At 38.0% G+C, this 113,591-nt stretch overlaps 11 protein-coding genes, 1 long non-coding RNA gene and 1 pseudogene across 16 annotated transcripts; 6 read left to right on the forward strand and 7 right to left on the reverse strand.

Moving 5' to 3' along the window:
- The first annotated feature begins 2,707 nt into the window (after positions 1-2,707).
- Positions 2,708-9,508, forward strand: LOC132144058 (G-protein coupled receptor family C group 5 member B-like). Its single transcript, XM_059554782.1, has 4 exons — positions 2,708-3,450; positions 6,010-7,077; positions 8,287-8,393; positions 8,465-9,508. Exons 2-4 carry the CDS (start codon positions 6,012-6,014, stop codon positions 8,507-8,509), a joined length of 1,218 nt encoding a protein of 405 aa, XP_059410765.1. The 5' UTR covers positions 2,708-3,450; positions 6,010-6,011; the 3' UTR covers positions 8,510-9,508.
- Positions 9,509-9,554: 46 nt separating this feature from the next.
- On the forward strand, positions 9,555-12,994 carry knop1 (lysine-rich nucleolar protein 1). Its single transcript, XM_059554781.1, has 5 exons — positions 9,555-9,687; positions 10,071-11,204; positions 11,929-11,988; positions 12,075-12,128; positions 12,242-12,994. Exons 2-5 carry the CDS (start codon positions 10,200-10,202, stop codon positions 12,545-12,547), a joined length of 1,425 nt encoding a protein of 474 aa, XP_059410764.1. The 5' UTR covers positions 9,555-9,687; positions 10,071-10,199; the 3' UTR covers positions 12,548-12,994.
- Positions 12,995-15,755: 2,761 nt separating this feature from the next.
- Positions 15,756-21,941, reverse strand: LOC132144059 (exosome complex component CSL4-like). 2 transcript variants are annotated; one of them, XM_059554784.1, is made up of 8 exons: positions 21,857-21,941; positions 20,623-20,738; positions 20,474-20,548; positions 20,229-20,317; positions 19,760-19,793; positions 19,543-19,593; positions 19,379-19,463; positions 15,756-16,623 (listed from the first exon to the last, which is right to left on the reverse strand). In XM_059554784.1, the coding sequence occupies exons 1-8, from the start codon at positions 21,882-21,884 to the stop codon at positions 16,517-16,519; spliced, it is 585 nt and encodes a 194-aa protein (XP_059410767.1). In that variant the 5' UTR covers positions 21,885-21,941; the 3' UTR covers positions 15,756-16,516. The 2 variants fall into 2 exon arrangements, with proteins under 2 accessions (XP_059410767.1, XP_059410766.1); XM_059554783.1 differs by having other exon boundaries at positions 20,623-20,747; positions 21,857-21,913.
- An 818-nt stretch (positions 21,942-22,759) lies between these two features.
- On the reverse strand, positions 22,760-22,876 carry LOC132144348 (5S ribosomal RNA; annotated as a pseudogene).
- Positions 22,877-22,922: 46 nt separating this feature from the next.
- LOC132144060 (phosphoglycerate mutase 1) lies at positions 22,923-26,813 on the reverse strand. The gene is made up of 4 exons (XM_059554786.1): positions 26,508-26,813; positions 25,090-25,364; positions 24,812-24,992; positions 22,923-23,885 (listed from the first exon to the last, which is right to left on the reverse strand). The coding sequence occupies exons 1-4, from the start codon at positions 26,644-26,646 to the stop codon at positions 23,716-23,718; spliced, it is 765 nt and encodes a 254-aa protein (XP_059410769.1). The 5' UTR covers positions 26,647-26,813; the 3' UTR covers positions 22,923-23,715.
- A 3,787-nt stretch (positions 26,814-30,600) lies between these two features.
- Positions 30,601-39,317, forward strand: LOC132144061 (phosphatidylinositol 4-kinase type 2-alpha). The gene is made up of 9 exons (XM_059554787.1): positions 30,601-31,087; positions 35,218-35,418; positions 35,659-35,790; positions 36,446-36,599; positions 36,725-36,786; positions 36,883-36,982; positions 37,166-37,299; positions 37,416-37,475; positions 38,491-39,317. The coding sequence occupies exons 1-9, from the start codon at positions 30,749-30,751 to the stop codon at positions 38,650-38,652; spliced, it is 1,344 nt and encodes a 447-aa protein (XP_059410770.1). The 5' UTR covers positions 30,601-30,748; the 3' UTR covers positions 38,653-39,317.
- Positions 39,318-40,680: 1,363 nt separating this feature from the next.
- Positions 40,681-43,987, reverse strand: LOC132143205 (uncharacterized). Its single transcript, XM_059553348.1, has 3 exons — positions 43,810-43,987; positions 42,129-42,526; positions 40,681-41,143 (listed from the first exon to the last, which is right to left on the reverse strand). Exons 2-3 carry the CDS (start codon positions 42,524-42,526, stop codon positions 40,888-40,890), a joined length of 654 nt encoding a protein of 217 aa, XP_059409331.1. The 5' UTR covers positions 43,810-43,987; the 3' UTR covers positions 40,681-40,887.
- Positions 43,988-73,496: 29,509 nt separating this feature from the next.
- Positions 73,497-79,707, forward strand: LOC132144064 (golgin subfamily A member 7B-like). 2 transcript variants are annotated; one of them, XM_059554793.1, is made up of 5 exons: positions 73,497-73,601; positions 77,207-77,332; positions 77,797-77,949; positions 78,087-78,188; positions 79,209-79,707. In XM_059554793.1, exons 1-5 carry the CDS (start codon positions 73,590-73,592, stop codon positions 79,287-79,289), a joined length of 474 nt encoding a protein of 157 aa, XP_059410776.1. In that variant the 5' UTR covers positions 73,497-73,589; the 3' UTR covers positions 79,290-79,707. The 2 variants fall into 2 exon arrangements, with proteins under 2 accessions (XP_059410776.1, XP_059410775.1); XM_059554792.1 differs by lacking the exon at positions 73,497-73,601 and adding an exon at positions 74,682-74,901.
- Positions 79,708-81,321: 1,614 nt separating this feature from the next.
- Positions 81,322-81,620, forward strand: LOC132144066 (uncharacterized). The gene is made up of 2 exons (XR_009434314.1): positions 81,322-81,459; positions 81,525-81,620. It is a non-coding gene; the product is annotated as an uncharacterized LOC132144066 (long non-coding RNA).
- An 846-nt stretch (positions 81,621-82,466) lies between these two features.
- LOC132144257 (cartilage acidic protein 1-like) lies at positions 82,467-84,004 on the reverse strand. Its single transcript, XM_059555038.1, has 3 exons — positions 83,999-84,004; positions 83,665-83,851; positions 82,467-82,624 (listed from the first exon to the last, which is right to left on the reverse strand). Exons 1-3 carry the CDS (start codon positions 84,002-84,004, stop codon positions 82,503-82,505), a joined length of 315 nt encoding a protein of 104 aa, XP_059411021.1. The 3' UTR covers positions 82,467-82,502.
- On the reverse strand, positions 83,878-90,845 carry crtac1a (cartilage acidic protein 1a). 3 transcript variants are annotated; one of them, XM_059554790.1, is made up of 14 exons: positions 90,696-90,845; positions 90,117-90,310; positions 89,337-89,533; positions 89,116-89,252; positions 88,881-89,037; positions 86,752-86,886; positions 86,538-86,674; positions 86,133-86,269; positions 85,886-85,968; positions 85,695-85,795; positions 85,374-85,542; positions 84,679-84,824; positions 84,453-84,495; positions 83,878-84,208 (listed from the first exon to the last, which is right to left on the reverse strand). In XM_059554790.1, exons 2-14 carry the CDS (start codon positions 90,302-90,304, stop codon positions 84,198-84,200), a joined length of 1,641 nt encoding a protein of 546 aa, XP_059410773.1. In that variant the 5' UTR covers positions 90,305-90,310; positions 90,696-90,845; the 3' UTR covers positions 83,878-84,197. The 3 variants fall into 3 exon arrangements, with proteins under 3 accessions (XP_059410773.1, XP_059410771.1, XP_059410772.1); XM_059554788.1 differs by having other exon boundaries at positions 84,625-84,824; XM_059554789.1 differs by lacking the exon at positions 90,696-90,845 and adding an exon at positions 90,601-90,618 and having other exon boundaries at positions 84,625-84,824.
- A 929-nt stretch (positions 90,846-91,774) lies between these two features.
- Positions 91,775-94,493, forward strand: LOC132144063 (coiled-coil domain-containing protein R3HCC1L-like). Its single transcript, XM_059554791.1, has 6 exons — positions 91,775-92,247; positions 92,678-92,859; positions 92,951-93,021; positions 93,430-93,525; positions 93,633-93,773; positions 93,853-94,493. Exons 1-6 carry the CDS (start codon positions 91,807-91,809, stop codon positions 93,888-93,890), a joined length of 969 nt encoding a protein of 322 aa, XP_059410774.1. The 5' UTR covers positions 91,775-91,806; the 3' UTR covers positions 93,891-94,493.
- Positions 94,494-99,804: 5,311 nt separating this feature from the next.
- Positions 99,805-113,180, reverse strand: LOC132144067 (far upstream element-binding protein 2-like). Its single transcript, XM_059554794.1, has 18 exons — positions 112,980-113,180; positions 110,259-110,364; positions 110,123-110,176; positions 109,970-110,006; positions 108,071-108,129; positions 107,519-107,590; positions 107,346-107,403; positions 107,099-107,264; positions 106,850-106,948; positions 106,627-106,740; positions 106,441-106,543; positions 106,238-106,356; positions 105,110-105,400; positions 104,278-104,387; positions 103,223-103,296; positions 101,517-101,717; positions 101,227-101,417; positions 99,805-100,681 (listed from the first exon to the last, which is right to left on the reverse strand). The coding sequence occupies exons 1-18, from the start codon at positions 113,070-113,072 to the stop codon at positions 100,673-100,675; spliced, it is 1,956 nt and encodes a 651-aa protein (XP_059410777.1). The 5' UTR covers positions 113,073-113,180; the 3' UTR covers positions 99,805-100,672.
- Between the last annotated feature and the right edge of the window lie 411 nt (positions 113,181-113,591).

Below are 113,591 nucleotides of genomic sequence, written 5' to 3' on the forward strand. Positions count from 1 at the left end.
TGTAAATCTCCTGGAAATTTTTTTTTTTTTTTTTTATTTATTTTTTTTTTTGTCTGTGTGTTGTTGTCTCTGTTTACTGGAAGCTTATGTCACTAAAACAAATTCCTTGTATGCGCAAGCATACTTGGCAATAAAGCTCTTTCTGATTATGGTCTCCGTGGTCACGCCTCCAAGCATGAAAGCAGTGTAAAGTTAATCCATTCTCATTTTATTTTCCCCATGGCGATTATGTGTTGCACTATTACACCCCACAATACAGCAACGGTTTATCATGGTTGAAATAGATTTTTAATTAATCAAATTAAGACACACGGATGAGAGGGAGTATGTCTAAACACTGCGCAGTAGTCCGAGTAGCAGTAAAGGAGGCTATCAACGTGGTGGCCACGCCTAGTAATGACGTCACGACGCCAAAGCCCTATAAGAGTTGAGAGCTGTTGAATTCAATAACATAATGGTCAGTCCATCTTCAATCTTCATGAAACACTGAAATATATTTTTCAATAAATAAAAATAGCTAAAATTATCAAGAACGCATCGTGCTTACAGATAATCACATCCAGGCCTCGAAAAGTTAGGACAAACTCTGTTGAAGAACAATCTGAAGAGAAATAGCCTTCTACAACACAAGGGTGTAGCCACTGACTGAGATCTGCTCATCCCAAAAACGGGGCACTAGGATGCTCTCTAGTGGCTAAAAAATAAAACAGCAAGAATTTAAAACTCCCCTTCAAAACCTCAAATGAAATCCATCGTTAGCTTGTTGATAGACTTGCAATGCACTTGAAAAGAAAAGATGATCGTGGAGAAATTAAATGGTAAAATGGTAAACCACTTCATTTTAATTTTTAAACCTTTAGATTTAAAACATTATCATTGTTATCTCAAATAACTGGTAATTCAGTGCAGGAGCAGAGCACTTTGATATTGCATTACTGTGTCAGAGCCTGAGGCATCAGTCCATTTTCCACTGTACAGGAGAATGACAACAATAAACCTTAACTTGACCTGACAGAAGACTTTCAGATGGATAACTGTGAGAACAAAACAACATTTTCTGATTATATATATATATATATATATATATATATATATATATATATATATATATATATATATATATATATATAGCTTTTTAAAAATGTAATTATTTAAAGGTGGGGTAAGTGATTTCTGGTATTAGCAATGTTGATATTTAAGATCACCAAAGAAAACACAACCCACGCAACGATTAAGGCGAAATCTGCTGTGGAAGCCAGACGAGGGTATGATGTCATCAGTAAGTATAATTGAATATTTAATAAAATTATTATATATATTTATCCAAAGTGACTTACAAATGAGGACAGTGGAAGCAATCAAAAACAACAAAAAGAGCAATGATTCATAACAAGTCTCAGTTAGGTTAAACACAGTACATGAAGCAAGGGCTTTTAAATAATATAATAAATAAAAAGAAAACAGGTAGAATAGAATAATATATATATATATATATATATATATATATATATATATATATATATATATATATGTGTGTGTGTGTGTGTGTGTGTGTGTGTGTGATTTGTTGTTCCAGCTGATCAGAAGCCCTGTCCTCTGTGTCCTAATAACCCTGTTAGTAGAAGGACAGCAGGATAATCTGTCTGTGAAGTCAGTCCAGGCTTTACCAGCTCAGCATCATTACTACTGGATTCATGAGGTGTTACACACTTTAAACGTGTTGTTGGCAGTTTTGTACTAATTTCAGATAAATCCGTCTTTATTTGCTCAAATAGATGTTTAAAATGTTATCATATTTTGCGAATGTTCCCATTAAATAATTTTTCTCGGTTATGCGAGGTAACATTCCATTTGATCATTCTGTCAACATTATGGGAACGTTACTTTCAAATGTCTTCTGAACATTCTGCATCAAGAAGTAACGCCTAAAAGCATTAGATTAATATCAAACTAAATTGTTTCTGTGTATAAACAATGTATAATCTAGCCTACATTTTTGTGCTGACGCATTGAGAATGAACGAATGATCTGTTACTGGGAGTATGGTTTGTTGATAAGAACGTTCTGAGAACGATCCCTGTTATGCATTATACAAAATACATCAGAATGGTCTTATGGCCACCTAAAACATTTAGCTCTTAAAGCTCTGCTACACTAGTGCAGTTTAGCAAGTCATCTGAATGCAGCTTAACCTAATCTTCAACAAGCATCTGGGGTACATTATGGTGTGCTGAAGCATATCTGTCTGTGTTTGTACATGTTATGATACATTGTGGAGGATTGTAAAACCTGAAATTTGTGACATTGTGGGGACCAGCCTGCAGTCCCCATGAGGGAAAAAATTATAAAAAATAGTAAATGTGTATTTGAAAGTGTAACAATGCAAACAGGTTTTCTGTTTAGGGTTGGGAATAGAAAATATTGATTGGTCAGTATAAAAACAAGTCTCCACAATTCACATGTGTCTAAGGCCTCAACGAAATAATAGGTTTTGTAGGCATTCAAATTGTATACCTCTTATTACATTGAACTTCTTAGATCCCAGTTAATATCCACTGTACGGGTTACAAAATATAGCACCTACACACATTGAAAGGAGAGATGAAGAGACTCTTTGTAATACTCTGATGGCTCACTGCACCACTGGACAGGATTATCTGAAGGCTACTTAAAGAGACACTCACACACACACACACACACTCACTAATGGACACGTATGACCTGAAGCTCTGGGATCCTTATTACATAAGACTCCCTCAAGACATTGCACGTGGACACACACCTGGCCGTAAGTGTGTGTGTGTGTGGCCTGTGTCAGTTGTCTATGACAGCGAGAGGTCTAACTGGAAGTCTTCAGGCCAGAAGTTTGACCGCTGGATCATCATGAGACTGTGAGAAGCATGATTACTGAGGAGTTTGCTGTGGTTTATTTATAGGCTCTGCACCAGCAGCAGTCACAATGCTGCAAATGAAGCCCTTCAGAGAGAGAGATGCATGTGACAAGTGAGGATGGACTACAGCGGTCCAGTGAGGTCTATATTCAATCAGACGTGAGTTTTACCCTCAATTGCACACAGATCCACGGAGCAAACTGCGCAGCAACATCTCTCGCTGCAAGAGGAGGTTTAACACGGTCAAAGAGAGACTGGAAGAAAGAAGCACCAGCAGTGACATCAAGAAATAAGGATGCTCTCTTACAGATGTAGTGTGTGGGTGTGAAGCTGTCTGTCGCACATCAGCTGGTTTCTGTCACCGGTTTTCAACTATTGAGCACCGAGAAAAAGCGTGGCGTTCGGTTGTTATGTCAGAGCAGGAGTTTGTATTTTGCAGGATAATTCTCACACGATAAGAAGAGATTTGGATTGGGGGAAAGTGTGTAGAAACTCTCCTGCACTAATAAACACATATCGACTTCAAGGCTTTATCTATAATACAGTCTGAACTCATCAGGTGAGTTACATCTATTGCTGTCTGTGGTTTATATAACTGTTTTGCCTGCAGATCTATCCTATAAACCTTGTTCATCATGGTTTTGCCGTCTTTAAATTAACTCAATTAACTCAAATGCGATTCTGAAGTTGTGCATGTTTGAACCTGCATGTGTTTATGTGTGTGTGTATTCTGACTTCTTGTTTTTTATGTTTTTTATATCAATTGTGTGCAGCTCCATCTAGGCCATCCCACGCGCTCCTCTGGTTGCCATAGCAACTGTCGGGGGTTTATAAGGGGTAGCGGATGAGAGACAAACTCATCTTTACACTCGGCTTTTACAACTCTTCAGCAGAGGATGAGCAAATGCATTCACTAGAAATAGCATTTATTTGATTTTATTATATATCAAATTTATCTAGAAACCACACAAATTGCATAAACATATAACATAAAAAAAATTCTAAAGTGAAATGTGCTAAAATGTTATGTTTTTAATAGCCAAATTCCTAACCAGAGAAGTGGATGTTGCTCTGGAAATGAAAATTACAGCAATGCCTGTCTACAGTACCTACACTGTAATACACACTTATTTTTTTAGTCTAATACACACAATATTTTTGTAGTTATAATCAGTGACTCATCAGTATGTTGTATACTGTTTTTTAATTTAAAGAATACAAAGAAGTGTACAGTTTTGTCGTTGACTTGTACCATAACCGTAAATGCAATTGTGTTTTTTTACCTCTTGTTAAGAATATCCTGTAACAAGGATTCTCATACGATAATTTTATAAATTAAAAAGAAAATTCCATCTATTCTGGAAGATTGGATGATTGTAGCGATGACGTGTGTCTTCTGTGTCTGAAAGAAATGAAAACAAGCCTGTGAGGGATACAGTGCGCTCATTGGATTGTGCTCTTGTTTAACAACATACCAACAAAATAACGATGAAACCTCTTTCAAAAACTAGATAAAACAGTTTTGAAAGTTGTGAGTTGTGACAATTAGTGTGTGCCAGGCGGTCTATCATGCACAGCCTCGTTTTCAACTGTGTTAAATTCCAATATGGCTTCTAACCTGATTAAAGTCTGCGTGAAGTTGCGGCCGACTTTGACTGCATCTGAAAACTTAGGCAGCTGACTTGCTGCCTTATTGACATTGCACGCAGCGTTTTGGCATGAGGCCACCTCATGAAACTGATTTGCTGATCTGATGAAACTGACAGGCTTCTGAGGCAGCGAAAAGGTTTAATGATTTACAACAAAACAGGTGATAACTAAACAAATATTTAATTACTATAATAGACCTACTGATTTCTCACTAGAAATAACATAAAAAATGCTAAAAGTTAGTCAGAAATCTTTTCACAAAAAACTTACTAGGCCTACTAGATGTAATTTTCAGATGCCATCAACCATCATAGATTGGAACGCACAGGATTGTGGGATATCAAAGGCTGCGAAGGACATCTATGCTGCTTTCAAAAATTGATCAGATAAAGGTATCTCATGAGACAGAAAGTAAAACTATAACTTTGGATTCGGATGTGCCTTGATGCCTTCCTGGAATGCGTCCTTAAAAGGAAGCATTTTTCAGTTTCTGGATGCAGTCTTTATTTCTGTGACGTATTTCCAACTGAAACTGAATATTGAATAGAGGGTTGAGTTTTATTTTCCTCCTCTCATCTCTGACTCATAGCAACCTAACGGCCGTTGTTAAAGATGTTCTGTCCAAGCCTTCAAACTGACGTCATCAGAGAAGGAGTGCCATTTCAGAGAGGAAGAAAATTTTCTGCTTTTGATTAAAGATTACCAAAACAAACTATTTCTTATAACCTTGCACAGATTAATTGTTCACTGACTAGAAATGTGCGCTAAGTAAATAAAGTCAATTTTGATTTCATGAGGTGGAGAAGAGGTGTAGGTAGAGGTAGGAGGTAGATGGAGGTAGAAGCTTTTGGTTTTTATTAAGAGGGCATATTAATTATAAAAAACAATAATAATAATAAATAAATAAATGAAGATATGCACAGGTTAATTATTTATAATAAACCCTGCAATATTTCAAAAGAAAATGGTAATTTCATAGTGACGACTTGTGATTCACCTCAGAGCTGGTGGTTTGGTTAATGTCTTTTTACTGAAAAATAAAAAAATTTGAAATCCTTAAGCCCAAAGTATACATTTTTTTGTATATGTATGCTAGCATAAGCATACAGACAACAGCATAGCCTTTTAAAGTGTACTCCAATTGATAGCATACACAAATCAGACAGCTGACACATGCATTTTAGAAAGTTTCTCTCCAGAAGGTACGACTGATAAAATATCTTTGTACCCTTTTAAACTAAAATCTTTTAATCTCTTAACACACTCAATGTAGGTGTTTGCTGTTGTTGTTCCATCTCTGGTTTTGTTTTCTATATGTAAAAAAAAAAATGTGCATCACACGCATTGTATGCGCATAAGATACAGTATTCAATTCAAGTTTTCAATTCAATTCAAGTTTATGTCGGGCTTTACACAGAAAACCCATTGGAAAAAAATATATTTATGTTTTGTATTCTTTCTCTTCCAGCCATGGCTGTAAGGCCCACCCTCATCATCATTCTATTTCTGATTGGCTGCTGCGCTCTTGAGGACCCGCCCAAGGTTATGGCTCCGCCCCCTCCTCATGGGTGTGGCGCTACAGTGGACCCGCCCTACAGAGTTTTGTGCGATCTGGAGTCCGTGTGGGGCGTGGTGCTGGAGGCCATAGCATGCGGCGGGACCGTATCCGCTCTGATCCTGGCCATAGTTCTTTTAGCCAAGCTGAAAACGATAACGGAACCAGAGAAGCGTTGTGGTGTCGGTCCTCTCCTCCTCCTATTGGCTGGAACCATGGGTCTCTTCAGCCTATCGCTGGTCTTCATGGTGGGGCGTGGCGAGGTGCTCTGCATAGTGCGCCGCGGGCTGTGGGGGGCTCTGTTTGCGATGTGTTTTTCTTGTCTGCTGGTGCAGGGAGTGCGGCTGAAGAAGCTGGCCGGAGGGAGGCGGAGCCCAGCGGGCAGCTCTCTCGCCGGATTGGCTTTTGCTCTCACTGTGGTTCAAGGCATCATTGCTGGAGAGTGGCTTCTGCTTACGGTTGTCCGTGAGGGACATGCAGCCTGCGATTATTTGCCTTTAGACTTTGTGCTGGTGTGTAGCTATGCTCTAGCGTTGTTGCTAGCTGCTAGCATGTTGTCGTTGGCTGTGGTGTTGTGCGGAGGGAGCAACAGAGAGGAGTCGAGCAGGAGTATGAAGTGGAGGTGCAACGCTGTCTGGCTTTTCCTCTCATGTCTGTCCTCGCTTCTCCTCTGGGTCGCCTGGCTCGGTCTCTATCTGTACGGAGACGCCACCATCACGACCGTAGCAAAGGATTGGGATGAGCCGGCATTAGCGGTCGCCTTGGTGACAGAGGGTTGGGTGCTGCTGTTATTTCATGCTATCCCAGAAACGCACCTGTGCTTCCGTCCGTCCAGTCAGAGGAACACAGACACCGGCCAGAACTACTACGACACTCCTCAACCGCCAACGGCACAAAGTTACCATGACGACGAGCGGCCGACCAATCCCAGAGCTCCGTTCGCAGAGAGCCAGGCGTACACTGTAGAAGAGCACAGTGCGGGTAGGATGCCACACAAAAAAACGTGCACGGATAGTTTACGTTTCTTAAAATTAAACTTAAAAATAACCATTAGAGAACGTTATGTGTAGGTTATCTTTAGGTTGTTACAAAAACCTTCCTGCAACATCCGTGAAGATTAGGTTATGATTATGTAAGGGATAATGTACATCCAGCCAGTTGTTCTCGCAGAATAAACCCAACAGGGTGATCACGACCGGGTGATAACGTGAAGCGGAGAGGTCTTGATCAGCCTGAAGGGGTTTATTTTGCAAGAATAACCAGCTGGATGTACATTATCCCGCTTATTAAACGGCTCCTTATGACATAAATAAATAATTAGACGCGAAATATTGATTTGAGTTGAAATATTTGAACGCAAAGCTTCCGTAAAGACAGCAGTTGTGAGCAAACGGACATTTAAGGCAAATGGTGCCGGCAAACCACGTATTACACAACATTTCACCACAAAATAATTAAGGCAATAAAATAATTAAGACGAAAATGTTTTAAAACCTTACCAGTTTGTTAGTTCTCCAAAAATCCATTATGGTGTACAAAACAATTGTAGCAAAATGGCAGTAGCTGGGTTTGTATGAAACGAGAGCAAGTCCACGATACCAGGATGACATAATTAAATCATTGTACACCATTTTAAATTGATTTAAAAAAATTATTAGCTAAACAAAAGCAAAGCTTCCATCAAGAACAAAGATAGTTCAAGCAAGAGTAGAGCGCCGACTGCTGTTACCCTGATGAGCCTGTGTTATAAGCTTTTACAGGCTGTTATCCAGGGATAACATACCTCGGAATGTCACGACTGACCAATCAGAATCAAGTATTCCACAGAGCCGTGTAATAAAAAAAGCCTAAAAGTAACCATTAGGGAACATCCTATATAGGTTTTCTAGGCTGTTACAAAAAAACTTCCCAGCAACGTTCTGGGAGGTTAGTTGATGGTTATAAAAACGTTTCTAGAACGTTATTATTTGGTTCTGCCAAAATAGCCTTTTGAGAACATTAGGAAAATGTAAAACTTCTGAAGCTTTTCAAAATCATTTAACTGCCCATATTTTTAAAATATATAGATTTTTTTTATATTTATTCTATTTAGCCAGATTAGAGTTATTATATACAGATTTTAAATGAGCTTTTCCTTTGTTTTACATAATAGCATGTAATATATTGTATATATTGTCTTGTTTCTTGTAGTTCTGCAGACTGGAGGTTATCATAACGGATTGATACGTCCCGCTGTGCCGTACCGCAGTCACGTTTACCAGCCCACCGAGATGGCCCTGCTCATGAATGCCGGACCAGTCAGTAACAATACTACTCATTTCTACAACATTACTGTCACAAACCATTCACCTCACGCTTTATGTTCCAGATCCCATCCGCCCCTCCAAACTTCACTGGGAGGCATCTGTGGTGAGAGCGGTTTGCATGGCAATAATGTCCCCTCGGGCCCCCCAAAAGGATTGAGTTCGGGTGACTTCACAGGGTCAAAAGGCACTTTATTAAGGTTCCATGTTAATCATTTGGAAATGCTCCTCTAATAAAAGAGCTGACTCAATTTAATGGACATTTTCAACATGGGAGCAAGCTCATTTTGCACATGTTCTCTATTAAGCACTTAACAAAGGACGTGCTATATATTCGATATAACTCAGGTGATGTCTGTTTAGATTAAATAAATCAGACAAATCATACTGATGAGGACCTGTAAGGATTTACATAAACAGAGATATGTGAAAGAGAAAGGAGAGGGAGTATAAAAATCAACATGAAAAGCTGGTAACAGACCAGTTTACTTACATAATGTGACGCGTTTCTGAGTGAGAGAGAATCATTCTTTCACTATTCAATGTGAACTGATTGACTGGAGGGGAAAACAGACATTTGTGATGTCTGCCAAAACTAAAAAGCATATTATTTCAGTGGCCAATTTCAAAGGAAACACGCACATATCAATTATTCAAAATGTAACCAGAAATGTGTATTGAGGAAGTAAAAAGGGACAGTTATTTTGATGATGAGATTGTGAGAGAGAGGTTATTTCATTAAATGTCTACCCTTAGAAAGTCTTCTGCCTGCATTCCACTTTAGATATATAATCAAAATCTATAACTTTGAAATGTATTAAACTGTATTTCAGTTATTTTAATGTTTTGTATCAAGTTGTTCAATTAGCATCTTCTTTTTATGCTCTTTTAAATTCGACCTGTGAGCCTAGTTTAGTTTTGATCTCACGTTTGATGTTTTTTCCAGACTCTGCAAGCTTGATTGTCAGTCTTTATGATGCAGCTGATGGTATTATCTTTAAATGTAATGCCGTGTTTGATATTGAAAGGCAATACAGTGTGAAAAGCATACTACCAACTGTAATTGATGTCTATATTTGAAACAAATTCCAATAAACATTCCTACCGTGTTTTCAAGGCGTCTCTTGTCACTCTTTGCGTATCGCGTCGTGCGCATGCGCATACTGGCGCTCGCGGACGCGTTCGGTCACTGTTGCCAGGGACGCGTGGAAGCGTTACCATGGAAGTGACGAGCGACTTCTTCCGGATTAGAGTCTGAAGGTAAAGCGTTTCCACGTGTGGCACACGAGTAAGTAATAAAACAAACATGTAACGCAAATAATAGTGTTTTGAAGGAGTTAAACAAGGAATGTTAAACCGCTGCAGCGAAGCGTATTTGTTCACAGCGTGTTTAGCTAAACTAGTCGATTTAACAATGCTGTTGTAGTCATGTTTAAGTAAGATTCAAATGTGTTTAACGTATTAAAAGATATTTAAAAAAGCAACCAAGCTGTCATTCCACACATACGTCAAACTAATGTCATATCTATGTGTTTACTTCTCGACCCAACCAGCCAAGAACTACAAATTACTTATAAATCACTTTATTTCTTATCATTTATGAATGTAAGTTAGTTTGCTTGAAGATTATATGTAGTGCATCTGTCTGAAATGTGTTCACTGGGTTTGCAGGTAGTGAAGGCTGATCCAGGATCAGAAATCAGAGGAAAAACTACCAAGAAAACCAAGAAAAAGAGCCCCGAGGATGCAGAAAGCAAGAAGAATAAGAGGTTTTTGAGAAGCTGGTTGACAAAAGTTAGCATGGCAGTGGACGGGGCGACCAAGGAGAAGAAGAAAAAGAAAAAAGTTAAGTTGGAGGATGTTCAGGATAAAGGTGTGACTGCGTGTCATGATGTGTCCGTCCAGACCGTTAAAAAAGAAGAACCACTGATCATAAACATCAGAGATGGAGAGAAGCAGGAGAGCGATGCAGCTGAGAAGAAGAAAAAGAAGAAAAAGAAAATGGAGGAAGTGGAAGCGAACAGCCCTGTGTGTTGCAATGCAGCCGTTCAGACTACCGTCAAACCAGAGAGCTCAGATATAAACATCAGTGACGCTCCTGAGAAGACGAAGAAGAAGAAGAAAAAGAAGATAAAGGAGGAAGCAGAACAGATCCAAGAGGAAGTGATCGTCAGTGTGGATGGAGATCATTTAGTGTCCAAGAAAAAGAAAGCCAAGAAACAAGGGTATGAAGAAGAGGTGGAAGGTATAAAAAAGAAAAAGAAGAAAAAAGAGGTAGAGGTCGAAGAAGAAGTGGCTGATTTAGGACACAGTGTGGAGCTGGTCAAAAAGAAGAAAAAGAAGAGAAAAATCAATGATGTGGCCGAACAAGAGCAAAATACAGAACTGGCAGATGGACAGATAAAGAAGAAAAGAAAAAAGCAGAAAGAAGCAGATGCATGTGAAGTGGTGGAGCAAAAGGTGAAGAAAAAGAAGAAGAAATCTTCAGCAGAGGAGGAGCCTGATAAGATCAGCTCCAATAAAAAGGCAGAGAAAAAAAAGAAAAAGCTGAAGAAGAGATTAAAAAGCGTGGATGAAGGTGAGAGTCATCCTCACGCAAACGGAGGACAGGAGAGACCATCAGACAATAAGATGAAGAAGAAGAAGAAAATCAGGGCGAGGACTGATGATGTCATTGAGATCCAGGAGGAGCCGACGGGAAAGAAGGGGAGGAAAGATGACAGAAACAAAACCCCTGAAAAAATGAAAAAGAAAAAACCTAAAGAGGAGCATCATGAGACCATCATGGAGAGAGCAAATAAAGCGGTGAGTTTTACTGAGTTTATTCTGCTCGGACAAAACCCAGGATCATGACCAGGTGTTTACAATATGATGTCACTGTGATGACAATTAACCTGACTTTCAGAGAGGATATTTAATTACATATGTTTTTTTTTTTTATTATTATTATTATTTATATACTTGCATAGTGTTTACACATTTTTTTTAGTTAAAGGTTCTGGAAAAATACACTTTTTTTCCCCCTTCATTAAAAAAAATATATATTTCATTTTTTTTGTTTATATTAATTTCAGTTTTAGAATTACAGAGGCAACTTTCAAATTGTCATATCCTTTTTACGTTTCAAATCACAATTTTTTTTTATTATATATATATATATATATATATATATATATATATATATATATATATATATATGTATATATATATATATATATATATATATATATATATATATATATATGTGTGTGTGTGTGTGTGTATATATATATATATCTTTTTTGCATAATAAATGAAAATGAGTCACATGAAAAGCCTTGGAGTTATAAAACTAAGCTTAATTTTATTTATGACAAATATAATTTGTAATGTTTTGTGACATATGGTCATTTTCTATGCACTGTATATTCCAGGAAAGTGTAACACATTCATCCGAGTTTAAATGAGTTGCTAATAGTTTTATTTGATGTCAAAAGTGACTCACACACTTACTTCTCTGTATCTCATTGTGTTCTCTCTCTGTGCTCAGTCTGATGTCGTGTTCCTGTCAGCAAAGCCTGGAAATCAGGATGAGGTTTCTATAGATCAGGTACAGCAATGATACTTTACCACATACTGTGTGTACACCGTAAATAAATCAAGTTAAGATGTGTTAAAACTGTTTTTATTCCACAGGCCCGCAGACTCGCCCTACAGAGGGACATTGACCAGGAATCACAGCCGAAGCCGGTCAGTTTCACTTCAGAACACTAGCATTTAATTTATCTTGGTCTTTACCTATAAGAGTGTAAGAGCATGGATAGTGTAATCAGTAATGTGAAGGGATTTTGATCTGTTTGTAGAATCTTGGCCAGTGGGGCACAGCACAGTTTGACAGCTCTGACAGACAAGCCAAGTTCCTGCGCTTGATGGGCGGCTTTAAAAAGAGCAGCCAGCCCCTCACAGGATCCTCTGGCCAGGCCAGCATGGCGCTGGGGAAAGAAGGCCAACAGACTTTGCAGCAAGGCCTTCTGGGAGAGTTTGAGCGTGCACAGAGCCGCCGTATGGACTTCAGGAATAAAGGAGCCGGATTGGGGTTTGCGGCGCCGTCCAATAAGAAGTTTGCTATTGATGCGAATGCAAGGAACTCCGTGCGATTCGATGACTGAGAGTTACAGGATTGTTCACTCAGAAGTGAACGCTTGATCATCATGTACTCACTCTCACATTGTTTACAAACCCATGTGCTGTCATCACATCAGTCAAGCTCCAGAAAAAGGACAGAATAGCCCATATGAAATCTGTTTTGAATGATGATAAAATGTTCATTTCTTGGTGAACTGCTCCTTTAATGTATGAATCACAGTGGATTTTACTTTTTGGAAACTAAGGAGCTCGGAATCACCCACCAAGAAAAGTATTAAACTTTATTTTATTTTGTAAGTTTCCTTTAAACCTGATTGAATTTCTTTGGGTCCTGAGAGATGTTGTACTCAGGTGAAATATCACAAGGTGTATTTTAATTCATCATTGGATTTGCCCAAGAAGTTTATACTAGAAGATAAAATTACGCAACAGCAAATAAAGACACTGGATTAGAGCTGTCCTTTGGGTAATCATGATTGACATTGTGTTATTGATGTTTTTGAGATTTTAGTGAATTTATTTGGTCATTTACATTGATGCATTTAGCGGGTTTTGTCTAAAGTGGCATTGCTTTCAGAGTATATTCACTAGCGTTCAAAAGCATGGGGTTGGCAAAATGTTATGCTCACAAAAGCTGCTTTTATTTGATCAAATATACATTATATATTTTTATATTGTGAGATGTTATTAGTTTAAAGTGCCCGTTATAGATTTTTGAAAGTTACCTTTCATGCATTGTGTAACAGCTCCAAATGAATGAAAACATCCTGCAAAGTTTTAAATCTAAAAGTGCACCATGTATAAAGTTACTGTCTTTCCTAAGAAAGAGTTGACTCAGAGTCATCAGAACGAATCTTAAGCAGTTTCAAGTTGCATTAGCATATTTATCTTGCGAGCAGACCCAGGAAACTTGAACCTGCCCATCCTCAAGCAACGTGTGTGTATATATATATATATATATATATATATAAAATTGTCTTGTTTTTTTTTTTTTTTAATTAAATTACTGATCACTTCGCTAGAGAAGACCCTTATTCCTCGGCTTGGATCGTGTAGAGCCCTTTGAAGCTGCAATTTTAATCTTCAATCCATTGAGCACCACTTATGTCCACTATATGGAGACACATTTATCATTGAGTGAATGGTCGTTAAAAAAAATGAAAGTGTTTTTTGACCTTGCTTGCATGTCAACCTGTTGTTGGGGACTCCCAAAACCAAAATATTAACCGATCGTAACCCATAATAGGGCTGCTTCATGTTTTTGTTGAAACTATGATATAGAGCTGAAACAACGAATCGAATTAATCGATTAAAATCGATTATTAAAATAGTTGTCAACTAATTTAGTCATCGATTCGTTGCTAAATAACTTTTATTTGCCGTAAGCGGCTCATTTCGTGCATATTTCAAATCTGCGGTGACCAAAGTGTGGCAGTAATGAGCCACCGGAGGTTTTACTCAGCCAGTACAGCAGGAGAAGTAGCGAATAGCCAATAGCTGGCCTTGTTTTATGTCACGTGCTTCCCGAACAGCGTCTCTGCAGCCATAGACATCATATGATGTCTATGTCTGCAGCATTCAGCGTGATGTGGGAGTACTTTACATTGAGCCTTTAAAAAAGAAGAGTAACCTGTAAACTCTGCACTACTGCACTGTTTAAGGGGACGTTCACATATCGCGTATTTTGCGCGCTCAAGTTCGTTATTTCCAACACCGCATCGAGTTAAAAACATTTAAACTTTTCAGAATGCCGCAACCGCACCTCGGGTCATGTGACAAGAACTAACCAATCAGCTTCATCCTTTCCCGTAACAACGTTAAAAGCTCAGTCAAGATGAAAGGAACAGCTGATCATAGTTGTATATGGATTTCCATTTTGAAATAAATTTAGTAGCAGAGCTACTGCAAGCGATTTTTTTGAGCTGCAAATCCATTTATCCTTTGCTGAAATTTCCGCGTCTTCAAGGAGATAGCACGTCATGGTTGCTTAGCAAAGGCAGACGCCTCAGGGGCGCTTCTGCCCGAGCGCTTTGGAAAGAAGGAGAAAGCGGCGCGCCTAGCGTTTTCCACGCGTTTTTAGGCGCGATTTGTGAACTGCCCCTAAGACTTTCATTTGTGCAGATTCTCCAGTACAATGTTGTTTGCAAATGTTTAGTCGTAAAAGCTGATAACATTGCTTTTTAACAGTTAACATTTAAAGCTTTACAAACATGTTCTGTGATCAGTTTGTCGTTTACCAGTTCAAAATTCAGTCGTGCAGCCTAATTATGACTGAATGAGAGAGGTAAATGTAGATATTTGAAATGCACTTTTTTTTTTCTAAGTATTCACTGCTCTTTTTCACACAGCAGGCTTTTTGTGTGTGTCCTATTTTTTTTCTGGACAACCTTCTGATGGATTTTACTTTAAATTGTGAGTTCCATTCAGGTTTCATGCCATTGGCACTTTTTTTGAAGGATTGTTTACAATTTCACAGCAAAAGCTATAAAGCTGTTTCCCAGTAAAAAATAAAATACAATGCACTGCAATTTTATTCTGTTTTATCCTTATTCTTCGTGAAAATATGTTCTGAAAGATTCCTTAATAAGCTTTGTTCAGGATGTTAAACTACTTTAGGAGCTCTAAAGACTGCCATGGTGAAAACATTATTTGAAATCTCCTTGTAAAATTTGCTAGAGTATGGGTCAGTGTTCTGATTGCAGAAGAGTTCGACAAAGGATTACTAACACAATAAAACAACTCCAGGTATATTTTTGATGAGGATATGACAGTGCAAAATGGTTAAAATCTCTTAAATATATGCTGAATGATAAAGACCATTTATTAATAATTTACTTGGGGAAAAAATGGAAAAAACTAAAATATAAGTACATAAACCGATTAATCGTAAAAATAATCGACAGATTAATCGATTATCAAAATAATCGTTAGTTGCAGCCCTACTATGATAATTTTCTATGAACTGTAAGCTCAAAAGAACAATTTATTTAAAATAGAAATTTATTTTAACATTAAATTTATTTAGTCACTTTTGATAAATTTAACACATCCTTGCTATATAAAAGCACTTAAATGCTTTAAAAAAAATCTTACTGATCCCAAACTGAAACCCATTACCTTGGCATCACTAACACCAAGCTTTACTGTTTGAGCTACAGGAATATATCGTTTGACTTGAAGTAAATCCTGTTTTAAAATTGTCCATTATATTGCAAACAACAATGCAACATCCAGGACAAATGGAACTGACCTTTATTTATTTTTTTCTCTTGTAAACACGTCCTCTCAAAACGGTTACAGGCAAAAGACAGAATAAAGAAAACGTATCAAATGAAGACATTTCCAGATGTTCTGAATAAAAGCGGCAAGAGAAAATTAATCTCTGGTGACTATTTTTGCAGTTCATTTGCTTCAAAGAGTTAGAAAACAGTGCTGCCAAATGTTATTACTCCATAAACTTCAAATTTCCACGTTTGGAAAAGAGCTGTGGGATTTGGAGCTCCATTTATACAATGCAAAAAATATGTCGTTAAAACAGGCTTCAGTTGCTTTACACAATATAATTTCTTATTTTTTTCTTTTGATTTTGTGATGAAATGTGACCAAAAGTAGTACGTTTTACTAAGACTCATCCATACAGTTGTTCCAACTCAGTGTTTAAAGAAGCTCTAAACATTCAGGACCATTTAAAATGGAAGTCCATCAACACAATATGAGCTTCCACAATCAGAGCTTCCAAAAGACATCTGAACATGCGACATTGCAATCACGGGTGTGTCAGAGCAGCAGAAATACCAGAATGCAACTACGGTAATGTGATACTCATGCAGTATTCACCGAGTAGTGTGCATCACAAGCAGTGTGGAATGTGACAATCCAGATTCACTCCTAGAATTCCAATCAGTTACTGGGCTGAGAGTTCTGCTCGAGGGGGCGTGTCTTTGAAGCTGTGTGTTCCGGTGGGTGTGGTCAGCGGGTGAGGTGGGCGTGGCTCAGGCCTGCAGGTACTCCGGCTGTACCCGCGCGACCTTGCGAAACTCTTTGGCATGTGTACGTGGACACTGCATTTCACACCAGCTGATGGGCACCATTTGAGCGCCTGCGAGAAGAGATTTCAGACCGTGATGAACAAAGAACATTTTGGGTTAACTATACATAAATACAAATGTCCTCACCCTCAGGTTATCCAAGGTGTAGAGGAGTTTGTTTCTTCATAGGAACAGATTTGGAAAATGTAGCATTGCTTTACTTGCTCACCAATGGATCCTCTGGAGTGAATGGATGCCATCAGAATGAGAGTCCATCAATTAACAAATCCATCATTAAAGCGTTTTTACTTTAAACAGTTTACTTCCAGCTAAAATATGAATCCTCTATCCATAGTAGAGAAAGAATCTGAAAAAAAAAAATTAATGCTAACACTCAAATTTCTCTACGGGGTACTCTGATCTCTGACTCAGAAAAAATTGCATGTGCTTTTAATGATTATTTTGTATCATCAGTTAGAGAATTAGCTATGGATTTTGCTACTCCCTCTTTGCCTTCACCAATTCTTTACTCAACATCTGACCAGTTCTCTTTTTCTGAGATAACACAGAATGAGGTGATACAAGTACTACATATGTTAAAAAAATTCTCATGCCCATGATATACACGGTTTAAACACCATATTTTTAAAGACTCATGCTAATAGCCTGATACCTCTGTTTTTACATTTAACCAATCTTTGTATCAGGCTTTCCATTTTTCCTACTGAGTGGAAAGCAGCACAAGTTATTCCAATTTTTTAATCTGATAATCGCACTTGTCTCAAACTACAGACCAATTGCAATACTACCAGCAATGTCTAAATTGCTGGAAAAAGTCCTGCATAACCAGCTAAGTGCATACCTTGAATCCAATAATTTGCTCAGTGACTGTCAACACTGTTTTCGTGCTAAGAGATCAACTATGTCAGCACTACTTCTCTTCACTGAACAATTACGGGACTCTCTTAATAAAGGTCACATCACGGGAGCTATTTTTATTGACTTTCGCAAAGCATTTGAAACCGTGAACCATCAGATATTGCTGAACAAACTCCACTCGTTTGAACTGTCTCCATCAGTGATTGAAATGCTTTCCTCATATCTGACAAACAGATCACAGACAGTCAATTTTAACCATGTCCTATCGCAGCCATTAGGCTGTAATATGGGCGTGCCTCAAGGCAGCATTCTTGGACCCCTACTTTTTCTTTTATATATCAATGATTTCTCACGAGTCTGCAGACATTCAAAATGCTTATTGTATGCGGATGATACTGTTATTTTTCTTTCTGATTCAAATCCTACTGTCATAATCTCCAAATTATCATCTGACCTTCATCTCTTACATGACTGGTTGAAAAAGAACCATCTGACCATTAATGTAAAAAAAACTGAATGCATGTATTTTCACTCACCCAGAAAATGTTTTTCTTTTAATGATTGTATCAAATTTGCAAACCAAAATCTTATCACAACGACCTACAACTATCTTGGTGTTCTACTGGACTCGCATCTCACATACCAAGAGCATATTTCCAAATTAACAAAAAAGCTGAATCAGAAACTCTATGTTTATAATAAGATAAGGTCGTATCTCTCTTCCTCAATCTCTGAAACTTACCTACATGCCATTGTGTTCTCAACAATGTCTTATTGTTTGCCAATATGGTCTCTCACTACAAAAGAAATCACCGAACCGATAGCACGACTATACTACAGAGCACTCAAGATTCATAGTAACCTCCCAAGATGGTCTCATCATTGCAATGCCCTAACGCATACAAAAGCTTTTACTTTCCAGAACTATGTAAACTGTCATGCCATTACATTTTACTCTCAGATTCTAAACAGCACTTCACCAGCACTCACAGAGCTTCTTCCGACACACAAGATGAGACCACAACGTCTCACTAGGTCAGTCTCTCAGGAACTTATCCCAGTTCCGTCTTACAAAAATCATTTTGGTAAGAGATCCTTTTTCTATACTTACACCAAAATTTGGAATGACATTCCCTATCACATTCAAACATTATCTTCTATCATACCTTTTAAAAAAACAAACTATTTCTCCGGGATAGTCATACTTGCACACACTAATTTGTTTATAGATTTGTCTTCATGTATTTTATTGTTATATTGGTCGGTACTCTGTTCAGTCTATGTCTAAGTTTTGTAAATATGTACTGAGCTTGTTCGTTGTTTTATGTTGCTGCAGAACAGGAACCTGCTGTAAACCAGTTGCTTAAACTGAGCCAGGCCCGTTTGACGGTGTTTTAACGGTTACTTTTAACCTTTCCTGTATAATAAATGAAATGAAATGAAATAGTATTTTTTTCGGCAGGGAAAAATATCATCTTGCCTGAATCAGGAGAAAAATATGTTTACGGTCCAAAATAGCTCTAAACAAATGTAGTATAGTGGATTTTGATATGAGAGGACAACAGGGGAGGGACTTCACTGGAGGAAGCGTTATTATGGATAATGGACACATATTCTTACCAGAAGCAAGAGTTTAAGGTTACAACGCATTAACGGCGGATTTGTTTCTTACAAACTTGAAGCTTTTCACTTCAGAAGATGTTAACTGATGGACTGGAGTGGATTACTGTGATGTTTATCAGCTGTTTGGACTCTCATTCTGACGGCACCCATTCACTGCAGAGGATCCACTGGTGAGCAAGTGATGCTACATGTCACCAAATATGTTCCCATGAGGAAACAAACTCATCTAGATCTAAGATGGTCTCAGGGTGAGTACATTTGTCAAATATTTATTATGGATGAACTATTCCTATTAAAGTGCATGCTATCTGTACGCTCCCTCACCCGCCTCGCTGTGGGCCACCACTACACCCAACTCGTTCTCTGCTGTGGTCAGCAGATAGTTCGACTGCACGTCGCCCAAAGAGATCTGACATCCGAGGTCAAGGGTCATGAGCAGCACATCCATGACAAAAGAAAAACTGCTTTTCATAAAGCATAAAGGATACCACTTTTGCAAGGACAATGTCGCCTGGCCTGAAGCTTTTGTACGTCTCCACCTGAAAACAGCAATTCAACATGACATTTTAACCACTCAACACACTTTTTTAAAAAAGGTTACATATTAGATGTTTGCAGACATTTCTGTACAATATTTTATAGCATTATCATCTTTCCCATGCACATTTTTTTAATCACAAAACAAAAGAATTCCCCTGATCTCACCTTGTCTTTCTCCATCGCTCTCACGTCTTCTCTTCTGGACAAATCCAAAACAAACCATGTTTAACAGATTAGACTGAACAGTTTACTTCTTTTACTGATAATAAAATATCCAACAGAACCTGCTTTTCAAATATGAATGAAACTTTACTTAGTCAGTCTATTTGCAACATTTGATGGATATTAATCTCAAGTTTTATGTAAATACATATGCATATCTTAATTTATACAGATGTAAATAGAGAAAACAATGCAGAAGTCTGTACATAAATCTTCTGTTCCACATTCATACACATTATTATACTGTTAAGTCTTACTTTTTAAAATGTTTTCCATTCTCATGTCAGATATGTTTATACCAAGAGCACTTTAAAAACCACAACAAATTCCTTGTGTGTCTGTGCACACTTGGCCAATAAAGCTAATTCTGATATTAGAATCAGGGATTGATAGAAGATTAAATCATCCGTACCTGATCGTGCCTCTAAACCTGTCTTTTAGCGGAGTCGACCCCACGTATAAGATGTGGACTTTAGCAAATCGTGGGTTGATACTTGTCACCTGCAAAAAAACAATCATAGATTTAATACACAGAAACATTTAGCAGAACGTCTCACAGTAAATGACAAAAAAAAGATCAGAAGCATGTAGATATGATATGACCACAGTCCACAGCATTAAACACCAATGATGTGATGTTTTGTACAGAACTCTCACCTTACAGGTGACAATGGCACCGACGTCAGGCAAAAGCTGTGCTTCTGTCTCCCTTACGACTGAAATCACCGGGAGCTGTGAAGAATTACCAAGAAGCATGGGTGTTTAAGTCTTACAAATGAATAAATGTTGTGTTCAAATGAACTGACCTCCTCTCCCTCGTTCTTCCTCAGCACGTATCCCGCGAGTGAAGCGAAGATGGAGCCGTGCCGCAGATACGTGCCGTTCCCGGGAATACAGTCCTCCGTGCTGCAGAGCCTTTCACCTGTGTGAACAACAGCAGACGAACCAAGCCACATCAAACTGTGTGTAAACACACACACAATATACAGTCATCCACATTCAATGGAAGTATATAGGACAGGAATAAACCTAAAAATATAGTTTAACCACAAGAAAAGATCATCAAAGTTCATTTCTGCCATGCAATAAAATATAATGAAGCTAGCGGAGACTTTTCAATCCCACAATTAAGATTTTTCTCTTTCAGATTTTAGTTTAACTTTCACAATTTAGCCTAGATCATTTTCCCCACTTTGAATTCTGGGTTTATATCTTGCAATTTTTTCTGCCACAGAATAAAAAAAAAAAATTAACTGTGATTGACTTTTAAATATCACTATTGCTCAAGTTTATATCTCACAATTCTGCACTTTTATCTGCTGTCAAAGAAAAAAATCTGAATTGTGATACAAACTCAATTGTGATGTAAAAAGTCAGAATAGTAAGATTTAAGTCGCATTTACTCTTTTATATACCGTGGAGGAAATATGTTTTCATAGTTTAAATACTGTAATATCCAGAGGTGTACACGAACAGTAACTAACTGTACATTATAAATAATTTATTATATTTTTTTTTTTACAAACATGCAAAAAATTAAACCGGATTTCGGTGACGGTTTCCAGGGTAATCTATGTGATGAAGCAGCTCGAGTCGTTCGTGTAGAGGCACACAGGTGAGTGTATGACCCCAGGTTCAGGGCAGGTATGCATGACAGCAGCGCTCGCGCCCCGGGCGGTGGGCAGGGCTCGCCAAACGAGTCTTTAAACCCTGCAAACACCTCACTCACTCAATATCACATACACGCTATTATATCACGCAAACTAATCGACATAAGCTGTTTTTGCCATATGTTGACCGAAATCGAACATGTTTATGTGTTTACAGCGTCATATTAGTGCTGCGCGTGCGGATGATTCAGCCCTGTAGCTACACACACGTGAAAGCTATAGAGGAATCAAACCGCTCACAACTATTACTACCTACATCAAAGTTCATAAAATATCACTCTGTGCGTAAACAAAGAACATATAGCCAAGCCCTACAACGATTATTTCGATAAAAGGACGCGCAGATTATATATTAATAACAGCGACCCACCTGGAACACACAGCTTCATGGGCGACATGTTTTCAAGAAGCGACAGAGGAGTTCTGATTGGCTATTAGTGAGAGGGCAACTCGCGCTCTGATTGGTCACTTCGTCATATAGCGGTTTGAGTAAACAGCCATATTTGTTGTGGCTGCATTGCAATGTAACTGGAGACATGTTGAATGAAAAGGGTTTTGACGTTTTGTTCCTTATACATTATATCCTTATTAAAATTTGTGATGTTTTTATTTTTTTTAAGAAGTCTATTCTGCTCGCCAAGGCTGCATTTATTTGATCAAATATACAGTAAAAAAACATTATTTTAAAATAATGTTTTTCTGATATACTTTAAAATGTAATTTATTTCTGTGATGCAAAGTTGATTTTTCATCATCTTTTCTCCAGTCTTCAGTGTCACATGATCCTTCAGAAATGTTGGAAACAGTTGTGATGCTTTTTATTTTATTAGGAACCTGTGATACATTTTCTGGATTCTTTGATGAATAAAATGTTAAAAAGAACTGCATTTATTTTAAATAGATATGTTATGTATATTCATGTTTTTTAAACGATTTATTGTGATAGTTAATTAATTACATTTATATAGCGCTTTTCTAGGCACACCAGCTTACTGGTGGAGAGGAGACAGAGTGATGAAGCCAATCAGCAGACATGGGGATTGTTAGGAGGCCATGATGGTCAGAGGCCAATGGGCAAATTTAGCCAGACCTCTACTCTTTTCGAAAGACATCCTGGGATTTTTACTGACCACAGAGAGTCAAGACCTCAGTTTAACGTCTCATCCGAAGGACGGTGCTTGTTGACAGTATAGTCTCCCCATCACTACACTGGGGCGCTAGGACCCACACAGACCACAGGGTGAGCACCCCCTGCTGGCCTCACTAGCACCTCTTCCAGCAGCAACCTAGTTTTCTCAGGAGGTCTCCCATCCAGGTACTGACCAGGCTCAGCCCTGCTTAGCTTCAGTGGGAAACCGGTCTTGGGCTCCAGGGTGATATGGCTGCCGGATTATAGTTGCATTTCTCTTTTTATCTTTAGCAATCAGAAGAAAATATTCACAGCATGCAACTTTATTTCTGCTTAAGACAATTAAATTTTTTAGGGATTGCACATCTCATAACTCACGAAAGTGTACATATAACTATGGCTTTCAGTCAAGCAAACTAATTCTAACCTCCTTTACAAGCTATCATTTATTTTCTGGGACAACAATATTCAGTATGTTTGCAGGATACTTGGGTTAAAATGCATTGAACAAGACATGTACCACAGCATCATATTTACCACAGAAAAAGTGAGAATAAACATATGCAAAAACCCCACAGGAATATAATATGCTTTTAATCACCAAACAAACTCACGTCTCCACTCTAGATGTAGGTGAATCCTAAAAACAAACCGTTACACAGATCTCTTCAGTGACTTGACACTGTGCGATGATTCAAGAGCATTTGTGTGGGTCTTGAGAAATATATAGAGCAGCGGTGCAAAGCAGGAATCACGCAAAGACGGGGAATCGCACCCCTTCTGCAGCCCGACCGGACATTAATATATGCTGCTGCCTGGCAACAGTGATCAAAGCATGTCATCACAGACAAACACATGTGCCGTCTTCTGAAATGTGCAACCGTGGATCTTCAGTGCTGAGACTATGTAAAGCTAAAATCCCTCCCTGTGGCTCAATTTCACTGCATTTAAACATATACCCAAGCAGATTCAATTGAATTTTATTAGAAGGATGGTCCCGATTCAGAGCATTAGGAAATGAATGATTGGTCAGTGGTTTGGTTCTAGGCTCATGGTCGAACAATGATTGTGTTTTGGAGGAGGATTGTGTGAACTGAGGTCTACTTCTTGGCTTTGCCCTGAGCGGCGACGGCCTCCATGGCTTTGCGGACCGTCTCTTCATCCCCCAGGAACTGCATGGGCTTCACCGGCTTCAGGTTCTTGTCCAGCTCATAAAGGATGGGGATTCCTGTGGGCAGATTCAGCTCCATAATCGCCTCCTCCGACATACCTGGAGCAAACACACGGGATATAATTAGCACAGTCAAATAGATGCAATTATAAAGCTGCCAGGACATTGTTATACATCTGCTAAGATTTTTTTTTACTGCTACCTTTACTTCAATTATTATTAAGAGCTGGTGAAAATGATGCATCATGTAGGGCCTGGAGAATTCCATGACATGTAGTCACAGAATTCACTGATAAAAGCGGATTTTCAGTATAACTCGGAATGTCACAGAATTTTAAAAGAGTAACTCAAGAGAAGTGCAGACAGAAGAGTTAGAAGCTACACTTTCATTTGATTAGATTTCAAAATATAAATTAAACCGTTAATGTTTTATGCCTTCCCTTGAATACCACCATTTTTGATAATAAAATTGTATTTAATCATACATTCTGAATAATTATAAAAAAATCCATAGGACCCTTTTATTAAAAAAAAAAAATTATATATATATATATTCTAAAAAGAGAATTTTGGTTAAAAGTAGACTGAATTGGGGGAGGGGATACTATTTAAACTTAATTCATTAAACCTTTAATAAATCATTGTTCATTTGTAAAATGTTATAATTTCAATTAATTAGCATACTTTTGATTACAAAAATTCAATGTAACCATTAAATCCAGAAAATTAAAATGCAAAAAATGGAATTGAGAACAATAAACACAATTTCACAAGGCCCTAAACATTTTGTTAAACACAACTGTTGTTAAATGTCTAAATTTCATAATTATAAATTAATTAGACATGCTTTTTGATCATTCAAATTTAATTCAACCATTAAAACAGGGTCCAGACAATTTAAGGGTTTCATAGCGTCCTATGGATTAAGAGACCTCTTGGGCTCATTCTGGGTGTGTTTAGGGTGTATATCCTGTATGGTGTACTATCAGGGCCTGATCTTCAGGGTGTTTGAGAGGGTTTCTCACCCTCCAGGTGTTTGACGATTCCTCGCAGGCTGTTGCCGTGAGCGGCGATGAGGACCCTCTTGCCCTCCTTGATCTGAGGAACGATTTCCTCGTTCCAGAAGGGCAGCGCTCGAGCGATGGTGTCCTTCAGGCTCTCACATGAGGGCAGCTGGTCCTCCGTCAGGTCGCCGTAGCGGCGGTCCTGCAGTGACATCACATTCAGTGTCACATGATCCTTCAGAAATCAGTCTAACATGCTGAACTGACATGTCTCTGGTGGTGGTCAGTGTCCTGCTCACCTTGCTGATGGCGGTGTAGAAGTCATGCTCGGGGTCCATGGGTGGAGGTGGGACGTCGTAGGAGCGTCTCCAGATCTTCACCTGTGCCTCGCCGTGTTTGGCCGCCGTCTCGGCTTTGTTGAGGCCCGTCAGGCCGCCGTAGTGGCGTTCGTTCAGACGCCAGGTGCGATGCACGGGCAGCCACATCTGATCGATGCTATCCAGCACCAGCCACAGGGTCCTGATGGCACGCTTCAGCACAGACGTGTAGCAGATGTCAAACTCATACCCGGCATCTGGAAGAGAGAGAGAGAAAACAGCATTTGCTTCATTCTGCACACTGCATGTGCACTACCCTTCAAAGCTCTGGGGTCAGTAAGATTGTGGTTTATGAGCATCAGCAGCTAAGTGTCTAGAACTAGTGGAGCAATGCTTAAACCTGCCCTGATTTACATGAAACTAATGCAACATTTTCAAATCCAAGCACAGAAAATTGAAACAAGAGCGAAGGGAAAGCAGCATAAGCGTATTAAAAACAATGAGCATAAAAATGTCTGAAAGCACAAAAAACAGAAATATAACCAATGAAAACATGATTTTGTTTGCAAGTTGGATAATTCTGCATGAATATTTAAGTTTTATGAAACATGATTTTAAATGCGTTTTAAGTTTTGATTCACGCTAATTATTATTTTTTTTTAAATGCATTATTACATTTTTGATTTGCACTCATTATTTTAAGATCCTCAACCATCATTTGCTATTCTGAAAACTTTGCTTTCACTGTTACATTTTGTACTGTGTATTTTTTACTTGTGTGGTTACATCTTGGTTTCAAACTTTTTTTTTTGTATCTGTGTCTGCAATGCAGGAATTTGATCCCTTAAGACTTGGTCCATCAAGAAAACCACTCAACATTCATGCAACCTCCAAGCAACGCTCTGACAACCAAATATTTTTCCTGCAAAAAAATTCAATAATTATAAATAATATTATAATTAAAATGTTTCATATTATATATATATATATATATATTTAAAAATACAGTTTTTGAAGTAGAAGAATATTGTTAAATATGGTACTGACAGAAAAGTGAAGCAACATCCTTTTCCTCTTTTTGGTTTTCCCCTCCATATCAATATTTTAGAAGATATTATATTTTCAAAAACCAGACATATAAAAATCAATTACTGAACTCATTTTCACAATGTCGTATTTTTAAACAAACTTATGACTTCTGTGTTATAGTTGAAGGTTTTTTAACGCCTTGGCAAGCTAAAATATTGCACTGCAGCAGATAAAGAGTAAATGAGGAAGCGCAGCACGATATTGAGTCATCCTGCGTTATAATAATAGTAATATCACGAGAGGAGCTGCTGCTGCTGCAGTGCGGTGATCTCCGCGGGACACACACAAACACAAGACCGGACTCGGGTCACCTCTCAGGGCCTGGCCGCCCCTTTTGGCCTCCTCGGCTCCGGTGTCGCTCAGATCGGCGTCGAACCAGCCGCAGAAGCGGTTCTCCTGGTTCCAGCAGCTCTCTCCGTGGCGGATCAGCACCAGCTTGTACGCGGCCATCACGCGAGCGCTCGGGAACACAGCGGGGATGCTCGTGGGTAACGGAGGAGACGCGGTCCCGGAGGCGGATAAGAGACGCAGTAAGCGGAAATATAGCTCCGGTGAGTTTGGAGGTCGTCGCTTGTTAAAGGAGGACAGCGCGAGAGCACGACGCTTCCTGATGCGCGCGACCAATCAGAGGGAAGAGACGTCACGACGCGACCTTGAGCGTCTTTATCATCTGTCATAAGTTTAAAAAGAAGGAATTATAGTTTTGCAGCTGGTTGGAAGTGCAATATTTTAATATTTTAACGGTATAAAATTACATATCTATAAATAAAAAAAATATTATTATTATTTTGTGGAAGTTCGAAATATTTTATTTTTTCACTTTAAACACTATATACTTTAATTTAAATAATTTAGTGTAGGGATTTTTCTTTAAAACATTACAATTTAATTTAAAAGGCAGATATATCTTTTAATTGCATAAACCAAATTTATACAGTAAAATCATTATTTGGAAAATATTTAGTTTCTATTGTTTTCAATTATTATGTTTTTTTCACGTCGTGTTTTTTTTTGTGTGTTTACTATAGAAGTGTATTTTTAGATGTAGTACTTATTTAAATCTAATGGTTTATTATCTATTAAATTATTTTAATAATTTTTTTTATTTAGTTTTTTCATAGTTTTATTATTTAACACTTTTTACACGGTCTTTAAAATTTTTCTCAGACCCCTTTTCTTCCCGTTTAATCTGGTATTATTGTATAAATGTAATAGAAAATTGAGCACATTTTAGTTTCATTACTTAAAATCAAAACAAAACAATAAACCACATTCTGTGTTTGAAAAACTTTATTCAAAGACCCACAGATTAGTTGATTTGCTGAGAGATGAAGGGTCATTTACATAAATATAAGCAAAGGGGTTATACATAACATTAGTAGCCATAATTATGAGAAAAAAAAATGGGAGCAAAAAATTATTCAGACACTTTGACCGGACTATGTTTTTCTTCTAGTTCTAATGCAGACTTTTTACAACACAGACTGAACAAATGTAAGCATTTCTTGGTAATTGGATGACCTAAATTGGTATTATTTATTTTATTTTTTATTTATCCTTTATTTTACCAGGTGATGTCCCATTGAGATAGTCAAATCTCTTTTACAAGGGAGCCCTGGAGCAACAGTACACAAGTTTCACAAAAACAGACACAGCAATCAAAACTGATTTACAGTACATGTAAAACAATTTAAAATAACATAAAAAGGCTTATTGAAAACATGTGCATTGTTCAAATTTCGATTAAGTAATTGTTTAAAATGTTTAAGTGGGATAAGAACACTTATCTAATCATGGACTTAATTTAACAGCCGACAGACATTCAGCCCAATTTGTTTCATACCTTTCTATCAAAGTTATCTGACATTATCAAGATTTACATTTACATTTATGCATTTAGCAGACGCTTTTATGCAAAACGACTTACAGTGCATTCAGGCTAACATTTTTTACCTAACATGATCTCCCTGGGAATCGAACCCACAACCTTGCGCTGCTAACACAATGCTCTACCACTTGAGCCACAGGAACACATCACAAGATGAATTTGTTCTGACACAGTTTAACTCTGAAGTTCAGTTCATTATATTTCATTACTATTTTCTAAACTATAGCGAATAAACTGTGATAATGTGAGAAATGTTGAAGGTGTCTGAATAAGTTTTGGTTTGATTGTATATATATATATATACCAGCAGCAGGTAGAGCTCCGGAGAGTGCAGGCTGAGATACACACTGACCCGTCTGTCCAGCCTCCTCAATACTGACACCTGTGGATCATCACAAACACACTCAGTGTGTGTGTGTGTGCTTGTTTATATTACATGGGGAAGAAATGCCCAAAATCATTTTTATCTGAAAGTGTAACAATGCAAACAGGTCTTCTGTAAGGGGTAGGTTTAGGGTCAGGGTTGGGGATAGAAAATATCATTCGTTCAGTATAAAAGTAATAGAAGTCTATGGAAAGTCCAACCAATTCACTGAAACAAACGTGTGTGTGTGTGTCTGTGTGTGGAGTGTGTTTTTCACAGATGTGGGCTTCTTCATGATGAGAACTCGCAGTGGAAGATGACCAGTTTTCGTGACGACGAGCCCTCCTCCTCTGGGAGTGAGTCAGACAGACATCCCTCCTCCAGGACGAGGTGTTTTGAGGCGAGCATTGGGGTCCTGCTGAGGCCTGATGCACCATCTGCTGGATCTGAGAGATTCACTGCTCCCTGAATGAAAACCAAACGCCCTGCAGAAGGATTCAGTGTAACATTAATATAATTAATACATTTCACTGTCATTTAACTGTCTTCTTCTGTCTGCCTCCACTGCATCAGCACTTTTTGATTTGTCACTTGCTTTATGAATTTGTAATCACTAATTTGCTGTGGGGCTGGTCTTTTCTAGTAAAGGTAAGCTTTATTACGATCTCTCTATTTTTACTTGTGGGTATTTCATTGGTAACCTGTTGATGAGACCATGTTTTAGGATTGACTTCTCTGAAGTTATCTTGGTAAGTCCTGTCTCTTGCTCCTTTAGTAGTAGTGAATCTGTGTATCCTTGAGTAGCACCTGAGGGTGTGTGGTATTTCCCTGGGTGCAAGGGTGGTGTAGTCATCTCTTCACTATCTGTTGTGTGATGCCACATCGCGGCATTCATTTGCATGTAGCTTTTATTATGCAGCTCGTATGCTAAAAGAAAAAGAGCAGCCTAAAACTTTTAAGGTTAATGTATAATTTATAGCTTCTATTTTCAATTTGTTTATTTACATGTGTATTATCTTTATTTTTGTCTATGTGAACTGGAAGCTAGACTAAAACTAATTCCTTGTATGTGCATGTACATACTTATGCAACATTTACCATAAAGCTCTTTCTGATTCATATTTTTCACGTCTTAAATATTTTGAAATACGTAAAAAAAAAATACATTTAGCGCAATGGATCACAGTCCAGGAGAACCCCCACCACTGCATGTTTTTGGTTTCTCTCTCATCTGACACACATTTTAGGTCTTGGAGTCTTCACTAATGAGTTGAATCAGGTGTGTTTGAATAGGGAGACATCTAAAATGTGTAGTGTTGGGGGTTCTCCAGGAACAGGATTGGGAACTACTGATTTGGAACACACTTTTATCCAAAGCAATTTACAAATGAGGACAATGGTAACAATCAATATCAATAAAAAGCAATGATACGCAAGTGCTATAACAAGTCTGTTAGCTTAATGCAGTACACGTTTTTTTTTATAATAAGGAAAACGGATAGAATAGGAAAAGAATAGAGCAAGCTAGTGTTAGAGGCCCTTTTAGGTTTTGTTAATTGTATAATAAAAACAAATGGAATGCAAAACTATTAGAAAAGCTTGTTTAAAAAAAAAAGCAGTAAATGAATATGGTGCAAGTTTAAAAGGGACAAAGTGTTGTTGTTTTTTTTTTTTTTTTTTTTAGAATATATTTATAATAGAGAGTGCTAGAGTTAGAGGGTCAAATAAAGATGAAAGAAATGTGTTTTTAGTAGTTTCTTGAAGATGGTTAAGGACGCGGCAGGTCATTCCACCAGGAGGGAACATTTAATGTAATAGTCCCTGACAGTGATTATGTGCCTCTTTTGGATGAACAATAAAGCGACGTTCACTTGCAGGACTCAAGCTTCTAGAGAGGCACATACATCCGAAGAAGATAATTTATGTAAAGGGGTGCAGAGCCAGTGGTGGTTTTGTAAGCAAACATCAATGCAATTATAATTTCTGTATTTTTGTCGGTGTGTCTATGCAGAGACAATTTTTGTGTGCTATGTTGTGCTTTATCACATGTTCGATATGGGTGGTATAATTCTAACCAATCACCGTGTGCCTATGGAAACAAGAGAATTCTGAAGCGCTGATTGGCCAGTGGCATCGCGATGACGCAAGAGCCCCGCCTTTTTCCGGAAGATAATTATCATGTGACTTGTTTGTTGGCAATCCGTTATACAGAACCGCATAATTTCATTGCGGCTACAAACAAACCCTTGTCCTGCGTAATTTCCCCTTTCCCCGCTCTCATCCTCTGTCTCTTCTCTGCGATGGACGAGACGAGCCCGCTGGTCTCTCCGGTTCGCGATTCCAACGATTTTAGCTACGGTCCTGTGGAGCCGACCAGTCCCCGAGGCGGATTTGGAGGCACGCCGGGCTCCGTGGTGCGTCTCCCGGCCGGGAGTCCCGGACACAGCCGCGAGCGACAGCCGCTCCTGGATCGAGACCGAGGCGCTTCACCCCGCGACCCGCACAGGAACGAGTTCCCGGAGGATCCGGAGTTCAGAGAGATCATCCGGAAGGCGGAGCGGGCCATCGAGGAGGGCATCTACCCCGAGCGCATCTACCAGGGCTCCAGCGGCAGCTACTTCGTCAAAGACTCAACAGGGGTGAGAGGTCATCACGTCTCGATCTGTGACGCGTTACATCAGTTTCTGTGCATCCACAGCTTCACACAGAGCCGAGGAGTCAGAGTAACAGCTGTGTCATCAGCTCAGGCCTGGAGTCACCAGGCATCTGTTTCTGTACAGTTTAATCTGGATTACTGTGTGTTTCTTCATCTACAGGCACTTTTATGTGTTTTTGTAATATGAATGTGAAACTTAATTGTGTTTTGGAAACTTTTTGGTTAATTATTTTGCATTTCTATTGCACTCTTGTTCCAGGCCCCAGCTGTGCAATCATTATTTATCAAACCTGACGAATGTGTGGTTAAAACTAGGTCAAATTAAGGTAATTGTCACTTTGCTGTGTCATTGCACAGGACAGCTTCATTGTGCTTGTAGTTCAAAATCTAGATCTATCAACCTAGATAGCATTGAGGCCTCACAATGTCTGGTTAGGCAGCCCACCATCTGTTTGATCGATAAACAAAAAAAGCTATCCGGCACTTTCTCGTTGAAGCTCTCTTTAGTGAAACTACACTCTATTATCATGCGGCGATAGAGCTCATATCATTACACACTCAAATACCCAGCAGATATGCACCACATCTTTTATATTAGACCTTAACACAGATAACGGCTCTCATAAAAGTCAAAGTTTAGCTTGATTAGGAACGAGTTCTTATTTTTGGCAACTTTACAATACAGTTTCATTTGGAAACTTTAGTCAATTAGATTAGTTAACATATGCTAACAATGAAAAGCATTTATTCGTCTCTGTAAATGATAATTTCAACATTTATTAATACATTATTAAAATCAAAGCTGTATCTGTTAAAATTATTTAATGGATTTCAGATAAAATGAACTAATAATGAACAGTTTTATGATTATTGATTACATTTTAAAATACCGTAACGCATGTATTGATCTTAGTTGTTTTTTATTTAATGTAGTAAAGCACGGTATGTTGTTATTTTGTAATCCTATGGTTAATGGGATCTTATTGCAGTTACCATTATGTTTAGTGTAGGCCTTCTTGTGTACTGCGTAGACAACGTTATCAGTGAAGTTTGAGCTGAAGAGATGTGAGGTGTGATAAAACAAAGGCAATCAAGGTAAATATTATATGAACATTTTGTTTTACATCATAAAGAGTGTTCAGAAATGTGATGCATGTACATACACCGGTGTTATTTTAGGATAATTGTAGACTGTAATAGTATTCAATAATGTTTTTAATTAGCTATAACATATTTAGGTAACTCTCGGGGTGAAACAGCTGTGTTTTAATTTTGTCATATCCTTCACGTAATTCATACCAATTGAACCTTTCGTTTACGATCGACTAGAATGCTGTCAACAGATGCAGATCTTGCCACTTGAACAAAATCTCTGTCCCACTCTGCAATCGTTCAGATCTTTCCAAAAACTATGTTATATTACTGTGCTTTTGTCGGTTTCAGGAGTTTTTTTTTTATTATTATTATTTCGATTTCGATTGTTTTCTCACTTAGTTATAGTGATTTCAGTACTTAAAGTTTTGAGTGTTTAATTTAAAAATGACAACGAAAATAGGCTGTGAGGTGCCCTAAAGACATTATTCCTAACTGCAAACAAACCCATTTTTCATTCAAGAAGTTTTTTATGTGTAGGATGTGATTATTAGTCAGGCCGATTAGTTTAGTTAGTCAGATGAGAGTTGACTGAGTTATGCTTCATGCTCCTGCCTGCAGGGGGCAGAACTGAGTTGATGTGGTATCAGTTTGCTGTTGTGATCTCCAGCGGTGCAGGCCTGGTGTTGTCTCTCAGCAGTGAACATGTGGCAAGCTTCATCTGCTCACTCACGAGTTACAAGACACATGACCACATGTATGGTCAGGTGGTGCGCTTGTAAAATCAAATCACACATGAGTCACGGAGGCCAGATGAAGACTTTTTTTTATTTTATTTTTTTATTGCAATATTAACAAACAAAACAAGTCGGTACATCCAAGAAATATAAACAATCTTTCAAGACAAAAGAGAAATTATGGTTCAGTATACATTAAAAGAGGAAATATAAAATAAATGTAAATCCATTCAACAATAGTCTTAAAAGAAAAAGAGAGAAGAGAAGAAAAATAAAATAAAAGGAGAGGGCACAAAAAAGAAAAAACATTAAGGGAGAATTTTAAACATGGCACAAATTCTGGATGTTTTCATTGCTTTCTTGTTAACAGAAGTTGAAATTGTATTTAAATACATCTTCAATTCTTCTTTGAAAAAGCTAAAGTGGGGTTTACTTTTCATATATTTACATTTATGAAATTTTATACAAAAACTTGCATTAATTAGATTCTTGCCCTTAACATAAAACCCCAAAAGAATGTGTCTATATGATAAAGAAAAATGACAAAAAACCTTTTGGACAATCAGAGCATCAATATTATTCCAGAGAGACCGAGCAAAAGGACATTCCCAAAACAAATGATCAACAGTTTCAGAAGAGGCTTCACAAAAAGAGCAGGAAGTATCAATATCACTTCTAAATTTCTTTAAAAAGTATTTAACTGGATAAAATCTTTGAATAATTTTATAGGATATTTCTTTAACTTTATTTGTTAGAAAAAATGTCGGAGGAAGTGATCAAACATATGACCATTTAATATCATCAAAAAGGTTATTCCAATAAGAAATGGAGGAAGGAATTGAAGTAACAGGGTCCAAATATAATGACCTGATTTTATAGTTGGATTTATGCATTGAAAAACAAATAGAACCAACCACAGTGGATTCAGGGCTAGGGGGATAAACAGAAGTCACAGTAGCACTGTCATTGTTTCTAAACAGCAACAGATTTCCAAAGAGATGGCCTTGAAAACTATATTAAATTCCTTACTAGATACTGGGAATTGGTATCCTGAAACAAAATCAGAATAATTAAATAAATTACCTTCACTATCAAATAGCTGGTTTACTAACATCACTCCATTATTGAACCGGTTCTCAAAAAACAAAGATTTCCTCCTATGTAGAATATTACAGTTGTTCCAAATTAAAAAATTGTGTAGCGAGAAATTGGCCAGATGAAGTCTTTGCTAAAGGTCACTTTTAGTTGGGAAATCACTAAATGTGACAAATAAGGTTAAATGTGTAACTATTGTACACTTCTTTTTTAAGTCTCTTATGTTCAGTAAAGCTGCATTTATTTGATTAAAAATAAAATCAGTAATATTGTGAAATATTATTACAATTTCAAATAACTTTTTTCTGTGTGAACATATAGTAAAAATAATTTATTTTTGTTATCAAAGCTGAATGTTCAGCATCATCTTTCCAGTCATCATTGTCACACGATTCTTCAGAAATCAAACTAATATGCTGATTTGCTGCTCAAGAAACATTTCTGATTATTATCAATGTTGAAAATGTTGTTTTACCTCGAAAGAAAACTGAAATTTCCCATATTGGATGATTTTTTTTTTTTACTGCATTCTTTGATTGTTTTAATGAAATTGCATTCAACTCAAGCCAAAATGAGGTGTCTAAAGGTTCTGGAAAGCGTCTATGATAACTGAATGTTGAAGATTGGCATAAGTAGCATAGAGATTTCATCATTGAAAGTTTTTAGGTTTTATGAATATTTTGAATTTGTTCTTAATAATTTTTTTAACTGTTAGCAATTTTGTGCATTTCTTTGTTTTTTGTTTTTTAGTTCTGCAGAATAGTTTTGATTTATTTTGAGTTTTAGTAAGTTTAGTATTTCATGTTAAAGTAAATGTAAACAAAAATTTTGCCTTACAAACAAGCTGAAATTAAGTTCTATAAGTTAAGTTCTAATTACAATATAATTGTAATTTTTTTATCTCTGTTAATAAAACAAGTTTTTTTTTTATATATAGTTTTAAGTTTAATTTACTTTAATATCCCTGGTTATAAATGTGACTGTAGTCTAATATGTGAGATGTAAAGTGTACGACAGCATTTTTAATTTGATTTGCTCATAGGAAAAATGTCGTTTTACTGTCAGAGCAACTTGTGAAAGTCTCAGTTTGAGCAGACTGTGGTGCTTTACACGTAAGATGTGAACCGCACGTGTCGCTTCAGAAAAACCTGACCTGAAATCTCTTTCTCTCTCTCTAATCTCAAAACAGAAGACCATTGGCGTCTTCAAACCAAAGAATGAGGAACCGTACGGCCAGCTGAACCCCAAATGGACCAAATGGCTGCAGAAGCTCTGCTGTCCGTGTTGTTTCGGCCGGGACTGTCTGGTCCTGAATCAAGGCTACCTGTCAGAGGCCGGCGCCAGTTTGGTGGACCAGAAACTAGATCTCAACATTGTGCCGCGCACCAAGGTATGAGAGCAACACCCACACTTGTGCACTTGTGCAAAACCAAAACCGAGGTGAGTGAGGACGTGTGAAAGTAGTAATGCTCCTGATAGTTTGGTGTTTGTTAGTCAGCCTCTTTCATTTCCTGTTGCTGGCATGCACTAAAACAAACTAGTCAACCGCACAGCTGAACATATGAGCTGAACAGTGACTGTGGACTGACATGTCCTATTTGAAGCCTTCTCTGTGCTCTCTTTCTGTCAGGTGGTGTATTTATCAAGTGAGACGTTTAATTACAGTGCCATCGACCGAGTTAAGTCTCGAGGAAAGAGGTTAGCGCTAGAAAAAGTGCCCAAGGTGGGCCAACGTTTCCACCGGATTGGCCTGCCACCCAAGGTAAGGTTTATGACAGCGCCACCTGTCTGCCTGGAGGAAGAGGAGACATTTTAGATGTTACTGAACTCACTTTTTTATAGTGTTATTTTAGTATCATTGAGATGCAATTTTAAATTTAAAGTATAATTTAAATTTGTTTTTAATTTGAATATTTTCCCAGTTCATTTCAATATAAATGCATGTCATTTTAATTGTAAAATAAATGTATATTTAACGATTATTTTATTTCAATTTTTTTTGTTTTTGTTAATGATTTTTGTTTTAGTTATTATAATAACCCTGGGTTTAGGAACTCTATAGAGCACAATGGTATGGTTTCAAAAGTAAAGATCCTGTTAATTTCCCATTAATTCCTTTCTAGCAATATAAGCCTTCTTTTATTTACTCGTATGCAATTCTAGATTTGCATTTTGCCATCATGGCTAATTTGATCTCACCATTCAAATAGTTTATTTACTAATAAAATATTTTTTGTACCTTTACAAACATTATTTGTTGCTTCAAATCAAGGTTTGTAATGTGCTAAATTTCTAAATGAAAGCTGCTGAAAAATTAGTTTTGCATGTTTATAAACATTTATTGTCCGTGTAAGTTTGTGAACTCGTTTCTATTGGCTGTGTAGGTTTGTGAATCGGTTTCCTTTGGTTGTTTATAGGTGGGCTCATTCCAGCTCTTCGTAGAGGGATATAAAGATGCCGATTTCTGGCTCCGACGGTTCGAGGCAGAGCCTTTACCAGAAAACACTAATCGTCAACTGCTGCTACAGTTTGAGAGGCTGGTGGTGCTGGATTACATCATCAGAAACACAGGTAACTCATGGAAACCTGCAGAATTAAGGTCAAACGAAACGGCCAAAAACACTGTATATATATATATATTTATACTGTATACTGTCTTTATTTTAACATCTATTACTTGTTGTATGGGTCTGTAGATCGAGGAAATGACAACTGGCTCATCAAATATGACTGTCCGATGGATACATCAAGCAACAGGGTGAGTGACCAGATGTGGGTTTAGATTTTTTTGGGAGACATTCTGTCCCAGTTTGTGTTTTTATGTATATGTTTGTGGAATGCTCTTCTTGTGCAGGACAGTGATTGGGTGGTTGTGAAGGACCCAATCATTAAACTGGCAGCCATTGACAATGGACTGGCCTTCCCTCTCAAACACCCGGATTCATGGAGAGCCTGTAAGCCAATCACCATTCACCTCACAAACACATGACCAGCTACTGGCCAATCACATGGTTATACTCTTGACAACAATTCATATATCACCATTGCAACATCATTTATTTTGAGGTGGTTTGTTTCATTTGAAGTAGTATTTTGCACAGTCGGTTCAATCTTTTTGTTGATTGTTTGTCCTGTAGACCCGTTTTACTGGGCTTGGCTGCCTCAGGCTAAAGTTGCGTTTTCCCAAGAGATCCGAGAATTAGTTCTGCCCAAATTATCTGACCCCAACTTCATCAAAGACCTTGAGGAAGATCTATATGAGCTCTTTAAGGTGAGTCACAGAGATCACCTTGACGTTCAGCTGGGTATTCACCAGTTTGTTTGACTTATATTCCATGAAATGAATGCTTGGTATTGAATTAATAATATTTACGTTAACGCTGACAGAAAGACCCGGGTTTTGACCGAGGACAGTTCAAGAAGCAGATCTCAGTAATGAGGGGGCAGGTGAGTCATTAATCACTTGTTTGAAGATACTAAAAGCAATAATCTGCATCATAATATTAAAATATTTTATACGATTGGGCTATGCAATATTGATATTCACCAAAAAAATACATCTGTAAATGTCGATAATAAAGCTTTGATAAATTTTTTTATATTAAGCCTACATCTTCAGAGGTGCTCATGAGGATTTTAATTTCATTTGTGAAAAACTTCACACTAAACCTTGAAGGTCTTCATGACAAAATAATTTACCGGTAGGTTCAACTTGAAATTGTGACAGTATATTACAGTTGTAAAGTAAATTTAACTTTTCTAAATAATTATAATTTTTAAGGAATATAATGAAAGTGAGATATTTTTGTCCATGTTTAATGCGTACAATATACAATAAGTTCTGACGTGCATAATCTTATTCTGTTGTAAAAAAATTATATTTTTAAGTTTAATGATTAATTTCATTGCACACTATTTTGATGTTGATAATGTTTTAAAGCATAAAACAAACATTGGCGAAATAAAATGTATATATATAAATATAAATGGGGCCCTAAATTGGTTTCTCTATGGAGTTTCCATTATCACAGGGTGTTTTTTTTTTTTAGGCCTAACAAACATGTGGAATGATATGGGGAAATACTGGGATTAAAAATGTGGACTAAATGCTATCACTCAGCCTTATTATTTGGCCACAATATATTATGTAAACATTGAAAATGTCCTCATAGGTTTTAATAGGGAAAGGGTTCATGTGAACTTTAGGTTAACAACGGGGGGAAAAAAAACTCTTCAGCCTGATTTGCAACAATGAGCGTCGTTTGAAACTCGTTTCTCAAAGCTGCTTGACTCTGAATATATTCCTAGAGCAGCTCTGATTCTAGATATCACTTTCTGAGACGTTACCTTACGACATGGCCACATTCAAGAGAAAAGAGACCAGCACGAGCAGGGAAGTTGAATGAAAACCCCCCTTTGGTTTGGCATCGTTCAGCTCATTTCTTGTCCTGTGTTGATGTAGATCCTGAACCTGACTCAGGCGCTGATGGAGGGTCAGACCCCGCTGCAGCTGGTGCAGATGCCGCCGGTGACCGTGGAGACCGCGCGAGCGCCGCAACGAGCCGACAGCGAGTCCTACACACAGAGCTTCCAGAGCAGAAGACCCTTCTTCACCTGGTGTTGATCCGCGAGCACAGCCCGATTTAAGTTGCGTTTTTCACTGGGATTTGGGGAACAGACGAGAAGGAATAACTGATGCTGAACATATAATTCTGAAGGAAGCATTGTCTTGTTGACTGTTGCACTGTTATGAACACACATAGCCGCGTTCAGAGTGACCTGCATGTCGAGTCAGTAAGACGATGAAGGAGAAACTTTCTGCTGTAGTGATGCTTCACGGCTCTGGAACTGCTCAAATATATCATTCATAAGCGTATTCTGGTCAGGGGTTTCTTGCCTCACTTGTGTGTTAGTTTCGTTGTTCTCACAGTCGTTGAAAAGTCACACTTTTTCTCCTGTTTTTTGTCCATTCGCATTATATTTTTCTACTTTAACGCTCACCTGTTAGCCGTTCATAACTCGGGAGGCGGAGTCACCTTTCGCGCTCAAGTGAGCGCGTGCAGAAACACCGATCGTTCCATTCTCAGTGTCATCGTTCTTTTTGCTCGTTGTTCGATTTAATTTAAAAATTTAAGATGTTGCCATTTTTTTTCAAACTATGTTTTTCACAGGTGTCAACAAAACTGACCTTAAAACGTGACAATGGACTGTATAATTTGTATAAATTGTATGTAATGTATTTAATGTGAGATGCTAAAATTTTAACCATAAAGTACTCAATAAAAGAAACAGACTTGAATTTTATTTCAAAAACAGTTTAATTGGAAGTTCCAGCTTAATCACGAGGATAAAAAATAACTCTTGTTCTTGTACATGTAGTAGTGTTTACTGAATTCAGATACATGTTTTCTTCCATATTGCTTCTAAATGTCTGTCTGAGTGACAGAAGAAGACATTAAATAATCAGCACTAATAGTGTCCAGCATACTTCTACAGGTCATAATACTATCATTTACATATTACCATAGACTATCTGTATCTAAAACAACACTAATGGATTGATGAAAACTGCAGTGTTGCAGTAAATGCTAATACATTATTTTATATTTTTAGATATTTACCATTTAAACACCACTGGAAGGCAAAATGTTCCTGTAAAAAAGGAGAACTACTGAGAAACTAGTGTTTCAAAAATAAAATACAAGCACATATCATTAAATAATAGAAACCCAGCACTCTTTGGCCCCATACATTTCTTAGAATAGGGGCTCTGGAAGCTTCAATGAGACTTAAATCACTGCATTCAAAGGAAAAGATTACCCAAAACATCGAAACTCGTGTCATTTGCTCACCCACGTGTTGTTCCAAACATGTATGATTTTCTCTCGTCAGTATGAAATAATTACAATGAACACATGACATTGAATAGGCACGGATACAAAAAATGAAAATAGACTATGACTCATGCACTGTTTTTCAAACCTTCAAAGTCATATAACTTAATATAGTGCATAATTATATTTGATGATTTTATATATATATATATATAATTTATTTTTTTTCATTCACTGAAATACATCTACTTGGGTGAATCCAGCTAAATCAAGTCATTTTTCACCCTGAAATCAAAAGGAAAAATGTTTTCAGTTTTACCCAATATTTTTAGTTTTCATAATTCTCAAATTCTCATGCTCAAATGTGATTCTCATTACTGAAATACTGTATTTTTATTCTATTATAGTTAAATAAATACTGCAATACAATGATTTTATCAGCATAAAGATAGCAAACAGATAGCACCATTATGTATAAATATTTTACCAGATGTCAATAAATGTATAATAATTATTTGACTTCTTTGGTAATGTATCATTAATACTTTTGCAGTGCATTTCATGGGAATTAATTTAGTTTTTTAGTATAAATACTTTACCAATATAGATAATGTATCCTTATTGCATTGCAATTTATGACATTGTGTTTTGTTTTCATTTGCTTTATGAAAGAGAAACATTATCTCATTGTTAATCTTTTGATTATGGGGTATAATATGACCTAGAAATGTTCTTTATGTGCATTATGAGATTCGGCCCAAAAAATGAGCTGTATTTTTTTATGTTTTTTGATTTTGTAATTTCTGGCACAAACCGGTAAACAGTGTGTTTCTCTGTTTAAGTTTCGCAGGACTGTAATCCTGTGGGATTATTGTTCATGTGCGTCCCTGGCCACTGCAGGTGCTGTAGTGTTGACTGTTGCTTGATTAAGACTAGTGTTTGATTGAGGAGGTGGCTTCAAGTAAATCTAGGGTGTCTGCGAGTCTCTCAGGCGGGAATCTGACTGGATGCACTGCTCCGCTGCGTCAGTGTCGGATCCGGTGCAGGTATCGCTCCGGGTCCTTCTCCTGAACGGCGTTCAAGCTCCACCTGGGGCCACCCGAGGGCCCCTGAGGCTCTTCCTCTGGTGGCAGGAAGTCAGCTTGGTCACATGATCCAGCCTCAGAAGAGCTCTGCCCTCCACAGGCTCCCAAAGCAGATGCATCATCATGATCATTGACATTATTGTCTTCATCTTCAGTTATGACTTCAGAGGTTTGTGCCAGTGAGCCCTCGTTGATTCTGATGGGGGATTAAATAATAATGAATGCCCTTTTTATATGTAAATCATTATATGCTATGTAATTACAGTATTGTGCATATCTGATGTTCACGGGTGGGTGGGTGAGACCCATGCCTTTTCTAGTTTGTTTACAGGGTCTTTAATGTGACAGGCTTGTGGCTGATCTTATGACCTATTTTTGTTTAGATTAGCATGTTTCCATTAACACATACACAACACACCAGGTGTATCTGAAAAAACACTAGTAAATCGACTAGGGTAAGTTCTATAAAAGCATATGCAAATCACATTTCATCCCCAAAATTAAAGGAAAAACTTACGCTTTGAATAAAAAATTGCTTATTTATTTATTTACAATTTTGTACAAATATTTTTGTGCATGATTTTCACCTAATCATTTTTGTAATTCTCATTCCCGAAGATGATTCTCATTACTGAAATATAGTATTTTTTATTAAAATAATTGAACAAAAAAAAAATAACACAATGTAATGATTTTGATTGATTGCAATCAAGCAGTAAATACCTCAATTTTGTATAAATATTTTAATATATATTATTATTTTTTGAATTGCATAGGATAATGCCTTTTTATAATGTATAATTTTTTACATTGCAAATAAGGAAAATTATTTATAAACAAACAATACATATACACACAAAATACTGATATTAAAAAATACTTTTGCATGACAAGTAAGGATTAAAGCTTCATTCGCTTTATGCAAAATATGTTATCTCATAGTTTATCTTTATATTTTTGGGTATAATGTGACCTTGACATTGAAAAAAAAAAATTATATCCACAATTTTAGTTAAACATAGTTGTATTTCAATAAGCTAATAGAATTTAATGTGCCTGCAATTCTGTACGCAAATATTACAATGATGTTGGTTACAGTTTACAAAGTGACAGTTTACAAAAGCAGGCTTTATTTTGTAGATAATAATGATATTGTAGAATCATTTCTCCCTCGGTCTCACCTGTGATGACCCAGTGCTCGCATCCATCGTGTTCCTGTGCCGTCTTTATGAGCCTCCACCCTGAGGCCGCTTCGGTTCCGCGCTCGGACTCTGAGCCCCACGAGCGCCTGGGCCAGACCCGTCTCCACCTCTGCCATGGCTCTGTCCTCGTCCTCCTCCTCCCGGTCCGTTCCATCCTCTCCGGCCGCCGCTCCGCGGTTTCTCCACACCATCCGTGCCCTCTGCTCGGCGTCCGGGTCTCCTGCTGCCTGGAAGAGCCGCCGGAGCTGCCGCAGGTTCACGCCCTGGAAGATGTTGGCGGTGCCAGACTTACGGTTCCGGCGCACGGAGCCCGGTGGGCGGGAACACATGGGCTGGGACGGGCCTGCGAGAACAGAGGCTGAGGCCACGTCCTCCATCTGCACAACAAAAGGGTGAAGGTCACAAGGGTCATACACTATATGTAGCCATTCTGAGAAGATGACATGCAATTTTTATAAACTAGAGGTGCATCTCAAATCATGTACTTATGCACTATTCTGTGATGTTTTGTAGTACACATAGTGTGTTCAAACTGAAAACTCTAAAAAGAAAAAGTGATTTTAAAAGAAGTGTGGAATATTAGACCTTTTTTTTTTCTTTTTTTCTCAGTGCCACAACAAGAGGTATTACATATTCACATGATCAAAATAAAATTAGCTGCCAGAGCAAAAAGAATGGAAGAAAATTGCATAGATTTCAATGCTTTCAGAGGATTACATGTTTTCAGTGTATTTTATGTTGGACACTTCATGCACTCAACTGTCACAGCTGTAATTATGTCAACGAAGGGGGAGGGGCTATCAGACTCTGATTATTAATGACAAAATAACCTTACACTACATGGCTGAGTACATAGTGCATACATACATAGTGTATTTAGTGCATCATTTGGGATGCAGTACTTGTTTTATTTTTCCTATGAAAAATATATAATCAAGTCAGAATGCATGGATTAATTTTGAATGGTCTTCAGGGTAGAAAAGGTCACGTTATGATGTAGTTTTGATATCTAGCAGCAGTTACCCTACTAAACTAACCATGGCTGTGTTCAGAACAGAACACTGTGTACTTTACAGTGTGCAATGCATACTATTCTTTTTAAAGTATGCATTACGCAGCGATTAACATGCAAATTGGCAGCCCATCAAATGAGTATGAGTATGCTATTTACTTAAGCAATTATTGCACAAAGTAAACATTGTTTGAATCAGCTTTCTTGTTTCATCTCTCAGATTTCTCAGAAATAATAAATATAGGCCAGATTTCGTTGACTGCTCTGGCTCATTTACTTCGGTGATTATGATATATTTGTCACAAAGGCTGTTAAGTTTGCAGCTCGATGAGTCACGTGACGGCACAGTGACGCACGAGCGCACGAACATCCGCGGTGACAGCTGTGCGAGGAGGCACTGCAAAACACCACTGAAAACATCATTTCACATGCATTCACTCAAAATACAGCACATAACAGAGAAGTGAACGCATATATTCAAGAATAAATGCTCGGTTAAGAGTGACGACTTGTGGGACCACAAAGACAAAGGTCAATTGTTGCGCGTTAGTCATATTTCTAGTTGGGAATTCGGTTCCGCTTAGGTGCGCTTTAGGAAAAACACGTTAAAAAGACATCAACAACATAATTATGTAAAAGTATACTCACCTTGTCTGTGTGAACTAGTGTCTCTAAATCGTTTGCATGTCAGCTGTTTGGGATATCTTTAGGGAAAGCAGCAGAATGCTGTAATAAACAGCGTGGCTGTTTGTCTCCGTCTGTGTCAAGCGAGCGGAACGGACAGTAAAGTTTAACGCTCTGACTCGTCACCTACTGTACCGCTCTGACCAATGAGACGATCGGAATGGACGATTGAACCCGCCTCCAAACCGCGTCCAGCCAATCATATCTCTCCTTCCTGCGCGTCGTGTGGTCTGAAGTAATCCTTCATTTACGTCAGTGCTGCCGCGCACGTGCCAATATATGTGAAACTGTCTCGAGAAAAAGAGAGCGAAACTCGGTTACAGTTATTCTGGTATTTACAATTACCAGTAATATAAATATATCTCTAAAAAGCATCGAGATTTAGGAATGTGTAGTGATTATAAGATTATTTAAAAGCATCGAGCACGATTTCTATGTCACTGTTATTTATTTATTTTTGACATTTTTGATCATTTCCTTAGAGGTGGTATTTGACTCTGAGCGTGTACTTTTCCTTTATGTAACATCAGCTTTCTGAAGCACAACAATAATATTGCAAACCCAATTAAGTAGTAGGCCTACTATTTATTTGCCGCAGAAGCAATGTAGATATAAAACCGAATTATTGATGTCTTTCTTTTTTCCGCCAACAGAGGGAGACACAGGCCAGTGTTGATTTAGCTGAAATAGTAAGAGTACTGCATCCTCCTTTTCTCCTTCATGGAAGCAGGTTGATTAGATCTATATCTCTTGATTGATTCCCTAAAAGCCACAAAGAGACATGAGAAACATTTTACGTTTCACAGCTAAAGCATCCTGAACTAAAGGAAGAGTATTTATGCAGTATACATATATAGTATTTATATTAATAATAATTTGCGATTTTAACCTTATGGCACTCAACATGCCAAAGCCATTTTCTTTGGGCATCTCTGCTTTATAAGATAAACTTAAGACAATGCTGAAAATAATTCATAATTAAAATTCACATAATAAGGCCATTGGAGAGTAATGTGTCAGGAGCACTGATCTATAATATAATATATAGATCAGTGGTCAGGAGTAATGTAGTCACCACCCCCCCCCCCCCCACAAAAACAAAAAACGTGGTTTATCTATATTTATTTTAAACCATTGTTAAATTTTGTAAGGGATTAGGCCTAATGGTTCTCATAAGAAGGACAAGAAGATGTAGTGCTCAGTGTGACAGTCTTTTATTTGTTAAACTGTAATCTGAATATTGGAATATTCATAAACTATATATTTCATGTAGGCTGTAATGTGCATTATCTAGAATCACGAACACATTGGCACAAAATTCAGGTCTTAATCAGTGGCAAATAAGTCCCACAGTGCCAGTATCAATGAAACCACCCTGGAAATATATAAAGTTATCTGTAAATACAAGCTTACAACAAATATTATAAAAGAATGTAAAAAATAATGCTACAGTGAATAATAGTATCATAACATAATAATAATAATAATCATAACATAAGTATTGTTATAGCTTCAGACAGTTTATCAGTGTCATCAAGTATTCAATCTGCACCAACGTCATGTAGACAAGATGTCATTTATTAAATATTCCATCTGCTCCTTACACGCCATCAATCAGGGGAAGGTCATCTCTTTCATTTGTTTTCCTGCCCATGAAGGGGTGGAAGGAAATTAGATTGTGGATTTTATAGCAAAAAACTCTATAAAGCATGAAATAGTAGATATACAAATACCTCTAAGTAGAGCAGAGGTCAAAACCATCATAAAGGTGCACTCTCTCTAAATGTGGCAGGAATATTGGGACATAGCAGATACAGGACGTCATTTATATAATATACAAAAACAAGAAGTCATAAGCTCGAGGAAGGGCAGAGGCCCAAGGGTAGAGATGTTAGTCTCGCATCTTAGAATTAGGTCATATGGATTAAATAAAACATTACATAGAATGGTAAAACACCCTACTGGATTGTGCACTGACTGTGATGTACAAGAGACAGTGAAACACATACTAATACTGTTAAAAGTCTGAGAAGGACCTGACCTGCAGAGAGCAGCACAGAGCTGTGTATCAAACACAAGTACTGTCTGAAATCTGCAGGTCTGGAAATGAAAAAAAGATGTGGAATGGGGAGGTTAAGGTAATCTATACAATGTTAAAAAACAAGTTGGAAATGGAAGGAAAACTTGGGAAGTAGGAAAGAGGACACAATAATATCTAGATTTGTATTGTTCACACAGCTCTTAATCATTATTTATTATTGGTAAACATGAATCAGGTAAAACTGTAAAGTTGTGACATTTGCCAAGTATGGTAACCGTTACTCAGAATTGGTGCTCTGCATGTAACCCATCCAAGTGCACACACACAGCAGTGAGAAGTGAACACACACCCGGAGCAGTGGGCCGCTATAGATCCAGCACCCGGGGAGCAACTCAGGGTTCAGTGCCTTGCTCAAGGGCACTTCAGCCATGAGTATTGAGGGTGGGAGAGAAAACTGTTCATACACTCCCTCCTACCTACAACTCCAGCACCAAGACTCAAACCTGCAACCTTCGGGTAACTAGTCCAGCTCTCTAACCATTAGGCCATAGCTGCCCCCAAATGCAGAGAATGTGGTACACCAGAGACTGTGGAACATATCATATTATATTGTGAAGCATGGGAAAGACAAATAATGTGATTAATAGATGAATTAAGTGTGCTGAAAAGTGAAATGATAACAATTAAGAGTGTGCTGAATCTTGAAAGAATAACAATTAAGACAATAGTGGTGCAGCACAGTAAAATCTATAATGCAATTATTAATTATTTGAAAGCAATAGGTTTAATACATAGAATTTGTAATATCACATAATGAAGTATAGAAAATGATTGTATCCTTCTTAAATACTCTTTTCGATAAAAGATTTCCCAAAGGTCTTTTTATATTATTGTTTTTTAATGATATGTTAACGTTATCACCAATATATATCATGCTCCAGTCCAGTAGATGGCACCTATAAGCTGGTTTGCCAACCGTCATTAAAACACCGAAGAAGAAGACGGACGTGTCCTTCCCATAGACATATAAATACCTAGACGCCTCATTGGCCGCTCGACCGCACGTCATCGTCGCCGCCATATTGGAGCGGGCAACTCTCATAACTCTCACATCAGGACAGAAGAAAACATACCTGACTCACCTGCAGCTTGGGCATCTACAAACCGTCACACGATAATAAAAACAGATCTCGGGGTGTTATCTTTCATAGGTAAGACTCAACCGCTATTTCTCGATGTTTTTTGGTCATTTTTAACATTATGTTGACAGCTTAATTAACCACTAGTGTCAGACTATTAATAGCGATATCGCTAACGTAGTTAGCAGTAAAAGCTCAGACTTTATAAAAATTCAAAGTTTAAATGAATTCTTATTTACGTTTATAACATAAACTAAATGGTTTTATGAGCACAATATGTACAGTGAGCAATTTGACTGTCTAGATTAATGATGGAGCTAAAGCATCACTACCGTTAAAGTTACTTATTTACAAAGATTAAGTGGTAACACTTTAGAATCATGGTCCTTTAATGTTAGTTAATCCATTAATTAACATGAACAAACAATGAACAATACATTTATTACTGTATTTATTAATCTTTGTTAATGTTAGTTAATGAAAATACATTTATTTATTGTTAGTTCATGTTAATTCACAGTGCATTAACTAATGTTAACAAGCACAACTTTTGATTTAAATAATGCATTAGTAAATGTGGAAATTAACATCAACTAAGATTAATAAATGCTGTAGAAGGATTGTTCTTGCTTAGATCATGTTAACTAAAGTAGTTAACTAACATTAACTAATGGACCATTATTCTAAAGTGTTACTGATTAAGTTTATCATCACTTAATTTTAAGGATTTCATTGCTTTTCATAAAACTGTGAACTGATTCTATGTATTTTATTATTATTTTCTCTTCCCTTTTAGCCAGTTGCAAACAGGACAAGGAAAGCTGATGAAAGCTGTTCTCTGCATTTCCAAGAGACAGGACTATACCTCCACAGACTAATGTTGTGTTTGTACTAAACCCAGAGCAGCCCTGAATGAATTCCTGCTCATATTCCAACCACCTCCCCTCTCCGTTTCTCTCTGTAAAGATCATTTTTACAACAATATAATTTAATATAAATGATATAATTACCTTATTAAATGTGCCCAGTGAGTATATTTGAGTGCCCAGAAAAGCGCTATATAAATGTAAGGAAATATTAGTTATTAATAATTAAATACAACCAGTTTCCTCAGTCGATCACAATACAATAGACTGCATTTAAAAAGCTTTGCACAGGCTGTTTAATGCTGATCATGTACTGCGTGTGTCTTTACATAAAAACTACATGATGAAAATAGCCTAGAAATGAAAAACACAGGAACTCATAGTGAATCCAGCTGCAATATCATGATGAAATCATTGTGATGTTGTTATAATGATTATTAATTTTGATTAATCTAAAGTTTTTTGGGGGGAGCATCTCATATTCTGGTCTGTGATAAACATAACTATACTTTAAGATTTTGTTGTGCAAGGTAAACCTCACACACTCACACCCAAACATTCATATGTGTTAAAATACATGGAAAAATAAACCACTGTTTCAAAACGTGTGTGTTTTCTGCATGAGTGTGTAATGTGCATTATAGAACAAAATGTCAAGCATCGTCAAGTCTTTTACATTATTTGACTCATTAATTGAATGAAATAGAAAATCTTGAGGGAAGCGGTGAAGAATTAATCTTTATTTGTCAGGTTTTGTCTTCACAACTACACCACTCTATTCCCAGAAAAAGACAGAACTGAAAACTGAAATAAAATGTGTTTCTTGAGGATTTCTCAGAGGATTTTTTATTATATATACATATATATATATATGTGTGTGTACATGTATATATTATACTTAAGGAGCTCATTAATTAAACACAATTTGTAATTCATGTCCACAATTTTTTGTGTTCTGTCATTAGTTGTGTCTTAATTTGTTTAATAATTATTACACAAATAGTATTTTAAAATTACATTTCACAATTATTTATTTTACTCTATAATTAACTATTCTTCATTTTGTTAATTCTGTATTATTCCACCCTTGATATTACATATTCTTCTTGCTATTATTAATCTATTGTTGTTCTGTTATTTATTATGGTATTATTCATATTATACATATAATTTGTGCTATTATAAATCTATTATATCACGTATGTTATTGTACTCGCTTTTCATATTATTCACTGTACTTCAAGTTGTACTACATATACTTTTTAATATAACATATCACTTTTACTATATTTTTACTGTGCACTGTATCAGTGCATATTTTCATTTTCACTGGATCCATAGCTTCATCAGTTACATGTGTTATTATTCGTTGTGGAGTTCATCTGTAGGCTATAGAGTGCTATCAAATGAAAAGCAGACTACAAGTGTGACACTTTTTGATTTGTGTGTACATGTTTTATTCAGTTTTCTCAGTAATAGCAAATTATTCGTGTTTAAAGATGTATTATTTCGATTTTTCACAGTATTTCAAAGGGAATGAGCTGTGTTTTGACCTGAGACAAAGAAAAAAAATGTTGGGATTGAAAACAGAGAAAGCAATAAAACAACGACATTTAATTGAATGTACATTCAAATTACATTACATGCATATGTCACAGTTATACTAAATTAACATTAGAATTGTAAACCGAAAATAATCAACGAAATCAACAAGTGAAACAAATGTGAGCTTTCACAATTCCTCACGAAAATTAATAATTTTCCAAACCTAACTAAATAACTGGAGGCAAAGTTTTTTTTTTAACTGCACGTAGATCACAAACATGAAATCGGTTGATAAATGTGAACGTTATCGTGTTTTTATTTAGAAAAAAACGCAGCTCCCCGTTTACTTCCATGTATTTTTGAGGCAGTCTTGCCCTCACTAACATGGCGGACGCGTTGACGTATCGCAGCAACGGCTCAGAGCGGCCAATGAGGCGTCTAGGCATTTATATGTCTATGGTCCTTCCAAGTCACTTCCTTCAGAGGCTAGGCGAGACTCCTCTTAAGCATTCGGAGAACACGTAAATGGAACAGGTTAGCAAGTGCACGTAATTGCGTCATTACGTCAGTGAAAAGGTCCGTTTGAATAACGCTGTATCGTTAAATTACTTTGGAGTTATTTATAAAAGAAATGCACATTTACTGAATTACTTGTAAACGACAAACTGATCACAGAACATTTTTGTATATCTTTAAATGTTAACTGTTAAAAAGCTATGTTATCAGCTTTTGCGACTAAACATTTGCAAACAACACTGCACTGGAGAATCTGCACAAATAAAAGTCTTAAACAGTTAGTTCAGTAGTGCAGTTTACAGGTTACTCTTCTTTTTTGAAGGCTCAAAGTAAAGTTCTCCCAGTAAAGTAAAGTTTGGATGACTTCGTTCGATTAGTTTTATCTCACACTTTTTCCTTTTTCTTTCTTTTTCTTTCTCAAGCTTACTCCACTGCCGTCTGTCTTCACCATCTCGCTGAATGCAGCAGACGCAGTTCGGGAAGCACGTGACATAAAACGAGGCCAGCTATTGGCTATTCGTTACTTCTCCTGCTGTACTGGCTGAATAAAACCTGCGGTGGCTCATTATTGCCACACTTTGGTCATCGCAGATTTAAACTATGCACAAAATGAGCCGCTTACGGCAAATAAAAGTTGTTTAGCCAGGGGCGATTCTAGGGTCAGAGCTTTAGGGGTGCTGAGCACCCAATGAGCCCCACTGCCACCACCCACCCTCTTTTCACACAAAAACAAACAATATGTCTATTGAAAAATAACTTTATCATTTTAACATTGATTCAACTAACTCCAAAATCCAAACTCCAAGTTTTTTTTTCCTTTTTTTTGAGACCTTTTCAGAACAACAGCTTAATTGTGAGAGTTCACACAGACAGCCCCCTGTAACAAACACAAAACCTTCTTCACTCAGCTGGTTTTCCCGACCGTTAACTCCATGTGCTTCCTTTTGTATCAACAGTCATCAGATTGGTTACATTAGATTCAATTTTATTGTCATTGAACAAAGTAACAGGTACTTAGACAACAAAATGTAATTCATCTTCTGTAAATTATTTACAAATGGCCATCTCTAACATATCTGGATGCACGCCTGTCTGAACTTTCATAAACCAATATGTTATCAATAAATAATAATAAAACAAGCTTCATATCAAGAGCAAAAAAGAAAAGAAAAAAAAGAAGGTAAAACCAAAAAGTCCAAAATATCCAGATTATTTACAGAGGTCTTGAAAATACTTAAAAAGTAAAGATATAAAAAAGAAAGAGAGGGAAATCTTTGAAGAACTTCCCCTGAATCCCCATTTGGCTCTACTTTGGGAGAGTTAATCTATGTCGCCGCACTTTGAGGGTGGCAAACCTGTCAATGACCCTTTGGTGTTCAATTTTTTCAAGCAACTCCTTCTCAATAGACATCACAGCTAGGTGCTGGAGTCTGCTTTGGCCTGTGGTCCTCCTGAGCCATGTATGGAGCTGACGCAAGGCACTAAAAGACCGCTCACATTGACAGCTGCTAACTGGTATTGTCAAGGCAACCTGCATAACAGCTTTCAGTGAAGGGAACATTTCCGAATCTAGGAGTTTGTACACTGCTAACATGTCCTGAACTGTACCAGCCGCACTCTTGCGCTTCAGAAAGTTTTTTGCAACTATCACTTCCTCTGACTTAAGTTCAATATGGTAATGCAGAGCCAGTGCGGTCAGATGAGGCTCAGACAAGAAATGGCGTGAGGTTGGACTGCATGCCTGAATTCCATTGAGCACATCCTCATTCACACCAGAAAAACGCCTCTCAAGTTCACAGATCATTCTGTCCATACAAGGAAACAAAAGTTTCCTCTTTAGATCTTCAGACTCTGAAGAGCCACAGCTTTCACTGCCTGCCCCACAAGCTGACTCAACAACATATTCATCCATTCTCTTTGTCTTACACCTCTGTCCTGAGGATGATTCTACTGCTATCTGGTTTGCCTCACACATAGCTATTGTTCTGGAGTACAGATCTGCAGAAGTGGTATCACTGCGTTTCTGCTTCATGGTGTCAGTCACTGCATTTTTGTATGTCACTGCTTGGGCAATGTCAATGGTCTCCTTCTGTAGGTATCTGTGTAAACCTGCTGTTACAGACAGGAGAGTGTGGAAAACCATCAGCAAATACACTGAGGTGAATTTACTGAGTTTTGCCCTCAATCCAACAGCTGTAGGTGTCTTGATTGTGGCGAGGCACTCAATGATAGCAGGGAAATTATCAATCACTGCAGTCACTGAATGAAGCTGGCATGTCCAGCGTGTAGTTGACAACTGCACAAGTTCTCTTGGCTGGTTTACAAGGGAGACACTAAAGAAAGAATGGAGACTTTCCAGCATGTTGAAGAACTCTGTGGCTTCAGAGACAGCTTTGCATGTGTGACATAAAACAAGATTTAACTCATGTGCATAGCAATGTACATAAATTGCCTCAGGGTGCATTTTTTTAAAATGGGCTTGTACACCCCCACCATCCCCACTCATGACAGCTGCCCCATCGTAGGTCTATGCCACACATTTCAACTGATCAATTCCCTTCTTTACCAACTGATTTTCAATTGCAGCTGTTATCGAAGTAGCATCAAACTGTGACACCTCTGTAAGGGCTAGGAACCTTTCTTTGACGGCATCATCAACAGACACGTATCTAACACAGAGTGCCAACTGTTCTGTCTTTCCATCCCTGGCCTCATCAGCCATATGGCATACATATTTATTCCCTTTATCTCACTGATGATATTTTCTGTTAGTTCTTGTGAACAGCACTCTATCATCTCATTTTGGCTATCAGATGAGAGTTACGTGGTGTTTGAAGGGGCTGTGTATCTTTGCAAGAAGGGATCAAATTTGGTCAAAAGTGACATGCACTCTAGGAAATTGCCTTTGTTGTGACTGTCATCCATTTCATCATGACCTCTGAATGCTATGCCTTGCTTCCCCAAGAAGCAGGTTACTGCCATAATACGCTCTAGGTACTGCCTTCTTTCACTAATTTCAGTGGTACTTGCTGCCTCTATCTGCTCTACAACATTCCCTTTTGACAGGCTTGCTTTGTAGCTGTTCCAACACACCACACTGTCCTTATGTGACTGTGTTGTTTCATGTTTTTGAAACTTGATAAGCGCCTTTTGCCAGTTATTGACTCCATCATTAACAAGTGCATCCTTTCTGACATTTTTGCCAAATACCCTACAAGCAAAGCAGAAAGCAGCATTTTGTCTAGCTGAGTATTCCAGCCATCTGAAACTTTTGAACCACTGTTCTTGAAAGGCTCTTTTTTGTGTGCCAAACTGAGTATGAGGGTATTGAGACAGCTTTAACTGTTTAGGACCAGTGTCCTTATCCCCTAAGTCTGAACAGCTCTCTTCTGTCTCTGCTGCTTTGGCTTGGTGGTCTCTATCAAAAACAAAAAGTAATATAGGCTACTTAATGCCAATAAGTTTGTATAGGAGTACGAGTAGTTACTGTTTTGCTTGCCACTATTCACTATATGTCAGTTTATTGTTGTTGTTTCCTCACCTGGTTCTTTCTGCATGCTCTCCCTTTCCCCTTCGCCATCTCCCTCTCTTTCCCTTGGCACTGACAATCATACACAAATATATTGTAGGCAGGAGAGTTGAGGTCAGTTTGTCATGTCACAAAAATGAGACCATGAGACCATTTACAGATTCTAAGGATATGACCAAAAGGCACACAGAGGCGTGCCATTTTAAATGTCTTTATTATTATTATTATTGAGCTTAGAAACTTTTTGAAATTACAAATTCCTTTCACAAGAGAAGCTTGTGAGTTTGAAATAAATAAAAAATAAAAGCAGGGGACCATTGCCTAGATAAGTAATTTGATACAACAACAGCTGGTTTGCATTATCTGTTATTTTAGCTTAACACTTTTCAGCAGAAAACAAAAAACAAAACAGAAAAAAACAAGACAGAGGTCATTATGGACTGTCCCTAGTCTCTCACCTGAATCTGTCTTTTTTTCTTTTAAAGAACTGTCGTATGTCCATTGCTCACTGCCAGGCCACAGACACACACACACACACACACACACACACATACAGAGAGAGAGAGAGAGAGAGAGTAATGCTAGGAGTTCAGGAGTTAAGCCTGGTTCAGGTTAAATCCTGTGTGTGATGAATGAATAAATAAATACAGCAAAAGAAAAACATGAAACTTTCTTTTATTGTCTAGTTTGATAGTCAGCCACAACTGGAAAATAAAAGATATAAATCTAGGAATTAATAACAATTCATTTAAAAAGCCACAGTGAGTGTTTTCAGTGATACGTCGTTTTATGTAGCCTATGTTTTAAATATGTTTTCACTCCAAACGCCAGGGCTTCATGTTTCCATGACGACTGACCAGAAAAGACGCACGTGACGTCATGTTTACATGACTCCCGATTGTTAAAATGAGTATTAAATTAACGATAAACTTTAACAACAGAGACACACGTACGCACTACACAGGTACGCAGGTTATTTGTCGCGTTTCTGTTTTTGTTTCACACTCTAGCAGTTAATAAACAGAACTGCATGCGTCTAGCGGAAAAACATTAACCGGCGTTAACGTTACTTCTCTCCGTTTATGACTATGGACGAGTCACCCAGGTCCTGTGCTACTCGGCCGGCCGGACTAAAATAGTCAGAAAATAAACACTTATTATAGATGTACCACCATGGTTATTCAGGATACTGACTCCAGTACTCACCGATATGGTTTCGGAATCGGTGAATTCGCAACTTAGTTGCATCACAACCGATCACAACACTACATCACGGGTTCTCACTCTGTGTGTGTTTCGCGCTGGATGACGGTCGTGCTGAGCGGTGCAGGTACAGAGGAGAAGTAGAAGAAGAGAAGAGGATGACACCATTTGCTATGCGGAGATGTTTTCATTTTCCTCCTTAACACATACATTTTAAACCACAAACTACGGAGTATGTTTTGGACATTATTTAACCATGTAAAAGACGAACAAAAATTTTAGAATAACAACATTTCTTACTCCAAGTTTTAGGGGTGCTGAGCTCCTTTTTAGGGGTGCTTCAGCACCCCTAAAAAGGGGCTAGCCTCACCCATGTGTTTAGCAACTAATCGATTAGCTCTAATCTGAACCCAGCTGAGTGTCCATGAAGAGTGACTGGTCAATGGATCATCCATGTAACTTCAGTGGACACACTGATTTTGGGTTTAGGTAAAAACTGTAATATACATTCATTGAGTCTGTAGTCAAATGCCTGAAGACTCCAGGAATATAAAATCAGAAGCACATGCAGATGTAACCATTAGTGTTAACTTGTGAAGGGAATACGTTATACAGTACTGCATCTACTCTTATTCATTTACATTTACATTTAATCATTTAGCAGATGCTTTTATCCAAAGCGACTTACAAATGAGAACAATAGAAGCAGTCAGATCAACAAGAGAACAACAACAGTATACAAGTGCCATGACAAGTCTCAGTTAGTCTAGTATAGAATGCATAGGTAGGTTTTTTTTTTTTTTAATTAAAGACAAGAAAAGGTAAAGTGCTAGTGTTAGTTGGTTATGTGCAGGCGAAAAAGATGAGTCTTTAGCTGTTTCTTGAAAATGAGTAAAGACTCAGCTGTACGAATTGAGATTGGGAGGTCATTCCACCAGCTGGGCACAGTCCATGAAAAGGTCCGTGAGAGTGATTTTGAACTTCTTTGGGATGGCACCACAAGGCGTCGTTCACTTACAGAGCGCAAACTTCTGGAGGGCACATAAGATTTAACCAGTGAGTTTAGGTAGGTTGGTGCCGTGCCAGTGGTCGTCTCTAGGCAAGCATCAGTACCTTGAATTTGATGCGAGCAGCTACTGGTAGCCAGTGTAACCTGATGAGGAGAGGAGTAACGTGAGCTTTTTTTGGCTCATTGAAGACAACCCTCGCTGCTGCATTCTGGATCAATTGCAGAGGCTTGACAGTACATGCAGGAAGAGCCAGGAGAGCATTACAATAGTCTAGTCTGGAGAGAACAAGAAGTGGGGTTGCTTGCTCTGACAGGAAGGGTCTAATCTTCCTAATGTTGTATAAGGCAAACCTGCAGGACCGGGTAGTTGTAGCAATGTGGTCTGTGAAGCTTAACTGATGATCCATCACAACTCCTAGGTTTCTGGCTGTCCTCGAAGGAGTAATGGTTGGCAAACCCAGCTGTATAGAGAAGTTGTGATGAAGCAATGGGTTAGCTTGAATCACCAGGAGTTCTGTCTTCGTAAGGTTAAGCTGAAGGTGATGGCCATTCATCCAGCTAGAGATGTCACTCAGACAGGCTGAAATGCGAGCAGCTACCGTCGGGTCATCTGGCTGGAATGAGAAGTAGAGTTGGGTGTCATCAGCGTAGCAGTATTCATATTCATATTTCCATTTTCCTAAGAAAAACAAATTCTGAAATGTTCAGTCACAAATTTCCCTGGTTTCCTGATTTCTGGTGTATCCTTCATTTAGCATAAATATTAAGTTAATTAAAATCTTTAATGTCATCATCAAATTAGCTGATTCTAACTTTCTCTCATGTTTTGTTTCAGTTCAGTCCACAAGCACAGACCAAAGTCATCTGAACCCAGCTGTGTGTCCATGAAGCGTGACCGGTCAGTGGATCATCCACGGAACTCCACCAGTCTTCATCCACGTAACTCCACTCCACGTAACTGGCGCTGGTATATATATATATATATATATATATCTATATATATATATATATTTTTTTGGTATTCTGTCACACGTTTATGCTTTCTTTTAGTTTTGTGTTGGTTTTGATTCTGTGAGTGTTTTGTGGGTGTTGTATTTGGAGCATAGGGTCAGGATCCTGTCCTTTCGGTCTCATTTTTCTGGTGTTGGATCCTGGCACTTATACTTAATCTTGCTTTATTTCTATTTGGCTGAGCATCGGTTATCGGCAAAAATCCATGCCGATAGTTTTCTGGGTTGCGTCCATTGCTGGAGTGGCTGAGAAGGGTCTGTTTTCATTATACAGTGTGAAAGCGGCCTCTAGTGGCTGAAATCACTGACAGCACGTGCTGTTTGTTTAGACACGTGATGCTGCTTGCTGAACAGAGCAAGAAACTTCAGACACAGATTAAATGCAGCTGACAGAAAATTCTGCCTTGTCACAAAGCGCCATTCACATAGTTTAACATTAAATTACATTATATTCGCCCCGAATCATTATTAATGTACATAATGATTTTTATATTGAGCTTTTTCATTGAAACGTTTGTCTTTCTGTGGCTCTAATGAAGTCTGTATGCTTTATTTCTAGAGCTATAATATAGATCGCTCTCTCCGTTTACTCCGTTTTTTAAAACAATGAACTTTAAACTCTTTGCCTCATTGTTCATTCTTGAAGTAAATTTGGTTCCCTTTAGGTGATTAAAGTCTTTAGACTACTGCTCTAGTTGAACGCGACACATCCAGAGTGTGTGTGATACCAGTGAGTTCTCCTAGACTTAATGCTGCTCTTTTATTCTGATTAGATGATCATTAAGTGTTCAATAACAGAAGCAGTTCAAGTGTGAGAGTATCCATTGTGCTGGGATAATTATAGGGCCCTATAATTTCCACAATACAAAAAAAAGTTTGCTTAATTTTCAGTAATTAAAAGATAAATCAAAATAATGTACCATGCCTTGATTTGATAACAAAAAAAAATTAAATACATAATTTCTGAGGTGAAAAATCATAAGGCTTCTTTAAGAGAAAAATAAATAAATTAAGTTGTTTTATGCATTCAAATGATTATACATGCTAAAACACAGAATTTGGTAACAATAAAAAATATGGTGATAAAAAATAAAACATTTCATAGAGCCATAAACATGTAATTTTTGTTAAATTTTTATTAAATTAATGTGAAAATGTATAAGTTTCATGATTTTAATTAATTAGACTTAAATTTAACTATTAAAAAGGAGTGGAGAAAAATTCATTAGTTTTTAATAGCTTTTGTTCAGTTTCCATTTTAAAAACTATCTATTAATTACATTATTTCCTGATTATTTGGAATGAGAATAAAAAGACAAAAAGCAAAAAAAAAAAAAAAGTTTCGAAAAAGTTCAAGCATCCATTCAATATCTATTATTTCCTTAATATTACCACTGAACTGATCAAAAGGTAGGCTACTCTTCACATGCGTTTTACTACTATATAATATAGTAATAATTTTGAACTTTCTTCAGTTTTATTGTTGGCTTCCTCTTCTCTGATCATTTGTAATTTGTAATTGTAATTTGTAATTGTAAAAAGACACACACACACACACACAAAACCATGCAAATAAGTTCAAATATCAATTCAATACTATTTCCTGAATATTATGAAATTTGAGATGGCCGACCTCTGATGACATCATAATATGCAAATTAGATGAGTATATTTGAACCCCACATAAACTTTCGGTCATGCCCAATATTGTTTTAATTCACAGTAGATCTCTATCTTTAAGCCCTTTCAAGATAAAAGCATTTGAAATCTTGATGTCAAAATGCAGCCTTTTTTTTTCAAAAAACCCTGGCGCCTAAATGGTTAACAGATTATACAATGTTCAGACACTGTTTGTTAGTCTGTAAAGTAATGTATTTGTGAATGTGTTGTGCTGTTAAACTTTATATAAACTGAGAGTGAAGAGTGTGTTGTTCTGCAGGTTGAATAACTGTAGAGTCACAGATGAAGGTTGTGCTGCCCTGAGTTCAGCTCTGAGATCAAACTCCTCACAGCTGAGAGAACTGGATCTGACATGGAATAAAGTAGGAGATACAGGAGTGAAGCTGATCTCTGATGCACTGAAGGATCCTGAAACTGAAGGTAAGAAACATAGAGAAACTGAGGTAAGAACATACATTAATCTCAACTAAAACAATTATATATATGTATAGTATATAGGTTCTTTCATCATATAATTTACATTAAAGGGACACTTTACCCAAAATTTGAAAGTTCACTTATTTAATAACTAAAACTATTCCATCAAGTTGGATGGTAAGATCAGAGTTTAGGCTTCAAAAACCATCTAGAAACCAACACAACTATAATCCACAAATACCCCAGTTGATAGATTTTTTTTTCTTGAAAGCCTGCTTTGTGTAAGAAGTGTTCAACACAATGCACTGCACAAACTTGTGTTGCTTAAACCAATATTCCTACATTCAAACAATAGTAAGGAAAATTATTTATATCTTTAACATACATAACATGAACATTAACATTGTTTAAGGCATACACTATGAAAACCGACCCATGTGCAGGTTTTTATGTTTTATTCACACCGATAAAAGGTAATCTTTTCCAAAAACTTTAACCCTTTATTTATTTTTTATTTATTTTTTTAATGGGCTTTTTTTTTTTACATTTTATTAGGTCATTTTTTCTAAAAGTGACCAATATCTTTTGAGTCAAATTCTTTAATTTAATCAGTAAATTAGAATAAAACATTTGGGCTGTTACCAAGCAAATGAAATCAACACAGAAGCTGCATCTGAAGTGACACTTTGATGCATTTACACACTGTTTAATGCAGGACATGAATGCAGTTAACCTGCACTTACAAATGCAGAAATAATTATTAGATATATAAAACATATAATGTTGATCTTTAAAATGATTTAAAACATGAAAAAAGGTTGAAATGTGAAATTAAATCTGCCAATAGGTGACAGCGAATCACTGTTAATAAGTGATTCTTTATGATTGAACTGAATCATTGAAACGGTTGATTCATTCAGGAACGAAACACCATCATGTTCTGCTCAGAGATGCAAAACTGTGCTGGGGCTGTGTTTGGAATAATTTTGTTGGTGAAATATAGTGAAAACAGGTAATATGGTGTCTAAAACTTAAGAAAAAAGTATCTTAATTAACTTAGTGTTTATTGAGCAACTTCTTGTTTATTGTTATAAAAAATCTATGTCACATCTGTAATCATGGTACTTTTTTGGAGAAAAATGGCACTCTTCATGTGAAATAGATTAACTTTATGAAGTGGTATAAATATAGGCCTGTACATTTTCTTCCCAGTGTCTTGAATTTGTGACAATTCTTAATGTATTTTAAATATAGACTGTGTGTGTATATATCTGTGTATATATATGGCACACGTCTACTGCTGAGGCATCTCAGATGAGAAGATCTGTTATCTTGACTTTTTATCCTTGCAGCACCAAAGCATAATTAATATTAGGTAATTATTTTACAACTTCTGTTAGTGAAAAAATAACCTCATTGGTGGGTACGGCCCTGTGTGGAAATAATAAAAGCAGAGAGAAGTTTTTTCTTGCACATCTGCATTCTTCTACATTATTCATTTTTATCATTGTGTAATCACATCTTTTTAAGATTAGACAATTATAGTATTTCAAGAAAACAGTAATTTCATGGCTGCATTAAAAATAAAGAGCATATTAAACTGTTCTGCCTATAATAGCAAATAGTTATCTCAGCCATAGTTACTGCCTACATGTTATGTAATGTCCTAAACAAGCTAGTGAATTAAATATTAATATCTGAAAGTACAGAACCCATAATTGTTTTTCTCAGCAACACTGCAATATTACAGACTTGACAGGTTTTCCTGAGACTTTTTCCTCTGATGTCTGAGGATGTACAGTTTATCAAGTCTTACCTCCCTCAAACTCATCATCTGATCAGATCAATCTGATGTCCATCTACAGGAGCCAATAATGATCGAGTCAGAATAAGAGGATCAATATTATTTAGAGACTTACTTTAGTTTGCTCATGTTTTCATAGTCTGCCTCATCCGCGTGTTGTGCTGCAGTTGTGGCAATTAAACACAGACGCAGACATGGATTTCTGTGCAAAAGGACGGCACAAGTTTGTGTTTTTAGTTAAAAGTGTGTGAATGTGTATCTTTTACAAGTGTGAATTACTACTTTGATTATAGACCAGTTTTTTTTGTTTTTGTTTTTTTGCCATGATTATCAAAGTAAATGAATACACAGACAAAGTAATTTGTTAAAACTTAAACTTGAGATTTACACTGGGGCACAGCAGATTTATACTGGGACACGTGCCCCAGTAAAAGGGGTCTAGCGACGCCCCTGTTGTGTGTAATATTGAAGTAATATTTAAACTTTTTTTTTTTAAGATATAATGAAGCTCAAGGTAGAAGTGACTGTGCTTCTGCTTCACATCAGCTTCAGAAAGAGCTTCACAACTTTAAAAATGATATGCACTTTATATTTCATCATATGAGCTCACAGAGATCTAATTAAGGTGAAATGTGTTTAGCAGCTGCTCGCTGCAATTGTTCTGTAATAATTTTTCATTTATAAAACACATCACTAGCTTGTACCTTTAATTGTTGATCAGTTAGGTGCATATTAACTAACCACCTAATACACTGCTTCAGACTTTCTCAGAATGAGTAGTTTTACTAGTTAATAAGACAATAAAGTGTCATTGTTAAAATAAATGTAGTTGATCATTAATTCATTGCTGTATTTAAAAAGAAAATTTAAATACATTGTCATAAAAATAAACAACCAAAAAACACAGAAAAAAGTTTTCTGTTTTTAGTTGAAAATGGTGTTGTGTTAACATCCCCTTAGACATAAGACAACATAATAATAATGCTTCCTGAGATGTAACACACAGATTTATCATTTATTATAATCATTACAATCATATAATCATTATTATAATCAGTCTGTGTTTGTGAGATTGTTTCTGCTGAACTGAGAGTGAAGAGTGTGTTGTTCTGCAGGTTGATATCGTGTGACGTCACAGACTATGTAGTTCTCTTGATTACCTGTAACCAGGGGAGGACTGGGGCTAAATGTGTCCCTGAACAGATCAGGCACAGATCGACCCTCCACACCCGGTTCACAACACATCTCTCCATAAACACATCTGCTCATTATCCACAGAGCAATCAACACCAATTACTGACATTACAGTGTTAGACAGTACAGGAATAAAAATACAGTTTTTTATTCTATTTGATGTTCTTATTATTAATATTAATGAATGACTGGCATAATTCTTTACATTATAATCTGTCTTTCCTGGTGTATACAGCAAATATAAGCACAGATACAGATACAGGTAGCTCAAATATCTAAAACATTTTGAAGATTTTTCACACATCTCTTTAACACAGATGGACAGTTTAATTTTGCTAAAGTTAAATGTTTTATGACACAGTGCTCTGATCTAGAAGAGAAAGTAGTGCAGAGTGTGGACCGTTTTAAGTTAATCAGTTTATTACAATGATTTCTGAAGATCATGTGACACTGAAGACTGGAGTAATGACTGATAAAAATTCAGATTTGGTCACCGGAATAACTTACATTTAAAATATCTTTATTAGAAATCCAGAATTTTACGTGTAATATTTAATAATAATAATTCCTTACATTTATATAGCACTTTTTCTAAGCACTCAAAGCACTTTACATGGTCAGGGGGAATCTCCTCGTACACCATTTATCATCCACATGTATTTCATAATATTATTGTTCTTACTATATTTTTATCAAATAAATTCAGCCTTCTCTCAAAAAAATAATTAAAAATGTATTATTTCAAAAGTTCGACCACCAGTGTGTGTATAAAATAATGTAAGACCTTCCTTCGTCTTCAGAACACAAATAAATATATTCTTCATGAAATCCGAGAGCTTTCTGATCCTCTGATAGTTTTCTCCTGACGTCACACTTTTATAGAAACATACACCTGGAGGACAAAACAAAGCTCTGCTCCACTGACCACCAGTTATTTATACACAGTTTGCATTTAGTAATGTAGTAAAACACAGATATTAAAATGTGAAATCCAGTAAACACCTTATGTATATTTTGTACAGACAAGCAGATGAAGCTAGAATATAAACGCAATGTGCAACATTAAATTTCACATTAAATGGTTTCCCATAGAAAACCTTAAGAAGGAAAACACTGAACCATTAAGAGGATTGTGTTCATATTCTGGCCTCATCTGCTTCCGTATATAAACTATGCATCATTAATATAGAGAATATTACTGTTTTAAATATATTACAGACACTTTAAGTGTTTTTATAATGTTTTGTCGCACTGTTTAATGATTGAAATATTGCCGCTGGTGCAAATGGCCAAAACTTGCATTTTGTTCACATACTTTTGTTTTATTCTTTTTAGAGGTGATCTAAATATTTGCGTCTGTGAAACAGATGAGAATTTGACAGGTTTGTGCTGCAGTTTTGTGGATGTTTTGTCCTCCAGGTCTTCGAGCCGGTCACATGACTGAAGGCTATGAATAGATGTGGTGAGGACATCATTGAAGTAGTCCATGTGACGTCACGGGTTCAACCATAATTTACAAAGCTACAACAATATTTTTTTGTGCGCAAATAAAACTAAAATAATGACTTCATTCAGCAGATCTTCTCCTCTGTGTTACTCTAGTCATGTTATGGACAGAACCATGTCACACACATGTGTTTTCTTCTGCTCCTGAACAAGGCACAGTGTGCTCTGTGTCACACACGTGTCGTGGTACTGACCATAATTCACTTAGGGTGATGCGATAAAAGTAAAATAGTGTGTAAATTTTACCATCATTAGTGGTTAGGCTGTGAACTGCACATAGAGAAGCTACGGTGGCTGAAACAGGACAAAGATGTCATAGTCTGAGACAGCAGAGAATGAGGTTTCTTTACAAAGATTAACTAAGAGGTGGCGCTTAACCGTAATCAATCCAGCCATAGAACGGCCCACTGCTCGAGCAGTATGTTTGGTAGCGCGTAGCACCAAATCCGTTGCTTGCCGCAGCTCTTTCACAGCCTCGGGTGTGATACCCTCCCCTTCGTCGAGTTCCTTTAAGAGCTCCGCTTGGTAGGCCTGAAGGACCGCCATAGAGTGGAGCGATGCAGCCGCCTGGCCTGCGGCCATGTAGGATTTCCCGACGAGGCTGGACGTGACTCGACACGCCTTAGAAGGAAGAAGGGGACGAGACTTCCATGCCGTGGCCATGTCAGAAATGGTGGCGAAATCCGCAGCCGCAGCGTTAGTGATGCGCGCCGAGTATGACTGTTTCCAGGACCTTGAAACCTCCTGGTGGAGGTCCGGGAAAAAAGGCAGGGGCCTTCGGGGCTGCGCAGATGTACGACTAGTTAGGAAACGGTCGTCCAGCTTAGATGAAGGTTGGGCCTCGGCCTTCTCAACCTCCCAATCCAGTCCCGGTTTACCCACCTCGCGAGAAACCACATCCAACAGCTCGCTGTAGGAGGGGGAAACACGCTTCTCCTGTCCACTTGGAGGGAGAGGGCTAGCGTCGGCCGCGAAGTTCTCAGACCCCAAAGCCGCGGTGGATAAGATGTCGTCGTCATATCGTCCACAACCGAAGGAGATAGCATCATATGCCTCCGGGGTGGGCTGTAAATCCTCGTTTTAGACGACTGGTTCGACAAAGCTTGTTTCCTGCACTAGGGTAGGGGAGAGTGAGTGATGTGGAGAAAATTCCAGCGCAGCGCTGTCCTCATAATCCATGTCGCACATGTCTCCCCAAGCCATCTGACACGCAGAACTGACACGGCGGGGGTTAGACCTTAGAAACACTTCTACCCTCGAGCGCAGTACTCTATGCCGCAGGCCATCACAGTGGGGGCAAGAAGAAAGGCCGCTAAGTGCTGCCTGTGCGTGATGTAAGCCCAAGCACACTACGCACCTTTCATGGGAGTCTCCCTTCGTGATGAACCTGGTACACGGTTCCTTACATTTCCGAAAATTCATCGCGTCCGCGAAGAGGAGTTAACACTGCTCGGAGAAAACCGCTGAGAACGCGAGATGATTCCTAGGACACAGATGATTCGCTTTCCTGAAGGAAATGAAATCTGAGCAAAATAGAGTGCGGCATCCAGGTATACGATGCGTACGCATACGTGGGGTGGTGCCAAGCGCTATTTGGCCAATAGGATTGGTGGGATGGTATAGGGCTTCAGACATTCGTCACACCGAGGGGTGTTTCCATACGGTGACGTCATCGCAGCATCGAAGTGACCTATGAAAGGGAACTCTAGTTTAAATGAATATAAAGAGTCTTATCGGTCATAACGTCTGTCGAGTGATTTTGTAAACACGGCCTTAAATGAGTTATAAAGTCCAAAATAATCGTACAGAGTTAGGAGAAAACCAGATATGTGACTGTTATGCATCATGCACGTCCGATTGTAAAGAGACAGCGCTGCTTTTAAAGTGAAACTTGCTGAAGTCTTAAATCACAGAAATGAAAAAGAGAAATCACTCGACTGTTCTAGTCACTGATTAACCTTTGTAGCTTGAATAAAAATTAATATATATGGTTTATGCATTTATAGTTTATGTGAAGATTGTTTTACATTCACTTAAATTAAAATTAATATTTTTCAGAGCCTAGATAAAGGTTAAAAAATAACTAAAATATACTGTAATGTTGAGTGGCTATAATTAATGGCTTAAATTGAAAGGAAGATGCATTTAATAGAGACATCATCAGCAGTATTATCAAAAATGTGTCAAGTAATAAAGAGACTTAGTGAAGAGATGTCATTAAACATATATTTAAAATATACAATCTTTACGTTGTTTCTACAAGGTTTAGTGTGAAACTATGACAATATATTAATAATCAGTTAGTTATGATGATGAACTACAGAAAATGTGTGATTAATTAGTTTATTTTTTTATTTACAGACAACACAAATGTTAACCTTTCATAGATGTTGCTGTTGGTAATATTAATTCATTTTACTGCTGAATATGCATTTAATTTTAATTAATTATTTTATAGACCCCCAACCCCCTTGGCCCCCTTCAAATTTTCAATTCTATAATCCGGCCCACAAATGAAACTCATTGAATAGCCCTGATATATGTATATGGATTTTGCTATAACGTGGATACCGTTATATATTCATGAATTCAAAATGTGCATTTATATCGTTTTGTTCAATTTGGTACGCTTTGCAAATGTTACCACAAATGATGATAAAGAGTCGAGGCTGAATGTTTTTGTCCTACAGAGGCATTAGTAATCAAACACAGAGCATCGTAACAGACCAAACTAATAGAGCACAAATCACCTGCTCCAGTGATTCCCAGACTGTGTACAGTCAGCAGATTATTTTGAAAAAGAAACCTCTGCAGGGTGATAAAGACTACATTGTATAACTGTCCCACTTATCATGCGGCCACTTGCCTGATAAGTAAATAACTGAACTCAAAATATTAATTTGACATATTTTAATGACCTCAACATGACTCTTGTGAGCGCTCTGTTATCAGTTGTAGCAGCTGTGTTTGTGTCAGTAACAGATCACTAGATGGAGCGATTGAAGAATCAGAGTTATATTGAGTTAAATAACTCTGACAAAGAACCATTTCAAATATTCATAAGAGACTCGTGAAAAAAATAGTTTGCTCAAAAATATCAAGTAGCACAACCGTTTACAACATTGATAATAATCAGAAATTATTACTGAGCAGCAAATCCTCATATTATACTGATTTCTGAAGATCATGTGACACTGAAGACTGGAGTAATGATGCTGAAAATACAGCTTTGATCACAGGAATACAGCAGCCTATATGTTAAAACAATCAAACAGATCATTTAAACTGACAATATTTCACAATATTACAGTGAAACTGTATTTTTAATAAGCAATGTAGCCTTGGTGAGCATAAGAGACTTTCCAAAAAAAAAAAAGAGGGGTTGGGGGCCTTAAATATTTTTCCCTACAAAAGAGGGGACCTGCAGAAAAAGTTTGGGAACCACTGGCCAACTCAAACACACAATATTTAATTCATACAGGCCTGCCTCATGTTGCACGTTTGCACTTTTTGAGAAAAACAATGGCACAATAATAAAAAAGACTTCTCAGGTCTATGTCCAATCCCTCACTTTTTCTAGTTAAATAAGATTAAAATATTTTACTGTGAAAAAAAATTATATCACAATATCGATATCGATAGGACAGTGTAAAATATCGTGATATGAATTTTAGCTCATATCGCCCACCCCTAATATGTGTATGTATATTCTTTATTTTATTTACCATGCCGTCATACTCAACATATTTTATAGGACATTAATGTCGACACAATAAGGTTCAGAAAGTGCTGTTATTGTTTGTGATCTCTTTGCTTAAAGAAGTTTGTGACAGACCCAAATCATCACTGCTGCATATATTTGCATTTTTCCAGTTGTCAAATATGTTAATGTAATTAATGTAGTGATTATTTCCGTGCGGTGTCAGAGATGTTATCATGTCTCTAATTAGATCGGTCACAAACATGATCTCTGCACGATCTAATGTGTAGCATCTTATTCACTCACTGTCATGCATTTAGTGCAACACATTTCCTCTCCCTCTTCATGTTTCATCCATTTCTCCACTGCTAAAGAAACTCACAGGCCTCTTAAATCTCCTCGTCCGTACTCCTAACAATTTGGTCCTTAAGAGCTCTTTTAAGAGTTAAGATGCAGCTGAGGTGATTTGGTCTGAAAGCAGGTGAAGTGAGAGAGACAGTAGACACACGACATACAACCATAACCACACAATCACAACTCTTAGGATATGTTTACAGAAACAGACAAAATAATAATAATACCTCCTGAGATGTAACACACCGATTCATCATTTAATATCATAGTCTGTGTTTGTGTGATTGTTTCTGTTGATCTGAGAGTGAAGAGTGTGTTGTTCTGCAGGTTGGGTGTGTGTGGCGTCACAGTTGAAGGTTGTGCTGCTCTGAGTTCAGCTCTGAGATCAAACTCCTCACAGCTGAGAGAACTGGATCTGACTGGGAATAAAGTAGGAGATACAGGAGTGAAGCTGATCTCTGATGGACTGAAGGATCCTCACTGTAAACTGGAGACACTGAGGTAAGAGCATATTCAGTATCAAGCTCCAGTGAAACAATTATGTAACTTAGGGATATATTAGAATATAATTTATTTTCTATTAGATAAGAGGAAAAAAAACCATCTCTTTGAGTTCATATAATGCAAATGGATATTAACGTGCTTCAAAGAAAATGCAAAACAAATACAGCTATAATTAAAAAAAAAGACCCCAGTTGATAAATCAGTGTTTTCTAAAGCAAAATCATAGTTGTAAGAAAAATATTAATATTTTTAACTTCAAATTAGTGCTTCACAGCTTTAATAATAATATAGACTTTATATTTCATTATATGGGCTCACAGAGATTCAGTGTTTCTAACAATATTCATTTGTGTTAATGTTAGCAACTGAAAACGTTTTTTTTCAAAAGCACAGATTAGTTGGCAATACTGCTTGAACAAAACTATAGACTGAATGTTGTAATAAACGTGTGTGTGATCTCAATGTTAGTTTCTGCTGAACTGAGAGTGAAGAGTGTGTTGTTCTGTAGGTTGAGTTACTGTAGAGTCACAGATGAAGGTTGTTCTGCTCTGAGTTCAGCTCTGAGATCAAACTCCTCACAGCTGAGAGAACTGGATCTGACTGGGAATAAAGTAGGAGATACAGGAGTGAAGCTGATCTCTGATGGACTGAAGGATCCTCACTGTAAACTGGAGACACTGAGGTAAGAGCATATTCAGTATCAAGCTCCAGTGAAACAATTATGTAACTTAGGGATATATTAGAATATAATTTATTTTCTATTAGATAAGAGGAAAAAAAACCATCTCTTTGAGTTCATATAATGCAAATGGATATTAACGTGCTTCAAAGAAAATGCAAAACAAATACAGCTATAATTAAAAAAAAAGACCCCAGTTGATAAATCAGTGTTTTCTAAAGCAAAATCATAGTTGTAAGAAAAATATTAATATTTTTAACTTCAAATTAGTGCTTCACAGCTTTAATAATAATATAGACTTTATATTTCATTATATGGGCTCACAGAGATTCAGTGTTTCTAACAATATTCATTTGTGTTAATGTTAGCAACTGAAAACGTTTTTTTTCAAAAGCACAGATTAGTTGGCAATACTGCTTGAACAAAACTATAGACTGAATGTTGTAATAAACGTGTGTGTGATCTCAATGTTAGTTTCTGCTGAACTGAGAGTGAAGAGTGTGTTGTTCTGTAGGTTGAGTTACTGTAGAGTCACAGATGAAGGTTGTTCTGCTCTGAGTTCAGCTCTGAGATCAAACTCCTCACAGCTGAGAAAACTGGATCTGTCTCTGAATGATCTAGGACAGTCAGGTGTGAAGCTGCTCTCTGCTTTAAAAGACAATCCACTTTACAAACTGGAGGAACTGCAGTAAGTATTAATGATTCATATATCACATAATAATGTCTTTTAATCTCAATCTCAGTGCAGATGTGTGTCAGCAGTAATGCCCCATAATGCAGCTCTTACTGTGTGTTTTATTCTGTACTGACAGGTACTAAATGATAGAGATTATGGATCAGGACAGACACATTGAATCCAACAGATTCATCAGAACTGAAGTTAGTGATCAAGCGCTGATGTGTGTGAGTTACAGGAGTTCACAGAGACACTAAACAAGACAAATCCTAAAATGTGTAAAGGGTCTGCTTTTATTTTTATCTGCTCAAAATAAAAACTTAAAGTTGCTGAAAAACAGGATCCTCTTTCTGAAAACTTTTTTTTATCTGGAGCGCATCACAAAAATGAACTAACAAATAAAAGATAACACTTTCCATTGCTTCACACACGAGCTGTCCTGCAGATCCTGAACAGTGAGGAAGAACTCAGCTTTACCTCACAACAAGACTGTGACTGTGATTATTAATGAGTGACATGATCCAGCAGAGGATATCATTTCTCATGAGGAAATCATTTATTCATAATTACATTAGTTACCATGTTAAAAATCTAGAATAAGCATGTACATGTTTTACTAGTTGTGCTATTTCAGACCTTTCATTGCCATTTAGACATTATCACTGACAGCAGAGGATTAGTGATATTCAGAATGAAATATGTTGTGTTTGATATATAGACAACTTTTCAATACATCTAAATATCACCAAACAAGTATATTTTCTCTGTATGTTATAATAAAATCTAAATTGTAAATGCTTTATAATGAAATGTACATACACCAATAAGTTTAGACTATATTTCATTTCATTCTGTATTTCATTCAATGCATTGTTTGAAGTAAATCTTGTTACAAACACTCACAGTATTCAAAAGTCTTGCGATAAACATGTTTAGTATGTTTCATGGCCTAAGTTTAAAAAAAAATTACTAACCAAATATTGTATTTTTATTTTTATGAATTAATATTATTGTTACACAGTTTGTTCTGAATACGGTGTTATGAGACTGTAGTCATTAATAATAATATCTCCAGCACCTAAAACACAACCTGAGGGTTAAGATCTGATATGTTTAAAACACTCTTTATGATATTTCTGATGAGTATATTGTATGTTAATGTAAATTATTTGTACATATCACTTATTAAACTCTTATTTAACACTTATTAAAGTTTCATTTGTGGGTGAATCCTGGGTGATGTTTTTAATGTCTCTGTCAAAATGTCATGCACATGTTTTCTCATTGAAGTTAATTTATGACGCATCTGTCATCCTCACATCATTACTGTCTTCAGGAAAGGGGTTTATGAAAAGCCAATGGTTATGATTAACATTCAAACTCATTTTAGTTTGTGTCCACACAAGAGCGTTATTAATTTCACATGTAATGTGTGTCTCAGTGATATTGTCTGATCTCGTAATCAGGGTCCATGAGGCACCATGAGTATTCAAATCACTTTTATTACTTTGTGTAAATTAGGCTCATAAAGTCAGTGATATAGGCTCGCTGGCCACAAACTGGGCGCTTTAACAATAGTAAAACTGTTTGAATAAATTAAACATAGATTTAATGCATTAATAATTGAACATATGACAGAAAAGGGGCATTATTTACAGTACCCAGCAAAAAAAGAACGAATAGTTTGTTTAGTGAAAACTACTTTCATTAACCAATAAAAAAAACATTTTAGGTTCAAGAGACACTGATGGCAGTAATAGTTTAAATTGTCAAACGCCAAACAGAAACAGATTGTCACATGTCAGTCACTTCTGGGTTTTCTGGGACACATCGATGTGATCAGCGCTCTTTTCTTCCTGACACTCGATCATCATCACGCTCTGACATCCACACATCCGCCTGTGGATCGAGTTTAATATAGTTTTAAGTGGATTAATCTCTGATTTATTAATCTTAATGCACACTAATGACTTCTGAATGACTTCTGAATGACTCTGTAGCGATAGAAGAAGCTGTTTTAAGGATTAAAAGGTATGTTATTGTCGGTTGTGTTCTTCTGCTTGGTATTTATATGACAGTTAATGTTTCTCTAGTTATTTTCCTTTTTTTTACTTTCATAACTAATTTTTTTTGTATTATAAAAATATGAATCATGTATGTTTATCAAATCTGTTTGACATCTGTTGACTTGATTCTTACATCTGTTCATATATTTAAATATATCAGGATGCTTTGTTACTCAAATTTGCTGGATTTGACATTATTTATTGATTCAGATTAAATCATTAAAGTTTCTAAACAGAGTGTCACGCATCAGATTTAACAGATGTGTGTCTCTTGTCTGTTACATGTGTATAAAGATAAACAGTCTTTGTATCCTCAGTCATGATCTCTGATTTCCCAGCATGCAGTGCACAGCCTCTTCTCCTCAGGACCCCACACAGGCGAACGGTGACCGGGCCGAACTGACCCAGCTGACCACTAAAGACACATCCTCCATGGACAGCAGCTCTGATCTGGGCAGCCCCAGAGCGCTGACCTTTGACCTGCTGAACATGGTGATCTGCTTCAAGTGGATGGCCATCTTCCTGGAGCCGGTCACAGACTCGCTGGAGGTGCTGCAGTCCCTGCTCGGGTCCGCAGACGTCCCGTAATAATCACTGACTGTACTTCAGGAGACTGTGTCATGTGACTCATGAGGAGACTTTGTGTTTGCTCTTAACGTGTCTCTGAGATATTGATGCTGCTGCGTGTCTCCAGTATTCAGCTCTTTGTGTTTTCAGGTGGAGGATGCTGCTGTGCTTCCTGCTGAGCTGCGTTCTGCTCAACATCCTCTTCCTCACTCTGACTGAAGTGTGTGCATATATTCTGTACAGATGTGATGTAATGCAGTAAGTGTCTCCTGAGTTAAATGACAGGCGTGTTTTCTGGTGTGCCCAATAACAAAGATAACACGTCAGCAGCGTCGTACGTCAACAGACCCGGAAGAGAAGACAATGCTGAATAAAGTCGCAATTTTTGTTATTTTTGGACCAAAATGTATTTTTGATGCTTCAAAAAATTCTAACTGACCATCTGATGTCACATGGACTACTTTGAAGATGTTTTTCTTACCTTTCTGGACATGGACAGTATACCGTACACACAGCTTCAATGGAGGGACTGAGCGCTCTCGGACTAAATCTAAAATATCTTAAACTGTGTTCAGAAGATAAACGGAGGTCTCACTGGTTTGGAACGACATGAGGGTGAGTTATTAAGGTGAGACACTGCAGGCAAAAACACTGTTTTTTCAAGCACCTGTCAATTTTGAGATTTTGGGCTTTTTGGTTTTTCATAAAGTGCTTTTTCAAACTAGTGGAAGGAAAACATCCAAAAGACACTGTTAAGTGTTTCTTTTATAGCACTTTATCTGTTTGTGTCAATAGATTTCAATTACAATACATATTTCTAAAGGCTGTTTTCTCAAAATGAGTTTTTTCTTCAACACTGAGCCATAAATCTCCACTTCAGTAGCACTTACACACACCAAACTTGACATTTTTATTCCTGTCTATATTCTGAAGATTTTTACAGAGGGATTTGTTCATATATATTTTCCTTGATTATATACAACATTTTATTCCCCCCAAAATTGTGAAAATATATTGTTTTCTGGCTGTTCAAAGTATTTTCTGAATTATGGAGTGATAAAAAAAGATAACCAGAATTCCCTCTGTAAAAACATTTGACTCTAATATGTCAAAAAATTAAACAAAAAATTTGAAACTGACTTCATCTAGTGTTCAGATTTTTGTACTAGACATTTATGCAAATTAGCACATATTTCATTAAATAATGCCTCATTTGCATATTTAAACATAACATTTTTGAAAACTTGTAATACAAAATAATGTTTGCAATAATCAATGTAACCAATCAACTGGGTAAGTAAGGTGATAACTATTAGTTATTTTTTTTGCCCTATTCACCTGCAGTGTCTCGCCTTAATAACATAATTTTCATTTTTCGGTGAACTAACCATTTAATGTTAATTAAACGTTGAGGGATAAAATAACAGTACTGTACAACTCTCTGCAATGCAACTCTGAAATGAATCGTATTGTAATACTAAAAAGTTTAACTGAACTTAAATAGAATAAATAAATGATTTCTCACCAAGAGTTGCTGAACTCGAAGGAGCATTGCTTTTATGAACACAGAGAGTGATTGCAACGCAGTATGATGTCTATGGTTGCTCCTCCCCCGCGCGTCATCAGATTGTGTGATTCTATCCGGCCCCGCCCCCTCTCCGTTTATCCCCGAGCGCAAACGTTTGTTCCCGTGAACCCGTTTCAGCACCGGAACAGGCATCTCACGCTCGCATGGCAACATGGCCACAGAGGTGAGAAACAGCTCTTTATTCATCGTTTTTGTGCCAGGTGTGTTTATATGCGCCGATTTTTAAGCTAGCGTCTGGATTTCGGCGTCATTTTGATCATTTAAATATGTGTTGGAGATCAGTGCGTGTCGTTAGTGTGTAACATCAGCTCTGTCGCTGTTCTCGCGCCGTTTAAAAAACCGTTAAAATCGGTTATAACTGCTGCTCAGCGCATAAGTCACGGAATAAAATAAACATACAACACAGACACTGAACTAAACCCTATAACAGCCACAAGTGAAGAGCAACAATATGATAGATGGATGGATGGATGGATGGATGGATAGATAGATAGATAGATAGATAGATAGATAGATAGATAGATAGATAGATAGATAGATAGATAGATAGATAGATAGATAGATAGACAGATAGATAGTGTCATAATGTGGTAATCTTGTTTATCATTTAGTCAAATGTTCTTTATTATGACTGAATTTGACTAACTATGATAGGTTACCTGTATATTGGATCAGGCAGAGATGCTATTCTGGGTGACTGTAATGTTGACACTGATCAGCGGTTGTTGTTTTTTTCATGTCAGATCTAGTGTTGAAATACTGTCAAAGTAACCACGGACATACTACATATACATCGACATTTTTTATTGATGCTACTCTTTAAGTTTTGGGTAAAACTTTATTTTAAGGCGTCCTTGTTGCATGTACTTTCTATTATAATAATAATAAATGATGCATAATTACATGAAAGTAATGAGACAAACTCTAATCCTAACCATATAGTAAGTACATATAGTCAATTAATATTACTCGGTACTTAGATGTATAATTAAACTGTAACAAGGACACCTTAAATTAAAGTGTGACTAAGTTTTGCAATGATAGATGTTATAAGAATACAAAATAAGCTTTTCCAATAATGCTTTCAGATATGGATTTATTTAGTTGTTTATTTCTGACACAGAGTTTCATGACTGTCTGAAATGCTTTTGCTTAGATCAGATGCTTAGATCGATAAAAGAAAAGAAAGTTTGTTGTGAAAGAACTGTTCATCACAGATGACAAAGGCGTATGTTTGTGGTCAGAAGGATCTGGTGCTGTATTCAAATGAGCGCGAGCCGTGCGCGTGTGACGTAGCGGAGCGCGCAGTGGACACCGAAGAGAATAAAAGCGTCCGTCCACTGCTCCATAAGCTCTTTTAGCGAAGTGTTTGTGCGTCTCTTTCATCGGTGAACGGATCAGGAATGATTTCAGCACCGCGGACAGCGACGGACCAAACAAAACTCCCGTACTGCCACGAATCTGTAGGGTGTTTTTTTTTTTCTTTTTAAAATCACTTTTTAAAAAGAGATTTAACTGACGATATTTGCTGTGATTTCCTGCGGTTTGGATTCAAAATGCGATTTCACAAGTTGTTCTGGGGTAAATTTAAGAGTTAAATGTTTGTCCGCCGTCCCGCCGAGTAACCTTGAGCGCGCGCGTGATGTCGTGGTTCGAGCGCGAGATCTCTTTGTTTAATCTCGTGCGAGCGGAAAACAAACACACTCCTCCGGGAACAGTCAATAATCATTCTGTACAGTCTACACCGGATGACTAGAATGTGTTTGGATATATTTGGTTTCAGTGGTGAGTGTGTGTGTGTTAAATGATCGTCTCCTCGCGATCGATCGGTTGTGCTCGCGGGAGTCGGTAACAATGTCTCTCATCTTTCTGAGACTGTTACCGAGAGCGGCTTGCATGCATAATTAACGAGGCGTTTAGTAACAACAGCCCAGAACGTTTAGTTGTGATAAATCCCTCGGTTTTCCCGTATACTACAATGATGGGATCAGATGTTATTGTACCATGGAAAAAAGAAAAAAAAACAATAGACACAATCACATAATTTGTAATGGTTTTACTGGTTAGGATGGTAATTGTACTGGTTTTAATGGAAACTGTAATGGACCCTGTTGGTCTTAATTGGTCACCTTCTGTTTGTGGCTTGTTATAACCAATAAAACCTAATGGAATATTATATATATATACAATATTAATGGTTAAAAGTTGATGGTTTATAATGTTAGTAGCATGCTACATGTCCCATGTTACTAACAAACTTTTGGCATTTACATTGTCTGGTCCATGTATCATTTGAAGTACCATGGGATGGTATATGAATTTGTTAATAATTGCATACAGTATTTTATATTGAAGTAACATTCTTTCATTAGACTTTTCCCATCATAGTTTAGTTCTAGATCCTTCTGAGTGTATTTCTGAGGAGTTCAACAGGTATATGTCATGTTGTGCATTATTTGACACCGGATATGTCTTTTATCTGAGCTGTGCAAGAATTCTTGAGATCTGTGCAAATGTTGAGTGCCAGAAATTGATCTTGTCCACGTTATTGAAGAGCGGTGTGTGTGTTTGAATCAGTGTGTGCTGTCTCAGCCTGTTACTATATCAGATTGAGACATTCACTGGCAGGCCCTGCTGCTAAAACAATGCCAGTTTTTAAATAACAGGTTGCCAGGACCGCCAGGGTAATTATACTGTCCCTTGCTTGCAGTCAAAATAATCTTTATCTGACCTTCAGATGTCCAGAGATAAAGAATAACATACGGTGTTGTCAGTTGAGCTGAATCTCTGTGTGGTGGTGCTGTGCAGTAGTTCGGTAAGGAATGTGCTTTCTTATGATAGTCTTCCAGTGTATAAACTTTACTGGTACTGCAAGAGAAAGAGGTGAGAATGAAGGGAAGGGGTGGGGGATGGACGGATGTTAGTCTGTGTGTGTTGGGGGTGACAGATGGCCAATCGCTCTGATGTTGGTGTGTGTGTGCATGAAGTGTCCATTAAATTATAAGGTCATCACTGGATTACTTTATGTGTTTATGACAAAATCACTGCATTACTGTATGAGCTTTCATGATCATTAGCTCACAAAATGCAGTGTTGTCTACCTTAGGATTAGGGTATTGCAGTTATGAAGATAAATGAAGAAAATGTCCCGGCATTATTCTGAGTAAAAGATAACATCACTGCATTACTGTATGATATAATGACATCGCTGCATTAGTCTGAGATGATGATGAAATCACTGCACTATTCTATAAGATATCATTTATATACACTGCATTACTATATGAGCTAAAGACAGCATCACTGCATTGCTTTGTCTATGAGCTAATGATGGTGATGCAACTGCATTAATATAAAAGAGATTTATGATGATGGCATCACTGCATTACTATGAGTTAATGACATTAATGTAGAGCTTATGACAGCAGAATCAGTGCAATATACTGAGCTAATGATGATGATATCACTCTGTTACTCTTTGAGCTCAAGTGATACAGTGATGAGCGAACACAATGTCATCACCTGAAATGCACTGCTAAAATGTCTAATAACAGCGGTCACTGACTAGCAGGAACAGTGATATAACTGAATGCTAGGGGATAATTTCCTAGTCAAACTTCTGGTTTCACTAGAAAATGCTACAAGGCCGTAAAGGAAACTGCAGTCGTCAAGCCATTTTCATGCATTGTTTAACATCTAACATCCGAAGGAAACTGAATTTCTGATTAGATCTGTTAATCTGTAACCCTCTCTCATCCTCTGCTGTAGTTCCATAACCTTCAGGAGTTGAGACACAATGCATCTCTGGCCAATAAGGTCTTCATTCAGAGAGACTACACGGATGGCACCGTCTGCAAGTTCCAGACCAAGTTCCCCTCCGAGTTAGACAGCAGGGTAAGTGTGTGTGTGTGTGTGTGTGTGTGGCAGAACAAAAGAGACACAACGCAAGTAAAAAGAAGAGGATGATAAAAGGGCTCTTCACTCAGAGAAACTGTGCTCTTCAGCAAAGCACTGCTGAGTGCGCAGACTCCACACAACACACATATAATGAGCTGCTAATAGAGCTGATAATAGAGCCGTTTAAAGGTGTTAGATCATGATACAGACGCCCAGTAAAGACTTGCTGAGGAAATGACAGAGAAAGGGAGATTAACATGTAGAGCTCTCTGTGTCTTTCTCTGTTTGATTATTTTGATGCAATCAAGAGTTATCACGTGATAATGGGACTGGCATGAGACTGATATTTTCACAATGTCAGTTTTTGGTTCAATTAGTTTTTGTCATTTAATGTCCTTGTGTGAACTCTCTGGTGTTCTCTGATTGGCTGACTCATCTTTTCCTTGCACCTGATTGGTCAGATTGAAAGGACGCTGTTTGAGGACACGGTGAAGACGCTGAATAATTACTATGTAGAGGCGGAGAAGATCGGAGGCCAGTCCTACCTCGAGGGATGTCTGGCCTGCCTCACGGTTTACCTCATATTCCTGTGCATCGAGACACGCTATGAGAAGGTGCATTATCAGTTTCAGATAAGGCCACCCTGAAATGGCATGTAAAAATAAAACATGGTTTTATGTGCCAGTTTTTGCAAACTATGGCAAATAAAATTGCTGATGATTAAAAGTGCACCTTGTGTGTGTTTGTGCAGGGGCTGAAGAAGGTATCTCGGTACATTCAGGAGCAGAATGAGAAGGTCTACGCTCCTCGAGGTCTCCTCATCACAGACCCCATAGAGAGAGGCATGAGGGTCGTATCCTTACAGAGTCTGTGTGTGTGTGTGTGTGTGTGTGTGTGCGCGTGTGTGTGCGTGTGTGTGTGTGTGTGTGTGTGTGTGTGTGTGCGTGTGTGTGCGTGTGTGTGCTTGTGTGTGCGTGTGTGTGTGTGTGAACAAATGGTCAGTGGAAGCTACTTGTACTTCAGAAACTGTTGTTAGTCTCGTGAACAAAATGTGGGAAGTGGCCAAATATTGTTTTTGGCTTATATTTATTCAGTTTTGTAACAATAAATTGGTGTCACTTCAACAGATTTAGTTGAATATCAAATAAGATAAATATATTTTTTCATAATTAAATGTATTAATAAAGATATGGATATATTTAAAATTCATCTTTATGCCTATATATATTTACAGTGCGTTAAATTCAAAAGATTGTTAAATCTAAATATTAAGCTAAATATTGTTTTTTGGAATTAAATCAGGTTCATGAGTAATAACATATAATATTTCTAACTTGATAATTATTATATTATCTTATATTTTATATTATTTATTTTTATAATATTTTGTATTTTTCACAATTGAATAACAATTTAACAGATATTGCTATTTGTCATGTTATGTTAATTTAATGGAAGAAAATTGTTAAAATAAAATATCTAATAAGCTCTCACTATAAATAATTTGTCAGATTTCCATCTTTATTGCTTTAAAACAGTAATTGATTATTATAACTTACTAAAACCATAAAACCCTGAAATAAAATAAAATAAAATAGAATTTAATATAAAATTTCATAATACATTTAATAAGAATACAAATTATATAGAAATACAATAATAATAACAAAAAAATTACAAATTAAAAACTAAAACAAAATGTATTAGTAAAATGCCTTTAAAATAACAAAACTATCAGTAATGAGAAAATGAAACTGGACACCAGTTTTAATCATATTCATTGCAAGTCGTCTAGTAAAAGCTGTTTAGTAGTTTTTGCATGTAAGGTTGTGTAATGCTGTGATGTTAGCCCCTTAACCTGTGTGTGTGTCAGATTGAGATCAGTCTGTACGAGGATCACGGCTCAAGCGGTTCAAGCTCAGGAAGCAGCACAACCAGCAGCAGTGGACGATGATTCACACACACACAGACACACACACACACGTGTGTGATGCTTTCATACTGACGCCTGCTGAACAGACACGACAGCGTCTACTCAGCATCGCCAAACACACACACACCTGACATGAACTGCCTCCAGGAGACACATCAGCTGCTGGATCAGCAGTGCGTCATTACCTCAGTCATAACCGTCACCTTCACTGCCCTGCAGCCATTGCACATCCTTCAGTCACTCAGTGTAGAAACACAAGAGCTTCTGTCACTGTAATATGCAACTTCACTCACAAACGCCTGTGATGTAGCTGCCAATCGGCACACGACAGTCTTCCATCATCAATATTTTTCACCCTTTTTTGTTTGAGAATTACTCAAATTATTGAACAGAAGTCAGGTTTTAGACTATGTAGATGTCAAGGACTGAAATCTAAGCCCATATACAACCCGAATTCCGGAAAAGTTGGGACGTTTTTTAAATTTTAATAAAATGAAAACTAAAAGACTTTCAAATCACATGAGCCAATATTTTATTCACAATAGAACATAGATAACATAGCAAATGTTTAAACTGAGAAAGTTTACAATTTTATGCACAAAATGAGCTCATTTCAATTTTGATTTCTGCTACAGGTCTCAAAATAGTTGGGACGGGGCATGTTTACCATGGTGTAGCATCTCCTTTTCTTTTCAAAACAGTTTGAAGAAGTCTGGGCATTGAGGCTATGAGTTGCTGGAGTTTTGCTGTTGGAATTTGGTCCCATTCTTGCCTTATATAGATTTCCAGCTGCTGAAGAGTTCGTGGTCGTCTTTGACGTATTTTTCGTTTAATGATGCGCCAAATGTTCTCTATAGGTGAAAGATCTGGACTGCAGGCAGGCCAGGTTAGCACCCGGACTCTTCTACGACGAAGCCATGCTGTTGTTATAGCTGCAGTATGTGGTTTTGCATTGTCCTGCTGAAATAAACAAGGCCTTCCCTGAAATAGACGTTGTTTGGAGGGAAGCATATGTTGCTCTAAAACCTTTATATACCTTTCAGCATTCACAGAGCCTTCCAAAACATGCAAGCTGCCCATACCGTATGCACTTATGCACCCCCATACCATCAGAGATGCTGGCTTTTGAACTGAACGCTGATAACATGCTGGAAGGTCTCCCTCCTCTTTAGCCCGGAGGACACGGCGTCCGTGATTTCCAACAAGAATGTCAAATTTGGACTCGTCTGACCATAAAACACTATTCCACTTTGAAATAGTCCATTTTAAATGAGCCTTGGCCCACAGGACACGACGGCGCTTCTGGACCATGTTCACATATGGCTTCCTTTTTGCATGATAGAGCTTTAGTTGGCATCTGCTGATGGCACGGCGGATTGTGTTTACCGACAGTGGTTTCTGAAAGTATTCCTGGGCCCATTTAGTAATGTCATTGACACAATCATGCCGATGAGTGATGCAGTGTCGTCTGAGAGCCCGAAGACCACGGGCATCCAATAAAGGTCTCCGGCCTTGTCCCTTACGCACAGAGATTTCTCCAGTTTCTCTGAATCTTTTGATGATGTTATGCACTGTAGATGATGAGATTTGCAAAGCCTTTGCAATTTGACGTTGAGGAACATTGTTTTTAAAGTTTTCCACAATTTTTTTACGCAGTCTTTCACAGATTGGAGAGCCTCTGCCCATCTTTACTTCTGAGAGACTCTGCTTCTCTAAGACAAAGCTTTTATAGCTAATCATGTTACAGACCTGATATCAATTAACTTAATTAATCACTAGATGTTCTCCCAGCTGAATCTTTTCAAAACTGCTTGCTTTTTTAGCCATTTGTTGCCCCCGTGCCAACTTTTTTGAGACCTGTAGCAGGCATTAAATTTTAAATGAGCTAATTAAGTGGATAAAAGTGTAAAATTTCTCAGTTTAAACATTTGCTACGTTATCTATGTTCTATTGTGAATAAAATATTGGCTCGTGTGATTTGAAATTCCTTTAGTTTTCATTTTATTAAAATTTAAAAAACGTCCCAACTTTTCCGGAATTCGGGTTGTATTTTATACAAGCCCTAGACACTGCCATCTTATTCCACGGGTACTATTTATGACTCGGTCATCTTGTTTTATTTCATAGTGTGCTAATCGTTCATGTTTTGTACTCATAACACGTCGTCAGAGCAGAAACGGGTCTTGATGACGTGACTGCCAAGAGCCAGAGCTTCCTCACATGGTCCTTCATCATGAGCTTCCATTTCAAACTGAGAACCTTTGGCATCTGTTTATGCAAAGATCAAGTGTAGAAGAAGCTGAGAGTGCTTTTCTGTTGTGTAGCAAAATAAATAAACGATGGTCAAATGAAGGAGTTCTGCTCTTCTGTTTTTGATCCACATTTTATTTAAAGGTATTTTCATGCACATGGTTTTATTTAGGCATTTTACACTTGACTAAAAAGAAATGCTTTCCTGTTAAACAGTTCATTGTTTTTTGCCATTGAGTTAAGATATTAATATGTATGCCTCTTTGTCACCATCTCTGTTTGAGATGTTCTTCTTGATGTGGGTTGTGCATGGCTCCAGCGTGGATGAATCTTATGTTTTGAGGTGCATGTGTATGTACTTCGGAATTACAGATACATCTTGGAAAATATCAAAAATAATGATAACATGTCTGCCAGTTGCACTTAACCAACTGAAAATAATTGGTTCTACAATAAATCACGCTTCCAATGGTTATTAAAGGATCTCAATTGCTTTAAAGTTAGCTCAGATCACATTAAATGTGCAAATATTATAATTTGTTCTCAAATTTGTTAACAGTGTCACAAACTAGCATTTCTTGCGAAAACCGACCCAAAGCCGAATTATACAAACATTTTTACAAGCTTACCATTGAGAATCAGGGGCTAAGGTAAGAAGATAGTTTTGAACACTGATTGGTTATATACTTAATCATTTACTGATTTTGGATCATTTTTAACCAAAGAATGCAGCTTTAAAGTGCCATAATATTGTAAAGTGTCAACATGTAAAGTCTGGGGAAAGACAATCAGCTCCTGTTCAGCCCTTCAATTCATGTGACTTCTCTTTGTGGAGACAAATATTCATGCAGTAATGTTTTCAGTCAGTCTCTAGGGGTCCGAAAGCACGATTGAAGATCTTCATCCTGTAGGTGCATCATCTGAGTCCATCTTCATCGTGATGACAGACAGTGAGTCGGACCAGAACAGAAAACCTACAGAGACTCAACGACACAGAGACAGACCTCCAGAGACACTCAGCACTGAGACCAGGAGAAGTTCAGGAAGAGGAAAACCAGGACAGACAGGAGAGGAAGAGACACTGCTGTCGTACCGGGAGGACACAGCTGGAGAAACAGAGAGAGAGGATGAGGATGAGGATAAGTTAGAGAAAAACAGATATGATTCTAATGTGGAAAGAAAGAAGAAATTTGGGTGCCTAGAAGGGTTTCAGGTAATGTTTTTGCCCTTATATTAGAGCATTTATGCATTATGATTGTGAACTGGTTAATTCTTCCTGGGTATATAAATAATATTTCCTTCCACACTACTCAGAGGATTATTGTTTTAGGCCTATTACTGCAGTGTAAATAAACAGCAGCCTACTGTAAATACACTCTACAGGTTTAATTAAAGCAAAGGTTTCTGGAGTAGGCTTTAAAAATTACTATTTCTTTAAAATTTATATCAAATTATTTACATTTATTTTAGATTTATTTTCTACTTCAGTGATTTTAATGTGATACTTGACATTTTTTTCACATATTTTAGTAATCATCATAAATAAGAGCTCTTTTGAAAGATCGAAGAATCAACACTCAATTAATTTTGTGAACATTTTTTGAAATTGGACACTGCTTTAATTTCTTTGACTTTTAGGAGGCTCCTTCCCTAGTTTTCCCCTCCTTTTCCCTAGTTCCTTTATTTAGTTAGATTTGAAGTGTTTTATAGTCACCTGGCGGGATTTACCTAAACAAAATCTCCTAAGAACAGAAACTTCAAATTTGAAACACAAATTTGTTAAACATATTTCTTTGATTTTAAAGTACAAATGATTTTGTATAATACTTTTTGTATTTAGTGCAGTGCATTTGCTTTACAGTAATCCCATTTATTGAAGTGGTTGTACTCCTGCAATAATCTATTGAGTGTCTTTTAAAGAGACTGTATTACAGCACTCTTGAATTACAGCCAATTCAATTCTGATTTACTGCATTTTCACATCAGTGCTCAAAGATGGGAATCCTATATGACTTTTTTTGCAGTGTAGTTCACCAGTGGACTGAAAGTAAAGAGACATATTCTCAGAACTGCATCTATCCTGCTACATTCATTCTCAGTGTATTTTGTCTTCCTAAACATAACCCAGAGCATCACCTGCACTCACCCACACACGCTCGGCCGTCCCTGCTGGGCTTATAGCCCTCAACACATCTCTTCTTTGAGCTGCACTTATAGTGTCCGTATGTGTTGGTGCACACCGGACGAGTGTGAGGACACACTGCTGGCAGACGCCTGCACTCGTTCACATCTGAACAGGATGAAGGGAATGGAGACAGAGTCACACTCACAGACTGGGCGGTCCCTCACGATTGCTTTAATAGTAACGCACAGCATTCCAACTTTGAGTAAACAAGTTCTAAAAGAAAAGAAAAAGGAAATACAAAGAAAAGCAACAAATGTGTCTGATGTAAACATTTTTAGATTTAGTTAATGCTGACTATCATTTTACTCTTAGAAATGTGATGAATGTGATGAATGAAGTACAAGTGTTCAATTTCAATAGCACTACAGGAAATATTTGGCAGTAACGACTGAAGGTTGTGGTTAAATTTGGTTGAATAACTGGTTCAGTATCAGACTTCTGACAGCACAGCTCTGATTTAATGAGATGATGACTCCGTGTCCAGCTGAAAATACTCAGGCTCTCGCTGTTTGAGGGGCAAGAGAGAGAAAACATGTCAAAGATTTATAATTATTCAGATGTGTTAATTAAGTGTGTATGTATATATATATATATATATTTTTTTTTACATTTGTGACATTTAAAGCCATTTAAAATTAAATCATGTTTGTTGTTTTGAATCAAAAAAAGAGTTATAGAAATGCTTTTACCATTTTTACTCAAATTTGGATCAAGTGTGAACTGAGCATGAAATTATCAGGTAATCTTACCAATGCAACGGCCGTTTGTGTTGACTGTGAATCCCTCTCCACACTGCAGAAAATCAATACACAGCCGTACCTCAGTATTCACAATATTTTACTGAAGCCAGATAATACTGACCATCAGATAATAATACATTTGTATTTTGATATCAAATTCCTAAACTGCATATCTCAATACCTGTCTGTGTAAGGTGTACATTGACTCCACCTCTTCATTTGCATGCAGTCGTACCTGTGCGTCAGATGTGAGCGCTGACTCCTCCCCCTCATTAGGATATGCGATCTCAATGACTGTGTTCATGTCAGCGGACTCGAGCGGCCGAGCGATGGAGCGACCATCCGGCCAAAAGACTTCAATGCTGGTGGCCTCATCGGTTCCTAAGAGCCAATCAAAAGAGACTATTCATCTCATATGCTAATGGATAGAGTAGTAACAGAGATAGAATGAGTCAAAATGAAATACAATTAAATGGTTTGGGGTCTATAAGATTTTTTTAATGTTTTTTTTTTTCTAAAGAGTATCTTGGGATCAACAAGTCTCCATTTATTTGATAAGAAAATGTATGTTGTGAAATATGTTATGTATGGTAATATCTCGTAAAATGTAATTTATTCCTGTGATGTAAAGCTGAATTTTTAGCATCACTACTACAGTCTTCAGTGTCACATGCATCATAATCCTTCAGGAATCATCCAGATTTGCTGCTCAAGAAACATATGTGCATTTACAGTAACATCATAAATGTATTTTCTTTTATCAATTTAATGCATTTTTGATCAATAAGTAGTATTAATTTCTTTTAACTTTAACTTTTAACAGTAGTCTATGTAGAATAAAGCAACACTACACTAATACATCATAAATCAGGTATAAAATTATTTAAATAAAATGACTAAATTAATTTGTAAATGATCTGATGTGTATACCTAACCCAAAGTGGGCCACAGGCTCCATCTCACACAGATATCCTGATCCTCCGTCAATGATACGAGTGTGTGCGCCGCTGTGTTTCGTGAACATCACCACCTTTGCTCCACGAGCGAACGAACCGAAACGTGTGCGTGGCACCACACGCAGCCACTTGTTAGAGGAACCCTGCGGAAAAGAGAAGAAAGCACGCTGAACCGTTAAAGTGTTTATTTACACTGAATTTTAAATCAGAACGTAGGAGACAATGTATACAGTACATAAACAATGAGGTCCAAAAGTCACAGATTGTTACATTGGAAATAAACTTTCTGACATACTTGGTTGACCTTAAACACAGAGATGGGCTGAGAGGCGCTCTCCCCGTGAGCCACGAACAGATCCAGCAGACCGTCACCGTCAAAGTCTGTCACTGTGGCGCCTGTTACCCAACCAGAACATCACGTTATAATGCTGAAAGACATTAGGTTTTTTATTTACACAGGAAGTGGCTCAGGTCATGTGATCTCACCTGTGCCCCTCCCCTGAGGCTCAGAGGCGTCGCCCACATCCAGCTCTGTGACCTCAGGGTCAGAGTTCAGCTTCCTCGACACCCTACACAAACAAAAGCCAGTGCTATTTCAAAATTTGTATTATTATTTATTAATCGCTTTCATTTTTTAATTTTTTATGTTTTTCTAGTTTAAATTTTTAGACATTATAATCTCTAAAGAATACAAATACATATCAGTGAATATCGGACATCAGAGTTGAAGTACCTGAAGATCCTGTTGGGGGCGTTTCCTTGGTAAGCGATGTTATTAAAGAAGACTTCAAGCTGAAGATCGTTGTCAAAGTCGGCAGCGATGACGGTGCGAATGGGTGACAGAGTGGCGAAGGCCTGTGTGGCGATGTCCTGCAAAAATACAACAGACCAATTCATCATTACAGACACAGATTTATATAGACCCATATGGCAAAAAATTAATATTTTCAAGAAAATTACACAAACACCAATTTGCTGTGTGTGTTATTGTCTTTTCTTTTTTTAATTAAAAATATATTTAGTTTCCACCTTCTATATACCAAAACATATTTTAAAATAAGACGAGAAAAAACATTTCCGTTCTCACAGTAGCCTACATTTAGGCTTTGTTAACTATATTTACAGAGGTGACTCTTACCTTGAATCTCTGCTGGGCGTCCTGCAGGTAAAGGCGGTGTGGACCGTTCCAGTTGCCGTAAACTATGTCTGTTTTTCTGTCGCCGTTAAAGTCGGCCAGCGCCACACCTCTCCCGTGCTGATATCTGTCTTCAACTCCTGTTATCAGACCATAAAACATAAGTCTGAGGGAGGATTAAAAAGCAGTACTGTAAATATAACGTCAGGTTCCTCACCGGCTTTGGCGGCCACGTCTGTGAAGGTCCCATCACCGTTGTTCTTGAACAGGAAGTTGGGTCCATTTTCATTGTCGCAAAAAATGTCAGACCTTGTGTCGCTGAGGATTGGACCGACAACTACACCACGGCCACCTTATAAAACAACATTAACACTTTCACAACATTAATATTCCATAACAAGTGTCAGCCCAGCTAGGAGTGTTATTGTTCATATACATATACATTATATATGTTCTGGGAATGTTTTCAGCAGCAAGTTTTATTTTAGTTCCCAGAATGTTCTGCTAAACAGTAGTATAACATTCTATAAAAACATTCTAAAAAAATGTTCTTGATAACATTGTTAGAAAATTATCCTATATCTTATTGAGATTAACATAGTTTTAGATGTTGATGTCTGTTTGATTCGCCATTATGGTGATCAGTGTTTATTTTATGTGGGAAATGTAACTCTTGACTTTTCAACTTTTTTCTTTAGCTATGTTAGTTATGGCAAAACCAGCAAGATATTAAATGTCTTGCTGATGATTAAAATATCATCACGTACCGGTCTGATTTCATCCAGTCTAATCTCTGATATTAGTTGCATATTATTTACTATAGCGACTCACTGGTTCAACAGACCCTGCAGATTTTAACCAAGATCATTTCAAGGATTAAAAAAAAAATGTTTGTCATAGAAACATCAAGAATCAGTGTATGAATCTCAACAATGGCAACATGCTTCATGCTTCAATGTATTCTGGGTATATATATATATATATATATATATATATAATAAACTTTTGAGTATTTACAACGCTGATGACTGTCTTGTGAAAAAGGTCTATCAGAAATGTTTCTTGAGAAGCAAATCATAATATTAGAGTGATTTCTGAAGGATCACGTAAAAACTGAAGACTGGAGTAATGATGCTGAAAATCCAGCTTTGATCACAGGAATAAATGACATTTTACACTATGTTGTAATAGAAGTCAGTTAGTTTAAATTGTAATGATATATTACAATACTACTATTTTTACTGTGTTTTTTATCAAATAAAAGCAGCCTTGGTGAGCATAGAGATAGATCGCATTTAGGCAATCCAACAATCCAACGCTCTCCATTGACTTTGTATTGCGGGAAGCTGCCACCTTATCATTTCTGACTTATAACAAAAAAACTGAATAATGTATAAAAGCTACTATGTGACAAGGTGTAATACAACAGAAAACAACAGAACCCAGAACTACGCTTTTATAAGCTGTCGACCTAAAAAATGTGCATTTAAGACACAAAAAAGGAAGGTAAGGAAAAGAGGTACTGAAGTAGACCAATCAAATGTAGTTTCTTAATATATCTGTGACGAGTGGGGCGGGGCCGAGGGACATGGGAGCGAGGCCGGTGGAGTGATTGGAGATGAGCTACACCTGTTCGACCCGCCGGTCTCGAGGCCCACGGAGGAGATGGAGGGATATAAAACTGGAGCGACGACAGTGAAGGACGAGAGAGGACCAGGCCTGGGCGTTATTTTAGGTTTTGGTTTCATTTTGTGCGCACCAGTCGTCCGTGAGGAGCTGGTGCGCTGTTTTGTTTATTTTGTGATTATTTAAGTTTCATTTGATTGTCCGCCGGTTCCCTCCTCCTTCTTCCCGATGATTATTAGAGTTTATATCATTACAATATCACCTCCTCTTAGGTTCACATCGGGTAGTGAAATAATCCTTTGACATGGTTAAAAAAACAAATGTTTCCTGTCACCAATTACACTTCACTCTTGTGGCCGAAGTTTTCAGAGTAATATGGCATGTTGCGCTCTACTTTTTTGCCCTTAAACGCTTGTTTATTGTGTCAACAGCTTATAAATATGCAGTTCTGGGTTTTTAAGCTTGTTTACTGTACACCTTGTCACATATGTAGCAGCTTTTAGGCATTTGTTATAATTCAGAAATGACAAGGAGGCAGCTTCCCACAATTCAAAGTCAATGGGGAGGGTTGGATTGCCCCCCCTCCACATTGTGGGCATGGTTTTCAGATTATGATGCGTGTATAAGAGACTTCTTTCAAAAACAATAAAAACTCTTACCAAACCCAAACCTTTGTAAATCTCACACATATAAACAAACATGACTTCTGGTATCTCTGACCTGTGAACTTATTGACGTTGACTTGTGGTGCAACATCTGTCAGCGCAATGATGCCTTTCTCAACGTCACTGGCAGCTTCATCCATCTCTATGAGCGCGTGAGGACCCACGTTACCACTGGCGTAGTTCGCCACATAAATCGAGTATCGACCTGTTCCCTACAGCAGAATAAATTTATTAAAATACAAAAGTAATTATAATATTGACTCACTAATTATTAAAAGATGTATAATTACCTTTCTGTCGACACAAGCCACTGAACGTCCCGCCATGCGATTGGCCACGCTTCTGCGCACGTTGATGTCATCGCCGAGCAGATCCTCGAAGCGACCGTTACGATACTTGAACAGTTTGTCAGCATAAGTCGCCCGACCTTTAAGGAGTTAGTTTGGTTTTGTAAGCAATCGTTAAGTTTTGTGGGTCTATTTTTCACTGACACTCGTGTTTTTCTGCGTACCTGAGAAGGCGTTGTTGGTGTTGAGGAAGTAGATCTCCTCTCTGCCGTCTCCGTCCACATCACAGGCCGTCACTCCGATGGCGTTTCCCTGCGGGTCTCTCAGCGCGAAGTAAGGAGAACCGCGGTCATCCACCGCTATGTTCACGAGCTTGTTTTGGGTACGGTCATACTTCAGAACCAGGTTTGGGCCATTATACCTGATAACAGGCAAACAACAAAATCCTTAAAGGGTCATGAACTGAGAAACCAAAATTATCTTGATCTTTTGACATAGAAGAGTTTACTGTACTATAAAAACATCCTGTAAGTTTCATATTATCTATTGAAGGCAGTCTGCCAAAACAACATATTGTGGAATGTTCCTATGTATGATGTGATAGTGTGGATAAACACCGTCTCGACAGAAGATGATCAACGCCTGATTCTACATCACTGCCTATTTAGCCCCACCCACATATTCTACAGCACTGCCTGTTTAGCCACGCCCACAGATTCTACATCACTGTCTGATTAGCCCTGCCCACTATTCTACATCACTGCTGTTTAGCCCCGCCCACCGATTCTACATCATTGCCTGTTTAGCAAAATGTATAATAAAATATTTAATGATTGGAAACGCTATGGAAGTTAAAATGCAAATATTGTAAAGTACATTGCTTGAAGTGTTTGCAATCGTTAATTATTTGGGCATATATATATACTCATATTCAAAAATTTTATATATCTGCCTGTTTTATTTATTAATCACTGAGAAATCAGGTTAAACTGGAGTTTCTTTACCCGGCCACCACCACCTCCAGATCCCCGTCTCCATCTACATCCGTCACTGCCATCCCATAATTCCGCTGGGTGGGGTTGTGAAGAGTATCAGGAGGCAGAACCGTATCCGTGGTGACGGAGAACATGGGCTGAGCTTGAGAGAGAGCTGACAGAGCCAAAACCAGAAGACATTCCCACCACATCCTCATCTCCAACTGTCAATCAAACAGTATTCACAATTTAGCTTCATAATCATGCAATAAATGTAATGAGAAACGCATTTATGAAATTGCTTACAAAGCATATGGATATTAAAACAAATAAGAGCATGCAATTATATTTAAATTCAACTGAATGAAAGAAAATGTTGGCAAGGAAGCAAAATAGAACAAATTTGTCGTATTACATTACAGAAAACAAATGAAAGAGACATTCAGAGCAGATCTAAGCAAACCAAAGCGATATGATAGGACAGAATAGTTCATGCATTTGAAGTCTTCATCACCTCAATAGAGAGAATTGTTATAGCTTTGCAAGTAAATATTAAGTTGTCAAATCCACCTGTCGGGCTGACTGGGCTGGATTATAGTGGATACTCACGCTTTTAGAGTTTCCAATACGTGGCTTGTCTCAAGAGCTTGGAAAATGATGTGTGATTGGTGTTTTCTACGGTGTATATTTGCTCCTTACACAACTTCAATGCAGCCGCCTTACACAAGCGCTTGTGTAAGCGACTGTCCAATCACTGTCGAGTATTTTAAATACTGTGTCGGTCCGACAAATCACAAGCCCGCAAGTGAAAAGTGGGCGTTAACGACGCGAGAATCTGCATGCAAGTGTTACGTCCCTACTAACAAACCCAAACAAATAATTGTTTTACTCCGTAAACTTAAAATAATTTGAATTGTTTGCTTGTATTGGTTATAATTTTTTACATCAATTGTGTATAACTTTACGGTAGCATTTGATTTTTAATGATTAATTTATTTTTTTCCTAGTTTAGGAATAAAATTATAAAACATATATCATGCGTCGCTTTGGATAGATGTCGATTCTGCACTACACTCATAATAATAAACTACAACTCCCATAATAGATTTTCCTATCGTGACGTCATGGCGTCCGTACGTCTCCAAACATCCGGTCTTGGTTATCACGTCTCGGCGAACTGAAAAATACGTGAGTAGATGTGAGTAGAAGTAAACCGCGAATAATTTAATTTACAAATGTCAACATTTCAGTTACTATCAGTACATATGAGTTGTTTTGAAAAGATAATTCGGGCTTCTCAATGGTGTCACTGTCAGTAGATTTGTGTTCATGTTATGAGTGCTGACTATTTGAAAGTATGCTACCAGGACTTTGATGCTACATTGTTGTCATTTGATTATCTATTTGTTATCTTGTAAGTTAAAATGATTTTGCATTGCTCATCCAAGCTCGTCTAGAAATGTTATAAATAATGAAAACGACGGATTTAAATAATGAGTCATAAACAACAGGTGTTGTAAAATCACAACTTATATAAATTATTGTCTTTTCTTGCCTGTGTAACTTAACCCATTGTAAATGAAAGAGCAAGTTTAGGCCAAATAAGTTATATTATATACAGACAGGCATTTTACATTTACTCAGAATCCTGGAAGTGTGGTGATATATTACCCTAAAAACAGCTTCTGTTCTCCTTCCATACTTTCTTACACAGATCCCGATGGAGACTGAAGCAGCTCAGCCAGAAGAGGGGTCCAAAATATCTGCTCCGCGCCGAACGAAAAAACCTGCCATGGAAATCTACGTGCCCAAGAAACGGCAGGCCGAGAAGATGGAGAAGCCTCAGGAAGGGGGTGACAAGAAACCCAGACCCAGGCCCCGGTACACCGACAAGGCCCACAAGAACAAGAAGGATCAAGCCAAAGTGACGGAAACCCCAAACGAAGAGGTAAAACAGGAGGAGGTAGATAAAGAAAACCTGAACATGCACACAGAAAAAGAGGAGGACAGTGTATCCAGAACTATGAACACATCAGAGGATACAGGAACTGCACTAAAACATGAAGAGATCCCAAAAGATGAGGAGGAGGATGAAGAAGAGAACTGGGATTCTTTCTTAAATGATTATGGTGACTGTCTTGACCCACATTTAATAGAGGAGGTAAGAGTCGCAAAGACGACCCAATCCTTCCACTGATTTCTGAGTAAGCAGTCCCTTTAAAGGAACAGTTCACCCAAAAATTAAAATTCTGTCATTAATTACTCACCCTCACGTCGTTCCAAACCCATAAGACCTTCGTTGATCTTCTGAACACAAATTAAGATATCTTTGATGAAATCTGAGAGCTATCTGGCCCTCCATAGACGGCAAAACAACTGACACATTCAAGGCCCAGATGTGTTTCTGTCTCTGGATGAGTCAGAGAGCTCTCAGATTTCATCAAAAATATCTTAATTTGTGTTCTGAAGATGAATGAAGGTCTTACGGGTCTGGAACGATGTGAGGGTGAGTAATTATTGACGGCATAATGAACTGAGATGCTTTAGCCAGTGTTTGTGCTCAGCTTTGATTCTTCTTCTTCCTGTTTCAGATGTCTCTTAAGGAAGGCCGCAAGAAGCCGTCTATACAGGAGCCACGCTTCGACTACTACAACTGGACGCCGGAGGAGGAGGTGGAGCTCCGGGACGATGAGCTGTCACACATCGTGGAGATTTACGACTTCCCGTCTGAGTTCAGGACGGAGGACTTGATCAGATCCTTCAGCTCATGCCAGTGTGTGAAGCTCCGGGTCATGACTCAAGCTTTGAAAGCCCCTGGTCTACAGAAACTGCTGTTGTTATTGATCAGATGTGTGTTTTTTTAGGCAGAAGGGGCTTGACATCAGCTGGATTGATGACACGCATGCCCTCGGTTTGTTCTCCAGTCCCATCGCAGGTCAGTGTGTTCTCCAGAAGCTGTGAACGTCTATAAGATCTCTGGAGTCAATCTCTGGTTGACCGGCAGGAATATAGCATCTGTGATGTGTTTGAGGAGCTGAAATTATCTGAAGAAGATCTGTGGAAAAGAAACGCGTGAAAGGGCGTTTTTTAAGTTAATTGATCGCTAGCTAATGTATGTTTATATAAAACATATCCAGATTATTCTTTATTCTCATTACAAATTCAAAACATTGAAAAGTTATATTAATATAATTATATATAATATGACATTGATGTATTTGTAAGTCACTTTGGATAAAAAGCATATGCTAAATGACAAAATATAAACGATAAGCCCCCAAAATGATAAACCTTGTTCTTTTCTTGTACGTGTGTGTGTGTGTGTGTGTGTGTGTTTGTGTAGCTCGAGATGCTCTGAGGATGAAGAACCCCATGATGAAGGTCAGGCGTCTCTCCAAATCATCAAATGCCACTAAAGCCAAAGCGCGCAGCGTCTCCGGTACTCCTGCTCTCTTAGTTACGCATGCCTCAACTATTCTGAGCCTGTTTCATGCATCCATCACAAACTGATTCTGTTTCAAATCGGACCTGATTGTGTCGGTGTAGATAACCTGCTGCCGGCTAAAGAGCGTCCTCAGACGAGTGCGGCTCTGGCACGCCGTCTGGTGATCGGGGCTCTGGGTGTGAAGAGTCACCAGACCCGAGAGGAGCGAGAGGCAGAGAGGAACAAACTACGGCAGGCGAGAGGTGACATGTTATTCTTGGTTTCTTCTATTGCTGGACTGGTAAAAACAGGGATTTATTTGATTCTTTGTTTTCTCGTCAGAACAAAAGCAGTGTGAAGACACACGGGAGGGCAGATGAAGCAGGTTTGTGTTTTTGTGAACTGTGAAGCGTTTTGATTTGATCATGGGTTTAGTTCTGAAGTGGTTTATCTCTGGGTTTGGGGTCTGAAGGAGTGGGCCCTTCGGCAGGACGGTCTGCCACAAGACGAGGGACGCGGACGCAGGGGTTCATCGAAGCCACACACTTCAACAGGGATGGTTTCTGATCTTTCCTCTTGAGATTTGTTTTGAACTGAACTTTTCCCTGTAAATGTTTGATTGTTTTTATTTGGAAAGGCCATTTTAATGTATTTTTGTGAATGTTTTTCTTTTTGGTGACTAAAACAAACTACATGACATGGAAGTGTGATTTCAGTCGTATTTTTTTGCCTCAGTAAAGAGAAAAGTCGACACTGAAAGCTGATAATGTCTTTCATGACACTTAATTGTGTAAATGAGTGATTCTCAAAATGTCAACTAAAAAAAAAAAAAAGTATGTCAAGGATCACATTATCCTTGATTTTTTTTTTTTGTTGTAAGAATGGGATTAGACTGAAGTAAATTGTGGACATTTTATTTAATCCCACTCAAGTCTTTTTCAAACCATCAGCACATTCTAACAGAACTTTTTTTTGTATTATGTTCTTTCCAGAGGTGGGTAGTAACGAGTTACATTTACTTCGTTACATTTACTTGAGTAATTTTTTGGGGTAACTAATACTTTTCGGAGTATATTTAAAGATGGGTACTTTATACTCTTACTTGAGTAAATTTTGGGGGAAAAATCTGTACTTTTACTTCGTTACTGTGGGCGACGCTCCTCTCGTTACTTTATCTTAATGCAATAAATGTTATAATGCTTCAGTTTATTCCAAACGCGCCGTCTACTTTTCTCTGGGCAATGAGCGATGCCCATTCACGAATGATTCATTCTTTTGAGTCAATTCTGTTCAAAGGCTTGATCAAACCAATTGGCAAACGAGTGAATTGGTTCATGAATCAGTTTGAATGAGTCGTTCAGTTCCCTGCCGCACGCGCTGAGCGTCTGAAGCGGTTCACTCAGAGTTGTAACGTTTAACATCAGCAGCGTTGAAGACGTGGCTATGGAACTGCACTGAATTGAAAGCAAATCTGCAAAGGCTATTATTTGCTAGCGATGGAGATCCTTATTAGATGAACACCGCGTGTGCTGTCTACTGTTGAACAGGTAATAACTTGGGCTACATTCGATTACAGTACACGATACAACTTTGACATTAGTTTGTTGTACGTGTGGCTTATAACAGAGGGGAGTCAAGTTGAATGCAGCTTCCAAAAGACAAAAAATTGCCGATTAAGATTTTATTAATTTTAATAGGCTACAATAACACCGACGTGAGAGCGATCAGTGAGTCATATCATCATCTGCTAAATTCAGATCTGTGATTGCTTGCTGGCGCTGAGCCTGAGACAGACGCGTTTTTACAGCACTGCGCATTATAACATGATTCTTTTGAGCTTATTAAAGCATTGTCCAATCAGATGTGTTCCGATGAGTCATCGCTAAAATGCCGGTGCTTCCTTCACTCGCTCGCTGACTGAATACCTCTTTCTGGCGAATTCTCTCGCAGAAACAACAAAGTGCAGATGTGTGTACGAATCTATAATTAAGATATTGATTTCACAGTGTTAACAGTTTCAGTAATTTTAATGGGAGTTTCTGAGAGTGATTGAAATCTAGACTGTCAGTGAAAATGATCTTTAATAATGTAAATGTTATTTGCTCTCTTTCTGAACAATGAAAGATTAGTAGCAATTATATCACATTAACTTTCAATGTTTAATTCACATTTAATATAAAGTCAGTCGTATTAAAAATATGTTTTGGCATGACACCTATATCTGTTACTTAAGTAAACAGACAAGGTTTTAGGGAAGTCGTGGCCTAATGGTTAGAGAGTCAATCGCAAGGTTGTGAGTTCGAGTCCCGGGCCGGCAGGAATTGTGGGTGGGGGCAGTGCATGTACAGTTCTCTCTCCACCTTCAATACCACGACTTAGGTGCCCTTGAGCAAGGCACTGAACCCCCAACTGCTCCCCGGGCGCTGCAGCATAAATGGCTGCCCACTGCTCCGGGTGTGTGCTCACAGTGTGTGTGTGTTCACTGCTCTGTGTGTGTGCATTTCGGATGGGTTAAATGCAGAGCACAAATTCTGAGTATGGGTCACCATACTTGGCTGAATGTCACGTCACACTTCACTGAAATATATACATTTATACACGCACACATACATTTTATCTATATATCTAAATAAAAATAGGCTCAGTATATATGACCCAAAGTAACTAGTAACTAACTACTTGAGTAGATTTTTTATCCGATACTCTTTTACTCTTACTCAAGTAACTATTCAAGACTAGTACTTTTACTTTAGTAAATATTTCTAGAAGTACTTTTACTTTAGTACTTGAGTACAGTTTTTGGGTACTCTACCCACCTCTGGTTCTTTCATTATTAAATGAACTAAATACTGTGCTGTTTTGTTCATCTCTAAAAGGTTTTGTTTAGCTACTAAATTGAGAGATGCACTTTTTTCATGTCTGTTGTTCTCAGATGTTGGTGCACTTGAATTCCCAGTTCTGCTCAGAATAAAAATGTTGAAATCTTTTTCTAAAATATCATTAATGTATTGGTAATTTAAGGCTTTAGCATTTTTCAAGTATGTGCAATTATTTGCTTTTAATAAGAGTTATCATTCATTCACACCATCGCTGAGAACAGTGAAATCCACATCTATAACAACATTCCAATTACCGTATTTTTTGGACTATAAGTATAGTCGCATCAGTCCAAAAATACGTCATGTTGAGGGAAAAAACATATATAAGTCGCACCGGACTATAAGTCACATTTATTTAGACCCAAGAACCAAGAGAAAACATTACCGTCTACATTCGTGAGAGGGCACTTTTGACAAATCTATAGTTATCATTCTTGTAATTAACCTTTATAAAATGTAGCCACAACAAGTGCTGCAAAACTACTAAAATTACTAAATACTTTTACATTTAGTGATTTACCAGACGCTTTTATCCAAAGCAACTTACAAATGACAACTGAAGCAATCAAAAACAACAAAAGAGCAATGATGTGCAAGAGCTATAAAAAAAAGTCTCAGTTAGCTTAACATAGTACACGTAGAAAGTTTTTTTATTATATAATAAAAAGAACACTTACAGAATAGAAAAAGAATAGAGCAAGCTAATGACAAGATACCTTTTTTTTGCTTATGCTAACTGTTTAAATGAAAAGAAAACAGATTAGAGAAGCTAGTGATTATTTATATATATATATATATCTTGGTCTGAGCTGTCGACACGACAGATCTCGTCACAGTTGTTGTTGGTGCGTCCTACGATGTGAATAGAGGCCGATCCTTGACGCACATGACCGGCCACAGGTGTCGCACACAAACTGGCTAGACATTGTTCTAGATGTTAAGGCATTGTGCTTTCTGCGTCTTCGTTTGACTACAGCAGTAACAATACGGCTGAGCTCAAAGGAGTGTATGGCAGTGTGGCACTGTGCTCGCCATGATGTCCTGTCTGCAACCATCTCTTCAAGGTCATTTGGGTCCATATTGCACAGTTTCAAATTGGCTTTGAGGCTGTCCTTGTAGCGTTTTAGTTGCCCTCCTTGAGAGCGCATGCCACTCTGGAGCTGTCCATAAAAAACCTTCTTCGGTAGGCGTGAGTCTGCCATACGTTCAACATGTCCAGACCAGCGAAACTGCGCAGCAAGGCCTCAATACCAGTGATGCCACAGGTCTGAAGTACCTCAGTATTTGGGGCCTTGTCCTGCCATTTAACATGTGCAATACGACGGAGACAGCGCATATGGAACTGATCAAGTTTGATAATCTGCCGCCGATAAATGGTCCAGGACTCAGATCCATACAACAGCACAGTGAGGATGACTGCCTTATATACTGCCACCTTTGTGTCCAGTCGAATGCCGTGCTCATCCCATACTCTCTTGGACAGTCGACCGAAGGCAAAACTAGCTTTTGCGATGCGGGCACTGATGTCGGAGTCCGCTGTTGTATCAGCTGCAAGAATGCTACCAAGGTAGCAGAATTTGTCAACGGCCGCCAGCACTGTCTTACCCGCAGTGATTACCGGTGGATTGGAGTTTGACTCGTTCACCGCTTGAAGCATGACTTCTGTCTTCTTTAGACTGACAGTAAGCCCAAACCTAGAAGCTGCAGTTCTAAAACGATCGAATAGTGACTGAGCTTCGGTAAGGGTGTGCGCCATCAGTGCACAATCATCTGCATATAGGAGGTCACGCAGAATTGCTGAATGTGTCTTTGTATGAGCCTGGAGCCTGCGTAGATTGAAGACACAGCCATCTGTACGGAACTGGATTGGAATGCCCATGTCGCAGTTCTTAAAAGCCACGGACAGCACCATGGAAAAGAAGATGCTGAATAACAGTGGGGCAAGAATATATTTTATATATATAAAACAAGCAGTGAATAAATAGAGTGAGTGTTAAAGTTAGAGGGTCAAATAAAGATGGAAGAGATGGGTTTTTCAGCCGATTCTTGAAGATGGCTAAAGGACTCAGCTGTCCGGATAGAGTTGGGGAGGGAACATTCAATTTAAAAGTCCATAAAAGTGACTTTGTGCTTCTTTGGGATGGCACAATCAAGCGACGTTCACTTGCAGAACACAAGCTTCTAGAGGGCACATAAGTCTGAAGTAATGAATTTAGGTAAAGGGGTGCGGCGCCAGTGGTGGTTCTGTCGGCAAACATTAATGGGTACCAATAGCTGCTAGCATAAAAATAAAGGCAGGGCAAATTGATAAACAGAGGTGTGACATGCATTCTTTTCGGCTCATTAAAAATTAATCTTGCTGCCGCGTTTTGGATTAATTGTAAAGGTTTGATAGATCTGACTGGAAGACCTGCCAAGAGAGCATTACAATAGTCCAGCCTGGACAGAACAAGAGCTTGAACTAGGAGTTGTGCTGCATGTTCTGAAAGAAGGGGCTTGATCTTCACGTTGAATAAAGCAAATCTGCAGGAATCGGACCGTTATAGCAATGCAGTCTGAGAAAGTTAGCTGATCATCAATCAGTTATGGTTGATGTGCAATGGATGGTGAAATTGTGATGAAACGATGGGTTTGCTGGAATCACAAGCAGTTCTGTCTTGGCAAGGTTGAGTTGAAGGTGATGGCCCATAATCCAGCAAGAAATGTCTGTTAGACAAGCTGAGATGCGAGCAGCTATCGTTGGATTATCAGGATGGAATGAGAGGTAAAGTTGAGTGTCATCAGCATAGCAGTGATATGAAAAGCCATGTTTCTGAATGACTGAACCTAATGATGCCATGTAGACAGAGAAGAAAAGTGGTCCAAGAACTGAGCCCTGAGGCACCCCAGTAGTTATACGTTGTGACTTGGACACCTCACCTCTCCAAGATACCTTGAAGGAACTATCTGGGAGAACACTCAAATTACTGGCCTGCGGTTCCTAAGATGCCTTGTGCCAGTATGTTTGACAGGAGGCTCTGGTGGTTAAACGTGTCAAACGCGGCGGTTGAAGATTTTGATTCTGCTCTTGCCAGACTTAAAGCTTCTAGGAGGTCATTCAAGTGTTTTTGAAAATGAGAGGAAGGGAAACTAGTTTGTAGTTCTCTAAAGCCCCTTTCAAACTGCACATTGGTCCTGGAAAGTTGCCACAACTGGGGGCATCAGAATGCAGAAAAGGGAATATCACAAAGAAGAACAAAAGTATAGTTAGATATTCTACTATTTACATCCCATAACCCTTAAATTTTTTTGGCCCTTTATAAAGAAAGGTTTAGGCAACTCTTAGTTACCACTCAGGATGAGCTAAAAAGTAATGGTAATGTTTGCCTTTCAAAAACTAGACTTTCAACAAAAACACTTTCAGACTGAACACTGGTCATGTGATCAGATGAGGATTTTGTAATGTTTATTTTGTGGTTTTTAAAAACAAGCAGTAAAAAAAAAAAAAAAAGCATACAATTTATATATTTATAACATCATGACTTCCAATAACTTGGGAAGGTGGGAGAAAAAAAAGAAACCCTCTTTTCACAGAGTGAGGAGCAACACGTCTTGAGTTTCAGTGTCAGAACATATATACTCGTGCGCACACACACACACACGAGATACACTCAGAGACTGAAACCCCATTTGATATCACAGGAGAAAATTTTTATCACATTAAAAAGAAAAACTCACTAAATGAATAGAAATAAAGAACACGTTAAACAATGGGAATGTTCCAGCTCAAAATCAACTTAAAAAAGGACTAAAAGCAAAATAGCATTAAAAAAAAAAAAAAAAAAAAGACATGGTTACTCATTGAGTTTGAAACACAGTAGTTATTAACACCTGAAGGTTTCCTCTAAATGCACCTGTTTCCTCAAAAAGATTTTTTTTTTAATGCAAATACAGGAAGTGCACGCTCATGTGAGAAAGTTAGCTTTCCCTTGTGTCTCCTGGACATGAGTCACACTGATGCGAGGGATGAAGCGTGTGTGTGAAGGGGAAGGCAGAGTTTGAGTTTAGTCCATCAGCGCTTGTGAATCCAGCTAAAACCAGGAGGAGGAACAAGAGAGTCTGAAGCAGTAACGTTTCATAAAGACAGAAATCCGGCTTCAGAGGAGAAAGAGTCACAGAGCTTTTCAGCTGGACACGAGAAAGAAAGAAAAAAAAAAAATGAAACTGGAAGAGAAGTCCTTTTGTTAGAGAAGAGTGACAGGATGAAGGGAAGGAGCAGGACGGACGAGAGCTCAAAAGTCACTTCACTGCGCCTGAGGAGAGACGAGAAATTACAGTCAGTCATCACTGCATGAGGAAACAAAACTAGAGCCGCTGAACTTCTGTATGCATCATTTGTTAAGAATTATAATTGTTAAAGGTGCTGTATGAAGGATTGACACCGAGTGGTTGAACTAGGCATTGCAGTCCAAATTCAAAATATTGGAGAGGCTTTTCACCATGGTGTGTGTATATGGGTAATTAACAAAATCAAATCAATTCACACCATTTAAATTCTATAAAATGAACAATGTTTCATATTGAGTTTTAAGTGGGCAGACAAACTTTTAAACTTTAAAAGGGTAACAAATCAGCGGTTCCACATATTTGCTTCTTGGGTCATGGCATTGATTTTGTTTATTTTTTGCCCCCTTTTAAAGTGTAAATTTCACATTCAGAATCAAAAACAAATATTTGTCTAGTGAAAGCTTGAACAATTTTAAACTAGTTAAGTTACTACTTTGAAGATTAGATGTAAGAAGTAGAGTATACAATCTACGTGCAATCAATGGTTGTTCAGACACATCAGTGCGTGTACCTGCTGGCCCTGTGGTGTGGCGCCTGGCTGTCCCGCGGCCTGTCCCGTCTGTCCGTAATAAGCAGCCTGCTGTCTGTAGTATTCAGCCCATGCGGCGCTGTAGTCCGTCTGTCCTGCTGCTGGAGCTCCTGTGGCTTGAGCTGCTCCTGCGGCGGGAGCAGCTCCTCCTCCTCCTCCTCCTCCTGCAGCAGCTGAAACAGTCTCAGCATCAAAACACTGATCTGCCAGCAGATTAATTCACAAGCATTTCTCTACTACGTAATAACACCATGAGGAATGAGTGCTCGTACCCATCTTTTTGTAGTACTCCTCCCAGGCCTTGGTGTAGTCGGGCTGAGCGGCTCCGGGAGCAGCCTGGCTCTGGTCAGCAGGAGCGGGAGCAGCCGGTTGGGCCGCAGGCGTCTGTCCAGGCATGGCGCCCCCTCCAGGCTGCTGGTAGTACTGTGCATAATAAGCTGCCCACGCCGCATTGTGATCCACTGCTGCTTTACCTGAGAGAAACAGACAGAAATCCCCTTTATTCTTTATTCTTCAGATACTCGGCAACTTACAGACAAGAGCTGAGCCTCATGATAAACAAGATCATATTAATGCTAATTTAAATAAAACAAAAAATGGATGTATGGTTGAACTTTTTAAATGGAGTTAAGTTCAAAATCTTGACATAAAGTTAATACTTCTTAAGACCGGTATCACACATCAGAGGCAGTCCAGTAAATATACATGTCATGTTATATACATACGTTTTATTATGATCATGTATTAAACAGATGTGCATCAATTTTAGTAAATGTAAAAAAAAAGTTTCAATCAGTCCTCATCTCTGCAGCACACGTGCTAAACGCAGGTTATTTGTGCAGCACGAGAAAGATGGATAAGGAAGAGAGATGGAAAAGTGCACAAAAGCATTATCAACTTCCTACAGAACTTCAATTGTAACAAAGCTGTCAGCTGTGTGGATATTGGCAAATATAGTTAACCATTTTCATTTATAATTAATATGGCTTCTTATCAAGATATTACTCTATATGCTATGTTCTGTCAATGCTTTAACTTCATATTAGCCTATTTATAGCACACTTGCCACCCAGTAAATCAAACTTTGCAAAACATTGCCACATAACATTTACCTCAGTATAACAATTCAGTGTCCATAAGCTCGCCAGTCAGCTAGAAAAATAACTAGAGCATTTTGCTATATTTAGGCACTATTGCATTTTAATAGTATTACTTTACTTGTTGTATATATGAAATGCAAGAATGCAAGCTAAAGATAAAATTCAACATCCTATAAGACTGCAGGTTACTAATGAAGAAAAACTGACAATGTGTGAAAGACATGAAAACATTGGGTGCATTGAGGAGCCCAAACTACACTGTAAAAAGAGATCAGTTGACTTTGCTTTGGAAAAAAAAAAAAAAAAATAAATCATTAAGTAAATAAACTTCATGCATAAAGAAATGTTATGTGAACTGGACAATGCTGAATTACACTGGCAAATAAGTTTGAAAATGTGTTGTTCACTTATTTCTGGTTGGAATAAAAATTGCAATTACTCCGGTGTACACTCAATGGCCAAGTAATGCTTATGGTCCATGATATTGGTACAGATCCAGTGTAAAGTAATTTGGCACCCAAGTTTCCTATAGGAGCCAATTACTTTTTTGGGGGGGTCTGGGTAGTTTTAGCAGAAGACACTTTCAAATCCAAAAAAAAAAAAAAAAAAAAAAAAAAAAAAACACTTACTGACCTCAAATCTTTAAATATTATAAAAATGTAATATCAAGTAGTATTTTTAAATACATGTATAATAGTATTAGTACTTGTCAAACTGTAGTGTATTTTACAAATTGGAATCAATTACTATAATTTAAAGTAAAAAAATAACAAATAAAATCCATGACTTTAAGATGCAATGTGACCCAAGCATGAGGCACAAGAATCCAATCAAGACTTAAACACAAACACTGAAAGCGTCAGTACAACATGACTCACTGGGATCCTGCGGCTGCCACTGCTGGTACGTGTTGCCCCAGCCCTGAGGATACTGACCACCAGGAGGACCACCGCTGGAGACAGAGAGAGAACCACTGTGAGCATGTGCAAACCAAACATCAACCCTCTCCCTGAAGCTGCTTTCCCTTTAACCTGTTAACTGTCACCGTTAACAGGTTTTATGAAGGAACAGTAAAAGATTAATTTATAAAAAGAGTGCACCTCAAAACATATACATCATAACAGGAGTTATGACCTTTTTCACAAAAAATCTACTCCGCTTCCTTTTTCCCCATCACATGTTTTAGTAATCATCATAAATTATATATCATTTGAAAGCTTAAATACTCCAAATTCATCCTATGAAAACCATTTTGAAATTGGACACTGCGTTACCATGGAAATCGTACTTTAAAATCTTTTAGCGTGCTCCTCCCCCTTAGTGGGGGGGGGGTCATATTCCAAATATATTACGGTCTTTTAGAATCAAAACTTTTCATAATCTTGACAAAATACATATCGTTGGAAAGGTCTGAGTCTCAAGATTCCATATTTGGTGGTTATGTCATAGACATAATATTGAGAGAGAAATTGATACATTTGTGACTGAAACTCCATTGAATTTTTTGGATGCATTTTTCTATGGCACCCGGTGGCTTTTTGTGGTATTATGCCTAAACAATTGCATATGAACCTACATTTTTTTTATATCAACTTCAAATTTGGTACACAACTTATTTAGACATATGGCTTTAATTTTATAGCAATTTTGGATTAAAAATGTTTATAAAATATTTATTTTATATAAAATATAATACAAATAAAATAATAAATTTAATTACAGTAAATTTAAACTTCTATAACTTGTTTATGCTTTCATTTTTTGAAATGATTTCACATCTGCAATAATCTGCAGATTGTCTTTAAAAAGAGACCAACCTTTGATCTGTATTCAAAAGCGTTTATGAATTATAACAATTTAAGTGTGAATAGTGTACTTTCACGTCCATGTTCAAAAATGGGAGTGACAGTTAAGAGGTTAAAGCAGTACTGACTGTTGCGGTCCACCGGGGGGTCCGGGTTGGTACGGGTTCGGGTTGTAGGGGCCCATGGGTCCAGCGGGGCCCGGTCCACCCGGTCCAGGACCAACAGGGCACAGGGGACCCTACGAGGAGAAGCACACCAGTTAAAGCCAGCAAACACTACAGCAGCAGTCCAAGTATCCATATCACAACATGTGCACAGCACTTCGTTTGAATACAAGAACAGCATTTAAAACAAAGTGCAAGGTCTCTTAATTTAAGACACTTTTGCACTTTTAGAGTATATTATACAGGTGACAACTAAGTTTAATCTGGCCACAGAGGAAAACAACTGGGTTGCCTGATATGAGACAGAATCCCCCAAAAAGAGCTTCAATTCAAGTTTATTTGTATAGCACTCTTTATGATGCAAATCAAAGTTTTAAAGAAAATGTAAGTTTCTACATTATATTTAGCAATAGCTTATCGGTGGTAACTCAAGTTGATGTCTATGTGGGAGAAATATGGTAAAAATCAATCAGCTAGTTAATCCATGTAAATCAAACAGATGGTGAATACTATTAAGAGCAATGATTATATGATGTAGTTATTAAATATGTGGTACAGTTACAGTTCATAATGCAGAGGTCACTGCCTGATGTGCTCCGATTTAAATGAGTTTGAGGGCATTTACACCAGGTCTTTTCACGATCGGATAGCGGTTGATAAAACACGTGAAGTGAGCAGGTGTAAACGGCTCCTTTGTGCAGTCTTGCATTGGGATACATATCGTATCTTTTCTGGTGATACACAGCCCTAGCAAACGGCAGGCCAGATCCTGCACAGAAGCGGTGTTTAGGGGTACCTCGATCTTGTCCTCGATCAGCTGTTTGGCGTGGTCGATCTGCTGAGGAGATCCCCGGATGATAAACAGTTTGAAGTTGGGGTCACCGTTGGGCGGCGGCTGGCGAGAGATCTCCACGAAGGCACCCGTCTCCTGGTTGATGGCCTTCACGTTCTCGCCGCCTCGGCCGATAACCAGACCGCATTTGTGGGCGGGGATTGAAAAGGTCATCTCACTGCCAGGAGGGCCCCAGCTGCCTGGACCACGCCCCCTGCCACGCCCACCTGGAGGCATACCTGCGCCTGGAGGACCCTGACGAACACAACAGAGATTAACCAAAGCAACCAAACACCGATGGAGTCCAGTCATAAAAACAGATGTGAATCAGTCCCTTCACTAGCATTTCATCAGTTCAATTGAGAAAGACTACCATGTCATATATGTAAATGCAATGGTAGTAACAATAATAATAATCAGTAAACCTCTGTTGTGCATCGCCTTGAATAAAAATTTGTTACTCTTAAAATACAACGTTCTATGCCTCCATTTGAGAGATATATAGTGTATTAAATCATTCATACAGAATATTTTATTTGACATACCAGCATCGGTGACTGGTATATTTTCATGACAAGATCAATGTAAATTTAAAAGAAACCAATATTAGTAACAAGCAGTAATAATGGAAACACCAACTGACAACAGACTCACCACCTTACAACAAACATAAGACATTTCAGTATTTGACTTGGGAAAGATAAAATACTCCAGGTGAAACTTAAAAAAAAAAAATCTGTTTAAATCGGTTTATAGTTTCATTGATTATTGTAAGAGTTAAATATAGTTTTAGACTCCAATTGATTAAACCATTACATTTTTGCCATTAAAATTAAACATTAGAACAAAATCCATAACATTTTAAAATGGAAGAATTTGTAAAAAAGTAAAACTTTCATTTGGTCCTTAAAATGTAATTCAGAAACTAAATTAGAAATGCATATAACTCCTAATAAACTAAAAGTAGTCAAGCTTTTAATTACTATTTAAATTGCACACTTCATACTGAATCCAGAAAATGAAACTGAATTTAGGAAAGAAATTCTGATGTCATATATTGGGCATCTCCAGATGAGTCCGAGCATCACTCACCCCTCCTTCCTCTCGCACTCTGATGCTCTGCAGGAGTTCGTTGATGATGCTGGCGGCATGTTCGCAGCGGTCCGGAGGACCCACTATGTGAGCGATCTTTTCTGGACCGCTTCCATCATCTACAGAGAGAAGAAAAATACATGTTATGAACTGTAATATCAGAAAACATTGAGTTTAATCAGAAGTTGAAAGTCTAAACACACCTGGTTTGAACTGTATCCTCACACCAGCGTCGTTCTGAATCTTCTTGATCATCTCTCCGCTTCGGCCAATCACGACGCCCACAGAGTGACGCGGAACGGGCACCTGTCCAATCAGAATAAGACATCACATTTCAAAATGGAAAAAAAGGTGGAATGTAAAGGATTAAATCAAGGATTATCCCGCACCTCCATTCCTCCTCCTCCACCTCCTCCTCCTCCTATTTGAGAGCCGTACTCATTTCTGTCGAAGCCGGGATGGTCCCGCTCTCGCAGAATCTCCTGCACCATCTCACGCGCTTCCTACAGAGAGAAATGAGCGCCAAAATCTTAACCACAACAGGTCTTAAAAGAGAAGAACAAACAAAACAAGGAACAGTCACAGGTGAGAGGAGAGTAGTAGTCATCACACCTGGACTTTATAAGGATCTCCAATGATGCGCAAAGGTTTGTCCATGTTTGGCCCCTGAGAAGGGTCCTGGATCAAAATCATCTTCACGCCAGCACGCTCCTGAAACACAAAGCATGTTAACATGTAGAGAAGACGACCAAGAACCGCCTTTTAGCATTCAAAATCTGTACATTTTATACATTCCATACAGTAATATTTGTGAAAACTATGATGCATTTCTTTGCACGCACAGACGGGCACAAGCTCTACCTGCAGCTGTTTAATGGTCTCTCCTCCTTTGCCGATGATGAGACCCGCTTTCCCTGCCGGAATGATCATTTCCTGCATGTGTCCGCTCCCATTGGTCGACTCGTGGAAGGAGGGAGGAGTGCCCCGCCCCCGAGAGACGATGTCATCCAGCAGCATCTTGGCCTTCCTGCACGGATAGGTCAAGAGGTCAAAACACCAACAAACAGATCCACAATGCAGTTAAACATGTGAGGAAGCACAAACATACTGGATGGCTTCAGGGCCGCCGGTGAGAGTCACACTCCTGTCTGGAAGACCGCCGCTGTCTAAACACACACAAAACCAACATGTCCCATCATGCCTCATACTTTTAAAACGTGCTAAAATCAAAAACAGGAGAGAAGAGCCCACTTGACTGATCTGAAACAGAGTTTGACTCACCTGGAGCAATCTGAACCTTACAGCCAGACTCCTGCTGGATCTTACTGATCTGCTCTCCTCCCCGACCAATGACTACAAACAGACACAACATTCACTGGGTGCAGAATTATAATAAACAGACTCTAGCGCGTCAACCTTCAGTAGAAGTGTGAATCTCAAAGAACAGTTTCAGATCCACATTTCAACCCCCTCAACTGTGTGTGCATCATATAGTAGAAATATTAGGGCTGCCAAAGGAAACCAATCACAGTTTGAGGAAGGTTTTAGATGTGTATTCAATCAAACATTACAACTGTTGTACATTCTGTACGGTCCAATCATGATCTAAATAACAGCTACCATTCAAAGGTCTGGGGCAAGTTAAAATAATAATGTAATATATAAAATTATTATTATGCACTAGGAGTAATAATAAAATCAAGTAATTAAAAAAAAAATAAACATGCATTTTTCTTCCTTTTGGTTTTGGCAAAAAAAAAGAAAAAGACCAGAGTGATATTCCCCCAGGAAAGCGTGAGTACAGCCAGTGCATGCTGGGTAATGTGAACTTACTGAGGCCAACCATGCCATCAGGGACTCTGTACTCTTCTGAGAGAGTAGAGGGACGCACGCTACAGAAAGATAACAAACAACAATCAGGAAAAATACCAGCAGACAAATACAATCAGGTCATAGTAACGTGTGGCCAAAAGCCTTTTCTGAAAAGCATTTAAAAAAAAAAAACATACATTAAGATCTTTATATATTTTGAAGGCACCACAAGAGTTAAACTTTTACAAGAGCACCTCGAGACCCCTGTATTATGCTTTACATGTCTGATGGAGTCAGTGGAAACTAGGGATGGTCGTTTTCCGCAAATATCACATACGAATATTTGAGCTCACACAAAGCGAATATTCGAATATTCGTTTATTTAAATTAAGTTTAATGAGACAGACGTTTTTTTCAGCAACATTTATTGTTTCCGTCATTTTGAACAAGCTTACACACAATAAGCTTGAACATTACACATCGTGTTTTGTAGCTGAAAACCTTTAACAATGCGTGCAAACAAACAAAAGTAGATTAAAAGCAAAAAATAAAAAAATGAACAAAGAAAAAAAGTAAAGCAGCCTGCAGCAATTAGACTATTATAGAACGTAGCCTACACTTAACTTTGAAACTTTTAAACTGACCGCAAATCTTTTTTGCTTTTTTTTTTTCTATTGTTGTACATGTTCTTGTTAAGAAACACGGGCATGTAAACATGATCGGGGGAAAGTCGGCTCCTTAGTCTGCTAACAATAAGGCCGGCCGCAGAGAAAACGCGCTCTGACGGCACAGACGTTGTCGGGACTCACAAATAACGGTGTGCTAAGCGAATAAGTTGTGAATCGCTTCGTGTTTTCGTTTCACCACTGAATGCGATCCTCATCTGGTGGAATACATGGCTCCAGCAAGAACTGTTCCCACTCGTCTCGGCTGGACTCTCTGTAATCATCGCTGGAGAACTGGCTCAGCCTTTTCCGACGAGTGGGCATTGCATCTTCTTCATCGTTGGTGACGCACCACTCGCATCAAGGAAAGTGTTCTGATAAATGTTCAAAAAAAAAAATTCTTACTTCTCTCATGTTTTCATCGAGAAACCTGAGATGTTTATGCCGAGGGTCTAGGGCAGACGCGAGAAGAGGAGTTTTCACTGTATTCTCCAAGTTAGCGGTGTTTATTCGTTGCTTGCACGCTCATAATGGAAGCGATGCGGTCGCGATGCGCCCGTTTTTTCCAGACGCGTTCGCACAGCATCGAGTTAAAAACATCAACTTCTCAGAATGCCGCAAGCTCACCGCAGGTCATGTGACAAGAACTTAACATTCAGCTTCATTCTTTCCCGTAACAACATTGAAAGCTCAGCCAAGACGAAGGAACAGCTGATCATAGCTGTATATGGATTGCCATTTTGAAAAAATGTAGTAGCAGAGCTACTGAAAGCGAGTTTTTGTGCTGCGAATCCATTTATCCTTTGCTGAAATTTCCGCGTCTTAATGGAGAGAGCACGTCATTGTTGCTTAGCAACGGCAGACGCCTCAGCAGCACTTCTGCCCGAGCGCTTTGAAAAGGAGAAAGCGGCGCACCTAGCGTTTTCCAAGCATTTTAGGCGTGATGTGAACAGCCCCTTATTCATTCATTATTTTTTGCTTGCATACATCTTCAAATATGCCGTAGAGAATCATAGAAAGTGACCAAATTAGGTTTTATTGTGAACTTTTTATTTTTATGTAAAATTCGAATATCATTTTTATTTAGCGAATAATTAGAGCAGAACGAATATTCGAATGTTCGACTATCCGTGCAAACCCCTAGTGGAAACCAAACCTAGTCTAATTACACAGGCCTGTGTAGTTATTCCCAAGCGCTCAGATCTGACATCTGTTCTAACGACTCAATCAGATCACACACACGAGGACGTCTTACCTCTGCTGGGAAAGGGCAGCCAGCTGGGCTCCGATAGCTGTGGATGAGAAAGGGATAAAATCACCGCGCTAAAAATACACAGACATGTGCTTTGAGTTGCTAAAAGGGAGTCTGTGTGTTTACATGAGTGAAAAAAAGCAAAGACAGACGTACACAGTGCTGAAGAGTTGTCTCTGTCAGACGCCATCTTCTTACACTCCGGCTGATCTGAGGAGAAAACACAAGAAGAGCTCAAAAAACATCTCAGGAGAGACAGACGGACAGATCCAGAGCACGTCTCATGCCGTACCTCCGTCCTCCAGCGATCGCTTCTGAGCCGCGAAGGCATAGCTCTCCGCTCCGCCGTTATTGCTCATGGGGGGACCGGCGACGTCTCCGCCGATCTTCGCTGCGATCTGGAAAACACCACAAAATCAGCATGAAGTTAATACTAACTGCTAGTCACATTTTACATTTTCTTTTAAAATTATGCATTTATATAAATAGACACTACTATTCAAAAGTTTAGGGTCAGCGAGATCTTTTGTTCCAGACCTTCGAAAGAAGTTACTTGACTCACCAAGGATGCAATTATATAATCAAAAACACAATATAAAATAATGCTTTTGTACGTGACTATTTTGCTCAAATTTAATTCAGCTGAATTTTCAGCTTCATTACTCCAGTCTTCAGTGTCTCATGATCTTTCAGGAAACTAGAGCTGAAACAACGAATCGATTTAATCGATAAAAATCGATTATTAAAATAGTTGTCAACTAATTTAGTCATCGATTCGTTGCTAAATAACTTTTATTTGCCGTAAGCGGCTCATTTCGTGCATATTTCAAATCTGCGGTGACCAAAGTGTGGCAGTAATGAGCCACCGGAGGTTTTACTCAGCCAGTACAGCAGGAGAAGTAGCGAATAGCCAATAACTGGCCTCGTTTTATGTCACGTGCTTCCCGAACAGCGTCTCTGCAGCATTTAGCGGGATGTGGGAGACTGGGAGTACTTTACTTTGAGCCTTCAAAAAAGAAGAGTAACCTGTAAACTCTGCACTACTGAACTGTTTAAGGGGACGTTCACATATCGCGTCTTTTGCGCGCTCAAGTTCATTATTTCCAACACCGCACCGCATCGAGTTAAAAACATTTCAACTTTTCAGAATGCTGCAAGCGCATCGCGGGTCATGTGACAAGAACTAACCAATCAGCTTCATCCTTTCCCGTAACAACGTTAAAAGCTCAGTCAAGATGAAAGGAACAGCTGATCATAGTTGTATATGGATTTCCATTTTGAAATAAATTTAGTAGCAGAGCTACTGCAAGCGATTTTTTGAGCTGCAAATCCATTTATCCTTTGCTGAAATTTCCGCGTCTTCAAGGAGAGAGCACGTCATGGTTGCTTAGCAAAGGCAGACGCCTCAGGGGCGCAACTGCACGAGCGCTTTGGAAAGAAGGAGAAAGCGGTGCGCCTAGCGTTTTCCACGCGTTTTTAGGCACGATATGTGAACGGCCCCTAAGACTTTTATTTGTGCAGATTCTCCAGTACAATGTTGTTTGCAAATGTTTAGTCGTAAAAGCTGATAACATTGCTTTTTAACAGTTAACAATTAAAGCTTTACAAACATGTTCTGTGATCAGTTTGTCGTTTACCAGTTCAAAATTCAGTCGTGCAGCCTAATTATGACTGAATGAGAGGTAAATGTTTAAAGATATTTGAAATGCACTTTTTTCTAAGTATTCACTGCTCTTTTTCACACACATTCAGGTTTCATTCCATTGGCACTTTATTCGAAGGATTGTTTACAATTTCACAGCAAAAGCTATAAAGCTGTTTCCCAGTAAATAATAAAATACAATGCACTGCAATTTTATTCTGTTTTATCCTTATTCTTCGTGAAAATATGTTCTGAAAGATTCCTTAAGCTTCGTTCGGGATGTTAAACTACTTTAGGAGCTCTAAGGACTGCCATGGTGAAAACATTTGATATCTCCTTGTGAAATTTGCTAGAGTATGGGTCAGTGTTCTGATTGCAGAAGAGTTCGACAAAGGATTACTAACACAATAAAACAACTCCAGGTATATTTTTGATTAGGATATGACAGTGCAAAATGGTTAAAATCTCTTAAAAATCTATGCTGAAGGATAAAGACCATTTATTAATAATTTACTTGGGGAAAAAATGGAAAAAACTAAAATATAAGTACATAAACCGATTAATCGTAAAAATAATCGACAGATTAATTGATTATCAAAATAATCGTTAGTTGCAGCCCTACAGGAAACATAATATACTGATATATTTCCTTTATCTTCACCATTAATGTTTCACTTGGATTATTTTATTTTTTGACAAACATTTTCTTCCCACAATATTCTTTGAAATGCAATGTAAAAGCACGGTTTAATAAAATGTCCAAAATTCAGTACAATGGCATATGAAAAGTAATATTGTACATTTATCATCTATAAACACTCCTGTAATTACCCTAATAATCGCCACTAATTGTACACAAAGATACAAATTGGAGAGAGAGAGAGAGAGACAGAGAGTTAAGTATAGAACACCGCTTTTACCATGACACCACGATGCTAACATGTTTAACAGGATGTGTACCCCAATAAAACCATGGTTCTATCATTTCACACGTTAAAACACATGGTAATGTCGTGGTTCTTTTACAGAAGGGGGGAAAACAAACAACGGCAACGTTAATTCGAATGTTTTGTCGGAGATTTAACGTTACAGCGGTAGCGTTAGCACCATGTTACCCCTTGGACTCAGTGTAAATACGGTGATAAATGAATATAATCACTACATAACGCGCAAAATACCTATTCTGTGCGAACATCTCTGTACTATAGTACCGCAGTCGTTTGAAACGGTAACTTGTAACCACATCTTGCCTTTGTTCCGAGCCCTACGCGATCGCGGCTCGTGCTAACGGATGATTGTGGCGCGCGCCGGCTCATGTGCCGCGGCCCTCGCGCTGACCCACAAACGCGGCCCGTAGTGCGGATCTCTCACCTGCCGCGCGCGCTGTACCGCGTCGGCGAACGCGTCTTTCTGGATTCCAGCTGCTCCGGCACCGGATGGCGGCACCGCGCTGTACTCAGACATGCTGTCCGTTTGGAGGGTGAAGGTTTGCGGGAGACGGCGAGGAGCACTAGGCCTGGCAGAGGTGCGCAGACGCGGGAAGACGAGCGAGACAAACGCATGGGAGGAGGGACTTAAGGCCTACGGAATTTCCTATAGGCGTTCTTAATGAGTGGCTGTTGCGAGGACCAATCAGATGGCAGCTGGAGGCGGGCGTAGCGTGCGGATTTGACCATTCACCCAATGAGTGAGAGCTGACCGAACGCGACGCACAGAGCGTGTCGCTACGTGAGGGAGCCAATCAGCGCTCGGCAACGCATGAAATAGCCCAATGAGGTTCGAGAAAACGCTGATAGGCAATGATGGACGTTTCGATCAGCGTATAGGCTTTTTAGGACCGTTTAACCTTGGTGATTATGTTATTCTGTTGCTCAATGCATTTTCTTGGCATTTTTATAGGTTAATGAAATACAGTTTCCGTACAGCAGAGAGATGAGCTGGTGTTATAATGATGGTAAAGACCGTCAAGAAAGACTCTGAACT

This window comes from Carassius carassius, chromosome 7 (genome assembly GCF_963082965.1).
Source record: "Carassius carassius chromosome 7, fCarCar2.1, whole genome shotgun sequence".
NCBI lineage: Eukaryota > Metazoa > Chordata > Actinopteri > Cypriniformes > Cyprinidae > Carassius > Carassius carassius.

Bases quoted from the DNA above. Each gene is read 5' to 3' on its own strand.
- crtac1a (XM_059554788.1), bottom strand. From the start codon at position 90,304: ATGAGGATGTGGTGGGAATGTCTTCTGGTTTTGGCTCTGTCAGCTCTC. The intron at 89,038-89,115 runs GTAATTATACAT...ATTCTGCTGTAG, and splicing joins TGGCTTGTGTCGACAGAAAG to GGAACAGGTCGATACTCGAT. The intron at 84,496-84,624 runs GTATTGAGATAT...GATTTTCTGCAG, and splicing joins TGTACACCTTACACAGACAG to TGTGGAGAGGGATTCACAGT.
- LOC132144064 (XM_059554792.1), top strand. From the start codon at position 74,842: ATGATTTCAGCACCGCGGACAGCGACGGACCAAACAAAACTCCCGTAC. The intron at 77,333-77,796 runs GTAAGTGTGTGT...CTGATTGGTCAG, and splicing joins CCTCCGAGTTAGACAGCAGG to ATTGAAAGGACGCTGTTTGA. The intron at 77,950-78,086 runs GTGCATTATCAG...GTGTTTGTGCAG, and splicing joins TCGAGACACGCTATGAGAAG to GGGCTGAAGAAGGTATCTCG.
- LOC132144060 (XM_059554786.1), bottom strand. From the start codon at position 26,646: ATGGCCGCGTACAAGCTGGTGCTGATCCGCCACGGAGAGAGCTGCTGG. The intron at 24,993-25,089 runs GTGAGCAGGACA...ATGTCACTGCAG, and splicing joins TCTACACCGCCATCAGCAAG to GACCGCCGCTACGGCGACCT. The intron at 23,886-24,811 runs GTGAGAAACCCT...TGTTTGCTCCAG, and splicing joins AATCGTCAAACACCTGGAGG to GTATGTCGGAGGAGGCGATT.
- LOC132144061 (XM_059554787.1), top strand. From the start codon at position 30,749: ATGGACGAGACGAGCCCGCTGGTCTCTCCGGTTCGCGATTCCAACGAT. The intron at 35,791-36,445 runs GTAAGGTTTATG...GGTTGTTTATAG, and splicing joins GGATTGGCCTGCCACCCAAG to GTGGGCTCATTCCAGCTCTT. The intron at 36,983-37,165 runs GTAAGCCAATCA...TTTGTCCTGTAG, and splicing joins CCCGGATTCATGGAGAGCCT to ACCCGTTTTACTGGGCTTGG.
- LOC132143205 (XM_059553348.1), bottom strand. From the start codon at position 42,526: ATGGAGGACGTGGCCTCAGCCTCTGTTCTCGCAGGCCCGTCCCAGCCC. The intron at 41,144-42,128 runs GTGAGACCGAGG...ATCCCCCATCAG, and splicing joins CGAGCACTGGGTCATCACAG to AATCAACGAGGGCTCACTGG.
- LOC132144063 (XM_059554791.1), top strand. From the start codon at position 91,807: ATGGAGACTGAAGCAGCTCAGCCAGAAGAGGGGTCCAAAATATCTGCT. The intron at 92,248-92,677 runs GTAAGAGTCGCA...TTCCTGTTTCAG, and splicing joins ACCCACATTTAATAGAGGAG to ATGTCTCTTAAGGAAGGCCG. The intron at 93,526-93,632 runs GTACTCCTGCTC...GTGTCGGTGTAG, and splicing joins CAAAGCGCGCAGCGTCTCCG to ATAACCTGCTGCCGGCTAAA.
- knop1 (XM_059554781.1), top strand. From the start codon at position 10,200: ATGGCAGTGGACGGGGCGACCAAGGAGAAGAAGAAAAAGAAAAAAGTT. The intron at 11,989-12,074 runs GTACAGCAATGA...TTTATTCCACAG, and splicing joins ATGAGGTTTCTATAGATCAG to GCCCGCAGACTCGCCCTACA. The intron at 12,129-12,241 runs GTCAGTTTCACT...ATCTGTTTGTAG, and splicing joins AGGAATCACAGCCGAAGCCG to AATCTTGGCCAGTGGGGCAC.
- LOC132144059 (XM_059554783.1), bottom strand. From the start codon at position 21,884: ATGTCGCCCATGAAGCTGTGTGTTCCAG. The intron at 20,318-20,473 runs GTGAGAGTTCTG...GTTTTTTTGCAG, and splicing joins GTGCCATTGTCACCTGTAAG to GTGACAAGTATCAACCCACG. The intron at 16,624-19,378 runs GTGAGGGAGCGT...CTCTTCTCGCAG, and splicing joins GGTGGCCCACAGCGAGGCGG to GCGCTCAAATGGTGCCCATC.
- LOC132144257 (XM_059555038.1), bottom strand. The intron at 82,625-83,664 runs GTGAGTGCAGGT...CTGTTTCTCCAG, and splicing joins GGACGGCCGAGCGTGTGTGG to CTGTGTCCTCCCGGTACGAC.
- LOC132144067 (XM_059554794.1), bottom strand. From the start codon at position 113,072: ATGTCTGAGTACAGCGCGGTGCCGCCATCCGGTGCCGGAGCAGCTGGA. The intron at 106,357-106,440 runs GTGTGTTTAGAC...TTCTCTCTGTAG, and splicing joins GAGGATACAGTTCAAACCAG to ATGATGGAAGCGGTCCAGAA. The intron at 101,418-101,516 runs GTACGAGCACTC...AGACTGTTTCAG, and splicing joins GGAGTACTACAAAAAGATGG to CTGCTGCAGGAGGAGGAGGA.
- LOC132144058 (XM_059554782.1), top strand. From the start codon at position 6,012: ATGGCTGTAAGGCCCACCCTCATCATCATTCTATTTCTGATTGGCTGC. The intron at 7,078-8,286 runs GTAGGATGCCAC...TGTTTCTTGTAG, and splicing joins TGTAGAAGAGCACAGTGCGG to TTCTGCAGACTGGAGGTTAT. The intron at 8,394-8,464 runs GTCAGTAACAAT...TTTATGTTCCAG, and splicing joins TGCTCATGAATGCCGGACCA to ATCCCATCCGCCCCTCCAAA.